We start from the raw sequence: 126,849 nt of genomic DNA, 5'->3' as shown, positions 1-126,849 counted from the left end.
CACATCCGCTAAGATGCACAAGTAAAATATATTTAGAAAAATTGATAGGTACTAGCCAGAATAAACTTGAAGAAAAATTTCTAATTTTGAAGAACGATGATACAAATCTATTACATCCTTAAAAGTGGGCGAATATCTCCACACTCTTCGGCAAAGAAGTAAGTTATACAATATTTAAAAAAAATGGTTGGGATTCCAGCCAAGTACACCCTGTAATGCCCCCAAAAAAGACTTATCTTGTTGAATTATTAAGGTTTTTCTCAAAAATCATTACTAGTTCATTACTGTAGGGATTATGGGTTGCAGGATTGAATATGTATTAAATTATGATATGAGTATTTCTTATAAGATTGATATAATTAAATAAGAGTTTGGAGCGCAACAAAAAGTGCGCACCTTCATGAACATTGCCTTGTTAGCTGACAGATTAAACAGCGAGGCCGGCGAGAGAGAGAATGAAGATTGTCAAATCAGTTTTGTGGTTTATTTGTGTACACAGAAAAAAATATTTCTGTAAATTTACATTATTTATCATGTACCAAAAGGTATCATGATAAATGATGTATATTTACATTAGGTTCATTGGAAATTTACATTAGATTCATTGGAAATTTACATTAGTTTTGAAAATTTACATTAGTTTTGGAATTTACATTAGTTTTGAAATTTACATTAGTTCAAATCAACTAATTCTGATTGGCCAATGGGAATGAGAAGCTCGACTTGGATTGCAGTAGGAAAAGGGTGTGGCCTATGTTCTATTTTAAAATAAGTGAAGCGGGCAGCAAAAGGAAATAATGATTTTAAAAAGTTGTTTCACAGGTAGGGGACGCTTTCTCGTCGACGGCCAAGTGGAATAACGCTGGACTGGAATCGAACGGACGACGGGTAGAATGTTCGATGTTACTGCTGCTACCCGCTGCCGACTGAGCCATCTTCGCATTTTATAAACGAGTGGCTAAAGCATCAACTTGTTCAGGGCGAGGCTCAGGCAGTGGGCCAGCGAAGTATGAGAGCGATAGAAAGAGAACCAAATATTACTATTTTTAGTTCGGGTAGTTTTGAAGTCAACGTTTGGCAGAAATACATTGGATATATGATTTACATTAAATAGGAATTTACAGGAAGCCGAACACGGGTAGAAATTCATCAGATTTGAGTTTCCATGCTCAACGTTTCCATTAGATTCATGATTTACATTAGATTTAGATTTACATTGGAGTAATTTCCATGACTTTTTACTCTTTACATCATATTTCAACATTACATTGAGTAAGTTTACATAAGAAACAGTAATTACGTGCTGTGTAAATTTACATATTTTTTTCTGTGTAGAATAAGACGTGTTGTTTGTTAATTGCAAAATATCTGTGTTTTTATTCTAAAAGAAAGTCCCCGATCACGACAATTACCTTTTTTTACGATAACTTTTCATTACGTTTGAGTGAATCGAAAAGTCGAAAAAGTTTATGTAAACATATATAAATATCAACAAAAACAAAAAATATATTTTTAAATTATTTTAATCCATCCGCATCCTATAGCTAAGGGATTGATTAAAACGCTGCCACTCTGTACTCTGCCTCTGAACGTGTGTTGCATTTGCGAGCACGCGCAACGTTCTTACCGGTAATTGCTCGTTTGCAACAGTTATTAAAATGTTTCCAAGCTAGGGGGTATTTACATTTCAAGTGACATTTTTGTTGTGACGCATTTAAATTTTGAATAATCAAATTAATTTAAAAAAAAATTTAATCAGTGCGTGAAAAAAACTAAAATGATGAAAAAAGAATATAAAAGTAGTTTGGTTGAAGTTTGCTTTTGAAAAAAAAAATAGTAAGGCAAGATTAAAAGGTAATATAAGATTAAAATGACCAAGCCACGTAGCCCAGTGGTAACGCTTCCGCTTCGTAAGCGGTAGATCGGGGTTCAAACCCCGGCTCGGACCAACACAACTGGTGATCTTTTCCCTTCTGAAATCGATGGCTTAGTAAAGGGAAGGTGGTAGTGTATCGTCACAAACTGAACTGTAAATACCGGCCCGATACTCTTCAAGGGTGTTCCCCTCAGGAACTGGGAAAGATTTACTTTAGTTTACTAAGATTAAAATGAACAAACATTTTGTGAATCATTTTATAATAATAGGTCAAGAAAAAACCGTTTGAACTAAATCACATGACCAATTTAGAACCGATTACCTCTATTTACCTGAAACTCGGTCAGCTGTTAAGCTTCTAGGACAGTGTACTTGTGTCAGCTCTTTCTGTTCAAATCTTGCCCTGAGATATATGCACAAGATCCAATGAGATATGGAATGCAATTTAAAAGTTTCTAACCCTGCGGGATCGATCAATGGCGGTGCCCACGCAGAAGCAGGTCGTTCGCTCAAAGTCGTCTTAAAATCAGATGCAAAAATTTGCCCAACCAAGCAAATACGGCACACAAAACAGCGTCGTGGTTTTCCAAAGAGATTCTTCAACTTTTTAATAATGTTTAATTTTTCCCGCCCGCAAAACACACAATTAATGCGCGCGCGAAACCGGTCCTCGGAATGATGCAATTCGGCGTGTATTTGAGCAGACTAAAGAGGTTGACGAATCGGCGCGCAAAGGTTGCAGCGGGTGCGGGATTTTTTCTTCTCAGATTAATTCAATCATCGTTTGGGGGGAGATTTCAAGCTAAATAACGTTCTTAGCGGTTGATTGGGTATGTTGATAACAACATTTGAAGAATTATAAATGTCAAAGATTTAAAATAAATCCACGTGCTTTATTGTAGTGGAAAAAGAAATGTTCAACCTCTTCATATAGCTCAAATTACCTTTTTAACTTTGTTGTTTCAGTTTCAACAGCTAACTTTTAATGTTATTTTTCAACCAAATTGTCCCAAATTGAACTTTCAAAATTCACATTTTAAACTACTTACTTTTGACTGATTCGAAATGCGGACACTTAGTAGCATACCGTCAGTGGGAGTGACTATGGGTCAAAAAACGATACACCTCTCGAAATTTCTTAATAACAAAAACAATTTAAATAACATCGAAAATCTGTCAACGTAGATTTCCTCTAAGATAGTTTACTAAAATTTTCCCAAAATATGGTGGATAGTTTGAAAATTGACCCAAGCATTGACATTGACATTGGGTCAAATGAAACTAAAATGATGCAACGACAACGATATGGTAAAAACAAGTTTCAAAACAGCGTTTTTTTTTTTTTGAGGAAATCGTATTGACAAGCTACAATGTTTGAAGTGGAGATTTTCAAACATTTGGGTAGTTTTCGAGCATAGTTTCGAGGTCATTTTTGGCCAAAAACGTACCCCAACTTTAGACATCTGCCAAAATAACAGGATTTGTTCTAAGAACGAGATTTTTTCAGCGAAGTCATCTTAAGATGTCCCCTATACAACCCCTTTAACAGAATTCAGTTTCATTGAGAATAACCTGAGAAATGCTAAAATCCGTAAGAAATCACTTTGACCCAATCTCACCCCCCAGACCCAATGCCACCCCCACTGACGGTATCATTTTTGTTATAGCTGGCAAAAAATCATGCAATAAGTTGGAAATATAAAATATCATCTGGATCTAGTACAAATAGTAAATTTTAAGGGAATGCATGCAAAATATGTCTTTTCTAACCATTTTTCATCAGAATTTTAAAATTAAAATGACTTGTTGTGCTTCGAATTCCAGACACTGATAAAAGCTGATTCTAAATCCGGACACTTTTGATTCGAATTCCGGACACTCGATTTTGTTTATGAATCGCACAAATTTGGACTGAAGTGAACGGCATTCTTATGGTCTCAAATAAGCTGTTAACATTACAGATTGTCAAGGTCTCCCTCGACAATCTGTAGTTAACATCAAATCAACCGATACAGTCATCCCACATATTCGGAACACCCACAAATTCGGAACACTTTGATGATAATTTGTCAATAGCATGCCAAAAGTAGCTTTTCTGTCGACCTTGCTATTTTTAGAACCTTCATTTGGACATTATCTTGCTATTTCACTAGTAAAAGTAGGACTTTTTGAACAAAAAACTTCATTCCAAGACTATTTTGTCCAGAGCAGCAAAACACTGCCTCCAAAAGGCCTGTTTCATAATTGTGGGATGTTATTGTGTTATATTATGTAACGGTTTTTTATGAGCATCCCCGCGTCACGAATTTCGTGGACGCTCCCCTTTAAACGTCATTCCTCTTTCCTGTCTCTCTCTCTATCTTTCTGATTCATTCTTGTCGCGAGTACGGACCTGAAAGGACGTGTCTGAATAAAGTCGAGTTGTTGTGAATCATAAATCGCGTCTCATTTATTCGTACTAAAACATGGTGTCAGAAGTTTTCGCGGACAACTAGTGGATTTCCGGCGTCATCGGTATAACGCGGAAAGTTCCTGTGAGGAGATTCAACGTCGGGCGCCCAAAGAATCATACGCGGAAGTGATCGGAAAAGTTGCGAACGTGTGCGATCCTGTCCGGCGGCCATATTTCTTTGTGCGCGTCGTCGAATTGTTGGAGATTTCCCGGAAGTGAATTGGAGAAGAAAATTCGAGAAAAATGGACACTGAGCAGTTCAAGATTTTTATGAAGCATCAGGAGAAGGCGCAGGCTGAGCTCATTGCATCGTTGCAAAAAATGGTCGTGAAGCAGTCAACAACGCCGGCCGCTGGAAGTTCGGCGGGCCCCGCTTTGCCGCTTCCCCCTCCGCTGGAGCTGGCCGGAGACATGGAGGCAAACTTTGAGTTTTTCAAGCAGAATTGGAAGAACTACGCATCCGCCGCTGGGATGGATGGTTGGCCGGACACGATGAAGAAGCAAAAAACGAGCATCCTTCTGTCAGTGATCGGAAGTGCAGCGCGCCAAAAGTACTTCAACTTTGAGCTTACGGTGGCAGAGACGGATGATCCGGAACTTGCTCTGGCAGCGATCAAGGAAAAGGTAGTGCGCAAACGGAACAAGTTTGTCGACTGGATCAATTTCTTTGGCCTTTCGCAAGATCCAGACGAAAAGATCGACGACTACCTGAGGAAGCTGAAGGTTCTGTCGAAGTCATGCCAGTTCGGAGCTCTGGAGAAAGAAATGCTGCGGTTCAAGATCGTCACATCGAACAAGTGGCCAAATCTCAGGACCAGGATGCTGGGTATGCAGGACCTGAAGGAAGATGCGGCCGTCGACATGTGCCGCGCAGAGGAACTCGTTGTAACCTACGGCCAGGTCGTAGGCCGGACGTGTGATGATGTCAAGAAGATCCGGAAGAAGAAGGAGTGCAAGTTCTGCGGTGATTGGCATGAATTTGAGAAAGGAGTCTGCCCCGCTTTTGGTAAGAGGTGTAACCACTGTGGCCGGAAGAACCATTTTGAAAGAGTGTGCAAGTCGGACCGGCGAAAGCAATCGAAGAGCAAGCGGAAAGTTCACAAGGTTCATCGAGATTCTCTGGAAGATAACAGTGAGGAGTCGGATAGCATCGAGTCGAGCAGCGGCAGCGAAGCAAGCGCAGTGATCGGCAAGATCGAAAATTCGCTTGAACTCGGAGGTAACGTGACAACGGAGCTGGATTTCTGCGTCGACGGTAAGTGGCAATCATCCCGCTGCAATTTGGACACTGGTGCAAACACAAGTCTCGTGGGTTACACTTGGGTAACAACGATGACCGGATGTGCCAGACCAAAGCTACTACCGTCAGACTGCCGCCTCAAAAACTTCAGTGGAGCAGAGATTCCTGTCCTCGGTGCGATCGTTGTTCCCTGTCGGCACGAGGGTCGCAAATACAAGCTTCTTCTCCAGGTAGTGAATGGATCGCACATTCCCTTGCTATCAGCGAGAGTGTGCAAGGTACTGAAGCTTGTACAGTTTTGCGACACCGTGTCTGAATCTTCGTCTCAGTCGGAAGAGCCAGTGTTGGAGATCAACCAAATACGTGATTTTCGTCGTGGTGGCCGAAGCGGAGAAACCGGAGAGGACCATCTGCAGCTGTTTCAAGATCAGCCGTGTGTTTGTAGCCGAGCAAGATGCTGGCACCCAGCGTAGCCGCGTAAGGAACCCAGGAGTTGAACGCCCCGTGTTCGATTGAGCTGTGTGTTGAGCGAAACAGCAAGCTGGAGTTATCGAGAGAGAAAATTCTTTTATTTATTTTATCAACCCTTTAAAAATTTACATTTTGTTAGGAAAGGGAGGATGTTATATTATGTAACGGTTTTTTATGAGCATCCCCACGTCACGAATTTCGTGGAGGCTCCCCTTTAAACGTCATTCCTCTTTCCTGTCTCTCTCTCCCACTCAGCGCGTTCCGTTTGAATTCCGTTTAGAATTCCGCTTGAGCGAAAAAAGTTCGATTCGAATTCTAAACAGTGTTCGTTTTAGATTCTAAACCGCATTCCGTTTCAAACGCAACAACCGGTTCCGTTTGAGTTTTCGCCGCAAATCGGTTCAAGCGGAATTCAAACAGAATCGAAACGGAATTGACGGGTTGGTTTTGACAGCTTCTTCTTCTTCTTGTTTTTGCTTTCTGCTTTCTTTTTTGTTTTGGTTGAACCGTAATTCAACAATAATTAAAAATCTAATGGTTTTTGTTTCAAGCGCTTCTATATATATAAAAAATTTCGACGGTTTTGTTCGAACGCGAATCAATTCAACACGAAACGTCGGAACGCGGTGCTCTTTGTTGCGTTGGGTTCGTATAAGTCCAAGGAAGGTTCTTACGCCAAAAAGTTACAATTTTGGCCACTCTGGAATCGATTCCGGAAAATCTGCAGATAGTATGGGAAAAGTTACGTAAAATCAAATTTTGATCACAGGAGGCTGAATAAGCAAAAAAGTTAAAAACGTCAACAGTCGAAAAAAGGCAGAACGAAGTTTGTCGGGTAAGGCTTGTTTTATATAATTTTTTAACAAAATTAAGATTCCCCACTCCACTCCACCGTGAATCCCCATTTTTTTAATTTTTAAAAATCCACAACTTTTACAAAACAAAATTTACAATTCATAAGGCCTAGAAGTGTAACCGATGCTGCAATCGATACCGCACCCGTGAGCAACCGAATCGCTGACGTCAGCTGGCCACGTCGTCGTGAATTATGCCGGATAGCACACGCTGAGGATCGTGGAATCTCTGAACGCCGCGTTACTCTTAACCTTCCTCGGCAGTTTTCTAAAAATCATGAAAAATATTCCTCAGAACTTGAGGGGGGATTGATAACCACAAATTACTCACCGAACTTCATCTGTAGAAAATGGGTCGCCCCTTTTCATCGAATCTGTTAGAAGAGCGGACTCTTTTGCAATAGATCAGCTATTCTCAACCTTCTTCTAGGCCGGTACCCCCTGCCATGTAAATCAAGTAGTCCCGGTACCCCCGTTGAGAATCGCTGCAATAGATGAATCCAGTTTGAAATGGCCGCTAGGTGGCCAATGGTGTTAGAAATGACAGCTTCCATGTATTTGAATATGGGACCTCAGAAAAACTCAATTTTAAGCAATAAAATGATTATTTATGATAAAAGTATTGATTGATTAGGTGCACAAAATGTGTCTAGAATATTATTAAAATGAAAACTGCTCAAAAAATTTGCAATGGAGATAAGTACACCATTCGATTCAGCAGGAATTTTGGGCACCAAAAATATATAGTTTTCATATGTTAAGTATTTTATTTTAAAGAAAATTAACAAAAAGTATGAAAATCGAGACATTTAGTATGGGAGCTATCAAATCTCTCACCATCAAAAAGCAGCGTTGAGCTTTCGCTGGATTTGTCTATTGCCGGTGCCATGTCGACGTCGTTTGTGGCCGCCGAGTTACCGCCGTCTGTTTGTTTGGTCCACACGCGGATGATCGTGGCCGTTCGTCTCCGATTTTTTTGTGATCGTCGACTTTCTCAGCGGGTGCAGACACAGGTTGATGTCGCAATAGTATTTTTGCAAGCGGACTCTTTGAAATTTCCGAAAAAACTGTTTAAAAACTATTCTGACTGCGTTCGCGAAAAATGTCAGGATTAAACACGTTTGACTTGGCTTTGTATAAGGTCGCCTCACTCACACACCCAAAGAAAAACCGTTTCGGCGAAATGTCACCGAAGTTCTGGCATACACCAGCAGATGTCGCCTTGGTGCAAAAATGGCTCAAACGGAATCGAAGCGGAGTCCATCCGGAGATTCCGTTTAGAATATTTCGAAGCAATTTTCGAAGCGGAATTCGAAGCGGAATGAACCCGTCAAGCGGAGAACGGTTTGATAGGGTTATTGAATGAACACTTTTCAATACTCATGTAACTACGTCTTACAAAAGTGTAAAAGCTGTTAAAAAATAAAGTGTCAGTATCCAAAGTTGATATACCCGAAAAAATGCGTACCAATATGCAAACAAAATTTAATTTTTTTATTGATGGTATCTTGTAGCTAAAAATGTGCTTGCAAATTTGCATTGAAAGTAGATGTAGTCTTCGATGGTTCTATTTTCGAACAGCTTAAAAAATAAATATTGCTGACAATTTTATAAGTTTTCGTAACAAGGCAAAAGACTAAATATGTATTATAAATGCAGTGTCTAAATATGATTCTCTGTGAAAAAAATATAATCAAAATCTCAGATCTTAGCTAATTACCGTAGCTGGTCCTATAAGTGATCGAAGAATCTTTAGCGAAAGGTTTCCTTTTGAAACTTAAAACAAACTCAAGATATCTCCCTCATGCAATTTAAGTTAAAAGAAACCAAAAACCCCAATTTCAGAATTATCGCGCAAAATTTCAGTTTCATTACCTCATTTGCAAGTGAAACGTCTAACATTAAAAAATAACCAATAACGAAAAAACGAACGATACATACTTTAAGATTCACCAAACAATTGGATGAATATTTTGGTCTAAAAGGTATACCTTATTTCATGGGTTCGGATTGTTATATTAGGGGAAATATGCCCATTTTAATCACACTAAGCCGTTCGACCCATTCTCATCACTTTTGCCATTTTCCGCTATTAAATCATCATTTTCAGATGTATCAACAGTGATGAGTTGCTTGCTCACTTTTATTTGAGCTATTTATTACTTTGGGACAGTCAAAAACACTTTCTTTAAGCTGTAATTCATGATCAAAGTGCTGATAGGCCGATAATAGAAATAGGCTGAGAAAGGGTATAGTTCCCCTACATAACATTTAATAAAATACACGTTTACTATACATCGGCAAAGCTGTAGGTATTTTTTTTAGTTTTTTTTTATGTTAATAGGGATCATCTCTTGTGCCAAAGAAAACATAGGCAAACATTTTAAATTTTTAGAGGAAAAAAAAACGAGCTTCAAGCAATTAATTTTAAGATTTAAATATTTAAAAAATAGGGACCAAAGGTGCCCATTCAAAAAAAAATAGTTTTTCTTTAAGCTGAGAAAATATACTATACTCTCAACTTCATATTTGAGATAAAACCACTCAAATATATAGACACATTAAAATAATTTTAGTTTTAAAGAGTCACTTAGTTTTCAAATACCGATATCAATTTGTGAAATAAATTTCAATACAATGCCGTTAAAGATCAACATAAATAAAACTCCTTAAAAAAGATGGACCGGTATTTTCAACTCGCTGGTTCTCGGGCATAATTCAACCAACCGGGACATTTTTTTGAGTGAATTTTAAGCATGTCTAGATGATCCTAAAATTTTGCAGAACTCGATTTGATCAATATAATCTGTAATTTATGCGATCAAAAACGTCGTTCCAATTTTTGCTCTATCTTTTTTTGTAAGCCCATACATCCAATTGAAATGTGGTCAAAGACAAACTGATGGGAAATTGGACGAGCTTTCCGGTAAAAATATTTTCGAGACTGAAAAATCAAGTCGGTCATATAGAAATAGCCAAAAACCATCAAAAAAACTTTTTTTTCAACATTTTTATTTTTAAAACCGCTGTAACTTCACAAGGATTGGACTTAGGACAATGGTCAATATTGACACTTTTATGTAAAATTGTCTGGAGAATTTTTGGTCGATTTGGTGTCTTCGGCGAAGTTGGATAAGGACTACACCGAAAAAAATAAATAGATAATAAATGGTAATTTATTTTGCTGATTTTTAATTTAACGTTTTGTGAATAAAACATGATTTGCAAAAAAAAACAATATTTTTATTTTTTTTTAAATTTTGTCAACTTTTCAAAAATTTCCAGAACGGGCAAAAAATCTTTGTTTGAGTTATGAATTTTTGAATCATTACTGATAAAAAAAATGAAATATTGACCTCAACTTAATTTCAATTTACTTTTTCGATGTAAAATCGAATTTGCAATCTAAAAGTACATAAGTGAAATTATCAAGTGCACCGTTTTCAAGTTATAGCTATTTTTAGGTAACTTTTTTAAAAATAGTTGCAGTCATTAATTTAAAAAAAAAATTAGTGCCCATGTTTGCCCACTTTTGAAAAAATATTTTTGAAGTGCTGAGAAAATTCTATATATTTTGCTTTTTTGATCTTTGTTGCTGAGATGTTGCCATGCAAAGATTTAAAAACAGAAAAATGGATGTTTACTAAGTCTCACCCAAACAACCCATAATTTTCTTATGTCGATATCTCAGCAACTAATGGTGCGATTTTCAATGTTAATAAATAATACTTTCGTGAAATTTGACGATCTTCCCGAAATCAATATTTTCAAAAAAATTAAATTAAGACTAACATTTCAAAAGGTCGTAATATTGAATGTTTGTCCCTGTCTCTGATTCTTGTATGGAGAAAAAAATTACAAAGCTCGATTTTTTTTGGACACACTGAATCATTGGAATCAATCATGCTTAATTGAAAAGAAAAGTTGGTTTAGTTTGGATTTTTATGAATGTTTGGAATAAAATAAATATTAACTAGGAGCTTTCATAACTAGATATTTTCCTTAAAATAAAATGAAAATATTTTTTTCCTGAAACAAAACTTTTTACTTTTTTATTTATTAATTTTGATTTTATGAAAATATTTAAAAGCGCATTTTAATTAAATCATGAATGCTGTTTAATAACAAAATAGCTTTAATTCCTAAAGCATATTTATTCTGGATGCAATTAATTGCACTGCAATTCCATAATTTTGAATACATATGTTTTACAAAGTTGCTTGTTTTGTTGAGGGTTTTTTTTTTACTTTCTGTACCATTTCAATAAATTGTTATACTGTTATTATTTACCATAAACTTTGTGATGTCATACTTTTTTCACACTTTTAAGTAAATTTCTGTTTTTTATATATATTATTGAATTGGTTTTAATGGTGATACAGCACCTACACAAATTAAAATGTTTTTTATTTGACCCAATGTTACCCCCTTCTAAAGGTTTGAGTTTGAGTAGCCATATTCTGGGAAAATGTTGGTAAATCATTCGGGAACATTCCCCAACATTAATATTCAATTCGATATAATTTGAAATGTGTTTATTGTGTTGAAATAACAACAGTAATATCGTTTTTTGACCAAAAGTCAACACCACTGACAGTATATCATTTGTGGATAAACATTTTTGAAATCTATACTTATTTTGTTTTTTTTTAAACATTTTTCACCTGCGAGGAAAAAGCCACGTGGCCATATAGGGGGAGGGGGGGGGGGGGGTTGGCGTGAAACCACGAAAAACCATGAGGGGGAGGGGGGGTCAAAAATTCTCGAAAAAAAAGGCCACGTGGTTTATGCACGACCCCTTACTCGCGAGAGTCGCGCAGCATGCGTATCGCCCGGTTGTCACATTGCTTAAGCAGTGTCTGCGTCTCTTCTGGAAAAAGTCTGTATTAATTATGTTGCTGAATACATCATTTTGTCTCGACAAAGATTTACACGAACTTTTAACTGAAATATACAACTCATAAGACATTGTTTACTAAGACTAGGGGGACAGCATGCAATTTCATCGTTCACCCAATGTTGGCATATCATCACTTTTCAATTTAATTACAGTCCCCCCTTTCTCCTTTATTTTGGAAAGTTGGTAAAAAAAGAATTGAAAATTGCTGCTTAAATAAATTTGTAACTACAACTTAAAAGACAAAATGAATGTGAGGAAGGCATCAACCACCCTAAGGAATTTTGCCGGAGCTGATTTTCGGACTAAGAAAAACAATAAACAGTTTCGAATTGTCATGATTTGCGACTCCTTTATTTATTATGCTTTTTTCTTAATTCCGACGACACTCCTTTACACGCATTGTTTTCTTCTGAATAGGATTAGTTTTTTTGTTATCATTTAGGGATTCATAATTGCTCAAAGATAAAAGAAATATGTTTAAGTTTTTTGAACTGACAAATTAATAAACTGCTTCTGCTTAAATTACGTTTTTATTTGACAATTTCCAAAATTTCTAACTTAAGATTGTTGCAAAAAGAAAATAAAACTAAAGGTGCGTACGATTTTTTCTGCTTAAATGCAAAATTGAAACTAATCAATTGACTAATTAGTTATTAAGTAACCTATTCCGACATGTGGCGCGTTTCACAAATATATTTGCTATATTATCTGTTAAAAAATGTAAAACTGAACTTTGTTACTGCTACATTGAGCTGATATTTTTGAGGAAGCAAAAAATCCGATTCCTCTGCACGATTTGCGGTACTGTAAAAGCTTCAACTGTGTGTGTGTTTGTATAAAAATCATAAGCACAAAAATTCAGTTTTTCTAAAAAGCGTCTCACTCGTTGATGAGCTCTCCGTAATAGGCTGTCAGTGCGATCAGCTTGCGATCCAGGAAGTTCTGCTCGATCTCGACGGCGTTGTTCGGTCCGGCCAGCATCGTCAGCTGCTGGGTGTTGGAATTGCGCGGCAAGTACAGCGCCACGTTCGGGCTGATTTGGCGCGCCTTCCGCATCAGTTCGGTCGCCGGCACCGGGATGAGGGACGCCTCCAGGTCGTACACTTCGTCCTTAAGGTAGCTGGGGCCGCCCCACGGTGGCGATAGGAACACGGCGTCCGCTTGGAGTCGGTCCGCCAGCGCGAGGAAATCTCCCACGATGAACTCGATGCGGTCGGCGACGCCGTACACGGCCGCGTTGTGTTTGGCCATTTCGATCTTCTTCGGGTCGATGTCGATGGCGATCACTTGGTTGCAGGTGAAGGCGAGCTGGATCGAGTTGCCACCGCAGCCGCAGAACCCGTCCACGACCAGGTCGGACCGGCAGCGTTCGGCCGTGTGGGCGGCGACTTTCTCTGGGGTGACGGAGAACCAACTCTCGCGATCTAGTTTGATGCCGGCGTCGAACAGGGAAAATAGGGAGAACCGTTTGTACCAGTACTTGAGGAGCGATTTGTCGTTGGCGATCTCCGGCGGCAGGCTGGCGACAAACTTTGGCTTGCGTTTCTTCTTTTTCTCCTTTTTGACGGGAGCTTGGATGTCGCACGCCTCGTCAACCGGTTCTTCCGAGGGCATATGCTCGCTCTCCTGCTGCTGTTCCTTGACCTCTTCGTCTTGGTTCTCATCCTGCGGCTGATTGTACTCAATAACCGCGCTTGACCGCACACTGGAAGAAACGCTCCGTGGCAGACCGGCTACTCCACCGGCCGGATCATCCTCATCCGACGAGGTGTGCATCAGCGCTTCCGGCGCCTCGCCCTCCCGGTCCTTCTCTCCACCTCCCGCCCCCGTCTGAACCTCGTTCCCGTCCTCGTCAAAGTACGTGTGCCTCGGCGGCTTGTGGTGCTTCATCTTGAGTACGCGATTGTGCAGTCTTATGTGCTTCTTGCGGTACACGACCTCGCCGGTGATGTTGATGATCGAGTCGGCCGATTCGTTCCGGTTGGCCGGATCGGAGAACGCATAGCCCATCAGCTCGAAGGCCGCCTTCAGGCGATCGTTTGGTGTTTCCTCGGTGTCACTTTCGTGGCTTCGTTTCAGGTTGACGGACCGGTCCGCCGGTGGATCTTCGTCGTCGTCGCCGCCGTTGCGACCAGTCTTGCGAGCTGCGGGGGATTTGCCAAAGGACGTTGGAAGGCCGAACGCTTCCAGCGCGCTGGACATGTCTTCGGCGCAGTGATCGCTTCCGGATTGTTGCTGGTGTTGTTGATTGGTGTTTGAGTTTGTGGAACTTTGCTGGGTGTCGGGCTCGCCGCCGTCCTGCGGGACGTCTTCCGTATCCTTTTTCATTGGGGAGGACAGTTCTAGCTTCAGTTGGGCTACCATTTCGGGCAGTTGCTCGACGGCGGAAGATCTGGAAGAAATAAAAAATGTTAATTTTGAGTCCATGGTAGCCACGATCACCGGGGGTGATCCGCCTCCGAATTTATCTGCTGTATTTATAGATCAACGTTACCAGCGATCCGAGGTGTACAAACTCCAACAGGTCTCGTTGCCATAGAAAATTACCGGTCTAATCAGTGTTTTGTACATCGTTAGCTTCCTGCAGCAATCAACGATCTCCTCTGAGACACGCCCTGGACATCACATCATCCAAAGTAGGGCTACTTTCAGCCGAGTCAGTTTGTCCGGGAATCCGTTTTCGTGCACAATCTGCCATAGCTGCACGCGGTCGACTGAATCTTAGGCCGCCTTGAAATCAATGAAGCTGTGATGTGTGGGCTGGAGTCCAACTTATTGCTCTTTTTGTAGATTCCTCCTTCCAGATCTAGGAAATCACACAGTGAAGCGCCCTCGCCAGTTTCTCTCCAGTATAGGTAACCGATCCTTTCCGAAAACTCTGTTGTTCTTCAGCTTCCTGATCTCCCTCTACACCGTCTCAAGATTAAACAGCTGTCTCCACGATTTCGGCTTGGTGCAAACAGTACTGATTTCTTGGTGGAGGCTTCTCCGAAAAGTGATACAGAATAATACTTACTTATTGTACAGCACCCCCGATCCGCTGCTACTGTTCCGCTTCCGCTTGTGCAGCTTCGTCCGCAGATCCGTTTGCTGCTCGTCGCTCCGCTCCGTCATGAACAGATTGTAGTGTGTGGCGTACAGCTCCTGAAAGTGTTTCTGCCACAGAATCTGCCAGTACTGCTCCCCGTCCATGGCCGCTTCCTCGTCGTCGGCGCTTGTCCCACCGTTGACAGAGGCAGCACCAGCACCCACCAGACACTCCGTGGCTAGCATGTCCGAGCTGTTGGAGCTTTCGCTTTCCGAGCTGACTTGCTCGCTCAGGCTGGACGCGCTCAGGTTGGACGACTCCGAGCTGATCTTGGAGCTGCTGCCGCCAAAGTCGTAACTGGAGATTGTCATGCGCGTTACGTTCGTCATCGAGTCCGTCGTGCCGATCGTCAGTGGAATGCTCGAGGTGACCGAGTCGCAGCGGGGACTCAGCAGGGCGTCGTTGTCCGCCGACCGGTGCGAGGTCCAGATGTCGTCAGCGGTGCCGTTGGCTGGGTTCAGCGGGTTCCAGCCATCGTTGCAGGAAGAAGGGTGCGGCGAGCAGGTCGAGACGATGATTTCCGTGGTCGCTTTGGGGTCCATTTCCGCCTCCATGGCGTCGAACGAGAAATGCTTGGACGCGTCGTACGTGGTGTCCGGCGTGGCTTCACTCTTGGAATGTGGCGAATTACAGTTGGTGTCCTGCTGCGGAACGTGGTCCAGGTACTCCGGGTTGATGTAATCGCTGTACTTTTCGATCCACGACGCCCAGATGATCGACTCGCCGTGCTTGTTCCAGTGCGACTCCCACGCATCTTGCAGATCCTCCCGACCGAAAACCTCCGGCAGGCTATTGTTCCGCTCGACGTGCACCAACGACGCAATCTTGGCGCCCTCGTCCGACATCAGCGCGTCCCGCATCCCCACAAACAGGTCCTCCTTCTCTCCTCCCTCCACCTTGGGCTCAAAGTTCTTCTCGGAAATGTCCGCCCCGCTATCGCTGGAATGCAACCCGTGCTGTGCCATCAAGGCACCGTGCAGAATGTGACCTTCCTGCTGGTCGTCGGTGCTACAGTAGTTCGTGTCCGAATGCGACGCGCTCGCACTAAAGTAACAGCTCGCATCGCTGGCCGTTCCGTCGCAGCGGTCCCACTTGACCACGCTCCGTCCAAAGCTAAGCTGCTTCCTCAGCGGCTCCTCGCTAAACACATCGTCCTCGATCTCATCAACAACCTCCGCCACCTCCTCCTCCTTCTCCCCCTGCACCGGCAGCTCTTCAACCTGAGTCACTCCGGAAGAACCTTGCAAAAAGAAACAAAAAACCCACATCAATCTCGCAGAGTTACGCAAAAACCGGAAGTCACTCACTGTTGAGCGGGTCGCCACGTTCCAGCGTGGACACGTAAACATCGTAATAGTTGCGGATGAAAACGCGGCTGCACAAACAGTAGGTGCACTCCTTCTGCTCCTTGGCGCTGGTTCCGGAAACAGTCGGAGTAGAATCGGTTGTCGTTGTCGCAGCTGCCGGATAGGATAGGTAAATCTCCGCCAGTGGTTCCCAGTGGGCTTCCGAAGAGCTCATTCTAGAGCATCGCTTCTCGCAGCACGCTCACAAGGGGGACAAGAGAGTGTGAAATCAAAACGGGGGAGGAGGAATAAAAAATCACTTCCTCGAAAATTCCACTTTTTCTCCGCGGAGATGTATCAGGCGCACCGTTCGCTGGCTGCAAGGTAAAACACACAGTTAGAACAATCTTCAACTTACTCTGAACCGAACAAAGATTATTTGATTGCGAAATCTCCAATCTCAAATCGATTTTAAGGGAAATTTACCAAACATGGGAGGAGAAAACATTTTCCACTGCAGAAAATCAACGATGGCTGTCGTTGCTGTCTGGTGACAGCTGAGCAAAAGTTGACAGAAAAAAAGAAAACCAAAAATGGGCATTGGATCATTACAGCGATTACACCAGATTACACCGAAAGCGCGGTGTACCAGGGGGGTAAATCAATCGAGAAAAAATAAAAAGTGAGATGTGAGCCGGCAACTTGGAGTCAAACTTGCCCGGTTGGAAATGGCAGCGGATTTCGGGCTTGTGTCTGATGGGGACCTGTGCACTCAAAATCAGAAGTATCCCTCAAAAGGGTACTTTCAATCCTCAAAAGGGATACTTTCTATCCTTTTTTAAAGTTCACCCGGCGTCACCCTTTTAAAAGGGTATTTCAAATTCAGTACATTTTCGATACCCTTTTAAAGGGTGACGACGGGTGAACTTGAAAAAAGGATACTTTTTACTTTGAGTGTGCCCTACATGGGCAGATTTTTCTAAAAAAAAAACTCCACATTCGTACCAGATTTTAGCCCTAATTTCGGGCGAGATTCTATGATAAATTCCGGAATCGATCGAATGGTTATAATCGAGAAATTAAAAGTGCAACAAGGAGTTAATTTTTTTTTGTCAAGCTGCTGTGAAGTTTTCCATGACAGCTGCGAAAGTTTCACTCCATGTTACCGGCTCACATCTCTCTTTTTAATTTCTCGATGAGATATAAATGTTAATCAACTAGTTGTTTCAATAAAAAAGTTTCAAGGGGATACGCGTGAAGTTCTGCCATATTCATTTCGCAACTCGAGTTTTCAAAAGCAGTGGAAAATTGTTATGTTTGTTGCAGACGACAAAATGGACGATAGCAAGCAAACTGTCGAGTTCACAAATCTAATTAAGTTGATCAAGAGTTTGTAATCGCAAAAATACGTATTCCCCGACTCGCATTTGTGATAGCAGTTTTAGGAAAAAACATCATAGGATGTTTTCTATTTGGATGTTAGGATTTTTAGGATTTCAGGATTTTACCTCCAGCGCCACCAGGTTAATCCTGCGTAGCGGTAGCCGTAGCGGGCTATCGAGAAATTAAAAGTGCAACATGGAGTTAAAGTTTCTGTCTAGCTTCTGTGAAGTTTTCCATGACAGCTGGGGAAGTTTCACTCCATGTTACCGGCTTGCATCTCTCTTTTTAATTTATCGATAGAACTGTGGCTCAGATTAAAAGGAGTTAATTTTCCTGTAGAACTAGTTCAGATTAAAAGGCGTTAATTTCCACATTACCGCCGTATGAAGGGCCAAAAGGGATTGATTCGAAGCGTACAAGCAAGTCGCTTACGGTTTCCATCAGGGACGAGAATCTCCTTGCGACAACTAAAATCCAAAAAAACGACAAATCTGACAAAGCTGTGTAAACAGAACTCGCACGCTGGAGGAGGCTTAAGAGGGCGCGGCTGACAGTTGGAAACCGACAGAAGTTAACAAAATAAAGCAATGAAACATTTCCTAGGAATTGTATACTGCCGTTCTACGCATAATTGTTCAAAAAAGTGCAACTGAGAAAAACGCGATTGAAATTTTTCGACCGATTTCTGTGTTTCTACGCATAATTGTCCCGTGGGTTAATATTCGTCCTATGTTTCCATAATCGCCCCAGTTAACAATTTATCACCCTTATTTGTGATTCTCTTACTATACAACAGGTAAACAAGACAAAATGCTTAGTAAAACTAATGATTCCGTGTAAGAAAATACTTGGTGGGACAGTTATGCGTAGAAGTTTAACGAATTTGGACAAACCGACTTGGTGTTTTTTTCAACGAGTTTCCGATATACTATATTTTATGTGTTTTTCTTAAAGTACACATCAGACTTAACTTAAAAATGTCATAATATAAAAATTGTCCAAAACTGACATGGGACAATTATACGTAGAACGGCAGTATAAGTCTAGTTTTTTTAATAGGTCTTATAAGCACATGAAAAACAATAGTTTATAGGACCTATCATTAGCATAGCATAGCATTACGGGTCTGCGCTAGAGACCCTAAAAAGGGAGACTGGTCTAAGTTTGCTAAATCGATCTGGCAACGTATGTTTTGAGCTTGGCAACACTGATAAGTTTTGCTGGCAGGGATGCCACATTTGAAGATTTTCGAGCACAGGCTCAATGCTCAAACGTATTGTTTTGCCATGTTATTCGATGATTTTTAATAAAATAAATTACTCACGAAAAACATAACAATGTTTTGCTTCTTCTGCCAAAAACAGATTTGTAAAATATTATTTTGCCATCAAGTTAAACTCATTTGCGTTTTTGTGATGTGCCCGAAAATCTTCAAAATCTGGCATGCCTGTTTGCTGGGCGTAAAGGCAAATGCTCGTTTGGATACGTCAAACTCGTGTCTTTTTGGGTACGTCAAATTCACTTCAACCAGTCTCCCTATTTAGGATCTCCGGTCTGCACCACGCTGTAGGAGGTGTCACAATGGTCAATTCAATAAGCATATGAAAGACAATAGTTTATAGGACCTTTTAAAAAACAAGATATTATTATGTATCTATTTTCAATATAAAAAGATTTAGAAAACACGAGCAACTCAAAAGGCAAATGCATACAAGACGGAATCAAGATCAAAACGAACAAAACAGGCACTGTACTGACGATGATTTTTTTTTTTTCGATTGTCATCACCAGGGCTGAGCTGTAGGTTAGTCGTCGACAAACAAGTTCTTTGGAAAAAATAAAAGTATTTAAGTCGCCCTCCTTAAGAGCGCCTCAGCAGGGCCCAAGAGAAACTTTGCATTTTGCAAATTTGCCAAGTTGCCGATTTATGCTGCGCCTTCATGAAATGAAAGAGATATAGCGCCCTCAGGAGGCCCCAGGACGCCCAAAACGCCATTTTTCTAAATTAAAAAAAAATATAAGGGTGTTGATCTCGTTTGACTCATATGACACCAAATCACTAATGTTTTTTTTTTAATTTCTCAAAAGATTTTGAACAAATTTGTTGCATTTTTGAACACACCGTGCTCAAACCACAACACGCAGAAAAATAAGGCATATTTGAATCAACAAAACGTTTTGTTGATTTAAAAATCATTATTTTTGTTGAATCAACGCTAAACGTCAAAGCAGCTTTTTCGAAACAACAAAAGACTTTTGTGGAATTGAGAAAATCAAGGTTTGTTTCAACGCAAAATCGGCGTTGATTATATTCAACAAAAATTTTGTTGATTCAAACCTCGTACAGGCTGATTCTACAAAACATTTTTCTGCGTGAACGTAAAGCAGAAAAGGAGATGTGAGAAGTTTCAAAAACAGCTGAAAGTGACGGCCTCGAAGCTCGGGTCACCACTTTGACATTTCGTCGGTCAACATAATCATCGTCATCATAGATCATCATCAACAAATCGAAAAACACGCAGTTGGGTGGATTTTGGGAGGAATTGGTGATTCAAAGCGTACGGAAACAATAACAAACTAGAAATTATAACTCTTTTAGTGGAATTTAGTTATTTATATGTTATTTAGTTGATATTAAAAGAATAGAATATTTAGCTCGTCTGTCCTCGACCTCTCGAACATTCCCCACAGTTGCTGAACCTAGAGAGGGGAAGCCCAGCAGAGCAGGTAATTATCCGAAAATGACTTGCATAAAATTCTTTTCCTTGTATTTCTGTGCATTCTACATTCATACCCTTCGTTCGCAGCATAAAATCGATAGGGTAAACCAAATCCGCCATTACGATGCCCCAGGAGATCAAACGGGAACGCAAAAGTAACCAGGTAAATCGCAACACCTTTGAGAGAGCATCACTCTTCACCTCCAGAAGTGTTTAGTTGTCTCTGTGCTGTGTGCCGTGTCCTTGACTGACTTCATTTGAATCGCTTGAGCTCGGCTCAGGGCCACGACGCACGCATAGTTGCTGAACCACAGCAAAAAGCGAGTAGAATTTAAGTGTTTCCCCCCTTCTCTGTATTCTTGTAGTCGATGATGCATCCGAAAAGAAGTCACTGGAATGAAGTAATTATCCTCCTGCACCAATCAACGCGTCCGAATCAACAACACGGTGGTAACTTATATTCGTTCCGTTCCGTTGCAGGCTCCCCTTTCGCCCTGCCCCATTCCGGACATCTCCGACGATGAGCTGGTGTCGATTTCGGTGCGGGACCTTAACCGCACGCTCAAACTGCGTGGCCTCACCCGGGACGAGATCGTGCGGATGAAGCAGCGCCGCCGGACGCTCAAGAACCGTGGCTACGCGGCGAGCTGCCGGATCAAGCGCATCGAGCAGAAGGACGAACTCGAGACGGAAAAGTCCCAGGAGTGGCGCGACATGGAGGCGATGCACGACGAAACGGTGCGCCTGCAGGACGAGGTGGAAAAACTGCGGCGAAACTACGAGGCACTGCGCAAGTTTGCCGTCAGTAAAAAGATTCCGCTGCCCCAGGAGATGGACATGATGTGAGGAGCGCGAAGGCTTGGTCCAGGAAAGCAGTACATTCTGAATAGCTCTTAATTTGCAGTGCAGATTACAATTGGTTCAAAGGAAACGAATTTGTTTCCGTCCTCATTCACAATGTGGTAAACGTTGTCGACTTCATCATCGCAGGAGCATTTTGCAATACACTTCTTTTGGTGCGTGTAGTTTTAGTTTTGTACATAAGTTTATCACAATATTCTTCATTAATAAACACAATTATTGAACATAGAAAAACGTCGTTATTTAAATAAATATTCTTTAAATAAATAAAATATTTCGAATAAAACTTTTTCTTTTTTTAACAATCTCAAATTTGATGGAGCTTTTAATATTTACTATCAAAACAACCGAGAATCCCAATTTTCATCCAAATCCCTTTTTTTCGTACCATCTTAATTTTTGCCTATTTATCGAAAAATATGATAAAACTCTATTTTTAAACTAGGATATCTCTTTAACCAAAAAAATGTAGAAAGTTGTTTCAGTACACTGCCCATGTTCGCATAAATGTCCCATATGCAAAACAACAAGCTGATAAGAACGCATTTGAAGTTTGTCCCACGTATAAAGCTACGTGTGAAGTTTTCGCGAAAACACTGGATTTCCTCCTGATTTCAAGCACAAAGTCATCCAGGCTTTTCTGAAAGATCACACGATTTTTTCAAACTGCATCAATAACTCAAAAGAGAAGAAAATACAGTACAGGTCTTTTTTGAAGCAAATTGGAAATAGAAACAAGTGTCGCAGTCCATTTTTTCAAATAAGCTATGCTGTTTTCGGTAGAATTGCAACAATGAAAAAACTTTTATTTAATTTGATAATACATCCGGTTACTTAAAAAATGTTGCCCCTTCTTTAACTTATTATTAAAAAAAAAAAAAACAAAAAATTCTCATGAAATTTACTTTATTTCACATTGAAATGTAACATACTATTGGGTACTTATTATTAATTAACCCGAGGATTTCCGTGAATGCACTCGGGCTGGAAGATGCTAATCTCCATTGTTGATGTCTTTGCTGGGTCGGCTCAGTGGATCGATAGCCGAATTATAGTTCTAAAAAAAATACATTTTGTTAGCTAATTATATCACTGTTATGTTTGTGAATTATTTTACCTTAAATGCACTTCTCCACTAAATAACGATTTCTGCTCCATGTTGATTCACAGTGGGATTGTTACTGAATTCTTTTGCAATAGTGAACATATTTATATGTCTAACCGCGTTTTCTACCTGCAGCTGTCGGTAGGCTTGTAAACAAAAAGTTTTGACGTTGTGTTTACACGGAAAACCGGCATTAGTCTTTAAAGACTTATTTTTAGCCTTTTTTGAAGTTCGGTCAGTATTGTCATAAAAAGGCCTAAAAATTAGTCTTTTTTTGGGCCTAAATTTTAGGCTTTTTTTAGAACAAGGTAGGGAACTAAGAAAAAGACTAAAATAAAGGCTTTTTGTTAGAACTTCAAATTTTGTTCGAAACTTGACATGTCAGAGTTTGTTTGGTTGTTGCGCGGTGTGGACCAAAGAGTTGTCAGGTAAGTTGGACAATCGTTGTGGCCGGAATTTGTGGGTTCAAAGGTTGAACCGGTGTCGTAGTGGTCAGACCACACGTGATGGAGCTGGAGGAGGAGGCTGGGTATGTAATTTTTGGCGAACGGGAACAATAAGAGAAGATGGAGCAATCGACTTCCGGTAAGTCGTTGAATGTTCCGTCTAAAGGAAGAGGTGATAGAGGACAATTACCCAACTCCCGGCGGCTGTGTCATTCAAGGGAAAGGCAAAGGGAAGGTTGCTTTTTGGTGGTGCGTCGTATTTTAGGGACGATGGAGGAGGTAAATGTGTAGCGCCGGGAGTTGTTGATAGTTGTTTCCGCGGGAGATTGCGGTCCAAGCGGTGGAAGAGGAGGCAGACGAAACACCGGGTGTTAAATGTTCCGCTCAATGAACAGGACGATTCAAGTGAAATTAAGACGACGGAATATCACGGAATCAATCCGCCGGGGATTGATATCGAAAGTGGAAGTGGAAAGGGGAATACAACGGAGAACGGAATTGGGTGAGGCTGAGGACAACGAACGGTTGTGGTGATGGTGTGTGTGTGTGTGTGTGTGTGTGTGTGTGTGTGTGTGTGTGTGTTCTAAAATTCTAAAATTCTAAAATTCTAAAATTCTAAAATTCTAAAATTCTAAAATTCTAAAATTCTAAAATTCTAAAATTCTAAAATTCTAAAATTCTAAAATTCTAAAATTCTAAAATTCTAAAATTCTAAAATTCTAAAATTTAAAAATTCTTAAATTCCAAAATTTTAAAATTCTAAAAATCTAAAAATCTAAAAATTCCTAAATTCTTAAATTCTTAAATTCTTAAATTCTTAAATTCTTAAATTCTTAAATTCTTAAATTCTTAAATTCTTAAATTCTTAAATTCTTAAATTCTTAAATTCTTAAATTCTTAAATTCTTAAATTCTTAAATTCTTAAATTATTAAATTCTTAAATTCTTAAATTCTTAAATTCTTAAATTCTTAAATTCTTAAATTCTTAAATTCTTAAATTCTTAAATTCTTAAATTCTTAAATTCTTAAATTCTTAAATTCTTAAATTCTTAAATTCTTAAATTCTTAAATTCTTAAATTCTTAAATTCTTAAATTCTTAAATTCTTAAATTCTTAAATTCTTAAATTCTTAAATTCTTAAATTCTTAAATTCCTAAATTCTTAAATTCTTAAAGTCAGATCTTCTAAAATTCGAACTTGCCATACTACGCCAATCCAGTTCTGCTGAGCTAAACTCTTAAATGAAATCACCCAATTTTTAAATAACTATTAAACTCTCAAACTCATCTTCAAAATATTGATTTTTTTATTTTCAGGTTAAAGCTGAACGCATTCGTGAATCTGTCGTATTCCGAAATTACCGAATTACCGAATAAAAACATTTTTAAAAATATTTAAATAATATATAACAATATTTTATTTTCTACCCTTTATTCCCGCCATTTTGATCCCCTAGGTTTTTCAGGCATAAAATAAGTCTTAATCAAGTTCCGCCATCTTGGATTAAGTCCGCTTTGATCCCCTCCCGATTCCAGCAAAAGCCTAAAAATTAGTCCTTTAAACCTATAAATAAGTCTTTTTAGGCCTAAAAATAAGGCTTAATCAAGTTCCGCCATCTTGGATTATGTCCGCTTTGACCCATCCCATTTCCTGCAAAAGCCTAAAAATTAGTCTTTTAAACCTATAAATAAGTCTTTTTAGGCCTAAAAATAAGGCTTAATCAAGTTCCGCCATCTTGGATTATGTCCGCTTTGACCCATCCCATTTCCTGCAAAAGCCTAAAAATTAGTCCTTTAAACCTATAAATAAGTCTTTTTAGGCCTAAAAATAAGGCTTAATCAAGTTCCGCCATCTTGGATTATGTCCGCTTTGACCCCTCCAATTTCCTGCAAAAGCCTAAAAATTAGTCCTTTAAACCTATAAATAAGTCTTTTTAGGCCTAAAAATAAGGCTTAATCAAGTTCCGCCATCTTGGATTATGTCCGCTTTGACCCCTCCGATTTCCTGCAAAAGCCTAAAAATTAGTCCTTTAAACCTATAAATAAGTCTTTTTAGGCCTAAAAATAAGGCTTAATCAAGTTCCGCCATCTTGGATTATGTCCGCTTTGACCCCTCCGATTTCCTGCAAAAGCCTAAAAATTAGTCCTTTAAACCTATAAATAAGTCTTTTTAGGCCTAAAAATAAGGCTTAATCAAGTTCCGCCATCTTGGATTATGTCCGCTTTGACCCCTCCGATTTCCTGCAAAAGCCTAAAAATTAGTCCTTTAAACCTATAAATAAGTCTTTTTAGGCCTAAAAATAAGGCTTAATCAAGTTCCGCCATCTTGGATTATGTCCGCTTTGACCCCTCCGATTTCCTGCAAAAGCCTAAAAATTAGTCCTTTAAACCTATAAATAAGTCTTTTTAGGCCTAAAAATAAGGCTTAATCAAGTTCCGCCATCTTGGATTATGTCCGCTCTGATCCCCTCGCATTCTCGAAAAAGACTAAAATTTAGGCTTTTTGACGATAACATTAAGCCTAAAATTTAGCCTTTTTCGTACTAAAACGAAACTAGTCTTTTTAAGACTAACCCATCATTAGGCTTAAAAAGACTTAACACGGTTAGGTTCGATAAAGCCTAATTTTAAGTCTTAAAAGACTAATGTCGGATTTGCGTGTACCTCGCTTTTGACATCACCGCACATCCTTGACATACGATAAGCTTTTGGCATTATGGCCTATCTACAATCACTTAACTTAGAACATTTCACTTAGCTTAGGAGTTTGAATCAATGGAAATGAATCTGATCTTCTACAATGAAAAGGAATAAAATTAGAAACTTGTCGTATGGTTTGGAAAATTTCAAAATCTACGGTAAGTTGACGTTTCCATATCAAAGGTAAACAAACAACTGCATAGCAACGTATATCAGCCCAGCAAGTTTTCTAAGTTGATTGTGGATGACGAACGTAAGTTGCAGACTTTCCTAAGTAACTACTTTACTTAGATGTTCTAAGCTAAGTGATTGTAGATAGGCCATTAGCCGCAAATATTGTAGTAGCGCTAGGGTGCAAAAGTTTTAGCCACGGTTTGAATATTTAAGTTGTTGGTTTCAAAATTTACATGTCCAGTACCTACCGTCATCTGGGGCGAATCCGGACTACAGTCCTTAATAGGGACAGCAGGTTTTAGAGCACTCATAAAAGCTTGAAATTTGGAAGTCGATTTTCATTAATCTGTGTCTGTTCTATCGGAAACCAATCAAAAATATCCTAAGGCTATCATTAAATCAAAAATATCAAAACTAGATTGGACACAAATTTCATCTAGATTTAATTAAGATTCAATAGTAATAAAAAGTACACACATATCACTTAAGAGCAATTCCAGCTCAAATCAGGAATTTTCTGGTACTTTTGTACCCGACCCTCTCCGATTTCAATGAAACTTTTTAAACATGTTATCCTAGGCCTATATAAGCCATTTTTGTGTATATGGAGCCAATTGTACTCGAAAATGACATTTGAGAAGGGCGTAAGCAATTTAAATATTTTTGAATTTTGTAATTAACAAATTATAGTAACTCAAAGCCGTTGTATCGTATCAAAAAGTGGTTAAAGAAAAACTTGTAGGAAATTGGACGGGCTTTCTGAAAAAAAAAACACTGAAAGAAAAATACACGCCACTTCCATGAGATTTTTCAATTTTTAAGTTTAAAAGTTAAATTTGAAGGTGATGTCACGATTTTTTTTCGTTCAAAATTTTTGAGGAAATAGCCTAAAATGTTACAAAAAGACTCACGAAAAATGCAGGATGGTATGTCTCTCCTAAAAAATACAAAAATCATTTACTAAAACTGTTTTTTGAAAAGTGGTCTAAACGTCAAAATTTTCAAAAACCCATAGTAAGAATCGATTCCTCAGAAAATTTTACATAAAAGTCTCTATATTGACCATTGTCCTATGTCCAATCCTTGTGAAGATACAGCGGTTTTAAAAATAAAAATGTTGAAAAAAAGGTTATTTAACGGTTTTTTGCAACTTTTAAATGACAGACTTGATTTTTCAGTCTCGTAAATTTCCCATAAGTTTGCCTTTGAGAGCTTTTTTATTGAACTCGTTTTAATATTCACGTAAGCTTTTTAAAAATCTATGTTTCTACCACGTTGAAAAAAATAAACTATTCTCAGTTATGAGCAATGTAATTAATAGGGTGGGTACGTTTTTCAAAAAGTTCTCGGATCAAGTTTTAGTATGGTTCCCCTTGTAGGGCATGCCCATAGGGACTTTCATGCCAAATATCAGCTCATTTGGTTGTAAACTGGCTGCGCGCATCAGGGTTAAAGTTTAAATGGGAATTACTATGGGAAAATTGGAAATTTTGTTCAAACGCTCCTACAGGTCTGGGAAAACAACGCGCCAACTTCTGGTATGGTCAGGCCTATGGGGAATGGTCTGGAGAACACTTTTCCCGAAGAGAGCAAATGGATTCGTTGTCCCTAGACCTGGCGCATCGGCAAACAATCCGATGTCTCCGAAATCAACGGTTTTCCCCCAAGAAGCAAATTTCCTTAGCATGCTATGAAAGCTAGATGAACACCGCGACGCCATATGTCAGACAGCTACCATGTGGGTGAGAAACGGCTGGAATATTCAATTGCAAACCTTCTTTTAACTAGAAAATGAACATTTCGAGCAATCCTGATATTATTTAGTCGAATTCAGAATCTTTGCATAGCAAATTTGTATTTTTTTGCAAATATTTCAACCACGTGGTACACAGAAAAAAATATGTGAATTTACTCGACACGGAAAAAATGAATCACATGTAAACTCATTTGATGTAAACTTGAGATTCGACGTAAACGGTTGAATCACACGTAAAATCATGTTTTTACGTATAATTTGTTGCAAATTTACATCAAATTTCATTTAAATTTAAATGTTTAATAACGTGCAAAAGTGTTACATTATAAATGATGTAACATTCAGAAATATTTTTTTGTGTGTAGCTGCCTGATTTATGGCGTCGTGGTGATCTTCTAGCTTTCATAGCATGCTAAGGAAAATTTGATGCTTTTTGGGGGAAAACCGTTGATTTCGGAGACATCGGATTGTTTGCCGATGCGCCAGGTCTAGGGACAACGAATCCATTTGCTCTCTTCGGGAAAAGTGTTCTCCAGACCATTCCCCATAGGCCTGACCATACCAGAAGTTGGCGCGTGATTTTCCCAGACCTATAGGAGCGTTTGAACAAAAAGTTCCAATTTCCCATAGTAATTCCCATGTAAACTTTAACCCTGATGCGCGCAGCCAGTTTACAACCAAATGAGCTGATATTTGGCATGAAAGTCCCTATGGGCATGCCCTACAAGGGGAACCATACTAAAACTTGATCCGAGAACTTTTTGAAAAACGTAACCACCCTAGTAATTAAAGTCATATCTGTAAGCCCATATCCAATTGAAATACTGCCAAAGACAAACTTATGGGAAATTGGACGAGCTTTCCGGTAAAAATATTTACGAGACTGAAAAATCAAGTCTGTCATTTAGAAATTGCAAAAAAACATAAAAAAAAACTTTTTTTTCAACATTTTTATTTTTAAAACCGCTGTATCTTCACAAGGATTGGACATAGGACAATGGTCAATACAGAGACTTTTATGTAAAATTGTCTGAGGAATCGATTCTTACTATCTGTTTTTGAAAATTTTGACGTTTAGACAACTTTTCAAAAAAACAGTGTTAGTAAATGATTTTGTGTATTTTTTAGCTTTTAAATTTCAAAATTGAAAAATCTCATCGAAGTGGCGTGTATTTTTCTTTCAGTGTGTTTTTTTTCTTTTTTTTTTCAGAAAGCCCGTCCAATTTCCTACAAGTTTGTCTTTGACCACTTTTTGATACGATGCAACGGCTTTGAATTACAGTAATTTGTTAATTACAAAATATTTAAATTACTTACGCTCTTCTCAAATATCATTATCGAGAACAATTGGGAACTAAAGCCCTATGTCAATTTTTATGTACAACGGTAAATAACACGATTAAAAACAATTTCTGATCACTTTTTTTCATTTTAATGCAAAATTTTTTTTTGACTAGACAACATTTTTTCGATGGATCAACTATGGTCCCCTTGGAACGAGCTGTCAAGTAGGAACTTTTCTGTCAAGAAGGACCGCGAGGTTAATTTTTCAAAATTGATTTAAAAATCCATTTTAAACTCTTTGTGGTCGTACAAAGTGTCATTGTACTCAGAAAAATAAGCTTTATCGCTGTAAACAATAATATCAGCAATCTAAGCTTCATTTTAGGACCCAATTGGCTCCATATACACAAAAATGGCTTATATATGCCTAGGATAACATGTTTAAAAAGTTTCATTGAAATCGGAGAGGGTCGGGTACAAAATTACCAGAAAAATTACAGATTTGAGCTTGAATTGCTCGTAAGAGGTTAAAACTCGAGGCAGGGTTGCCAGATCTTCAATGTTTTGGACTCTTTGGAAAGGTTTTTTTTTGCAAACGATGTATAACATGATGGTATTTGAGTCGATTTCCGGTCTAACATCCGGATAAATACAAAAACACCTTTTTATACATAACTTTTGAACTACTTATCGAAACTTTATAAAAATCAAAAGGTGCGTATGGGACCTCAAAACAGATCGAGTGCAACTGGTATGGCCAAAATCGGTTCAGCCAGCGCTGAGAAAACTTAGAGAGAATTTTCGGCTCATAAAAATTAAAAAGAAAACATTTTAAAGAAAAGTTGTTGGAAAAATCATTATACACTAGGGGTTGTTAAAATATTACGTCCAGAGATTTACAGGATTTCAGAAAGACCCCCTCTTCCCTGTCACGCACTTTTCCTTTTCTATACCTTGAATATGGGTTGTCACAAACTTCAGACATGAAAACATTTTTTTGCAATTCCGTCGTGAAACTACTTACTTTTCCTGTCATTCTTGAACTACGGAAGAGCCTACTTTTCTGTACCAAAAATAAAATGCACTCAAATGGGTGCTGAAAAGTTGAACTTTTTAGCACTTGTTTCGAAAAGTAACACATTTCAACATTGTTTTTTAATTTAAACGATTTATTGACAAAATACATGAAAATTTGACTTAAAATTTCACTCAGTGTGTGTTTTTTGGAATTGCAAAAAATGTTGTATGGAACTCGTTGCAAAACTTGATTTTTCCAGCACTCTTCGTATTTATCCAACTCGGTGAACCTCGTTGGATAAATGTACGACTCGTGCTGAAAAAATCCTCTTTTTGCAACTTGTTGCATAAACTACTATTAAAATTTAACCGAAGCCTAGTAAGTACTACGTTTTGTTCAGAAACTCATGCCGAACATGTTGCTCATGAAAATATGATGACTATAAAAAGTCAGTTTTGATGAGATTCAATCATTCGAACGTTTGGGTTCAAGTAGAAGTGTTGACATACATCTTCTCGTTTTTAGTATACTTTTTTCAAATAATTTATATAATTCCAATGTGAAATAGCTTTAAAAATCACACCATTCTTAAAAAATATCCTTTTCATCCATATTTAAAAAAAAAAGAGCGAAAGAACCGTTCAAAAGAGCGGCGCTTTTTAATGAGCGAACGAAAATGAGCGGCTCCTATAAAAGAGCGGTTTTGCCCACCTCTAATTGCATCCAAATGAGCTGATATTTGTCGTGAGAGTCCTTATGGGTATGCCTAAAGCTACCAACTGTTCGGATTTTTCCGTACCGTACGGATTTTTGGTCCTCATTTTAACAGGTCGGATTGTAATACAGATTTTTTCGGCAAAGTAAATTTTGTAAACATTAAAATACGACACGCTTTGATATTTTCAAATCCCAAATTTAAAATTTCTTTAAACAATTCCTTAACAGTTATTGCTATACTATGGGTTCATACCGGCGGATTTTTACGGATTTTTGCTCAGCAAGATTTGGTAGCCTTACAAAATCTGTACCCACCCTAACAACCATATTAACAAAGTTGAACGCTAGAAAATATTGAGTGCGTTGTTCCGAGCCTTATTTAGTGATTTACAGTACCCAAATTAACATACAATTTACACTAGTCATGAACTAGATCCTTACGCTACACCTCCCCCTCAAAAAATGCGGTCAAAGCGAACGAAGACTCGATCAATTGATCAATCTAATGGACTCAAAAACAAATTGGTATTTTTAGTTATCGAATCATGCTTGCACTACTTTAAAGCCTCGTGTCTGAAAAAAAGTTTATCACCAGATGTGCTCACACTTTCACGATCACGATGCACGACGCGACCGATCGCATCGAGAGCGGGCAGCACGAGAAAGGATCGCTCTTGTACCTCTTGACCTCGAAACGTGAGAAAGTACTGGCCATCACGAGCGACATTTGCTAAATCTAGGGAACTAGGATGATTCAGAACCTTGCGGTTAAGCTCAGCTGACTCGCGTTTCGAATGCTCACTAACCTTCAACGAGAAAAAAAGTAAAACCTTGGAGATTTTTAAATGTCCTACCCATGAATGAATGAATGCACCAAAGGAAGAAAATGCAATCATCCCAAACTAAGCGATTTGTCTCGAGGTTATCTTGAGTGAAACGAGGACGAAGACTTCGTCGCTTTCGTCAAGCCGAGAATCGAACGAAAAATCCCGATCGAAACCCGAGAGCGGTTAAGGATTTTGACGAGTGTAATTTAATTGATTTGTATTCGCTAATTTGTTATGTTTGTTATGTTATCTTCATTTTTAAGTTAAAAATACTTAACACAAAAAATTTTGAGAGATGCCTTTAAGAAAAAGTAATTTAAAAAAGGGTGAATTAATTGCAACATAATGATTTTTACAGCATTTTTTGCAAAAAAATAATCGAGTAGTCTATTGACGCCCCCACCCAAGCCCTACTCCCAAGCAGAAAATAAGCACAGTCCAGACTCGATTATCCGAGCCTCGATTATCCGCTGGTTTGTATTGGACTTTTTTTGTATTCATTTAATTTTCTTACTTTTTACATCAAATTCGAGTTCTGCGACCCCATTTTTGTCATATTTGATTTTTTTTAAATGAAAAAATGCATTTTTCAATATGTCATCACCGCCATTTTGGCCGCCATCTTGGATTTAAAAATTCTAAATCATTTTAGAGTAGTTTATGGGTCATACTCGATAATCATAAATAAAACAACGCAAAAAAAATGTGATTCGATTATCCGAAGTGAATTTTGAGACCTTCGGGTAATCGAGTCTGGACTGTATAACTAAAACAAATTTATATCATTGAAAAAGATGTACAATCTAATTATATTGACTTTTTTTTAGGGTGATCTAGCCGCACATCGTTGATGTTGAACCTCTGAACTGGGCCCTCGTTCCTGTCCCGTCCGTCAGTAGTCTTGTCGTACATTACAACTAGAATCAGATCTGCCAATGAATTAGTACACTTCGACCAAATAAACACTGACGCTGTATGGATCTGACTCTAGAATAAATGCACAGTTGTGTGTTGTTCATAAGTCCAACTTATTCAATTATTCATTTAAGTCCAAATATTCATTTGCTAACTACTTTAGATTGAAAATCTAAAGTTTAATCTAAAAGCCTCTAAACTTCAAACTAAACATTCCTTTAACTGTTGTAGTACTATTTCTATCAAAAACAATAAAAAATTATGAACTGATATACAAATAGGATAGAAATCGCGATATGAAAAAGAAATGACCATTTACGTCAAAAGATCCGTAGTTCCTCGATTCGCAACAATAGTCGATACAACCATAATCCGAAAACCGTTAGTCCAATCTATCTATATGGACTATTCAGAATTTATTCTACAGCGTTAATTTTTGTATTTTTGATAAAATAGATTTTTTTTAGCTATTTACAAATTTTAAATCTTGAGACTAAAGATTTAAAAAAGATTAAATATCATTTATTAATTTTGCATTACTTAGAATTTTTATTTACTGACGATTCGTTTTCCCAATTCAAGAGATTTATTATGATTATTAAATTTGAATATTATTAATATTATATTATTTGTCATAAATAATCCCTTTTTATGATAATACTTCAAAAACATTTGCAAAATTCTAGCCAACTCAAACAATAAATCGATCAATTTATGCTCAATCAATAGCTCCGAAAAGCCGAAACGTTATCACCTTCGGTTCTCCCTCGGAGAGCACGGCCTATCACTCTCCCGATTCATCGTCGTCGTTGTCGTCCGCGATGATAAGCGATTCTGACCGGCACGACGCCCCGCGATAGACCGGCCTCTCTCTCTCACACACCATATATAAATAAAGCCAAGTTAGCAGCGGTGTTTTAGTCTGACCAAATCCCTAGCACCAGTTAGAAGATATCAACAGGTAGGTGTGCAGCAGTTTTAGCAGTGCATCGTGAAATTGAATCAACTTGTGATTGTGATTCTGGTGACACCCACACCAAAGTGAGGACTTTTAAGTGATAGTAGTGGAAGAACTCAAATGGATTACATAATAAATGAAGGGGACTTCTAAGTAATTGAGTTCAAGTGAATAATTGATAAATATAATCATACCTACATGGAGAATGCTTGCAATTCGCCTGAAGTGTTCAACAAACATATGCGAGTTTATCAGAAAAATATGGATTATCATCATGAACAGTTACAGTTTGCAAATGAGTGCAAATGTAGTGAAAATTCAAATGGAACGGATTATAGTGACATAAGAATCATGTTTTTAAAATAGGTGTGTCACTGTTTTGAATTGTAGTCTGAATTGACATTGCTGAAACTGAATTGAAACGTGAAAATTTAATGAAATTCTATTGAATTCATGCAAATACGTGCTCTGCTGTTATCAATTCAATCAATCAATCATCACTTCTGACTTGCTAATTTTTATCAATATCTGCGTATTGATAAGAAGTGGTACACCTAAATACAGTTTTTGTAAAACTGTGAATAGAATTGAAGCAGTACAACTCAAGTAATGCAAGCACTTTAGTAAACCTAAAGAAGAAAAATAAACTGCTACAAACATTGGTAAAGCAATGCTTGCCTTATACCAGGGTGGCCACTAGATTTCGATTTTCAATTTCCCGGTTTTTTCCCGGTTTTCTCCCGATACCAGAAGAAATTTTCCGGAATGTTTTTAAACCAAATTTCAATGTTTTTCAGGCTAACGTTATTATTAACATACTTTTTTAACGCATAAATTTGTTTCAAAGTTTGAATTTCTAAAGAATTCCTTTCAAATATCTTGAGAACAAAGAAAGTAAGTTGTAAACGAAGCCGTTTTTATCTGTTTCCAATCCAAACCTCTAATTTCCTTAATGATTGGGATTTTTCATCATCATGCTCTATAGATTTTACAAACTCAAAATAAAAAAAAATAGTTTTTATTTTTTAGAATAACATGAATTATTATTAGAAAGCAGAAAATGGAATTTACAAGAAAAGATTTGCAAAAATACATTGATATCAACATTTATATACCTAAATGCTCATAAATTTTCTTTGAAAAAAGTTTTTGTGAATTCAAGAAGAAAGATTCTTCCTAGAATTATCAATTCTTGTTAATTAATTATTATTTTTTGGCTTATATTATGTGAGTACTTTTTTTTAAGTCTTTTCGCTTCATTAGTCCAAACAAAAATGTATGCACTTTGGCAGCAGTGCAGGAAAAGTGCTATACAAATGTAAAAAAATCAGTACCTTGAGACTTTTTTTTATCGATTTATTATCTTTGGTAAATTCATTGATGGGAAAAAAATAAAATTTGGAATTTTTCGAAAATAATTTTTACTGAAAAAAAAGTTCTATAAAACCTAAAACACAAAATGGTAAAAATCGTAAAAAAATGACCTTTCTGCGATTTTTTTTTTGATTTAATACCCTAGTAACATTTTAGGTTTTAAGTAGGCCATAAAAGCCTATTTAGGTCGTATGAGGGTTGTCAGAACCATGATAAAACCAGTAAGTTTAAAAACGTGGTTGAAATATTTGCAAAAAAATTACAAATTTGCTATGCAAAGATTCTGAATTCGACTAAATAATATCAGGATTACTCGAAATGATCACTTTCTAGTTAAAAGAAGGTTTGCAATTAAATATTCCAGCCGTTTCTCACCCACGTGGTAGCTGCCTGACGTATGGCGTCGCGGTGTTCATCGAGCTTTCATAGCATGCTAAGGAAAATTTGATGCTTTTTGAGGGAAAACCGTTGATTCCGGAGACATCGGATTGTTTGCCGATGCGCCAGGTCTAGGGACAACGAATCCATATGCTCTCTTCGGGAAAAGTGTTCTCCAGACCATTCCCCATAGGCCTGACCATACCAGAAGTTGGCGCGTGATTTTCCCAGACCTGTAGGAGCGTTTGAACAAAAAGTTCCAATTTCCCATAGTAATTCCCATGTAAACTTTAAACCTGATGCGCGCAGCCAGTTTACAACCAAATGAGCTGATATTTGGCATGAAAGTTCCTATGGGCATGCCCTACAAGGGGAACCATACTAAAACTTGATCCGAGAACTTTTTGGAAAACGTACCCGCCCTAATGTACATGTAAAAATATCATAGGATACAAAAGAAAAATCATCCATAACCAAGAAGCATTCTATAAACAATCTATTACACAAATTCAAACATAGTTTTCGCGAAGTCTTCATTTAGAATAACAGGAATAATATTCTATTTGAGAAAAGAACATATTGAGTACATTAAAGAGGCTTTTGTCAATTTTTATATAAACTAAAAATATTTTCCCGGTTTCTCAGTCGAATTCCCGAGTTTTTCCCGGTTTTCTCCCGGTTGATAAAAATCCCGGTTTTTTCCCGGTTTTCCCGGTTTTTTCCCGAGGTGGCCACCCTGCTTATACAGATTCTTAGTTCTGAAATCTTTGCAATGATTTGTTTGATTGAATTTTTATTCTTTACACATTGAAACACATTGTCATCTTCCTAAAATAGATAATTTATCACAAATTTTTTTTTAATCTTTGAAGAGATGCTGTTAGAAGCTGTAATCGTACGCCAAAGTGTTGATATGCCAATAACGTCATGATTCGAAACTCAGACTCTTAGGATATATTTTTTGTTATGGCTGGCAAAAATCATGTAAAAAGTTGGAAATATCATCAGGATGTAGTAAAACAGTAAATTTTAAGAGAATGCATACATGCAATGCATGTCCTTTCTAACAATTTTTCATCAGAATTTTGAAATTAGAATGACTTGTTGTGCTTCGAATCCCGCTGATTCGAATTCCGGACACTAGTTTTTGCTTCATCAAATAGGGGACCATCCACAAACCACGTGGACACTTTTTTTGGAAATCTCAACCCCCCTCGTGGACAATTGTCCATACAAAAAAATCTTTTTTGTATGGATCGTGGACAATCGCCATACCCCCCCCCCCCCACCAAGTGTCCACGTGGTTTATGGATGGTCCCTAGTAGAGTTTTGACAATTATTATGGCAACTTATATAAAAAAAATAAAACAAGATGAGCGTCCGGGAATTTGAAGCATAACGTAAGTGTATTAAGTGCCCGATGGAAAAACATGCCGTTTTCCTATTTTGAAAAAAACAAGTGCAAAGATAAAAAAAAATTCCTCAAAATCAAGTTATTGAATTATTTTTCAAAATGTATCCAAGTTAACCAACAATAATAACCTCAAAAAGGTAGTCAAATCAGTAACGAGGTATGCTTATATTACTCCCATACAAATTAGTCAGTGAATCCAAAAATTTAGCTTAATTTGCTGAAATTGTTGTACACAAAAAAAGTTAAGTAAAAAATTATCATTTTTTCCGTTTACCTATTTTTTTCTGAATAGTCCTTATCAATACCTACAACTTTGCCGAAAACTCCAAATCAATCAAAAAATCCTTGAAAAGTTACAGGTTTTCGAATATTTCACGGTGTATATTTTCGAGACCTCAAAGATAAAAAATTCGGTATGTCTGATATTTGGCACCGTGAAAGAAGGCTCTTTCCCGATATTTTGCAGGGTATACCGAAATATTTCGTCGGGGGGTCCAGAGCAACTTTGTTTGTTTGAAGATTATTTTTCGTTTTTATGGGATATTTGTTCAAAAAAAAAATCACAGAAAATGGTTCATCTTGAGATCACTCAAATTTCTTATGGATTTGCCTTGGGAACTCTAACCAACTATTTTTGACCAATATTTGACCTCCAATAAAAAAAATCGAACCAAATTTAACACATTTCTAGCTTTCTTTGAAATTACCCCAAAATCCAAGCTGGCAACCCCGATACGACCGAAAGTATATCTTTTCTTTGTACAATTTGTCATGAAATTACAGCAACACATTACCCGGATACAAAAGCATTAAACAATGCAAAACATAGATTATTTATTTAATAAGCTGTTTATTACCCAACAGGTTCCGATTTTTTTTTTCAGTCCTCTGCCACATTACACCATAATATTTTAAATCTTTTTAGAATCAATCACATTGTAGAAAACAGTTTTCTGAACAAGTTCCATAAAAAAGTATCAGTTTTGGTTCAATATAAGCAGAGATATGCTCAATTTCCTGAAATAAATAGTGCCTTTCTCCAAAATTTCTTAATTTAATTACCTTTCACATGATGGGCACTGCCTACTAAGAATTTTTTTTTTGATGATAATATTTTATTGAAACATAAAAAATATAACAAGTTTTGACGAAATTCATGAAAATTATTCTATAGCATTCATCACAAAACTCAGTAGGCAGTGCCCATCATGTGATAGGTAATTAAATTAAGAAATTTGGAGAAAGGCACTATTTATTTCAGGAAATTGGGCATATCTCTGCTTATATTGAACCAAAACTGATACTTTTTAATGGAACTTGTTCAGAAAACTGTTTTCTACTATGTGTTTGATTCTAAAATGTTTTAAAATGTAATAGTGTGATGTGGCAGCAAGTGTGGCAGAGGATTATAAAAATATTTTTTGGAATTTTCCGAATTTTGGTAATAAACAGCTTATTTATTAATTAATCCATGTTTTGCATTGTTTATTGCTCAAATTCGTATCCGGGCAATGTGTTGCTGTATTTTCATGACAAATTGTACAAAGAAAAGATTTATTTTCGGTCGTATCGGGGTTTCCAGCTTGGATTTTGGAGTCATTTCAAGGAATGCTAGAAATCTGGTAAATTTTGTTGATTTTTTTTTTTGTTGAGGTCAAATATGGGTCAAATATAGTTGGCTAGAGTCCCCAAGGCATATTCATAAGAAGTTTGAGTGATATCAACATGAATGCACCGATTTTCTGTGACTTTTTTGAACAAATATCCCATAAAATCGAGAAATAATCTTCAAAAAAAGTTGCTTTAGACCCCCCGACGAAATATTTTGGTAGACCTCACAAAATGTCGGAAAAGAGCCCTTCTTTCACGGTGCCAAATATCAGGAATACCGAATTTTTTAATCATAAGTTTGTTCTAAAAAACACACCGTGATTTATGTACCATTTTTGTATGAAAATTTATTTATTTATCTATTTTATTTTTGTATGAACAGCTGGCAAAATTGTACTTGAATTGGAGATTTGTATGGGTAAACCATTGACACATGGTTCTTTGGTGATAGGGAAAGCCCCCACAAAGTTTGAAAAAAAAAACGAAGTTGACTTTATAGCTGTCGGCCACCATTGCTAGTACCAACCACTAGTGTCTTCCTTTTATCTACAAGGACTTCGCCGCCCTGGGCTCCTAAGTGTATGAAAGAATGGCACGGAGCGACGGCGCCGAATACCCATATTTACACAAAGAATTTTAGAGCGCCCGCCGTGCGATTCGAACCAGCGGCCTCTGGATTGTGAGTCCAGTGCGCGGTCCGATTGATCCACACGGGCGGGACAAGTTTGAGCCAAATAAAAAAACACAAAAAATAAAAATGGCCGAAATCAGCCGATTTCGTAGAGAATTGCTCATATTGAAACTTGCCTTGACACCTGAAAAAAAAAGAAAAATGAAATCCTGTCGATGCCAGCCCGGTTTACTATTGGACTTGTTGAAATGCCCTAAACTAATTTTCACACGAAAAATTGAAAAAAAACTCAAGAAAGCGACTACAAAAATTAGGAAAATAAGATAAGATAATAGAAGGAGATTGTATAAAAGAAGGAGATTGTATAAAAAGCATCATACAAAACAAAAACCAAACAAGATAAATGTAAATGAAATGTTGATGCAAAGATATTAAAAATGAAAGAAGATAAACATAAACAAGAATAGTTTTACGCAAATAAAAAAAATGCATATATTTAGCAGTGGAGGAGAAATCTTTTGAAACATGAAGGAAATCTTTGAAAAACTCAACTTTATGAATAAACTATAAGGGAATTTCAGCGGTTAAAAAATAGAAAATTCAAGTCTTTTCGAACGCTGTTTTCCAAAATTGTTAAAAAAAATATTTGGCGATATTGCATGCATTAAAAATTGCATTTTTAATTGATCCTACATGGAGGATGTTTATTAAACATTTAGAATAATTGGAAGGGGAGCTGGGGGTAAGACGGCCAGGCGGGGTAAGACGGCCACCCCACTGTTTTAATAAGTATACTAATGAATATTACTAAAATGTTCAGCAATACTGTTCCTCATGCTAAATAATAACCTTTGCCAGAAATATTGTTTGAAATAGTATAAAAATAGCTCAAAATAAACAAATAAATTTTGAACTTGAAACTGGATGTAATTTTCATGAATTACAACTTAGGCATTTTTGTTAAATAACAATATGTTTTTCTGTCTTCAAATATTTTTTCATGTTAAATTGAAGTTTTCCCTAGATTATGTCCCTCGAAAAAGTTCAAAAAATGCGATGAACTGTTAACAAAAAATGTTAAAAAAAATTATTTATTTGGGGGCAAGACGGCCACCTCCTCCGGGGGTAAGACGGCTGTTGATATAGGTTATATTTTTGCCGGTTTTTGACTATTAGGACATATTGGTAGATAAAGGAAAAGCATTTTCAATAAAACTGTCCATTTTTAATCAAAATGCTGTTAACTACCGTTTTGACAACATTCTTTACTGTGATATAGCAAAACTCATTGAATAGTATGAAATCCTGTCAAACTTTTCATAAAAATCGCTAATTTAATATTGTTTACATTATTTTGATTTACTTATTCTAATCGAAATACACAAACTAATTATTTTGCATCAAATTGTGTTTGTTTTTTTAGTAAAAATTCACAGTTTTTCATAAAATGTGGTCACAATAATATGAAATTCACTGAGCCAAAATATGAATTTTTTTAAACAGCATTTTTCTTCACATTTGAAACCTGATTTTTTTCAACCAAAATAGTTATGATGTTCCGAGATGTCTGTTGAACCAACCATGTAGGTGTTTGGGTGGATTTAGCAAAGTTATTAAGTTAATTTATAGCATTGGCCGTCTTACCCCGCGTATTTCATATATAAACGATTTCAATTATTTTTTTAAAATTGCTGAAAAGTATTGAAAATTGTTTTTTAGACCAACTAATTTATGTCATTTCTATAATGGACTAGTAGTAGAACAATATGTACGTAATTTGAGATCAAAATAATCTGTTGTGTAAATTTTATTAGACTTCTCCCTTAGGGTGGCCGTCTTACCCCCATCTCCCCAACATGTTTTTTTAAAACCCTTCCCTCTTTTCTGGGATTTAATCACATTTCTACATATTTTAATGGATTAAATTAAATAAGTTCAATGCCAATGTAAACAATCATAAAATAAACATCTTAATTTTCAACCGTAAAATTCCTAAATATTCCAGCGCATCCAGCCCTCGAACCATGCCGGACTACAAGGTGTACTACTTCAACGTGAAGGCCCTCGGCGAGCCGCTGCGTTTCCTGCTGTCCTACGGCAACCTGCCCTTCGATGACATCAGAATCACCCGCGAGGAATGGCCAGCGCTGAAGCCGAGTGAGTACCGCTTGGCAGAACCGGGTTTCACGAAAGTTTGGTTGCTTTGTTTGTTTGCCCATAATTTTACTTAACTTTTTTGCATTTTATTATTTTAATATCATTGTCATTTTATCTGCATGTGTCTTTTGTTCTCAATTTTGCTGTATCATTCTCTTGACTCAAACTGAGATAACAATGTTCTTCAAATCGATTACTTCACTGTTTGAGGGATGATTAACTAGCCTATTCAATTGTTTGTCTTCAAATCACCTGATGCAATAGATCGTTGACTGGCTCAGTTTGTCAGAGCCAAGTCAATCTCGCGCGCTATCTAATTTTGTCACATTGCATTTGCATGATCGTTTGTAGTTACCGGATATAATACAACCCTTCTCATTATCCTCATCGTCAATCAAATAGTTCTAATTTAGTGCATGTTGTTTGCAGTGAAAATTTTGTTTGCTTTACAAATAGAATAATTTATTGAATCTTATCACAATATGCAGCAAGGAAAACTGTTAAAAATAAATGTATATATTATTTAAAAATCGTCAATTTTAATATATGCTGGATTTAATCAAATCTAAATTATATCCATCACTTCATCAACTCACCAAGCCACACACACACAAATCTAATCACTGAGAGCAAAGCAAAGCTTCATCATCGCTTCCTTCCTTTCCTCCTTTCCTTCTTCGGTTGGGCACAGCTTCCGGTGGCCACCGGGGGTCCCACGAAAACGGTCCCCGGCGGCCCAGACATTCCAAACCATAATCCAAACAAACAATTTGCTTTTCTCTTTTCTTCTCTTTTCGCCCTCCCCTCCTCTCGCAGCGATGCCGATGGGACAGATGCCGATACTGTCGGTGGACGGCAAAAAGGTGCACCAGTCGGTGGCCATGTCGCGCTACCTGGCCAAACAGGTCGGCCTGGCCGGGGCCGACGATTGGGAAAATCTCATGATCGACACCGTCGTCGACACCGTCAACGACTTCCGCCTGAGTAAGAGAGAGAGAGACACACAAGAAAAAGAGAGGGCGCGTCGGTGGATCGTCGACTTCTAATTTAGTTAAAATGTTTAACTCAATTCTGAACTATGAACAGTTTTAAAACTTCCAATATACTGCAATTAGTACGTTTGAAATATGCCTAATGAACAACCGAAAAAATACATTAAGATCTATGAAAAAGCTCGACGTTCCCCGCCCGCCTTCTTCTCTCCCCGTCCAAACCTTGTAAAAACCAATCCTTCCCCCCTCGCCTACCATTGTAGAGATCGCGGTCGTCTCGTACGAACCCGACGATGACGTCAAGGAGAAGAAACTGGTCACCCTCAACAACGAGGTCATTCCGTTCTATCTGGAAAAGCTGGACGATATCGCCCGCGACAACAACGGCCACCTGGCCAACGGCAAAGTACTTCTTCCCACCGGAACCCTGGGCGAACCTCCCCGTACAAACTAACCGTCTCCGTTTTGCAGCTAACCTGGGCCGATCTGTACTTTGTGGGCATCCTGGACTACCTCAACTACATGACCAAGTCCGACCTGGTCGCGAACCACCCGAACCTGCAGCGTCTGGTCGACAACGTGACCAGCATCGACTCGATCGCGGCCTGGATCGCCAAGCGACCGCAGACCGATATCTAAAGCAACGACAACCGACGACAACGACAAACAGAACAACATTCTACAAGAACAATACCTACGCCAGAAGAAAGGAGCGCAAATCGCTCACGCAGTTCAGTTCAAAGCATTACACAACGCGTTGAACTCTTTTTTTTTACTAACTCACATAAAACACATTAACTGCTTTTAGTTGTTTGAATGAAGAAGCATTACACAACTCTTTTTTGTTATAAGATACGACAGTAATAAATAACCAACAAATATGGTTCAATAAACTGTAACATCACATTTTATCTGGCAAACATCAGCAAAAAAAAGACAATGTTTTCCTTGCTGCAGAGTCGCCAAGATAACGTATCTGCTTGGTTTTTGTGTGTTGTTTTGCGTGTAAATCTTGCTGATAACGGCAAACCCAGAAACCTGTAGCTCTCCCAATCGAAGAAGAAGAGTGAAAGTAAGTCAAAGCCCAAACCATCTAAGCAAATGATGAAGCTGCTTATCACCTCTGAATACACACGTACAAAATCACCCAACCGTCATATTCTTCTGAACCTCGCTGATTTTTTGCGCGCAAATCCAGCTCGTATTAAAATTTAACAACCATTTCCTCTTTTTTTCTGCCTTCCCTTTCCGTTTCCGTGTCATGTGACAATTTCAGCGATGCCGATGGGCCAGATGCCGGTGCTGGAGGTCGACGGCAAGCGCGTGCACCAGTCGCTGGCCATGTGCCGCTACGTCGCCAAGCAGGTCGGCCTGGCCGGCGCCAATCCGCTGGAGGAGCTGCAGATCGATGCGATTGTTGATACCATCAACGACTTCCGTCTAAGTAAGTTCACGCCTCTTCTTTGCAAAAACCAAATAAAACAAAGCGTCTAACATCCAAACTCATCCAGAGATTGCCATCGTTGCCTACGAGCCGGACGACATCGTCAAGGAGAAGAAGATGATCACCCTGAACAACGAGGTGATTCCGTTCTACCTGACGAAGCTGAACGTGATCGCGAAGGAGAACAGTGGCCACCTGGTGCTGGGCAAGACGACCTGGGCCGACGTGTACTTTGCCGGTATTGTCGACTACCTCAACTACCTGACCAAGATCAATCTGCTCGAGAACTTCCCGAACCTGCAGGAGTGCGTCACCAAGGTGCTCGAGAACGACAACATCAAGGCGTACATCGCCAAGAGACCCATCACCGAGGTCTAAGCACAGTCTCTCGCCCTATCACTGCAAACTATAAACTCTCTGTCCACATCTCTGAAACAATACTTTCACAAAACTAGGGTAAGTTGCGCGTAGGATCGTAACCGGAACCAACCAACCAAATTGGTGGCATCTTTTAAAAATTGTATTTCTCATAATTGACAATGTGTACATCTCCACGTGTAAAGAAAATAACAAATGGTCAACAATCTAGCATGTAATTCAAACAAACAAACTGTAGCGTAGCGTTTAAAATGTGTATAGAAAATATTTTAAGTTGAGGTCGAGCGTGTGATCATCGGAAGATCAATGGTTCGAGCGAATAATAAACAAGTACAACAAGTCCAGCTCTCTTGTGTTATGTTTTGCCTTTTGAGAAATTTCCGGTTTATTGTGAAACTCAAGTCCAAACCAAAAGGATTCTGGCAGTTCATCACTTGGTTCAACCACCTTGCACGTTGCGCCCCCTTCGCCGCGTTCCAACCGGCTCCGAATTAAACACCAACCTCACCGGTCTAACTGTCTGGTTCGGTTGACGCGCATCCAGCGCGTCTGGCATTCTTTCTTTTTCGGCCGCCAAAGATCGTCTTAAGCACTCTTCGTTCGAAAACTTCAAGCGCTTGCAGGTCTTCCTCGAGCATCGTCCAAGTCTCGTGCCCGTAGAGAACGACCGGTCTTATTAGCGTTTCGTACATGGTACACTTTGCACGCCGGGAAAGGTGACGAGACCTTGGGGTCTTGTGGAGTCCATATTAGGCACGACTACCGCTGATGATGCGCCTCCGATTTTTTCCGCTGCAGTTGTTGTCCGACGTAACCAACGATCCGAGGTACACAAACTGCTCCACGACCTCGAACTCGTCCCCGTCGATCGTTACTATGCGAGCCCTAAGGGACTCAGTGCCTCCTGGCAGCAGATATTTCGTCTTCGCAACTTTCACCTTCAATCCAACCTTAAACGCTCGAACGTTCTGCCGACAATGCCCATGTCATGTCGTCGGCACAGTCGTTGAACTGGCTAAATCGGTTGATAGTCGCGGCCCGCATGTTGAAGCCCGCCCGCTTCATAACACCTTTAAGACCAATGTTTACCAAGAAGATCCACCACCACAACAAGTCCCCTTCCGTGCCGGCTATGTCAAGTCTGGATTAAGCTCAAGTCATCCAACACGGCATGTCCGGCAACCGGGAGGTTCTCCGTTTTTTAGTACTACAAGACTGATTTATTTCTCTCTCACACACGTTTGACAACTCTTTCACTTCTTACTACACGTTACCCATTTCCCACAGATTGCTTTGATCGGTTCTTAAGATCGTCACATACCACTCAAGGAGGTTCGGATAATCGATAAGTTTTCAGCTTTTAAAATCAAATAAAAATGTTTTCCAAAATCAACAATAATAAATGCAATAATTTCAACTTTGACTCACCCCGTTCAGTCCGCTACTGGTGCTTCCACGTTGGCTTCCGTTTTTCCACAAAGCTCCGAATGCCCTCCTGCCCGTCGGCAGTCGCCAAATTGGCAGCCATCACCTGCTCTCCCTCGCGATACGCCCTTCCAATGTCCATCGAAAGTTGCTCGTAGAAGAATCGCTTCCCCAGCGCAATCACCGATCGACTCTTCGACTTGATGGCCCCACAAATGCGTTCAATCTCCGCATCCAACTCCTCCCGGGGAACAACCCGGCTCACCAAACCGGCCTGCAGTGCTTCCTGGGCGTTGATCGGCAGTCCGGTGAACAACATGTAGGATGCCTTCAAGCGCGGAACCGCACGTGCCACCGCAATTCCCGGCGTCGAGCAGAATATCCCGAAACTCGCCCCCGGAGTCGAGAAGGAACTCTCTTCGCTGCAAACGACCATGTCGCAGGACGCCACCAGCTGACATCCTGCGGCCGCTGCCAAACCGTCCACTCTGGCGATTACCGGAACCGGAGCCTTCAGAATGACACCGATAAGTTCGGAACACTTGGCGAAAACCTGCCGGTGAAATTCCGACCCCTTCTCGGGGGTGAGCTCTTTCAGATTGTGACCAGCGGAGAAGACGTGTCCCTTCGCGGACAGGACAAAGCATCGAACCGCGGGATTATCCTGGTGGGCGAGTATGTTCTGCTGGATGCTGTCCATCATTTTCAGCGAAAGGGAATTGCGAGTTTTTTCGTTGTCCAGCAAGATGTGGCCCACGCCGTCTCGCTCTTGGAAGTTGCTCAAATTGCGAGTGATAACGGGTGATAACGAAGGAATGACCTGGAAGCAAGTCGATTTTAAGATTGCGATTCTAGTAATGAAATCATAAGCAGTTGCCTTCCATCTTGAACCCAACAGGTTGCGATATAACATCATAACTAGTTAATTAACAGTTAAAATCCTTTTTATTTCAATCCTAAACTAAACCAAACAGAAACGAAACAAACTGAACACGTAACGGAAATCATCGAAAATGTTTAGCAAAACAAAACTCATTCAAAAAGAGTTGTGAGCCGATATTCTTGTTCAAAATAATTGCACGCTTATTTTGTAATAAACGCCTAGCCAGTGTTACTCAAAAATAACTTTTAGACAGATATGGTTTTTGGAGTAAATGAGTTACGGGCACGGTTACGGGGGAGGAGGTTGTAAATTGGTACCTCAATGGTTGGCAGTTTGGCACGTGTCTCATAAGCTTGCTGGGATTCCTATCTAGATAGTACAAGAGAGCACACGGGCATCGATAGATTGTTGTGAAATCGAGATTAAATTTTGAAAACAACCTATCCGTCGAATCTATGACATTTCCCCGAAACCCACATTCCCGAAAAGACATATCCCCGAATGCCACATCTCCGAAAATACGTTTCATTTCGTTTCAATCAGCATAGCGCACCAGGTACGCGTGCTGTAGCAAGAAGACGCTTCCATCTTTCTCGATCTTGAGCTGCTACTCTCCAATTTCCCAGGTTACAGATCTTCCGGATATCACCATTCACTTGATCTCCCCACCGTGCGCGCGGTTTCCCTGCTCTTCTGCCTGTTCCGCCAGCTGGTTCAGCGCGGTCAAAAAGCAGTCTGACAGGCTGGCTCTCGTCCATTCGGGCGACATGGCCGGCCCACCTGAGCCTCCCGATCTTCGCCTGGGTGGCGATGGTCGGTTCTTCAAGAAACGCGTGCAGTTCGTGGTTCATGCGTCTTCGCCACACTCCGTCAGACACCTGCACTCCACCGTAGATCGTTCGTAGCACCTTCCGTTCGAAAACTCCAAGGGCTCGTTCGTCCTCCTGCCGCATCGTCCAAGTCTCGTGGCCATAGAGGACTACCGGTCTAATCAGTGTTTTGTACATCGTCAGCTTCGTGCGGCGTTGCACTCGATCTGATGTGAGAGTCTTCCGTAATCCGAAGTACGCACGATTCCCGGCAAAAATACGAGTCCGGATCTCTTTGCTGGTGTCGTTGTCGGCGGTTACCAGCGATCCCAAGTACACGAACTCGCTCACCTCCTCCAACTCATCATCATCCACAGCTAGAGGGGTGAGACATGGGGGGCCAACGTCCTTCGAACCCCTTCCTCTCATGTACTTCGTCTTCGTCGTATTCATGCCAAGTCCTACACGCCTTGCTTGTACCTTCAGTCGGGTGTAGACATCCTTCACCGTCTCCAGGTTTCTTGCCACAATGTCGATGTCATCGGCAAAAGCAAGCAGCTGGTAGGACCTGTTCATGATCGTGCCACTCGTGTCAATGCCCGCCCTTCGAATAATGCCCTCAAGGACGATGTTAAACAGCGCACAGGATAGGCCATCACCTTGCCGCAGCCCTCGGCGTGATCCAAAGGGTTCCGCTAAATCCCCCGAAACACGCACGTGACACATCACACCATCCAAGGTAGCCTTGATCAGTCGAGTCAGTTTAGGCGGAAACCCGTTCTCGTGCATAATAAAAAAATACTCTTTCCCGAAATGTCATTTACCCGAAAATCATTTCCCCGAACAATCCATTTCCATCCATTTTAATCCTGAGATTTTCAATCAAAACCGAAAAATGTTGTCTCGTGCTAACTTGACAAACCCGGAAAATTGATGTAAGGGCGCCAATTGGCCAATGGGATTCCAGGTCAGAAAGCGTTTGACACAAGTAAGATCTCGACTACTGTAAACATTTGTAAGGGACTATGCAAAAACCACGTAGACACTATTTTGGAACCCCCCTCCCCCCCCCCCCCTCTTGGACATTTTCCATACAAAAAAAACTTTTGTAAGAGACAATCGCCATAGCCCACCCCCCCCAAGTTTCCACGTGGTTTATGGATGGTCCCTAATTATAACTCTAGACCTCGGCAACCAAATTCAACCAAAGTTCAGGACAAAGCACAGAATGGTCAACCAAACAAACCAAACAGTCCAGAATCCTTATCACGTGGATACCGTTTTGGAAAATTTTCCTTTGCTGATAATTGCCCATACAAAAAAAATCTCTTTAATGGAACATGGATGATCTCAATACCCCGCTCTCTTTAAGAGTCCGCGTGGTTTATGAATGGCCTTACGGTTATTTTTTTTATATTTGAAAACACACGTAGGAGAATTTAATATTAAGGTCATACTTTTGTAAAAATATTCATAAAAAACAATTTAGTTTATATCTAGCTTGATATATAAGGCTTTCTAGTCAGAAATTTACCAACACATTCAAAGTATGTTTACATGACAGCTGGACGTTTGTTTGCATCAGGTTTCCTATCTCTTTCTAGCAAAAGTTTTTTGTCAGGCGACTTCTAGGTAGCTGTTTTTTTTTTGGACTGACTGCTCGATATGTCAGCCAATCGAGAAATTAAAAAGAGAGATGTGAGCCGGTAACATGGAGTTAAACTTTCGCAGCTTTCATGGAAACCTCGATGGAAACCTTCACAACAGCTTGACAGAAAGTTTGACTCCATGTTGCACTTTTAATTTCTCGATATACTTCGCAGGGCTGTGACAACTATAGCTAGATCATTGTTTGCATCAGGACAATGTGACGAGGAGTTCGTTATTTTTGAGTTAAATTATATTTTTTTCACTGGGCCTAGAAAGCCTTATTCGGGAAAATTGAATTTGCGGGTAACCATTCGGGTATATGTAAATTCGGGAAAACGACAGTTCGGTAAAATGGCCGTTCAGGTAAATGACATTCGGGGATATGGAATTTTCGGGAAAATGATTTTCGGGGAAGTGGCACTTTTGGGGAAATAATTTTTGGGGATGTGGAATTTTCGGGGAAATGATTTTCGGGGATATGGGATTCGGGAAAGTGGGATTCGGGGATAAGGGAAAAAAACCATTTATTTAAAAATACAAAGTTTCAAAATTTAAATTTGAAATTAATTAAATTAAGTTAAATTTTTAAAAAATACCCAAAAATTGTCAACACATATTAACCGTGTACGTAGCGTAATTTCCAACCTCCCCCCGCCACCTGCACCCGAAATGACATTTCGACGCCAACATTTCAAAAAGCATCATGTACAAACCATGCGTTTTGAGAAAAACGCATTTGAATGTTGAGCATCCATTTTCAATTCCCATTTTAATATAAAAGCAAAATAAGATGTTCTAATGATAACAAACGATGAAAAACGTTGCTTTTATTGATACTTGATCATCCAAATTCAATAAAACACTATTTCCGTAATTTTATATGAGAAAAACAAACATAACTTCTCTTGAAATCACCAACGTCTATATCACCCTGCTGTCATTGAGGGGGACGCTTTGTTATGATTCGTTTTTCTTCGCCGAATGTACATGGCGCTATGTTCATGTTGCTTTTTTTTCGTCACGAGGTTCATGTAGTCTTTTGTTTGACAGTTTGACAGGGCTATATAAACAGGCACTGCTGATGCCAGAGATTTTGTTTATGTTACTTTATTTCAAATCAAGTTTCAAATCATGATTAAACAGACTTTACTGAAGTAACTTTTGCTCATTTTTGGTGGAGAGGTAGCTTATTAGTAGTACTTTCAGAATATGCAATAACCCAGAAAGTGTCAAAATGTACATGATGCCTTTTGAAATGTTACCGTCGATTTTTCTGAATATAATGAACCTTTTTACAACCACAAAGAGTTTAAAATGGATTTTTAAATCAATTTTGAAAAATTAACCTCGCTGTCCTTCTTGACAGAAAAGCTCCTACTTGACAGCTCGTTCCAATGGGACCATAGTTGATCCATCGAAAAAATGTTGTTCTTGTTTGAATCCGATTGATGCAAACGTTCTTTAGGGCGGGGCGTGTCGATTCAAGCTGAGGTACCTCGCGCATGGCTAGCCTGCGTAGAAATGGGTCACCGAAGCTCGACAGAGCTGACACCGTCCAAATGCCTATGCGAGTTATTTGCATGTACAGAATACAAAATCTAAAATACATGGAAACAACCGAGGAAACAACTCAATTTGTAAGAAGCGACCGCGTGGTCCCGTTTGGTTGGTCGCTTTAAAAGTTTCTAGAATTCAGATGATTAAACTGATTTTTTTTTCACAACTTATTTTTATTAGGTCCTTTTAGGAGCTGTAACCAATTAAACTGATTTTATGGCCTCAAAAATTTTTAAAACTTAAAAATCAGGATATTGACAATACAACTTTTAATGATTGATCAACTAATTATGGACCCCCCCATTTGAAAGAGCTGTCAAGTAAAATACTGTCTGTCAAGAAGGTCACGAAAGATTAAATTTTTCAAAATTAATTTCAAAATACATTTTGATGAAATTATTTTTAGAAAATTACCCAAAAATTGAGAGCACAAAATAACCGTGTACGTAGCGTAATTTCCCGCTGCTCCCACGCCACCTGCACCCGAAATGACATTTGCGCAAAACGTCAACGGTCGATTCGCTTTTGCTTCTCTCGTTCGTTGGCGAATCTTGTGTGTGGTTGCATCCGCTCATCCAAATTCTTCGAAAAGTAAAATCAGTCATTCAAGAGAATCTCTAACTAGTGCTTGTGGTAAAGGTGGAACGGTCAGTCTCTGTTCAGTGGTTTCAGTGTGCGGCTAGAGCAAATCAGTGAGCAGCAGCAAAATGGCGTCAATACTGCGAAAATCCAGCCTGGTTCTGGCGGAACTCGCTGCCAAATCATCACCTCGGGTAGGTTTTCCACCATCGAGATCGGCTGGCTCGTGGTGCGCACGTGATCGCTGCAACGTCCCCAGCAAGGTCACTGCTGCACGGCTGGTGAAAGGCGTTGGTTTCTTCCATCGGATTCCGTCCAGAAATGGGGGGTCTTTATGTAACACACCGTGTCGTCGTCGTCGTCATCGACTCTCTCTCGGCAGCAGCTGAGGACACAAAAAGCTCTCTGGGAGGAAATTGTCTTTCTCCGACTGTGGCGGTCTCTAAAATTAAATTTTAGACCGATTCTCTGCGCGGCTCCTGCTTCTCACGGCGAGCCTCCACCCCCTGCGGATCTGTAAACAAAACAAATCAGCTGTTCCTCCAACTGGTTTGGCTGGCTGGTTGTAACAGGTCTTCGCAGCTATTCAAGGCCCTTCCCCAGCTGAACTAATGCGTCCAGAGATAAGCAAACGGCGTCGACCTGCCTGCCCTCCGCAAACAAGCTGAAACTCTTCAAACTAGTTCATCGATCCATGCCAAGAATCGGAACGAAACGAAAACTGACCCAGCCTCAGCAGTCAGGTGTGAACCGATTAGCACCGGAGCAAGAGAGTTTTGCAGCACGCAACTGGCGCGTGACGTTAGCGCAGACAACGACGACGACGACGTCACCCTCGTGTCATGTGGCAGAAAAACTTGAATTTTAAGCTTGTACGCGCGGGGATTACCGATGGAAGAGATAAAGCGATTGCGCGCGCGCGACCGCTGGCGGAACCCGTTTTATTGAATCGCGATGATTCATGCTTGCCGGAGTGATTAACATGTCGGGTTTTTTTTGCCGGATTTGTTCCAGGTTTTGGCGACCGCCGGACAGCGGCGGAATCTGAACGTGCAGGAGCACGTCTCGTACAGCTTCCTCAATGAGGCCGGCATTCCGACGCCAAAGTGAGTATTGTTTTGAAGACGAATGAGCGATTAAATTTGGGCCACGACAACAAACGTTGTAGTTGTTGGTCGAAATTTTGGGCAGACAAGGTTGACTGGTTCGGCGGAAAGGAAACGTGATTCGATGTTGTATATTCGCTCGTGTGACAAACGTGACTACGAAAAGATATCGTCCATTGTGACTAGAATAGACTGCCGCTATGATCCTGTGTGTTGACTTTTGGCTTGATCTTCTACCGTGCACTGTAATTATTCAATTAGTACTTTGTAGCACAAGTTGAAACATATCTCATTGATCAGTACAGTTTGTGCAATTTGGTACCCTTGTGTTTGCGGAAGCGCGGGCAGATGCCTATTGGTAACGGAGGATTCATGTAATGATTTGACGCCGTGAATTTTTTTGAAATATTCACTTGTAGTAGTTATCAGAAGATCTAGTTGGGATGGCACTCTGCTCTGGGATGGTAATTACAACTTTTAAATTTATTCTTTCTCTTATTAATTCTCTATATATACTAGCTCACTGATTTTGAAAAAGATAATATCGTTAGGGCCATAAACGAGTACCCCTCAGACGTAGAAAAATCCGTTGCCGGCTGCAAAAGTTCCTTAAACACCATGCACCCTTCTTTGGCAGCAGGGATGGAATAATCGCGAAAAAATCAATTTCGCTTGCGAACCTTTTTCACCCGCGAAAGAGAGAGGAGGCAAATCACGCAAAAGAAAATCGCTCCCGAAATTATCCAAGAAAATCAATCTGCTGATGATTTTTTGTGAATTTCCTTGTCAGCACTACTCAAAAATATTTATTTCACTTTGTTTACACACATTGCCCACCTACAAAATGTGACAGGTCATTTTTCGACGTGTGACGTTACACTTGCAAGTGTAGTAGTGAAAAAGATGTTCCGCCGAATAATCATGATGATGATTTTTTTAGATTATTTTTACCGATCTTTCGTGCGCGAGAGAGGAGAGCCATGCTCCATTCGGATTTTTTTCTGTTGATGAACATCCAAAGACTTTCTTTTGATGATGATTATTCCATCGCTGTTTGGCAGACTTAACTACTTAGCGATCCTTGAAATTTCTTAGCGAAATATAAAGTTCAAGTTCAATACGGAGCGTCGGATCGAGGTGCTCTTTGTTGCGTTGGGTTCGTATAAGCCCAAGGAAGGTTTATACGCTTACTAATTGACACTATGACCACTCTGGAACCGATTCCGGAGCATCGGAAAATTGTATGGAGAAAGTTACGTCAAATCATATTTTGATCACAGGAGGCTGAATAAGAAAAAAGGCGGTTTCAAAGTGTCGAAAGTGCGAAAAATTGCCGTTATTTCTGCTGATATCCAGTGGAGAAGGTGGTGGTCGCGGAAAAGGCGTCCTGACGGTGGTTTCCAGCGTGACTTCAGGAGCACATCTTCCTGGATTTTCCAAGCCTGTTGCAAAAAAATTAGCTGCTTTCCGGATTTCAACGTCAACGTTTCCTGGTAGCAACTCATCGGCGGATGGTGATCTTCATCCGGTGCGTTTCCTCGGACAACCATTGGGTCCGTCGGTGACGTGTTCAAACTCGGCGAAAATTCGTATCATCAACCATCTGGCTGTTCCAAGTTTGTCGACGGATCTCAAGTTAATCAAATCGGACCACTCCTGATACTGAAGATGAAGCTGGTATTGAAGATACATAATTTGGTGAGCCCGTTCTTGTTATAATACAAAAAAAAAACTTTCACTTATACGCTAACATTCACTCATTCCACTCAAGACTGACTACGCCAATTTCCACTAAATACGCGGTAGGGTGTTCCCTTGGTCGTTCGCTGTGAGTTGTGGATTGCCTGCTTCTCTAATGAAGGTTCGACTGGGGGGGCATGCTTATTAATTTCTCGTCGCTCCATACCCTCAGTGACGTGATGGGAACAAGGGCGTCTATGCAAAGTGTCCCTACACCCGCTACATATTTCCGGCGCTTGGGGAGGGAAGCGGGAAACCATTTTGTTCTATGCGCCGGTATTTGTAGCATTAAAATTCGTGCAAAAAAACTTATGCACGTGGGTGTACAGATTACGGAGTAAAAGATGATCGAATTGTTCACCTAGCGCTCACATGTGTTTCGGGACCAAGTTGCCTGCGGGTATGGGGATCATACATACATACATACATAGGAGGCTGAATAAGAAAAAAGGCAGAACGAAATTTGTCGGGTAAGGCTTGTTTAAGCATATTTTTTGGAATATCCGGCAGCGACATGGCTTCAAAATTATCAGTACCGAGAAGACAAGAAACGTGTCGAACTATTGAATATTAGGGATTGCCTCAAAAGGTAGAATCTCAGAAGGCAGAACTGAAGTTCTACGCATAATTGTCCCATGTCATTTTTGGACGATATTGACATTTTTAAGTTTAGTCTGATGTGTACTTTAAGAAAAACACATAAAATCTGGTACTTTGTTCGGAAACTCATTAAAAACAATACCAAGTCTGTTTGTCCCATCGTTAAACTTCTACGCATAATTGTCCCATCAAGTATTTTCTTACACGGAATCATTAGTTTTACGAAGCATAATGTCTTGTTTTCCTGTTGTATAGCAAGAGAATCACAAATAAGGGTGATAAACTGCTAACTGGGGCGATTAGGGATACATAGGGCGAATAGGAACCCACGGGACAATTATGCGTAGGAACACAAAAAACGGTCGACAAATTTCAATCACGTTTTTCTCAGTTGCACTTTTTTTAACATGGGACAATTATGCGAAGATCCTTCTTGACAGCTCGTTTCGAAGGGGAGTTGATCGATCGAAAAAATGTTGTCCTGTAAATTTTTTTTGCATTAAAATGAAAAAAAAAGTTATCAGCAACGGTTTTTAATCGTGTTATTTACCGTTGTACATAAAAATTTAACATAGGGCTTTAAAACCCAATTAAAGCAATTCAAAAGTGCTTCAAAGTTGTTGTTTATTGAGTTATGGTGTAGATAACCGGAATTTCATCATTCGTCACCAAGTACTTAAATGAATTCAAATACTTACAATTTATTTTTTTGGAGCGAACTTCACAATAAATAGAAACTTAAACAAAATAGTTAGCAGCAATGCTAGAAAGTTATGCCTTCTTCATTTCAAACCAATTTTTTGTTACATAACTTTGGTTTATAATAATAGCAAACCGCGCCCCAAAAAGGCGGTTGTAGTGTTATTTTTTGCTGTTTAATTGAGTTATTGTGCACTACAGTCATTCCACATTTTTGGAACACCCCTAAATTCGGAACACTTTTGTGGTATTTTTTCATGGAATGCAAAATGCATCTTTTCTTTGGATCCAACTATTTTTCTTTTCTTTCTTTTTTGCATTTAAAGATTTCTGTTTATCAAGAACATTAAACATCTCTCCATATTGTCTGTTCCATAACAGTGGGATGTTATTATGCCTCACACAATTCTGGAAACATTGGGGTATCTGAAAACTGTTCCAAATGTTAGGGATTAATGCAATCAAATCAAATTATTCGCTCTACAGCATTGCCTTGGTGTTCTAGATTGCGAGATTCCTACTCGAAACTAGGTGTCCGAAGGCTTGATTGATTGTTGAGGCAATTGCAAACCTCCTTTTACACCTTAGCAGCTTCCATCCACCCCGGGATTCGAATTGACGACCTTTGGGACAACATTTACTTCCCCGTCCGACGGAAGGAGTGATCAGACAAACCTCGTCTCGAAAAATGCCACCGGGACCTTCTGGGATCGAACCCAGGCCGACTGGGTGAGAGGCAACCAAACCCTACATCACGGGCCCCATTAATGCACCCACAGGAAAAATACATCTCAAAATCTGTCATAGTGGATTTGCTGCAAAAAATGTTACCTTTTGTAACAGATTTTGCAGCAAGCTCGTATATCAATTTTGCCCGCGTGTAAACACGTCAGCGATCTGCAGTCCTCACCAACACCCATATCTTCTGACCCGTCCTCAAGCAACTGGTCAGAAAGAAGAATATGTTTGCGCTCTGTCCTACTCATGTCATCAAGCCAAAGGGCAATTCACTTCTGATACTGCACCAATATGAAGCCAATATTGGAGTCGATACGGTATGCAACCTAGGAATACTGCGCGAGTATTATGCGCGTATGATATATACCCTGATATTTGGGTAGACATAACCTCATATGCGACGAATATGAGGTCCATATCGTCAATACGGTATGCAGACAATGAGAATATTATGTGCGTATGATACGCGTATGCAGTATACTCGAGGTGATTAACCCCTAGCATCAAGCGTTCCATAGGGACGTGGCGCTACATCGTGCTGCCATCTGTTTTTTTTAAGTGCAAGAGTGGAAAAGTGCTGAGTCATCGTCTAAAAATAAACGGCGTCCTATCTCGCCCAGCAAAATTAAGTCGATAAAGTAGTCGGTTTCGATGAGAAAAAGTGGAAAACGTGGTCTAAAAATAGCGACGCCATCCCCCTATGGCGCGGTGGTAGCGTATCGGATCATCAATCAAAAAGTTGATGGTTCAATTCTCGTTCCATTAAGATTTTTTTCTACAATACAATCAAACAGACGTGTGGCAAATGGGCAGTATTCATGATTGCTGAGAGTCGCAGGACTCTCGCCTTTTGCTATTAGTAAGTATCCAGCAAAGCAAAGGGTATAGCATGCATTTGATACTGTCAACTCCCATTCGGCTGTGTTCTCGTCGCTGTCATGTTGTAAACTGGAGCCGAGGGAGGTCCTGTTGTGAATTCTAGTTGGAGGTGGTCCGAAGATCATTGATGAAGGTAGAATTCGCCATCACCCAAGACACGAAGGCACGAAGGATAGACCATGTCTTGGGGGGTGAAAGGATGATAGGATTTAGTGATAATACCACAGTTTAATATTTGTCTTTCTCTCTTATTTCAGACAAAAAATCTGGTCCGAGTCCAAGGTGTTGCAGAAATCTTCCACTATACAGAATGGGGTCTACCTTCTATCATTTCCTGTATTTTGAAAAAGGTGATGTCTTGAATGTGGACATATAGTTTATCACATTTACTCCATACGGTGTGAACGTGACATGCTGTATGTTTGCTCTTGGTGCATTGGCTATTTTCAAAAACAAGCTCGATTTTTCCTGTTCTTTTAAGATAAAATTTAGTAAAATCTATCCATCTATTTATTTTGCTATTGCTATAACTTGTCTCTTACCCCATAAACTTTAACTACTCAATTATTCTAACTTGGAATCGCAATACATCATTGTAGAAATGTAACTGCTGAAAAAAATTGGTAAGAAATTTGGGCATAACTGTTATTAATATGATTGTACTTATCCCATTTTTTCTCTTTTTCTTTTTCATGTACCTTGCGAGCATACGATGACCGAAAAAGTCATTGTATCAGCCAACAGTGTGTATTTCACAGTGAAAAGATAATCATGTCCAAAATTAAAGTAGACAAAGCAACAAAACAGAACAAGTATTTTTATAAGTGCGTGAATAACAATCGTTGAAGCTCAATAAAATGTGAGAACAATATCGCGTCGTGGTTAAGTGATAACAAGGTGAAGAAAGTAGACGACGATTCCGCATGAAGGATATAGTGGAAATTCTGCGTTAATTGTACAATGGATGAAGGTTTGAGGTTGACACTATCAAAAGGAAATGGTAAGATGCAATAGTAATATTGCTAGGTTTGATAATGTCAAAAGGTAAGATCAAGGAATAAGGATTATATGAACCTATATTGTCATAACTATTGTATTCACTGAAAATTCTATCCACTTTCTACCCCCAATGTGTCCTGCACTGGGGGTGCCTGGGGTAACTTCGAGTTGACCTGGGCCGCCCGAGGAATTATGTCGTAGGTGGTTCGTGTACTTCTCACTCACCTCTCCTCGCGGCAAGGTTTTCCGTAGGTCTACACTCGAACATGCAACATGGGACAGCATGAATCTTCAGCTGAAGCCGGACGAATGTATTCCGAAATTACAGAATTACAGAATTACAGAATTACAATACAATCAAACAGACGTCGGTCGGTAATGTCGATAATTTTCGGTAAAGGGCACTCCCCTATGCCGCAAAAAATGCATGAGAACAATTTTAATGCAGATTCTGATATACTTTCATGAAAATTTGCAGCAGAATGGTGCGACCACCGTTTGGATGTGTATTTCGTTTTCAATGATTTTTCATTCTGTCTAACAACTGCGCGTATTTTTGCTTTTCACTATTCCGTGTCTTGTCTTGTATGTCAACTTCAAGACGAGCACCATCTTTACGTAAGTATTTCTATCCGGTATTTTTAAACCTGTCAAGCCCCCATGCAAGTTGGAATTGCCAGAGAGACACTTGACTCCCAATTGCGTCAGCGTGAGAATAGATTACAATTCAATGAATACCGAAATGACCTTTTCGAGACATTTTGTGATCTTTAAAAAAATGCGTAAATTTGAACAAGTCCAGCAATTTGCAACTTTACGGTCTAGTTTTTGATCACGACCCTCTCCAACCTGTTAGCATCTTTGAGATGCTAACCAGCTCAATAAAAAACAACAACCGAGGCGCGTTCATCCCGGTACTAATTGTACAAAGTGGTGAACCAAACAAACAAGCGTCGCGTGATCAAAGTCCACGCGCCACTCTGAACTGATAGCATGTTGCGCCGTTGCGGATGGGTGATGGTTTCCTTCTCGTTCGCAGTGACTGTCGCTTTGTACTGATAAAAGGAAGTCAGCATGATGAAAAAATCGTTGTTGTTTACGTACCCTTTTGGACTGACCGGTGGCGCGCGAGATTATTCCGGGAATTATCGACTACACTCTGGATGGAGGCGATGTCACCTTTTGGTCTACGAGGTTGATTGAATGCACTAATACAGCTGCCATAACTAGTGGGATGTTCGGTTAGACATTAAAAAGTAAATAGTATAATCAGCAGCGACCTCAATTGCACAATCCCCCGACTCAGATTGAATCTAGAGTTAACCATAACCGATCGTTCACCTGAAGGAACTAACTTCAACGTTTCCCGTTACAGGTTCGGTGTGGCCACTTCCGGTCAGGAAGCGGAAAAGATCGCCAAAGAACTGAACACGAAGAACTTGGTGCTGAAGGCGCAGGTTCTGGCTGGTGGACGCGGCAAGGGAACCTTCAAGAATGGCCTCAAGGGTGGCGTGCGAGTGGTGTTCTCGTAAGTTTTGATCTCCTTCTTGTAGCATGAACTTAGTGTTTTGACCTTCATAATCTTTGTAGACCCAAGGAGGCCCAAGCTATTGGTGGCAAAATGATCAACCAGCTGCTGGTCACCAAGCAGACCGGTGCCGCTGGACGGATCTGCAACTCGGTGATGGTGGCCGAGCGCAAGTTCCCCCGTCGTGAGTTCTACTTTGCCGTGATGATGGAGCGTGCGTTCAACGTGAGTGATTTCCAGGTCTAGAATTGAAGTTCATGATCATTAATCGATTCCCCGATTTCTGCAGGGTCCCGTCCTGATCGCGTCTTCGCAGGGTGGTGTCAACATTGAGGAAGTGGCCGCCGAAAACCCGGACGCCATTGTCTACGAACCCATCGACATCAAAGCCGGTCTGCAGAAGAACCAGGCCTTGGCCGTAAGTTGAACTTAACCAATACAACAGTTTGCCGATTTGACCAATCCTCATTTTAGATCGCCAAGAAGGTTGGTCTGGAAGACCACGCCGAAGAAACGGCCAAAATGCTGCTCAACATGTACGACCTGTTCGTCAAGAAGGATGCCCTGCTGATTGAGATTAACCCGTACGCCGAGGACGCCGGAGAAACCTGTAAGTGCAACTACCTTTTTGTCCAACTTGTTTCGGGTAATAAACCAAGTAGAGAGAGAGAGATCATTTTAGAATCAAACATTAACCAATTGGAACCCTACGATTGGTGACAACTGACTACAAAATTAATTCTTTTCTTCTCTTCTTCATGCACCATGTAAAATCATACCAAAAACAAAAAATCTACATCTACACAAAAAAACACACGTAACTATGCTCATCTGTGGGTTGTTTGACCAATCACCAAATCACAAACAACACCAACCATCGCAACACCACCACCCCCTCAACACTTGTGTGATGTGGCACGTTGATGATTTTTGCACCCTCCTCACAAATCACATTACAAAACATGCACGAATTGGTTTAAAATCGAAAAATCAAATCAAGCAGCGTCAGAGTGTAAGTATCTTTTGGCATTTTCAAAAAAAAAAAAAAATACGAGCTGCTTAAAGTTCTGCGTTGCTTAAAACTGCTTCTTTTCTCGGCATGTCTTTCACATTACACTTTTGCACACATTGGCTTTTGTTAAGTTGATCGTTTCATCGGTGGAGGAAGAACAATTTAGAGTTTAAGTGCATGCTACGAACCAAGTGTGGACTAAATTTGTAAGATAAAAGGGGAGAAAAACTACCAGAAGAATGGATGGATGGTGTTGTGTGTCCCATCTACAAGAAGGGCGATGAGCTGGACTGCGGCAACTATCGCGGCATCACACTTATCAACGCGGCCTATAAAATCCTCTCCCAGATCCTGTGCCGTCTGTTGACACCGTACGCACGGAGGTTCGTGAGTACAACGTGCCCACACATCACATCTTCATCGATTTCAAGGCAGCGTACGATACAGTCGACCGCGAACAGCTATGGCAGATCATGCACGAGAACGGATTTCCGGACAAACTGGCTCGGCTGATCAAGGCTACCTTGGATCGTGTGATGTGTCACGTGCGAGTGGCAGGGGAGCTAGCGGACCCCTTCCAATCGGGTTGGGGTTACGACAAGGTGACGGCTTATCCAATGCACTGTTTAACATCGAACTTGAGGGAGTTGTGCGAAGAGCGGGTATGGACACGAGAGGCACGATATGCAACAGGACAGTCCAACTACTTGCTTATGCGGACGACAACGATATTATAGCGATAGACCTAGGTACGGTGAAAATGGTTTACACCGCCTTGAAAACGCAGACAAGACGGATTAGATTGACCATGAATACGACAAAAACAAAGAAAGAAACATGAGGGAGGGGCTCAAAGGACGTTGGCCCCCCAAGACTCACCCCTCACAGCTATGGATGACGATGTGCTGGAGGAGGTGAGCGAGTTCCTGTACTTGGGATCGCTGGTAACGACCGACAACGACACCAGCTTAGAGATCCGGACTCGTATCCACTCTGCCTACTTCGAATTACCGGAACACCTTGAAATCTGAACGAGTTCATCGCGCCAAGAAGATGACCCTGTACAAGACACTGATTAGCTGCGGCAAGAGGACGAACGAGCCTTTGAAGTTTTATAATGGAAGGTGCTACGGTGGAGTACGTACAGCTCAGAACGAGTGACGAAGGCGCATGAACCACGAACTGCACTCGCTACTGGGAGAACCGACCATCAGGGATGGTATTTTCTCGTTTCCTCGCCGATGGCGAGGGCTTTCAGATATCGTCCCTCGCTCAAATCATCAAATTTTCGGCGTTCTCCCAAAACTGCATCAAGAGAGCGAAGCGAAAACGACGCCGATGAAATAGCGAGCAACGAACAAACCGATGCGTAAGACGGAAAAAAATCTCTCACACAGCCAGTCCCCTCGCTCAAAAAGCAAGAGAAAGAGCAATTGTGAAATTCTCTCGCCCGTTAGGGCATCTCCACCGCTGGGGTGCAAATCAAATTTGCACCCGGCTCATGAATACCTCAAATTTGCCACCTTGAAAAAACTCCGTCATCCCCACCGCTAGGATAGCAAATTTGCCACCGAAACAAGCCCACCGCGGGAACAAATATGGGTTTTTATCATTTTTTGCTCTCGTTTACCTTCAAAATCAATAATTATGTGTTGATTCATGCCTAGAAATGCTAAAAGTTTATAAAACATCTTAATCCTTTTGAAAATTTAAAAGAATTTCCATTTTTGAAAATGTTGAAAGTTCAACCATTTGCTACCCGCTTTGATTTGCACTAAATTTGCTCTCGGGTTTGCCACCGAGTCTCCCACCGCGCGTAGCAAAGCAGGTACCAAATTTGATCTCAAGTTCATCTGTAGAAGAAAAATATGTGTCGTTACCTGTCGGGTACTCATTTTCTGATACCCGACAAGTACCGGCAAGCCGGGAGCAAAGTTTTGAATACGTGTTTTGGAGATTTTTGGATGTCTGCTCTGGTTGGTGAGAGCAAACATGAACAAAAATTCAAAAAATCTGAAATTCAAAAATCCCAGAATTCAAAAAAAAATATTTTTTTTAATTTTTAATTTTTTTTTTAATTTTTAATTTTTTTTAAATCTTGAAATTTTTGAAATTTTTTAAATTTTTGAAATTTTTAAAATTTTTAAAATTTTTAAAATTTTTAAAATTTTTGAAATTTTTGAAATTTTTGAAATCTTTAAAATTTTTGAAATTTTTTAAATTTTTGAATTTTCTGAAATTTTTGAAATTTTTAAATTTTTTGAAATTTTTGAAATTTTTAAAATAAATTTAATTTTTTTAAATTTTTTAATTTTTTTATTTTTTTTTATATTTTTTATTTTTTTTTATTTTTTAATTTTTTTTAAATTTTTTTCCGTGCTGGATTTGAACTTTTATAGTTTGATTCGATTTTTCCGTGCATAATTAATTTGATGCGGTAGCAAACAGGCTGAAAAGCGGGTAGCAAAGTGAAATCTCGAAGAACTGAGAGCAAATTTGCTACCGCGACAGGTACCGCGGTGGGGTTGACGTCGGGTGCAAATTTGATTTGCTTCGATGTTTGCTACCCGCGCTGGAGATGCACTTAGCCCTGTAGAAATGAGTTCATTTTTGTGCGTGAGCTCCAGTGTATGTATACAGCAATTTCGTGTGCGTGTCTCTCCGGTTGGAACGATAGTTCCATCGGAGCCAGCGATAGGGTATTTCTCGTCGATGTGATGGGCTTTCGATATTCGCGATAGCAAACCGACCATCACTCGGCTGCGAAAGAGAAGAGAAATTTGAAGAGACGAGGAACGCACCGAAATATGCATCAATGATAGTGCGATGGTGATGGTTTACCTACCCTGTCGACCATCGTCACCCTGCAGCCCAAACCGAGCAACGTGGAACAACCTTCTTGGTACAGCGTATGATGTTCTAAGTTGATTGGTATGATTGGTATGGTAAAGGTCGAGTTACAGACATGACTAGAAACACAAAGTAGAGCAACGCGTTACTAAGTGCTAAGTATGCCATGATCCCTTAGGATTATGGTATAAGAGGCGGCTATCATGATCTTGTCAATTGTCAATCTTGTTTAGACCTGAACAGATATTCTTATTCCAAACCTAAAAATAGGCGACGATATAATTACAAGACTACGCAAAAATGATGTCTTCGGAGTTCAAAGCAAAATATTTGACGATTTTGAAGTCTATGCTGAGAACGACAAATATTGAGCCAAATATGTGGTGATCGAGTGCAAAATACATGTGCAACGTGTTTTTGGACGATCTACAATGCCAGTCGCATGCTTTAAGATGATCATTTTCCTGTTTTTTGAGAAAGTGATGGTCGCTCCAAAACCACGATGGCGTTCCAAGACCGAATGTGTACGTGTCTGCCCCAAAGACAATCACACGAAAGGAAAGAGCTGAACTAGCAAGCTTAGAACGTGGACGATCCGGCAAAAAACGACACCTTCCATCACATTTCCATTTATCCACTATGATCTTTATTAGGGGAGCGATGCTAGATATGCCATGATCACCCAGGATTAGGGTGTAAATGTTGATGTCTAAGAGAAATAAATCACACGCCAACAGGATCGCGATCGCAGCAAAGAAAGCAGCTGTTCCGGCAGAATGAGCTAAATTCTACGAAAAGGTTAATTGGTTCCGCTAAGATCACGCGTCACAAGCCAACATTGGTTGGGCCGTCGAAGGAACGCCCTCTTAACAGACATATACGAATGTAAGGTATTCGAAAGAGATCTGGACTTGTAGGCACGCTTGAAATGTGCTTACTTTAAGTAACATAAAACCCTGACTTTGATCGAGTGCAAGAGTGTGGCAAACGATCAACGATGGAGTACGGAGCTTATGACGAGTTGCGAAGCAGCTTGGACCACGAATTTGCATGCCAGCCTTTGCCATTCAGGCTAATTCCAGATTTATTCTGGAAAATGTAGTTTGAAACGAACTGATTGTAGTTATTTTAGTTTAAGTTCAAAACCTAACACTTTCACCACATTTCCCTCACACATTCCTTAGCATTCCGTAGCACATTGTGTTTGTCCTTCGCAAAAAAGTGTTTGTTCCGTTTTGGTGTTGGAATTCTGCCGAATGTTGCGCGCTTCGCTTGCAGTCTCCCTCGTTATCCCAAAAGAACCAAGACTAATCTATACCCTCAAACTCCTTAAAGACTTCGCCCTGGACGCCAAGATGCGCTTCGATGACAACGCCGAGTTCCGGCAGAAGGAGCTGTTCGCCAAGCGCGATCTCAGCCAGGAGGACAAGAAGGAGGTGGAGGCGTCCAAGTTCGACCTGAACTACATCGCGCTGGATGGGTCGATCGGGTGCATGGTGAACGGCGCCGGGCTGGCGATGGCCACCATGGACATCATCAAGCTGCACGGCGGCGATCCGGCCAACTTCCTGGACGTGGGTGGCGGCGCCACGGTCAACGCGGTCCGCGAGGCGTTCAAAATCATCACCTCCGACCCGAAAGTGCACGCCATTCTAGTCAACATTTTCGGCGGTATCATGCGGTGCGACGTGATCGCCGAGGGTATCATCCAGGCGACGCGCGAGCTAAACATCAAGATGCCCATCATCGTGCGTCTGCAGGTAAGACTCCTCTTGGGGACCGTAGATTAGGAAGAGATCTTGAACTCAACATTTGCTCGATCCACACAGGGAACCAACGTGAACGAGGCCAAGGAGCTGATCAAAAAGTCGAAGCTGCGCATCCTGCCCAAGGACGATCTGGACGAGGCCGCCATGCTGTCGGTTCACCTGGCACAGATTGTGCACCTGGCCCGCGAGGCCCATCTGGACGTGAGCTTCGAGCTGCCCGAGAGCTACATTCACTAAATTTGTTCATTTCTGGACACCGCAAACAAATAACAAATGTTCGGGTCGCTTCCGAAATTCATCATCCTTATTTCATTATTACGCTCCCCTTTCGAATTAGTAGCGCTTCGGTTCAAAAGTAGTAAGCGAAAAGAAATTTTTGTCAAAAACGCGCTGAAAAACTAGCAGAACAACCTTTGAAAACAGTTCAATTCTATCTCAAATTTAGTTACGCGTACATCCTAATTTATTTAAGACAGGCTAAGTGACGTTGATTTGTTGAGTTCTTTATAGCTATTCGAGATTACCCTTTTTAGTACGGACGCGTGGACATTAAACAAACTAGCAAACTTAAACGAGCCTCACAAGCCCGAAAGCAAATATTAACGAAACTAACTAAGCAAAATACACCACCACAATCTTACAGAACTTGGACATGAATGTTTAATCTATTGCACCCTGCACAGACAAGCTTAAGCAACTGCACCGTATAAAGAAGAAGCACAACATCAAAAAATGATAAAGACAACAAGAGCACCGTATCTTATCCGTTTTAGCTAATAACCCTTTCGCGAAACCAGTCACCGCCTATTGGTCGACAGCATACTCTGTAAGTCAAAACTCTACTAGCCAATGCACTACCCTGCGCTAGGTAAATTTTGTTTTTCTACTACAATTGTGAGTGTGAGTGCAATGATTTAGTTTTTCGGTTTCCAAATTAAACTGCTGTTTCTTCGAGTGAAAAAAAATGCGAAAAGAATTGCTAGCCTTAAAATGCCCCGCTGTTGGAGGACGGAAAAAATAAAGAACGAAAGAACAGGTTTACCCAAGGAACACAATGGTGCGATGAATTGGACTTGCTAATACTACACACAAACACACTATCGTAACGAGCGCGCGTATGTTTACACGTGTTTTTTAGAATATTTGTATATTTATTTAAAACTGAGCCAATGTCATGTTGTTATGGTAAGACGAATAAAGTAAACCAAACATTACACGGAAAAGAATTCATTTTTGCTTTCGAAATCCTCCCAAAGTTAGTTGGTTTTTATTGCGGAAAAAAGCCTTCCTCTATTGCGGACGTCAGAATCGAGTACCTACTTTAATTTCCTCATAGTGGCCATTGTATTTGATGAGTACGAAGTTGTTTCTACTTACCTTGCGTCTGCATATCATTCAGCTTTCATCATCTCCAGGAAAAATTGGTTAACGCCATTAGAGCTGGATATAACGTTCTTTTTGAAGACATTCGTTATCGTTAAGCATTTTTTCAAAACTGCTTAATACTGTTCAAGTTTTTTTTAAAGCGAAGTCTCCACCAGCAAAATTCCTGGTCTTGTTTTTGGTTCTATCGCTGATAGGGGAAATCTACCCTTTCCAATCAAACACCTATCTTCGTCATATGGAGAGTTTGATGCTCGATTAAAGCTCCAAAAATACTATTTGGGCTATAAACTTACCAGCAACAGCACCGCCTCGAGTAAGCACGCAAATGTATGCCACTTACTGGCCAAAAAGATCACATTTAATGCACTTTTGATCATAATTTGTATTTTGCGAGACCACTTCTCATCATTTTGTTGGCACACACAGTGACACACACGAGAATCCCTCAAACGCTTAATGAATATCGCCAAAATTACCTTTTCACTTTCGCTTACTTTTTCATGGCGCTTAAGATATGAAATTGCTTCCAACTACCGGCAACATGTTCTTTTGATCATTAGTAAGGCACTCACTTGAAGAATAATCCCGAAAAATGTAATAAATTAGCAAGCGCCATCAAAAAAACAAACGCGTCAAGTCGTTTGACGTTTCAATTTTCACTTTGCATTCCAACCGAAGGCTGAAGAAAACCGAGCGAGAGACGAAGGCAAAAAAGAACAAAGGCTGGCCGTCAACACCACCAGCAGCACAGCCAGCGATGCCAGGAAACTTTCCCTATAAATGCCACTTTTCGTGAGTGTTCGTTTGAACTGTCAGCGCAAATGGCAACACTCGACAGAGTGTTGGAAGAAAAAAGAACTAAGCCGATATTAGAAAAATGGGCGTGGCCCAATGCATTCGCCTCGATTAGAATACCCTTGGGAAGTTTTTTTTGTTAAATGCTTGGTAAAGAAATAGAATAACTTTTAGTGAAAGTGAAAATAAACAGAAATGTTCACAAAAACTTGCTCTACTCGTTGGTGTACTTGGTTTTAGTAAAATTCAAGGGAGACTCTAGATTATCCAGCATCATTCAAACACGACCGCTTATTAGGATTAAAATGGGTAGATTTCCCCTACGTGATGACGGTATGCTAAATCTGGAGTTTTCCCATGGATATAGAAGCTGAATTGATTCCACAATGCACTTCAGAGTCGACTGCTGTCGTTTCGAAACTCATAGCTGGAACTCACATGTTTCACTTCTCCATTGCCTTCTTTAACTGCCGCAGAATTGATACTGTTGGTTAGGCAGCACATTGTGGAACCCTTGGTGGAACCTCAGGTTTCTTCTCTCGGTTTATAATCAATTTAGATCTGAAATTTTTAGAATTATGAATCCATTGTCGAGCACAATTCTAATCCGACCATGCCTTGTACTTCGTACAGCTGATTCATTCTGCATACGTGCGGCGGTAGATGCTTCTAAGAAATCACGTGGTGAGTTGTGAATGTTTTTACAACAGGAATCATTCCTTTCTCGTGGGTTCTTATCGGTCCAAGCTTTGCCAATTAATGTTTTATCCAACGGTTATTTTAGTCATTGCCAGCCGACTTTTCTACCGAAGTCCGCTTGTGTTGATGCACTGTTAGCCGCTGTACGTTGATGGCTAGTATTGAGATCAGAAGGAAAGGGGTCAAGAAACAGCTTTACGAACAGCAGAACAAAGGAGTGGGAGCGTTTTCTTTGGGCTTTTCTTCACCCTCTCTGGCTTGCTTTCGCTGCCGCTGCTGCCCATTTGCAATTTTTCTTGACCGATTCCTTCCGAAGTGCATACACCGCTTGAACACAGGGTGGCCACCAGATTTCGATTTTCAATTTTCCGGGTTTTTCCCGGTTTTCTCCCGAGACCAGAAGGAATTTTCCGGAATGTTTTAAAACCAAATTACAATGTTTTTAAGGCTAACGTTAGTATCAGTTAGTATTACTTTGAACGCATACATTTAGTTCAAAATTTGAATTCCTCAAGGAAGCTTTCAAATCTTGAGTAAAAAGTAACTAAGTTGTAAACTGTGCCGTTTTTATCTTTTTTCTAATCCAAACCTCTAATTTCCATAATGATTGGGATTTTTCATCATCATGCAAAATCTACAATTTATTATTTTGTTGAAAAGATTTGCAAAAATACATTGTTATCATCATTTATGTAAATGCTCGTTAATTATCTTTGAAAACAAATGTTTTGTGAATTCAAACGATTCTTCCAAGAATTATCAGTTTCTGTGAATAATTTTTTTTGGCTAAAATTATGTGAGTACTTTCTTTTTAACCAAAAAAGTCTTTTTGCATCATTAGTCCAAACAAAAATTTATACACTTTGGCAGCAGTGCAGGAAAAGTGCCATACAAATGTAAAAAAATCGGTACCTTGAAACTTTTTTTTATCGATTTAGTATCTTCGGTAAGTTTGTTTGTATTGATGGGATAAATTTTCGAAAATAATTTTAATTAATAAACTTTCTAAAAACCCAAAACACAAAATTGTAAAAAAAATTGAAAGATACCTTGCTGCGATTTTTTTAAAAGCATATAAGGCTAGTACAAATTTTATTTAAAGTTTTTCAGTTTTCTTTATAAAGCTTCAAAATAAAATGTTGTACCCTGTTTTTCTTTAAAACTGTTTACTGAAAATGCCTTTAATTTGGAGATATTAAAAATCAAATGGTTGAGAAAATTCTTTACTGCTTTCTTTTTTGAACATTTTTGATCCATTCTTTTGTTGCTGAGATACAGGTCAAGAAAAATATTTTAAAAGAATGTATTTTGTGTGACAATTTGAAAGATAAATCTTGATCTTTAAATTTAGAGAGATATTTACTGTTATGTTGTTTTCGTACCATGAGATCCATAATTTCCACTTACAAAAAAATCCTAATTTTAATTTTATGCAAAACTAATATTTTAGCAAAGAAAGGTCGAATTGAAAATATCCAAATCATGAAACATAAGATTTTTTTTAAATGGTAGTTGGCACAATTTACAAATTTGAAACAAATATTCGTAGAAAAAAAAATACAAAAAACTCAAAAACGGTGCACTTTACTTCAAATTCTTAAAATTTCTAAACGGATTCAAATTATAGATTTATCGCAATTCGCAATTTTCAGTGTATGAACGGGCCTTGACCAATCTTATGCACTAGGTTCCCGAAGAACACGCACTGCCCTTACACCTACATCTCACCCTTGCTCTGAGTCAGTACGAGCAAAACGCTAGAACACGCTTTGAGTGTTCGTGCCACTTTACTTCAAATTCTTAAAATTTCTAAACGAATGCAAATTATGGATTTATCATTCAAATATTTTTTAAACACTTTCTGATTGGTCAAAAACAATTCGCCGGTAATTCACTGCACCTTAAGTAGGGGAGATGGGGGTAAGACGGCCACCCTAAGGGAGAAGTCTAATAAAATTTCCACAACAGATTATTTTGATCTCAAATTACGTACATATTGTTCTACTACTAGTCCATTATAGAAATGACATAAATTAGTTGGTCTAAAAACCAATTTTCAATACTTTTCAGCAATTTAAAAAAAATAATTGAAATCGTATATATATGAAATACGCGGGGTAAGACGGCCACCCATGTGGGGTAAGACGGCCAGTGCTATAAATTAACTTAATAACTTTGCTAAATCCACCCAAACACCTACATGGTTGTTTCAAAAGACTTCTCTGAACATCATAACTATTTTGGTTGAAAAAAATCAGGTTTCAAATGTGAAGAAAAATGCTGCTTAAAAAATTTCATATTTTGGCTCAGTGAATTTCATATTATTGCGACCACATTTTATGAAAAACTATGAATTTTTACTACAAAACAAACACAATTTGATACAAAAACAAATTAGTTTGTGTATTTCGATTAGAATAAGTAAATCAAAATTATGTAAACAATATTAAATTAGCGATTTTTATGAAAAGTTTGATAGGATTTCATACTGTTCAATGAGTTTTGCTATATGACAGTAAAGAATGTTGTCGAAACGGTAGTTAACAGCATTTTGATTAAAAATGGATAGTTTTATTGAAAATGCTTTTCCATTATCTACAAATATGTCTTAATAGTCAAAAACCGTCAAAAATATAACCTATATCAAATAAAATCTACAAATTACGGGTGGCCGTCTTACCCCCGGAGGAGGTGGCCGTCTTGCCCCCAAATAAATTATTTTTTTAAACATTTTTTGTAAACAGTTCATCGCATTTTTTGAACTTTTTCGAGGGACATAATCTAGGGAAAACTTCAATTTAACATGAAAAAATATTTGTAGACAGGAAAACATATTGTTATTTAACAAAAATGCCTAAGTTGTAATTGATGAAAATTACATCCAGTTTCAAGAACAAAAATTATTTGTTTATTTTGAGCTATTTTTATACTATTTCAAACAATATTTCTGGCAAAGGTGACTCCATATGCATTATTTAGCATGAGTAACAGTATTGCTAAACATTTTAGTAATATTCATTAGTATACTTATTAAAACAGTGGGGTGGCCGTCTTACCCCGCCTGGCCGTTATACCCCCAGCTCCCCTATGGTTGTTAATTTTTTGCTTCAAATAAATTTGTTATTTTTTTTTTCTCTCACATATTTTGTTTGGGACCAATGTCCGCCATTACGGGGTTTGTCTTCCGGACCCCCTGAGACCGCTCGTACATGTGCCCCAGGTTGAGAACCGCTGATAGAGCAAACATTTTGCTTTATTAAAAAAAAACAATTTCTCCAAGTAAAAATATCATAGGATACTACAGAAAAAAAACATCCATAGCCAAGAAGCAAGAGTCTATTACACAAATTCAAACATAGTTTTCGTGAATAATATTCTAATTGAGAAAAGAACATATTGAATACATTAAAGAGGCTTTTGTCAAATTTTTACTAAACTTAAAATATTTTCCCGGTTTGTCAGTCGAATTCCCGAGTTTTTCCCGGTTTTCTCCCGGTGGATAAAAATCCCGGTTTTTTCCCGGTTTTCCCGGTTTTTTTCCGAGGTGGCCACCCTGGCGTGAACAGGTACTTCCGCATCAGCTCACCAAGGGCAAACAATTGTTGCTAGCCGAATGTTTAATCCTGAAATCAATATTATCAGAAAGGGCCGTCATCTAAACCAAATGAAGAAGGATGCTTCACCACTTTGTTCACACAGTTTAAACCATTGACTGGTGCGCCTCTATTCATTATCTCGCTACACAATACACATTTTCGCCTGTGGTGTCCGGATCAAGAGCTTAACGCTATACCGACGTAATTCGTAATAGTTAGATTAATGCTTAAGACGAGAGAAAGAAAAACGTGTGAGTTATACTATCGATTACGTGCCAACTACCTGCGCGCTGAGTCAACGCCGGGCTTCGCGCCGTGTTACTATATAGGTCAAAGAATGAAGGTATATCGGGGAGTTAGAACAACTTACGCTCACTTCCGCCGGGACGACTCGCTGGCCGTCGGCGGCGGCGGCGGTCCGCGCTTGTGCAGATCCTCCAGGTAGCCCAGGATCATCTGCGAGCGCTCGGCATGCATGTGGCTCAGCACCAGGTAGCGCTTGTCGTTGCGCAGGATGTCCTCGATCTCGCGCAGGTGGTTCAGGTTCTCCCGGTACGTGTCCCAGCTCTTGTGGGTGATGAACTTGCACTCGTGCAGCAGCTCGCGGAACGACAGCTTCGCGTTCATCGCCTTGTCCTTGAGGTACTCGCGGAACTCGCGCTCGCACTGTGAGATCGGAAAAGCGGATTAGGTTGGAGGTTTGAACGGAACTCGCGTGACATCTCTTACCCGTTCGCTGCTGTTGTACTTTAGGTAACGGGGATCCTCCCGAATGACCTTTTTGATGTCCTTCCATTGGGTTGTCAACTCGAGTGAGGAGATTTCGTCCAGCATTTCGCGGAACTTGTCACGCTTTTTCTTCACCAGGTTGCTGATGTGGTCGTTGAACAGTCTGAAATAAGGCAGATATTGATCACTTCTGCAAGAACCCAACCCTTGAACCGAACTTACCCCTCACGATCCTCGCGATCAAGCAGCTCGACCAGCTCCCAGCGGTGATCCTTCTTCAGCTGCTTCTTGACCTCCTTCCAGGTGAGCTCGGCGTTCCGTACCAGATCCGCCAGCAGTGCGTTGAAGTGACGAATCGCCTCGTCCCGCTGGTGGTGCTGCCGCTCCTTGTCCCGATCCCTAAGGTGGGTCGCCAGCGTACGCTGGACTTCTTTCTCACGCTCTTTAATACTTGCCTCGGCGCGGAGTCTTCTCTCGCGCTCCTTCTGCTGCCGCTCGGCTTCGTCGTCCGACGTCGGCGCCCGCTCGCCGTCCTCCTGTTCATCGAAAGACCCCCCGTTAGATCACACTACCCTGAAGCACGTCAAACCAATCAAACATACCTCATCGAGACCCGGGTACTCGACCCGATCCGTGGACGATCCGCGCCGATCGCTCGATCGCTTGTCGCGCTTCTTGCGATCCTTGTCCTTGGCGCGCTTCTTCTCGTCCTTGAGGATCTTGATGTGCTCCTCGAACAGGTCTTCACGAACGGCCGGGTCCGAAATGGCCCGGTATCGGCTGTCCGACTCCAGCCGCTTGCGCACATCGTGGAAGCGGCTGTGACGCGTAATTTCGCTTCGCTCGCGCAGCATCCCCAGGAAGTCTTTGCGAATCTATACAAGCATGCATGTTCAGAGGTTGTTGGAATTTGATGAAAAGAAGCAGAAAGAGGAAGGCTAGAATTAGTAACTAGGAACGTACAAGTGACCCTTACAGCTAACCTTATCAGACAACAGTGAGATCAAAATGTTTGAACTTCTAGCAAACTTCAAACATTTCACCTGAAACTTACGAAAGACACCAAGATTAGGCTGCAACAAAGAGTGATTATTCGCTGAAACAGAACAATAGCAGATGAACAGCTGTACCAACAAAACCACACAAGCTTCCCAGCTTCGGCGCGGGTTTGTGGTACAGCTGTTCGCAGTTGACCACAAGAGTCTCCACACGCCAAAAAGGAAGGGGTCCATGATCTCGCTTTCAAAAAAGGGGGGGATTTTTTGTTGGTTGATTGTTACAATGTGACAATGTGTGTTCGAATAGTACCATTGCTTTCTCTCATCATCCAGAGGCCAGCCGGCTTTGGTTTGGTAGGTAGGGTAGCGGAGAGTCGTGCCCAACACTAGACAACCACCACGACACACGACACAGAAGAGGACGCACAGCCAACGCCCAGAAGTGGTGCTGCTCCGACAGGATCGGCGTCGACGACGCAGGACAAGATTCTGCAGCTGCTGAAGGTGGTGGTGGTGGTGGGAGACTGCAGCTGTGCGAACACCTGCTGGAGTTATATAACGTTGGATAACAAAGGTTGGCATACAGTATGTTTTGATCAGCGAATGAAAAGGGGAAGAGAAACTACAGTGGTTATTCGGCTTAATGCTAAGAATGCATGCTAGGATTCATACGGTGGCAGGCTGGAAAGATTTATAGTTTTCAACTGTGTTTTTCTTTAGAGCAAACAATAATGCGCAGCACAAGTCGAGCGTAAAGTTCGCTCATTGACAGAGGAACCGTACCGCTAACTTCCGCAGATGCGCTACTTGTTTTTTTTCTTCACACACGATAAGAATATCGGATATTATCCCGATCAAGATGATGCTCTTTCATACACATGCAGCAAACATTCCAGATCGTGAAGAGAAGTTCTGGAGTTTTTTTTTAAAGGTCCAATAAACCAAATTTTCAGTTCTTGCTTTTTGAGTGTTTTTTAATATCCCTGACTCAAAGCGGATTCAAAAACACCCAAAAAGCAAAAAACTGGAAATTTGGTTTTCTGGAGTTTTTAACCAAATTGGCGACTGATTATTGTATTATCCCTCGGGCCGAAACTGAGACCAATAAGGGCATGCACCATGTGAGGTAAAGTCTTCCCATCTTAAAGGCGATACATCTAATTCCGCCTAATCTGTTTTCAGAAAAAAAGAAAGAACAAAAAAAACAATTTGCAAATGCTGCTTTGCATTGTTGTTAGTTAGGAAGGAATCGGTCAAGGAAAATTTCATATGGGAAACAGCGGCAGAGTAAGCAAACAAGAGAGGGCCAAAAAAAGGGCCAAGAAAACGTTCCCTCTCCATTGTTCTGCTGTTCGTAAAGCTGTTTCTTGACCCCTTTTCTTTGGAGCTGCGTATTGGCCCTAAGGAATGTTTAAGTATTTTTTAACATTGGACAAAAAATCAAAAACAAGTTGATGTCTACTTCGAGCACTAACGACACGACAGATTAATCCTATAATTTTTTTTTTCAAAACTACCAATACGCCATAGGTTTCCTATGTACATAGGACCTTTTGAAAAAGTAAGCGAGAATTAAAAATAGGAAAAAAAATCAGTGAGAATTATTTATGAATCGCAAGAAATATATAGTATTGTTTTGAGTCAACATTTGCGGAACATTTGCAGAATTTTTTTACGAGCAATTCCAGCTCAAATCCGGAATTTTTCTGGTACTTTTGTACCCGACCCTCTCCGATTGCAATGAAACTTTGTAGACACGTTATCCTAGGCCTATATAAGCCTTTTTTTTGTATATGGAGCGAATTGTACTCGAACATGACATTTGAAAATGGCGTAAGTTATTTAAATATTTTCGTATTTTGTAATTTAAAAATTACTGTATCTCGAAGCCGTTGCATCGTATCAAAAAGTGGTCAAAGACAAACTTGTAGGAAATTGGACGGGCTTTCTGAAAAAGAATACACTAAAAGAAAAATACACGCCACTTTTATAAGATTTTTCAGTTTTTAAGTTTAAAAATTAAAGTTAATGATGATGTCTCGATTTTTTTTCGTTCATTTTTTTTGAGAAAATAGCCTAAGATGTTACAAAAAGACTCACGACAAATGCAGAATGGTATGTATCTCCTAATTTTACATAAAAGTTTCCATATTGACCATTTTCCTGAGTCCAATCGTTGTTAAGATAGGTACAGGCAAGGGTACAGCGGTTTTAAAAATAACAATGTTGTCCAATGTCATATACATTTGACCAGTATAGAATACCAGTAACGAAAATCTTGATAAAATTACTACAAATGAGATTTTATTTAACAACTTTTGAATCAGTTAATTTCATTGTAATTAATGTTTAACGGTGCATATCAACTTTTGCACCAAGATTTTTGGTACAGATATTTTAGTATTTTCGAAACTATGGAAACTATTTTTTTTTTTTTTTTTTTTTTTGGGAGGGTGGTCCAGCCGCACATCGTTGATGTTGAAAGCTCTAAACTGGGCCCTCGTCCTGTCACGTCTGTCGGTAGTCTTGTCGTACATTACAACTAGAATCAGATCTACCAATGAATTAGTACACTTCGACCAAAAAAACACTGACGCTGTATGGATCTGACTCTAGAATAAATGCACAGTTGTGTGTTATTTATAAGTCCAACTTATTCAATTATTCATTTAAGTCCAAATCTCGGGTTAGTTTTCAAAACGTCCTAAAAGCCAAACCCCTCAAGTGGAGAAAAACGATGAACAAGTTTTTGACCATTATTTTAATTCTTATTAATATGTAAGAGGGTTTCAAAGGCATATTTTTAGTCAAAATCATTGCTTTGACTATAAGCTATGGTAGCCATATCAAGTGTATAAATTTTTTTAGCTATTTATGTGTGTTTTAGCCTTGTTTTATCACACCAGGTTGATTCGACCTTTTACATGAGCAAATTGTTTCATACGTCCCTGTACTTGGGACTTTTTTTGAGTAAGAATGACAATACGACCATTGGCAAAATTTATTTATTTTGTGATTAAAACACATTTAAATCAAACATTCTAATTTTGAACATCGTTTCAACACCCCCCGCAAAGAGAGCAGTCGATGTTTTGTGTTTTTGGAGGAGTTTGAGAGAAAACATCGCAGAGGAGAAAAGTCCAACTGACAGATTTTATTCTCTCTCTCTCGCGTTGGCTCATACGCCAGCTGAGAGCACGAACAAAATGACGAATTACCACTGATTTGTTTATCTTTCCTTCAGTGGTCCATAGGACCTTGAAGAGCTCGGGGTTCCTGGAGTTTTCAGAGGGCGTTTATGCGTGATAAGATGGATGCGGTCATTATCGCTCGTTCCTGAACAGATTCTGCATCTTGATTTTGTGTTGATTCCGGCTGCCACACAAAATGATGATTTTGGGGGAAGCTATCCGTTTCTGCCGGAATAAACGACTGAAACTTCGTTTTGCTGGCTGGCAAATTGGAAAATATTCTTCGCGCATCCTTTAGGTCATATAATCAGCGCAATGTATTTAACGAGATAACAAATATTCATCTTTTTTCGTAAAAACTCATGGGCCCACAATAATTAAGCAATTATTATTGAACTTACGTCATTTTCCTATGAGCGTAAGTACATTTTTGAAATTATCAGTACTTACGACCTTGCATCACCAAGGACGTATGTGACTTCTCCATATGAAAACACATTCGACGTTTTATATGTGGGCGATATCTTTGTTTAAATTATTTTTTTTGGAAATTCTGCTCGAGTGGATCGTTAGTAGTGTGTTAGAAGAGTGCAACCGTGCCAAAAACTAAATTTTGAACAACTGGCGCTTACGACCTTTTGAAAACTAACCCGAGAAATATTCATTTGCTAACTACTTTGGATTGAAAATTTAAATTTAAATCTAAAATAATAGAAACTTAATGTTCAAAACTAAACGTTCCTTTAACTGTTGCAGTAGTACTTCTATCAAAAACAATAAAAATTTGTGAACTGATATACAAATAGGATAGAAATCGCGATTTTAAAAAGAAATGACCATTTACGTCAAAAGATCCGTAGTTCCTCGATTCGCAACAATGGTCAATACAACCATAATCCGAAAACCGTTAGTTCAACAGATCAACGAATTTTGTCCGATATCATTACATTATTGATTGATCGAGACTCTATGGACAATTTGACATAAAAGAATGCTTAGTATCCCTAGTAACATTTTTAAACTTACAGGTTTTATCATGGTTCTGGAAACCCTCATACGGCCTATATAGGCTTTTATGGCCTACTTAAAACCTAAAATGTTACTAGGGATAGAGTTATCTACGTGCACATGTATTGCGTGTACGTACACGATGGGTTTCTTGGTTAAAATTTGTACCCGCCAGCAAAAACAAATGATAAGCTAGTGTGCGTGAGATTGGGCTTAGATAGCTCTATTCTACATCAATCAAAGTTTATTGACAGCATTACTCTAACTCAGCGATTCTCAATGGGGGTACCGGGCCTACTTGATTTACATGGCAGGGGGTACCGGCCTAGAAGAAGGTTGAGAATCGCTGCTCTAACTTAACAATTGCAACTAACTTTAACATTAAATAGATTTGGAAAGGATACAGATTTATTTTTAATGCTAATGTTAAGCAACAAATCAATTGTACTATCATGAAGTCCCAACCTAAATCCCACATTGTGATAGTGAAAAAGTCACAGAAGCAGCGGTGTCTTGTGCAATTGTGATATTTTCACTATCGGAGAACTACCTAGTTCACGAAGACAGCTTATCGGTCAACGCTTAAGCCCTGGGGCTGCGGCAAAGCGAGTTCTCGTAGCATGAAGTGGTGTCCATAGTGCTTATAAAAAAGAATGTATACCCAAATTTTAACTAATGCACTAGGATCAAATCATGCCCCTTGACTTTACAAGGCCCAGGGATTTTCGAAACTCGACGCCAACATTTCAAAAAGCATCATGTACAAACCATGCGTTTTGAGAAAAACGTATTTGAATGTTGAGCATCCATTTTCAATTCCCATTTTAATATAAAAGCAAAATAAGATGTTCTAATAATAACAAACGATGAAAAACGTTGCTTTTATTGATACTTGATTATCCAAATTCAATAAAACATTATTTCCGTAATTTTATTTGAGAAAAACAAACATAACTCCTTTTGAAATCATCAACGTCGATATCACCCTGCTGTCATTGAGGGGGGCGCTTTGTTATGATTCGTTTTTCTTCGCCGAATGTACATGGCGCTTTGTTCATGATGCTTTTTTTTCGTCACGAGGTTCATGTAGTCTTTTGTTTGACAGGTTGACAGGGCTATATAAACAGGGACTGCTGATGGCAGAGATTTTGTTTATGTTACTTTATTTAAAATCATTATTAAACAGACTTTACTGAAGTAACTTTGGCTCATTTTTGGTGGAGAGGTAGCTTATTAGGAGTACTTTTAGAATATGCAATAACCCAGAAAGTGTCAAAATGTACATGATGCCTTTTGAAATGTTACCGTCGAACTATGGAAACTATCGATATAATTTTTTATTCATCCCCTAAAGTACTGTCAACTTAGCGATTTACAACAAAATTTGCCTAATTGTACAATCAGATTGTTGCAGGATTGGGTCCGTAAGTTTGACAACAAATTCCTTGGTTGCTGTGCACCCTTAAAACTACTTACTACTACTCGCAAGTGCCTTTTGGAGTCTCAGGCATGCATTTTCCAACCACGAATTCTTCGGCAAATTGATAGAATTCTTCAAAATCTACAAATTGAACTTGGAATGTGTGTCCTAGGTTGAATGCAACCCGAGAACTTTTTGCCTTCCTCACCTTACTGAGGAAAGGCTATAAAATCACTTGAAAAATGAACTTTTTAATTAAACCTCCAAGACCTACCTTCATTTGTACATATCGACTCAGAATCACCAGCTGAGCAAATGTCTGTGTGTTTGGCTGTATGTAGACATGTGTACCCTAGGGGTTGGACAAAGTAAAAATTTTAACTATTCGTCAATATATTGACGTTGTTATTGATCTATTGGTCAATATATTGACGAAAAACGTTTCGACCTGCATTTGGACACCTTGGTTTGACAGATGACAGATAAAAATAACAACCGCATTTTGACAACAGAATTTTTTTGCCGTTTTCGAGAAATCTGTGGCAACATTCTAAATTTATTGGAAATAAGACTTCCTTATTCCAAAATCGAGTCAAATCCGGCCAGCGGAAGAGAGAGCTCGTACCGCATCTGCTCTTTAGACCGAGTTAAACGGAGTTAAAACGGGAGAAAGTTTCAGAGCAGCAAGCAAAAGGAGCACCTCCGGTACAGCTTGCAAAGGAGGAGGCAGGATTTTAACGGGTTCCTCGGTTGGATCTCCGGTCCGGTGTCCTTAACCATGACCTCTCAAGCTCAACTTTCGACTCTTCCGCGTCTGTGCGAACTTGGCGTGCCGGAACACGCGCAGCTGACTTGCTTAGCGGATCGCGGCTTTGCCTTTTCGCACGGACTGCAGAACGGTCCGCACAGGGTCACGTAAGAGAACGTCCACAGCAGGAGGAAGGTCCATAGCAGGAGCAGGATGTTATGTCTCCCGGCCAGTGCACAGGATTGGCAAGGTTTCGCATTGAAGGTGGAAAGAAGCGACATGACTTGACCGGTCCATGTTTCCGTTCATGCCCAGTTCCGTGCAAAGTAAAAATCCGAATTATCCTCAAAATCACCGCAATCATTTTATTTAATTTTTACTTCCAAAAAGAACACTATTTCTGGATTTCATGCCGACTCTTATAGTACAATAACAATTTAAACCAAATGATTGCGTTTCCACGCTCCAAAACATGAACCGCTCGGAGACATCTTTCAAGTTGCCCACGTCCCAGATGGAATCGGCGAAGTTGGGCCACCATGTCGGTTCCGAATAGTGGTGGCCTCCAGCGGGTCCTGGTTTGGGCAGGCAATAACCAAAGAGATTTCGTCTTCTTGTAGCCCAACTCAAACCCTCGACGGCCACGGCGGCGGCCTTCGTCTACTTCTTGATAATCTCCAGCCCATGCAAGTCCCGCTCGAGGCCATTCTTCAGCTTGGCCAACGAATCCGACTGGTCGCGAGCGAGAAGTCTTTCCGGAAGATTGAGTGGTTGATGTTGCCACCGCGGTAGAACTTGATGGCACCGTCCAGTTGGATAATGTTCGTTACAGAGGTGCAGATTCGTGACGTAGACTTTGTGGTTCTTCTAGTGATGAACCTCCATGATCTCCCGGCTCCAGGGCATCAAAATCCTACGCAAGAGTTTGCATTTTACGGCAAATCAGCACCGCTGGAACATTCCAGGTTGTTCTCGAGCACCGCGGATGGTAAAAATTTCCGTAGATTCAGGTGGAAGAAAATAAATCACTCCCTGTGTCTGGTGCTTGTGTTGTGTTTACGTTTATTTTGACATTTGAACCTGACAACGTTCTTGGATCAAGGTTCCATAATACAAGGTAAGGTCGCGTTAATATATTGACGAAATATAAATATGTTAACCAACTATTGTTAGCCTATTGACTAGAGGTGGGCAAAAAAAGAGCGAGCCGCTCAAAGAACCGGTTCACTAAAAAGAGCGAACGAACCATGGCTCACAAAAAAAGAACCGCGGTTCTTTTTTAAACTCCGTCCTTTGAAATAACCGTTCCAAGATGGAATGATTTTTCAACTTGTTATAAATATAATTTATTAAATATCGAACAAATTGAAGCATAAAATTTGTTTTTAGAATTGAAAATGCAATTCCGAATTGAAAAAATAATTGCTGATAAAAATTAATCCAAATATAGCATTGTCACTTAAAAGTTTTCAAACTCATTTTCAGTTTCCTACTTTTCTTCCAAAAGTAAATGATTTTCTAAACAAAATGAGAAAAACTTTTCATTATACAACTGCTCGTACAATAAAGTATTACCCGAATAAAAAATTTGAGCATTTAAAATTGCTTAGCTTGTAACTTGTTACCTAAAAATTACTAAATAGCTGAGAGATTTTGAAGAAAAAATAAATTCTCTTGCCCGATTAAACCCGATTTATAGACTTCATCGATTAAATCAGAGTGTAGAAAAGAGTTCACAGAATATTTTCTCCAAATAAAATGTCTGCATTACTTCAATTTTAGCAAAAATAAACGCAATTTTAAAATTGATAGCAATTTCTCCAAAATCCTAGATTTAAGTTTGGATGCCATTCAATTATTTAAACGGTAGGTTCGAGTAGTAATCTTGACATAGAGACCGCCAAGACCTATGGTTTTTAAGGTTATCTTCTTAGTTTTAGATATTTTTTCAAATGATTTAACTTTGCCAGTATCTAATGTGAAAATATATTGAAAATTCTTAAAAATAACCTTTTTATCAAAATTTTGAAAAAGAGCGAAAGAGCCGTTCAAAAGAGCGGCTCTTTTCAATGAGCGAACGAAAATGAGCGGCTCCTAAAAAAGAGCGGTTTTGCCCACCTCTACTATTGACGGAGTTGTCCGACCCCTAGTGTGTACCAAATCAATGTCACCGGAATATTTCGTCACTGGCTGAGCCGATTTTGACCGTTTTTGCCTCATTCGATTCGTCTTGGGGTCCCATAAGTCCCTATTGAAATTTATAAAATTTAGTAAAGCACATCAAAAGTTATGCTTAAAAACTGCTGCATGTAAATTTCACAATTTGCAAAAAAGGGTGATTTTTTGAATGAAAACCTGCCATATTATATATTTTCAGAAAGGTTCTGAAATGAAAATTGTGTGTTAAGAATTTTCCAGATCTGACTTACCTATCTTAAATTACAAGCAGTTTAAAAAAATGGTCTGAATTGACATAACCTCAATCTATTTCCCAACAGATTTTTTTTATTTGTTTTTGTTTACTAAAATTCGATTGTACAGGGTAGTTTAGTTCAATATATGAAAAATGACAGTCGAACAGGGTGAGGAAGGCATCAACCACCTGAGCAACGTTTTTTTTAAATTTTGCCTTGATTTTTTCCAAAAGCAAATCATACACAGCAATTGCGAGCGAGATGTGGCGCTATAACCACGGCAAATAGTGTCCAGGGCATTCGTGGAAATACAATGTCCCATCCCAGAGGGTCCCGGAGTACCAAACCTTCTTAGCATGGTGCTCCCAACGAATACAACCAAAATCTCGGAGCGTATGGTGGTGTGTCCCCACGCTTCTTCCTCCCCTGTCGATTCAGAATTGTGTTGTTGTTCGAACACTCAGTGCTCAAACTCAACCCAATTACGAGTCATCTCTGCGATACGGCTTTACGCAGTAGGCCTGGCCGGTTTAACGCTTGTGATGTTCCAATGCATTCCGATGCAATGGCGCACTGCAAATGTTAATAAATGACAAGAAGAGTGCTAGGCGTCATCTAACCTAAGGCACTCTCCAGGATCCCTTCGAAAGATTGGCTGCGCTAGGGTCTGATTAGAGATTAGATTAGATTAAAAGCAAATCATACACAGCAATTGAGTCGGTTTTGACAGCTGAAAGTAGGTGGTTGTTTTTACTGCTATTTTCGTTGCGCGGCAAAGTGCTTACGGATGGAGGTGGAAGAATCCTGCGATGGGGAATTCGGAAGCGGAAGAAGACCAGCGACGGAGTTGTTGTCGGAAATGGTCAAGAGGAGAATCTTCTCAAAAACAACAAGTTCAGCCCGCTATTGGAGAACAACAACAACAACGGTAACCCAGCCGGGAAAGGAGGCGTCTTACCGGTTCCAATGGCCAAAAACCATCACCTCTGGTGGTAAAGAATTCGAGTTACGCCAAGCTGAAGAGTGTCATGTTGTCGTGCACAGTTTGGCCAAGTTACAAACTGACTCCGTTTGGGGTCAAAATGCTGTATCTTTCCGAGGACCGTTTTGAAACCGCGCGGGCTCACTTGATTGCGATCAAATTGCGATTTGTACCCACGAGAAACGAAACGAGCGGCAACTCCGCGTCGTCGTCAGAGGACTTCCACGTCAAGGGAACCTCAAGGGATCGCACAACCTGGATGCTTTGGAGATGCACGCCATCAAGCCTCCTCAGGGAAACCCCGTACATTGTTACGTTCCCCAAGGGGTACACGAACCTAAGGCGACCCAGTGCAGGAACTGCTTGCAGCTGGGTCGTGGGACCTGGAACATTCCTCCCCTCCTCGCCTTCCGTCTTGGAGGTAGTGCCAGCGCGTTCGCCAGTGTTTTCTTGGCTGCTTCCTGTGGGACGAGGTTTTGGATCTTTCGGCTCGACGACGGGAACCGCGCCCGGCAACGGAGGAACTGCGATCCAGAACTTCGAGAGTCCCGGTGGAGTTGGCACACCGCTTTTCTTATACAGAGAAATCTCTTTTTAAGCGATGGCGTCACGCTTTTTATTTCGTCGATATGTCTAAAACCATAAAATATTTTTGAAAGCTTCAAAAAGCGTTTTGTAGATCTGCACAAAACCTACAAATTGCTTTGAAAAGATTGCGAAATTGTTGCGTCGTTCCAGAGAAATCGACACATTAGAAAAACGTAACGCACCGCGTAAAAAGAGGTTTCACTGTACTTATTCGGCTTTTCAACGCTTGGTTTTTTGGGAGCCTCCACAGATGTCGTGTGGTTGTTGCAACTCCCCTTGAGGTGACAGTTTCTGGCCCTAGGACCCAAATGCAAGCAATTCTTGCATTGAGTCTCGTGAGATCTGCTGTTCCGGTAGGCCTCTCACCGGACGATGACTGGACCCACTCTCTTCACTGCACTCAGCTCTTTGGGGCCCTTGGGGAAGAGAACGACATGTCGTTTCGTAAGCGTTTTTATATGAAGTTTTTCGTTTCTCACAGATCCGTACTAACTGGTGTTTAGTGATACCTTTAAAATACCAGCACTTTTCAGAGACCCACGCCGATAGTAGAACGTGTCCAGATCCTAATAATAACTTTGCCATGGACGTGCTCGATAAACGCTGGAAACCTGGATCAGAAAGCATTAGCTATAACAAACGATAAACCAAAACTATAAATCTTTCAGCTCTGCCACCCACATCCAACAACGCCTCCCAACTCCAGGCCGGAGCTGGATTCCTTCCCTAACGTCCACACTATCCTAGTATTCTGTACAGTCCTCAAAACATCGCAACAATCGTAATCATCTGGGGCAGTGACCCCAAAAACACCCCGTTGGCACTAACCTGCTCCCGGCGGTTCTGCTTGTCCTCCTTTTCGCGCTTCCGCACCTCCACGATGAACTCGTTGAAGAGACTTTCCCGCTCGCGGATCTTCTCAATCACCTTGAAGCGGTCGTCCTTGCCGTACCTTTGGGCAAACTCACTGAACGACGATCTGTGGAAGGGGAAGTAGACGGGTTGAAACGTTTGCGATTCTCTTAAGGCGTTTTGAGGGGGTGAACTCACTTTCCGTGCAGGTTGACCGCCTCCAGCAGCGATCGGTACTCTTCGCGCTTCATCTTCATCTTGTTCTTCTTCTCCTTGCGCTCCTCTTCGGCGCGATCCTTGACGTACTTCTCAAACACCTGTTTGCGTTCCTTCGACGTGAGCAGCAGGTAGCGCGGATCGAACACGATCTTGTGCAGCTCCTTTTCCCAGGTGCTGAACGCGGACACTTCCTTCTCCTTCAGCATCTCCTTGAAGGACTTCATGCGCACGTCCAGCGGAACGAGGGCGCGTTCACGCGAGGCACGCGCTTCGGCTTCCATGGCGAGGGCCTCCTTTTCCGGATCGTTTCCGCCCTTCGAAGCCGATGCGGCCGTTTTGATGGCCGCTTCGACGTCGGTTTTGAACTTTTTGCTGGGCACTTCTTCGACCTCGTCGGTGCTGGATTCCGACTCGGACTGCTTCTCGACGACGTCCATCGCGATCGCGGTTGTTTTCGAGCTTTGCGCTGCGGCGGAAACGGCAGAGGAGGCGGCGGCGGTGGCGGCCACTTCGGTGGGTAGCTCCTTGGCGGGGACATTTCCGAGCAGCTGCTGGGGCGGAACGGAGATGGCTTTGTCCACGTCGGCGCGCTCGCGGAGATCATCTGGTCGTTCCCAGACGGAGGTCCGCGACGATGGGTTGTAGAAGAAGACGCGCCCGTCGCCGGTCCACACGACGCACCAGGGCGTTCCGCTGATCGGGGTGCTTGAAATTGGACGACTCTTGTCCAGCGGTTTGGCCGCTTTCGCTTTTTCCTCTTCCTCTTTTTTCTTCTTTTCCGCTTCGGCCTTTTTCTTCTTTTCGTCCTCCTGCTTTTCGCCGGCCTTGGCCATGAACTGGTTCAACTGGTCAAAGACCATGCCCGGAGCGCCTCCGATCTGCTGCAGACGAATGGGAGCGGCCGCTCCGGCCATTTGCGGTGGGAACTGCTGAATCTTGACGCCTCCACCCATCTGCGGTGCTCCTTGCAGTGGAGGAATGATTGGCATCTGGGGCGGAATCGGCGGAGCGATAAACGGTGGAATAACCTTTGGCTTCTGGCGAGCGTTGTAAACGGCTAGTTTGGCCACTGAAAGAAAGAATCGAAACGTAAGGGTTTTAACCATTCAAAAACAAACCTAAATCCAACTCACTCTCCATGTCCTTGATGGCCTGCGGCTTCTCCCAAACGCTCTCGCCCTTGGACGCGTTGTAGTAGTACGGCCTTCCATCCGGTGCCTTGTGTTCGGTCCACTCGGACGCCTTCGCCGCCACTGCCGGATCAATTTCCGTGATCTTAATCTCGGCAATCGCTTTCGCGGGATCCATCAGCGGAGACGGTGCCGGTGGCCACTGGCCAGCCCCGGAAGCAGCTGCTGCAGCCGCCGCCGCAGCAGCATTCCAAGGTGGGAAATTGGGAAAATTCGGCGGAGGCATTCCGAACGGTGGCATCGAACCCATCCCAAAACCGGGCGGCGGACCCGAAAAGCGCGGCACCGAAGAGGCCAACGCAGGGGGCGTTCCGGCAGCTTGCATTTGCGAGACGACCGACGCGAGCGAGGGAATTTCCGGCTTCTGCTGAACCGGAGCCACTGTCGCCGCAGCCGCCGCCGCCGCTGCCTGCTGCTTATTCATGGCCTCAACTTCCGCCTGAGTCATAACCTGAACGTTCAATCCCTCCGGCCGGGTCCACGTCGTCTCCCTACTAATCGCGTGGTAGTAATACGACTTGCCTTCCGCCGTTTTCGTTTCAACCCACAGTTCCTGTGCCGGAGCCGCCGCCGGAGTGGCCAACAGTGGGACAGGATTCCCCAACTGCATCCGGACCCCTCCCCCTGGCGGCATCTTCAACAGCGACGGAGGATTCGCCAGCAGTGGCACCTTCCCCCCGATATCGTTAGCCATGGAAACCGGCATGCCCACGTCGATGGCCATCAGCGCCGGAACTCCTTCCGTTTTCGACTGAAGGAGCAGCTGCTGAGGTTGCTGAGGTTGTACCATGGATACCGCCGGAGCCTCTTCGTTAATCGCCATTTCTACGTCCGATATCGCGTGTTCCGCCGCGACTGCAGGTTTCTGGGCTGCGTCCACTTCCGGCACATCGTTTTCACTAGTTTCCATCGGAGTTTTGGCCGGAAATGTGGGGAAATTTCACGGTTTTTTACCAAACTTTTGCCTCTCACTGACCAAACTTGAAAATGAACGCTGTCAAAACAAATGATTTTGCTCTGGGTGGACCCAGGTGGTGAATTTTTGCTTGACCAGTGATGCCAGAAATGCCAATAGAGTTATCTACGTGCGCATGTATTGCGTGTTCATACACGAAGGGTTTTTAGGTTAAAATTTGTACCCGCCAGCAAAAACAAATGGTAGGCTAGTGTGCGTGAGATCGGGCTTAGATAACTCTATAGAGTTATCTACGTGCGCATGTATTGCGTGTACGTACACGAAAAAGATTGAGGTTAAATTTTGTCCGGCCAGCAAAATCAAATGGTGCGCTAGTGTGTGTACGCGAAACGTCATAAAGCTCTATTTGTGGGGTTAGTTTTTGTCGAGGGGGAGGACACATTGAACATTTTTTAAAAGAGATGTGAGCCGTTAACATAGAACTTTCGCAGCTGTCATGGCAAACTTTACAGAAGCTTGTCAGAAAGTTTAACTCCATGTTGCATTTTTCAATTTCTCGATAGCTGGCCTCTCTAGCTACCTTTGTCAGCTGCGGGTTTTGTTAAATAGTTACCTGTTGTCTAGGAATTTGCAAAATAGTTTAAGCTGTCAAAATGCGTATGCGCCCTTTTCATAGATGACAACACCAACATCGCCCCGATACCGAATTTAGAGAACGAACAATGGAATGACCCTTGACAACCAGATTAACAAATTCAACCACATTTAGATTTTTGGCTGTTATATGACTTGGCAAGATCTGGAGTTTTTTTTTAAAAGGACCAATAAACCAAATTTCCAGTTTTTGCTTTTTGGGTGTTTTTGAAACCGCCTTGAGTCAAGGGTATCAAAAAACACCCAAAAAGCAAAAACTGGAAATTTGGTTTATTGGTCCTTTTCAAAAAAAAAAACTCCAGAGATCTAGTCTGAGTTTTTGAGTTCAGATAAGTTGAATGTTGTGCAGATGGACCTCGAGCCGAATAACTACCCCGTTTTGCGTCGATTTCTAGGAATTTCTCACAAATTTTGTCAAATATGCTTCATTTTTAGGGTTGTGGTTAATATGTAAACGTTTTATTTTATAATGTTTAGTACAGATAATTCCAGTGTAAGCAGCAAATAACATATACATAAGAGAGTTATCATTTGGCAAGGCACTTTCGCGCTGGTCCGCGATCCCTCTTCAGTGCACGGTCGCATCCTCCGGATTCACAAACGAAGTTCCACCCAGCAAGGACAGATCGTGCACCGGCGCATCCGTCTTGAGTGCCGCCAGCCGTTTCTCGATCTCTTTGTCAAAATCGTTCAGCTGGGCCATCGTTGCGGGACCAGCACTGACCGTGGGGCTTGTTTTGGGTTCTTGCTGGACGGACGGGAGGACCGGCGTGACGTCGTTCGCTGGTTGGACTGGTTGAACGGCAATGTGGTTCTCCGCTAGCTTCATGTCGATCAGGTCGGACAGCTCCTGTTCCAGCTCCAGGTCGTCGATGTCGGTTTGCGGCGTGCTGATCATCGTCTGCATTTCGTCCTGCTGCTCCATGATCTCCTTCATTTCGGCCAGCGTGTCATCGACCGTGTCCAGCGTGATACCGGAGTTGGCAAAGGCGTTCTTGAGCGCGTTCGAACCAATCTTGTACGCTTCGATCACGTTGCGATCGGTCTGCGTATCGTGAATCCTCGACAGCATCGTCTGCACATTGTCCAGGACGTTCATCTTTTTCTCCAGGTTCTTCTCGAGCAGGTGCTTCTTCTTGAGGTTTGACTTGGCCACCTGTTTCTTTCCTTGGGCAATGTTCTGCTTGACCAGCAGCAAAGCGCCGGAAACGTCCTGCTCCAGTTTGTCGATCATCTTGAGCAGATTTTGCTCGGTTTGCTCCAGATTGTAGATCGATCGCTCGATGTCGGTAATCGGTTGGGCTTTGGCTCCGGGTGCAGCGAACTTGAGAAGAACCCTCTTATGGTCGAGTCCTTCGTCGGGGAGTTTCTCCGTGTACACACGTTGCTGGCAGGTCATGTGATGCAGAACAAGTTCCAAGCCATCATCCGTGAAACCCGAATCTTTGACTAGATCCTTCAACCCTTCCATCGACAGGAGGACGTTGAATTTGCTTTCCTTTTGAATCAATTTCTCCAGTGCAACCGATTGACCCTGTAAATGAAAATTCAATCAAATTCCAATAATCAATGTCAGTGCCAACTCCCTACCATGACCACCTCCGTGCACACAAACTCCGCCCCCTCGTCCACCCCACCCCCAACGATCTTCTCCTTAACCTTCCCGAACCCCCAGCCCAGCGGCCGCTTAACCAGCAGGTCCACCGCCCAGCCACCCCAACTGTCCTGCACCGGCCGTTGGAAGTCGCCCCTCCCAACCAGCTGACCCTCGCGCAGCATGTCCGCGAACACGGTCTGCAGGCAGTACGGAATCGTGCCCTTGCGCTTGAAGACCCGCTTTAGCTCCACGATCGAAACCGCGCCGCAGCCCTTGTGCTCGCAGTAATTCCGGATCATCTCCTTCCAGAATTTCATCTTCGAGTCATAATTTTCCGGGTTGATCGAGCGCACGCGGAACTCCGACAGCAGCACGCCCATCCGGGAGTCGTTTTGCCAAGTGTCTGGGTAGAAGGACTCCTCCAGTACGAACAGCGGCTGGGCGTTGGGCCCAACGGATTTGCGGGACATTTTGAATCGATTCCTTCGATTCTAGCGGAGTAAAGTGGAGAACACAGCGCAGAACGAACGACAAAACTTTGCAACTTTTTGAAATCGGTTTGTTTTTATTTACTTGTGTTTGACGGATGATGACGCAAGTCGACATTGTATCGCTTTGTCGACTGCCCCAGATTGGAATAATTCCAATCCAATCATTGGATGTTGTCGCGCTGCAGCGTGTGTCGACATGTCGAATGGTAATAATCATGATTTTTGGAGTTCCGAAAAAGTGTGGTTAACTTCTCAAAAGTTGGACAGAATTTCCATGTTGAGCTCACGTTATCGATTCAAATTCGCTTTACAACATCCCTGTTTGAAAAATGTCGCACGTCGTACGAGTTGTCGCACGGTTTTGATTTTACCGTTTCGATATCGATTGGTCGAAAAGACGACAAACGTACGACAAACACTCGACATGCCCGACATTGTTTTTTCTATCGATTTTCCTTCAATTTGACGTCACGATTTTCGTCGACGCAAGAGTTTGACAGTTCTCTTCAGTTGGACTTGTTTGAACATGATTGCTGTTGAGCTTCGCAAGGATTTTGGCCGGTTGATAGGTGAGTTGTGTTATTTTTTCTGCTGGAAAGATTCAGCGGCCGAATCATAGTGTCATTTGTTCCAGGTTTCCTGATTTCGGTTATCGTGGTGGTGGAGGCGAAGGAGGATGGGAAATAGAGATAACCCGGCGGCCATGCCGGAAGACGGGATGGGAAGGAACCAATCTGCGGTCGAGGAAGCGGATGTTTTATTTTCCACGGGAGGTTGCGGTGCATTCCCAAAAGAGAAAAAGGATTAAATACCAAGTTCTGGTCAAGGGAACATAAATAAGGAAACGGAACTTCCAATTCCCAGAGAGTTGTTCACTGTTCTGGGTGAATGAAAAGGCGGAGGAGGACGGAATAATACGCTCCCGGTGGCGTTTCTGATTCGCCAGAAGTTATTATCAATGGTGAGTTTTGAAATAATAAAAAAACAGACATTCAGAATTAAAAAAAAAATATTTATAAATTCATAAGCTCAAAAATAAAAAAAAAAACTACAAAAAATATAATTCAAAAATAACAAAATTCAAAAATTAAAAAAAATATCTGAAAAAAATAAACATAAATCAAATTGAAGTTTTTCAAATTTATATTTTTTTTAATTTCTAGAATTTATAAAATTTTAAAAAATCTATGATTTAAAAAAATATAAAATCCAAAAAAAATCACATTTCTAACACGTTTTAAAATTTTAAGACTTCTGCTGTTTTTAATTTTTTTTTCAAAATTTCTGAATTATAAAATTTATTAATTACTAAATTATAAAATTATAAAATTATAAAATTATAAAATTATAAAATTATAAAATTATAAAATTATAAAATTATAAAATTATAAAATTATAAAATTATAAAATTATAAAATTATAAAATTATAAAATTATAAAATTATAAAATTATAAAATTATAAAACTATAAAATTATAAAATTATAAAATTATAAAATTATAAAATTATAAAATTATAAAATTATAAAATTATAAAATTATAAAATTATAAAATTATAAAATTATAAAATGATAAAATTATAAAATTATAAAATTATAAAATTATAAAATTATAAAATTATAAAATTATAAAATTATAAAATTATAAAATTATAAAATTATAAAATTATAAAATTATAAAATTATAAAATTATAAAATTATAAAATTATAAAATTATAAAATTATAAAATTATAAAATTATTAAATTATAAAATTATAAAATTATAAAATTATAAAATTATAAAATTATAAATTATTATGTTATTTAAAAATTTATAATTTTTGTAATTTAATAATTTTAAAATTTTTGTAATTTAATAATTTTAAAATTGTGGAATTTTATAATTTTATGATTTTATAATTATAAAATTTTAAATTTATAAAATCATAAAATTATAAAATTTTTAAATTATCAAATTCTTGAAATTTAAAATAATGTTTACTATGAAATTCCTTAATTATGAAATTCTTGAATTGTCAAATAATAAAATTGTTGTGTTGTATAATTATGAAATTATAATATTAATAAAAATTAGAAACTATGTTAATTATGAAATTTTTGATTAATTTAATTCTTGATTTTTCAAGTTGTTAATTTATTGAATTGATAAATTATGAAATTGTTAAATTATAAAATCGTCAAATTATTTTTTTAAATGGCTGCATATTTCTAAATTTATACAATTAAAATATTTGAAATCTTCAGCATTCTAAAATTCTATGATTTAAAAATACTTATTTCTAGAATCTTTTATTCGATTAATTTTAAATAAAATTGGGTATTTTCTAGGGTATTTTTTACCTTGTAATTTTAAAATCTTGTATTTTCCTGTAAGCAAAAACCTCTAAATATGAATGGTTAAACGGAATCACCCTATCTTATTTCAGACATTCGAAAATATTCCTATCTGATCCTGCCGAAAGTCTTGCAAAGTGCGTAAACCCACGTTATCCGTTACTTCAGTGGCCATCAGTCCATCGGACATAAAACAGACCAGGGCCGTTTCCAAGTCCAACTTTGATCAGCATCTGCGGCAGCAACGAGGAGCAACAGTCCATCTTGACCAAGATGCTGCCCCGCCTGCATCGGAAGAAGCGACTCGCAACGGCGCTCGAGAAGATGACTGACGAATTCCTGCCGAGCAACGAGGAGAACTGGAAGACCAACCGGAAGACGACACCAAGATGTACGTGAAGATCCGCGACACAACAAGTATAATGAATTAATTGATTTTTTACTCCGGGGAAAAGTGCAAATTACATTAAAAATAAAACAAATTAAAAATAAACAAATATCTATTTTTTAACTTCAACATAACCTAAAACCTGATAAAAGCACACGACAAACGCACGACAACCTAAATAACAAAACCGTGCGACGTCGGTTGAATGTCGTACGACAATGTCGAACAATTTCGATGATCGATCGCACGACAAATACGACATTTTGGTGCAAAAACGTATGACATTCGTGCGAATGTCGCACGACATTGTCGTGTGACGTCGTACAATTGCACGGACGACAAACGACGGACGTCCGACGGACTTTTCAGTCAGGGTTACCACTACCCAGCGGGTCCGGGATTATCGATTGTTTTGCTTTAATTTTGTTTTGCTGAATCCGAGCCAGTGTCAGTCCAACATCCAACCGACATATAGCTCTTATTAGCGAATGTCGACCGCTCGAGCTTGAAGTACTGGCAACACTGCGTCAATAATAACAAACAGTTAAAATGTCACGCTGACAGCGACGTCGCGTGTTTTGACACATAATCATAACTTTTTTTTCCATCCTGCTGCTGCTGGTGGATTCGATTGATTGCCTAAACTTTTACTAGAAATTTTCCCCTAAATCAAAGCTTTGAACAATCTTAAAATCAACTTTTTTTTAGTTTGTTTCCATTACTGCAAGTTTTGCTTCGGTTCGTCTAGTTCCGTTTCATGTATCAACAACTGCTCCATCGCGTCTCATGGACCGTGCTTGAGGGAAGAAATTCACTACGCGCATCAAGGTGACGACAATTTCTTTTAATAAATTAATCCCAATTGACTAAATTTATTCAATTTAAGGAGTTTGATCACCGTCCGTCTGTCGAACAGATTCGTTCATAGTAGTGCCGCTGGTAGAGCGAGTAACAAGTCCGGAAGTTCCGCCACGATGAACGCTGCCTCGCTGCCGAAGATTGCCACGACGGCTCCGGTCACGGTTGGGGCGGACAAGCTGACACGGTTCGATGACATCGTAAAATCCCAACAGGACAATCGCCTCTATCGGGGGTTGAGGTTGAGCAACGGGTTGAAGGTGCTGCTGATTTCGGATCCGACCACGGACAAGTCTGCGGCTGCGTTGGCGGTTGAGGTTGGCCACTTGAGCGATCCGGATGAGATTCCGGGGTTGGCGCACTTTTGCGAGCACATGCTGTTTCTTGGAACGAAAAAGTACATTAACGAAAACGATTATATGGCATTTTTGTCCGAGAACGGAGGTAGCTCGAATGCCGCCACTTATGCCGACACGACCAAGTATTACTTCGATGTGGTTCCGGAGAAGCTGCAGGAGGCGTTGGACCGGTTTTCGCAGTTTTTCATTGCGCCGTTGTTTACGGAGTCGGCCACGGAGAGGGAGATTAATGCGGTACATTCGGAGCATGAGAAGAATCTCTCGATGGACGTTTGGCGGATACGGCAGGTCAACAAGTCGTTGTGCGATCCGAAACATCCGTACAATAAGTTTGGAACGGGTAGCAAGAAGACGCTGCTGGAGGATCCAAAGCTGAGCAAGATTAACATCCGGGAAGAGCTGATGAAGTTCCACTCGAAGTGGTACTCGGCGAATATCATGAGTTTGGCGGTATTCGGGAAGGAATCTCTGGACGAGCTGGAGTCGATGGTGGTGTCGATGTTTTCGGATATTGAGAACAAGAACGTGACGTCCCCTTGCTGGAAGGACCTTCCCTTTAAGGAGGAGCATTTGGCCACGAAGACGACGGTGGTTCCGGTCAAGGACACGCGCTCGCTGACAATCACCTTCCAAACGGAGGATCTGGAACGGTACTACAAGGCCGGACCGGAGCACTACGTCAGTCATCTGATTGGCCACGAAGGAGCCGGAAGTATTCTGTCGGAGCTGAAGGCGAAAGGTTGGTGCAACAACCTGGTCGGCGGCTACAGCACAATCGGACGCGGGTTTGGATTCTTCGAAGTGATGGTAGACCTGACTCAGGACGGATTCGACCACGTCGACGACATCGTAAAGATCATTTTCCAGTACATTCACATGCTCAAGACGGAAGGTCCCCAAAAGTGGATCTTTGAAGAGTACTGCGACCTGTGTGAGATGCAGTTCCGCTTCAAAGACAAAGAGAATCCACTCTCCTTGGTTTCCAACGTGGTCCACTCCATGCAGAGCTATCCGCTGGAGGAGGTCCTCGCCGCACCGTATCTCATTTCCGAGTGGCGTCCGGAGCTGATCGAGGAGTTGTGGAACAAGTTCTTCCCACAGAACGCGCGCATCACCGTCGTAGGTCAAAAGTGTGAAAGCGTCACAAATCAGGAAGAGGAATGGTACGGCACCAAGTACTCGAGCGAGGCCATTCCGAAGAACGTGCTCGAAGAGTGGGCCAAACCGGATCTTAACGCTAATCTGCACCTGCCCGAGCGCAACCCCTTCATCCCGACGGACTTCGAGCTGGTTCCGGTGGATGCGGACATCCAGAGCACGCCCGTAATCATCCACAATACGCCGATGATCCGTGTTTGGTTCAAGCAGGACGTCGAGTTTTTGAAGCCCAAAACGTTGATGAATCTGGACTTTTGCTCGCCGATCGTGTACTCCGATCCGCTGAACTGCAACCTGACGCATCTGTTCGTGCAGCTGTTCAAGGATCACCTGAACGAGTATCTGTACGCGGCCGATTTGGCAGGGTTGCGACTGGTGGTTTCGAATACAACGTATGGAATAAGTGTAAGTAGTTTTTTTGGACAGTTTGATTTATTTCCAATTTATAGTTTTTAAAACTAAAAGCCTAAAATTTAAAAAATTGGAAAATGCAAGATTCCAAAATCCGGGGCCGTGGTGTAGGGGTAAGCGTGATTGCCTCTCACCCAGTCGGCCTGGGTTCGATTCCAGACGGTCCCGGTGGCATTTTTCGAGACGAGATTTGTCTGATCACGCCTTCCGTCGGACGGGGAAGTAAATGTTGGCCCCGGTCTAACCTAAAAAAAAGGTTAGGTCGTTAGCTCAGTCCAGGTGTAGGAGTCGTCTCCCTGGGTCCTGCCTCGGTGGATTCGCTGGTAGGCAGTTGGACTAACAATCCAAAGGTCGTCAGTTCGAATCCCGGGGTAGTTGGAAGCTAAGGTGTAAAAAGAGGTTTGCAATTGCCTCAACAATCAAGCCTTCGGACACCTTGTTTCGAGTAGGAATCTCGCAATCGAGAACGCCAAGGCAATGCTGTAGAGCGAATAATTTGATTTTTGATTTGAAGATTCCAAAAATTAAAAAATATATAAATTTTAAATTTCTATTTTTTTATATTTTTTTTTTTTTTTTTTTTTTTTTTTTTTTTTTTTTTTTTTTTTTTGATACAACTTATCTCAGTCCCGGGTATTAGGTGGTGATAGCCCTCGCGCTGCTTCCAACGACCCATTTCAGAATGACAGAGCTTGTTGCGGTCCAATTCCGAGGTCGCTGGGCATTGTTCGGCCCCGCCTGAACATAGAAGCAAGCATCTGAAGGAAACTCGATCTATATTTAGACTTCCAATCCCCTCAGGCAAATCAGGGATCAGCGCGTATTTAATATGAGAAGATAACATGTTTCAACATTACGAATCAATTCACTGCTGGAGTGTAAACCTTCTGACGGCCGACTGTTTACCACTGCTGGCCGACACCCAGACCACTAATCCTAAGGTGTGAGTTAGATGGCCCTCCACTAACCCCCGCCCATGGGATTACATGAAGTTTATTTATCTTGTTAGATATTTTTGTAATTTAACTGTGTTTTTGATTCATTATTTATGTATTTATTCTCTTGTTTTAAACCATGCGCGTCCATCAAAAAACCTTTATTTCTTTAACATTGCATTGAACAGGGACCATCTGGGTATTGAGATTATTTCCCCCCCGCCCCATCTCACACACATATGAGTCCATTCAAGGGTTTTACCGCGCCCAGAGTCGCGTTGCTTTTGTTAAATTTGTCATATGAGGCCCAGAGACGTTTGTTCTCGTGTACCCAAAGAGACGTGTACCGTTATACGGATGCCGACTGTCATAACGTGCCTCCTTCACAGCAACCCTCTAGGGATTTAACACACGTGCAATGATTCACTCATCATCATCTGGAACAAAAAGTTCATTGACATACACATAACACTTCACATACGCGGCCCAGAGACGTTTGTTCTCGTGTACCCAAAGAGACGTGTGCCGTTATACGGATGCCGACTGTCATAACGTGCCTCCTTCACAGCAACCCTCTAGGGATTTAACACACGTGAACTTCACAAATTAACATTATTCTTAACGAAACACAAACAATGCCGTTTAAACACATTAAAATTGTCCTCATTTTTTACTTCACTTGGCAAATTGTTGTATAATTTTATGCCCTTATAATATAAAGAGTTCTGCGAAGATGCAAGTAAGAACGAAGCAGTTCTTATTTCATCTGCAAACCGAGTTCTATGTGAATGTATGTCTCGTCCCCTTTTTATCCTTTCATTCAAATACTCTGGAGCTTGGCCTTTTGCAATTTTGTGCACCAACATTAATGTCAAAAACGTTACTCTTTGTCTCACTGATAGCCACTGCAGTGTTTCCAGCATAACTCGCCTAGGTGTCCTTCTGTTGCATTTGAGAATCAATCTCATCACTTTGTTTTGTAGTTTTTGCAGTCTATTCATTTGTTGTTCATTTGCCAGATACACAATTGAGGGACAAAAATCGAAATGGGGAGATATCAACGCTTTGTACAAAAATATTAAGCTCCACTGTGACAATTCCTTCGACAATCTACACAAAACACCAAACTTCTTCGCTATTTTCTTCACTATGTGGTCAATATGCTGCTTAAAACTCAGTTTATCATCTATCAACACGCCAAGGTATTTGATTTCCGTGACTCGTTCTACAACTTCTCCAGAAATGTTCACATCATTCCAATGATCATTCACTGCTTTGTTGGCTATTATCATGCACTTTGTTTTCGAGACGTTTAGTTTTAGTTTCTTATGTTTAAGCCAGTTGGACAGATTACACAGATCACAGTTGAGTTTTTGAATAGCAGCAAAAGCATTGTCGGAAGAAATAAATATCACAGTATCGTCAGCAAAAAGGTTTATATCACAGTATTTGAGCACTCTTTTCAGGTCATTGATGTACAGAATGAACAGGATTGGGCCAAGTACACTGCCTTGTGGGACACCAAACTTGGTTTCTAGCGGACTAGATATCACAGAGTTGAATTTCGTTTTTTGGCTTCTAGTTTCCAGGTACGACGAGAACCATTCAAGTGTTTTTTCCTTCAAACCGTACTTGGCGAGGACTTTTATGAGCTTTTCCCGAGATATTGTTTCAAACGCACGTTTTAGGTCGAGAAACACTGCGATAACTTTAGATTTCTTTTCTAATTCGTCTTTCCATTTAGCTAAAATGAGGTTCAACGCAGTTTCACACGAATGGTTCCTTCTATACCCCGATTGTTCTGGCACTAACAAATTGTTACTCGTGATATAGTTCAACAACTGTTCTTTCACAATCAGTTCCAAAGTTTTTTCATAAATAGGGAGCATGTTTATTGGTCTAAATTCAGTTGATTTGGTCGTTCCTGGAACCTTTTCTATTGGCACAATAACTGATTCCTTCCATGAACCCGGCATTACACCCGAGGCCAAGGACGAGTTTATCACTTCGAGCAGAAACTCTCCCACAACATCAAACGAATCTTTTAACACACGTGAACTGATTTCGTCCGAACCTGACTTGGTTTCCAAAGACAACACAACGGAGCGCAATTTTTCCAAAGTTATTGTTGAGAAACATTTCAACTCTGCTTCTGTGAATGAGCCATTCAACGCACTTGGTTCTGCAACATCCTCAATTGAACTACTTATTTCTTCAATGCTATCCACAAAGTACGAGTTGAACTTGTCCGCTATTTGACTTTCTTCTCGGATATCTGTACCATCAAAGTTCACACAGTTTGATGGTGCTTGTTCCGGTTTTATCAATCGTTTCAAAATTCTCCAAAGTTCTTTGGTGTTGTTTTTGTTCTGTTCTATCGAGCGCTGTATGAACACTTTCTTCTCTCGTCTGAGGGCACAGGAGTATTCATTGCGGATCACTTTATAAGAAGTCCATTCACACTTCCCTTCGAGGTAATGTTGGTATCGTTTATCACGCCTTCTTTTCATTTCCATTAACTCAACTGTGTACCACTTGTTCGATTTTCTCGTTTTCACAAACTTTACAACTACCAACATTCCGACGCACTGGCGAATCACCTGAACCAGACAGTTTGCTTGCTCGTGGATATTTTCAGCAGATCTTACAGCTGCCATTTTTCCTCTCAGCAAGCTCAATAAAGCACCCCGTGAATAATTCTTCCAACATTTTATCTTCACTACCGTTTCTTCACATGCATCGGTCTCGTTCGGAAAGGACAAACAAAGAGTCTCATGGTCAGATATTTTAAAATCATTGACAACACAAACATTGATATCACAGTTCGAGAAAACTAAATCTATCATCGTTTGACTAGAGCGAGCTATTCTGGTGTACTGATTCACATGTTGCTTAAGTCCCACAGCTTCAGTTACTAGCTTCAAGTTTTGTGAATCTGTTGCATTTGACCAATCCATGTTAAAATCTCCTGCTAAAATATTTTGCTTCGACAGATCCAAGAACTCTTCAAGCCACTCATCTTCTAAGATGTTTAGGAACACTGAATCACTTTCACTGGGTGAATGGTACACCACACCAAAGCGTCCGGGTTTCATTCCCTTGCGAACTTCAATAGCGAGAAGCCAGTTTTTCCCCTTTTGACTATTTATCAAGCTACTGTAACCAACACTCGAATGGACATAGATTAACACTCCCCCGGTGTGCCGCGAGGACGAGTAGCAGTTTAACTGCGTGTAACCTCTAATATTGAACTGATCACTTTCCATTTCTCGTATCACGTGTGTTTCGGTAATTAAGGCCAGCTTTGGTTTCACAGATTCGATCAACAACTTCACTTCTACAAAATTTGCTGACAAACCACCACAATTAAGGCAAATCACTGGATATCTCCCTGATGGAACTGGTTGCTATTGATCGTGTTCAATTTGCTGACGTTTTCTCGCGACTAGTCTTTTGTAAATGGCACATTCATGACTGAACGCAAAGTGGTCAATGCTTAAGTTCAGCTTCCGAGACTTGTTCATCCGTTCACAGTTTATGCACTTCGCCCGCTCAGATGTACACTCTGCTGTTCTATGTTGTCCAGTACACTTAGCACACACCTCATTTCCTTTGCACTCTGTACTTTTGTGTCCATAGTTACAACATTTGAAGCAACGAATTATTCCGAAACACTCTATCACTCTGCAACGTTCCCAGCCTAAGTTCACTCGTTCGGCTTCTAGCATGATCTCATGTGAAGTTGCATCCACTTCTAACACATAAGTGTACGAAATGTACCCAGCTGCATTTTCCCTCTGGTATTTAGTGATCAGTTTCAGCTCCATCTCTTCTAACAACTCGTTCTGGTCGACCAAACTCTCCTTTAATTCACTTTCACTTAATTCATCTTCTACGCCAACGATTTTCAATCGCGGTTTCTTGGGTTTGGGAACTGACACTTCGTACTTTTCACCGAATTTTTCCTGCACTGATTTAATCACTGACTCAACTTGATCAGCTTGCTTAACACCCAAAATCACCGATCCACCGTTTCCTTCTCGCACTAAACTGATATTGTTGGTTGTTCTATCGATCTGGCTACGCAATTCTTGTTTTGTTTCACGAGTGGTTTGATCAGCTTTCGGTTTCACAATGATTACACTATCGGTTTTCTTTTTTGGCGTTTCATTGATGGTTTTTTCTCCATTTTTCACAACCGTTGTGAACAGCGGTTTATTCTTTGCGGCTAACTGATCACTTTGCTCACTATCTGCATTCTTGCCATTTTTTGTTTGAGATCGCAGAATGCGACCACTTGCAGCATCCACTGTTTTTCCTTTTTTTTCTTCAGACCATTGATTGATTTGATTTTTAAAAGCTTCCATCCTTTTTTCCTCTGATTTGTTTTGATCTTCACACATTTTTGCAAACATGTTAGACATGTCACTTTTAATTTTTTCAGCTATGTTTTCTTCCATTTTTTGCAATTTTTCATCGATATCGTTTTTTATTTTTTCCATGTTTTTCATAATTTCATTGCATTTTTCAAGCACACAGTTGTAGCTCGTTTGGGTCTTGCGGCAACCGTGGCACAAATATTTTATTCCAATGTTTGTTGAAATGGCCTTGAAACCGTGTTTATCCACTTCTCCACAGCAATTCAAGTGCGTTATTTTGCCGCAAGATCCAAAACACATCACTTTTTCTTGTTCTTCCTTGATAGCTTTGCTACACACAGTACATGGCACAGCCAACGACATCTCGCGGTGTGCCTCGACCCGTAGGTCGCGTGTACACAAGTGAATAAACTATTTTGACTTAGCTTCGATTTTCAGGATTTTTCCTCAAGAATAACTTCACAAATTCTCCACTCATCGAAAATCCAACTTCACTAGCAGAAAGTATTCGCGATAATCTTTCGCTAGCATCAAATTTCTTTCACTTGGGAAACTTTTGACACGGATAAAAATCACATTAAAGTTTAAGAAAACTGAGCGCGTACGTTCTTTCAACTCGCTCGACACAGTTCGAATCCCACCTGGATTCATTTTCGTTTTTGTTCATATTCAAAGTTCAAATTCCTGATTCCAAATTTCAAAGGTACCGACCGGGATTTGATCCCTGAACCTTCAGCTTGTGAGGCAGAAGCCGTAACCATTAAGCCACGGAACCGGTTTTTCAAAATGCAGAGATTTTGCAAGCAAAATTAGCGCTTCCCACTCACGGACGAGAAGGTCAAGTAGGGGAAATATACCATTTCTCAGCCTATTTCTATTATCGGCCTATCAGCACTTTGATCATGAATTACAGCTTTCATAAAGTGTTTTTGACTGTTCCAAAGTAATAAATAGCTCAAATAAATGTGAGCAAGCAACTCCCCATTGTTGTTACATCTGAAAATGTTGATTTAATAGCGGAAAACGGCAAAAGTGATGAGAATTGGTCGAACGGCTTAGAGTGATTAAAATGGGTATATTTCCCCTACCTATTTTGAGGGGAAAATCACACAACCAGCAGCAGCAGGAGAGAGAGGGACCAGAACTGCAAAAGAAGCGCGCATCGCCTTCTCGTCGTCACCGTCAGCCAGTTGCCTCTCGATGGCCGGACCGTTTGGATCTTTCGTGGTAGGGGGTGAAGACTTCCTAGCTCTTCGGAGTTGCATCCCTCCCCGTCTCTCGTCCCACCCGTGATGAGTCGGTGAAATGCCTTTCAGGAACTAGTCTTCGGGGGTGACGGATTGCACAGCTTTCTGAGGCTGCTCCCCCCCCCCCCCCCCCAACCCCTCTCCACAGAGTAACCCAGAGTGACCAGTCAGAAGAAATGTCATTTAATTTTTTGGCCCCATAAGGTTTGCTGGTAGCAGGCGTGCGATGTACCCGCGATGTACCACCAAGTTGAACCAAAAATCAAGAGGCAGTGGGAACTCTGTCTTACTCTGTGCCCTCTCTCTCCCCCACATTATGCTTCCAAACGTTCATTCGGTTCGCGAAAAAATCGTTTTTCGTTCTTCTCTCCTCCATTCGATGTTTTATTGTTTAAATAAGGCTTTTTAGTCAAAGATTTAGCAACACATTCAAAGGAAGGTTACATGGCAATTGCGGTCCGATTGAGTTGACTGGAGTGTGTAAGTTCTGGCTTGTTGGGGGGTCCATCTCTATATGGAAAACTCTATGTCCACATCTCAAAACTTTACGTAGTCTACGCCATTCCGGTTATGTCTGTGACATAACTACTTTGACTTTTTTGACAGTTTGCCCGACGACGTTTGCCAGTTTGCCTGCTTTGTTTGTACAAACGTCAGCCTGCATACATCTTGCCTTGTTTGCGAGTTCGCCGCAAACAAGTTTGCGAGTTTGTTTGTTTGTTTGCGATAGTATAATGGCTCCTTAAGTGTGGTGACAGCAATCATTTGAACGCTGTCATGGGCATGATAGGAATTTCGGTAGAATTTCACCGAACGAGCTTGGCGCAAATGAAAGAGTTGGTGTGAGTTAAATGACTGTGCGATTGACTTTGCATTGCGTTTGCATCATTCGTTCGGATGTGTGTAAGCGAGAGCAGAGTATCAAAGTCAGATGGACGCAGTGAAAACTAAATACGAGCACAGTCAAATGTCAGAAAAAAATCGATTGATCACAAGAATTGGAGGCAGCTTTAACTTTCGAAGTCATTCACTGCCTTTTTTTCAAATGAGCCAAACAATAAATAAAGATTTGCGTAGAAAATAATATTTTTTTGTTCTCAGTTGATAACGCCTTCATTTTTTTTTTTTCATTTAAATGTAAATTAAAAAACTTCCTATTTTCAAAATTTGGACTGTTTTAATTTTTTTTAAATAGCGAACATCGTAATAACAAGAAAACGACCGTAATATTCAGATTACCTATTTAAATATTAGGATCAATCATCGTCGATTTGCATAATCAGTGTTTTGGGACTTCTTTGCAGGTTTCAATTGGCGGCTACAGCCACAAGCAGCACATTCTGCTCGAGAAGGTGCTGGACAATTTGTACAACTTTAAGATCGACGAGAAGCGGTTCGACATCCTGAAGGAGCAGTACGTGCGCAATCTGAAGAACTACAACGCCGAGCAGCCCTACCAGCACGCGGTTTACTATCTGGCGCTGCTGTTGACCGAGCAGGCCTGGTCCAAGCAGGAGCTGATTGACGCGGCCGATTGTAAGTAGGCTTTTTTGAAACCGAACACCAGAGTGCACTGTTGTGCTGCAGTTGTAGCAGATTTTGTTGCTTGGTTGACAAACTAGATGGCGACACTTAAAATGTATTCCTTTTGTTTCCAGTACTCTCCGTGGATCGCCTGCGATCGTTCATCGACGAGCTGCTTTCTCGAATGCACGTCGAGTGCTTCATCTACGGCAACGTGAACAAAGAAAACGCGCTGGAAATCTCCGGCAAGGTCGAAGACAAGCTGAAGAACACGGACGCCAGCGTGGTTCCGCTGTTGGCGCGCCAGCTGATGCTGAAGCGAGAGTACAAGCTGAACAATGGTGAGCAGAGTCTTCTTTCTAAGCGTTCTCACAACAATAACAAAATCAATCTTTCAGGTGAGAATTGTCTCTTCGAAACGAACAACGACTACCACAAGAGTTCGTGCGCCGAGCTGTACCTGCAGTGTGGCATGCAGGACGATCAGTCCAACGTTTTTGTCGACTTGGTTACGCAGATCTTGAGCGAACCGTGCTACAATCAGTTGCGCACCAAGGAGCAGCTCGGGTACATTGTGTTTTGCGGGTCGCGCAAGTCAAACGGCGTCCAGGGCATTCGGGTGATCGTACAGTCTGCGAAACATCCGGCGTACGTCGAGGAGAGGATCGAGCACTTTTTGAATGGAATGATTGTGAGCTACTTTTATTAATCACTTAAAACAACTTTAATATCAATACCCTTACTTATTTAAGGAACAACTGGAAAACATGAGCGAGGAGGAGTTCAAGCGCCACAAGGAAGCGCTGGCGGCGCAAAAGCTGGAAAAGCCCAAGCGGCTGTCGACGCAGTTTGGCAAATTTTTGACCGAGATTTCTCTGCAGCAGTACCACTTCAATCGGGCCCAGGTGGAGGTCGCGTTTTTGCAGACACTGACCAAGCAGCAGATCATCGAGTACTATAAGGTGAGTCTGTATTTTGGTTATACTACTGATGACGATAGAAAAAAAATATGGTCCAGGTTTCCGGTAATGTTCCGAAATATCTTGAGCAGTGTTGCAAATGAGTGATAGAACAAAAACTATCATCTGATGATTTCTGCGCCAAAATATCAGAGCCGTATTGTTAAACAGATTTCGGTAGTTCCGTGGTAGATTTTATTGTATTAATTCATTAGCATTGAACCGTCAAAAATCCACCAAAGCATCTACCACAATGATCAAACACTTAATTTAAACATTTTTGGAAAAAAATTAAAAGATCAAAATATTCAAAAATTAAAGCTCTAAATTCAAAATTCAAAGTTCCAGAAATTCAAATATATTTAAATATAACTTTCAAAGTTGATTAAGCAAAAAAAAAAACATATTTTTTAATATTCCAAAATGAAAAATCCTAAATTTAAAATCCTAAAATTTTAAAATTCTAAAATTCTAAAATTCTAAAATTCTAAAATTCTAAAATTCTAAAATTCTAAAATTCTAAAATTCTAAAATTCTAAAATTCTAAAATTCTAAAATTCTAAAATTCTAAAATTCTAAAATTCTGAAATTCTGAAATTCTAAAATTCTAAAATTCTAAAATTCAATAAATTCTAAAATTCTAAAATTCTAAAATTCTAAAATTCTAAAATTCTAAAATTCTAAAATTCTAAAATTCTAAAATTCTAAAATTCTAAAATTCTAAAATTCTAAAATTCTAAAATTCTAAAATTCTAAAATTCTAAAATTCTAAAATTCTAAAATTCTAAAATTCTAAAATTCTAAAATTCTAAAATTCTAAAATTCTAAAATTCTAAAATTCTAAAATTCTAAAATTCTAAAATTCTAAAATTCTAAAATTCTAAAATTCTAAAATTCTAAAATTCTAAAATTCTAAAATTCTAAAATTCTAAAATTCTAAAATTCTAAAATTCTAAAATTCTAAAATTCTAAAATTCTAAAATTCTAAAATTCTAAAATTCTAAAATTCTAAAATTCTAAAATTCTAAAATTCTAAAATTCTAAAATTCTAAAATTCTAAAATTCTAAAATTCTAAAATTCTAAAATTCTAAAATTCTAAAATTCTAAAATTCTAAAATTCTAAAATTCTAAAATTCTAAAATTCTAAAATTCTAAAATTCTAAAATTCTAAAATTCTAAAATTCTAAAATTCTAAAATTCTAAAATTCTAAAATTCTAAAATTCTAAAATTCTAAAATTCTAAAATTCTAAAATTCTAAAATTCTAAAATTCTAAAATTCTAAAATTCTAAAATTCTAAAATTCTAAATTCTAAAATTCTAAAATTCTAAAATTCTAAAATTCTAAAATTCTAAAATTCTATAATTCTATAATTCTAAAATTCTGAAATTCTAAAATTCTAAAATTCTAAAATTCTAAAATTCTAAAATTCTAAAATTCTAAAATTTTAAAATTCTAAAATTCTAAAATTCTAAAATTTTAAAATTCTAAAATTCAATAAATTCTAAAATTCTGAAATTCTGAAATTCTAAAATTCTAAAATTCTAAAATTCTAAAATTCTAAAATTCTGAAATTCCTAAATTCTGTGAGATTGAGAAGGAATTTTCTCAGCAAAGAAAGCTAAACGTGAGACATTAAAGATTTTTTGGAACAACACAACGCCTAGCAACACAAGTCGAAGTCGTGCGTAAAGTGCGCCAATTGATAGGGAAATTTTACAGCTAATTTCTGCAGATTTATTGTTAAGCTTGAAAGAACAGAATCTCATGGTAAACATTGTCTATCTCAGGACTACATCATCTTGGGAGCACCCTCCCGCCGTTCCCTCTCGATCCACGTGGTGTCAACGGCGGAGGGCGGAGCCGGCCACCGGGACGCCCCACCCGAGGCGACCGAGCGCTCCACCAACGAAACCGCCGACGCGAAGGACTTTGTCAAGGTGTGCGATCTGGCCAGCTTCAAATCGACGCGCGCCCTCTACCCGATGGTGCAGCCATACATCGACATCAAACCAAAGGGCAGTAAGTGTAAGTTGTAGATTTGTTTTTTGTTTGTTTCTTTTTGGAGTTGTTTTAGGTTAATCATATCCGTTTAGACTCTTCAGTTTTTGGTGCTAGCCCTTTTTGCACCATTTATAGATGAATTTTGTTATCTTTTTTGTAGATATTTTTGTTGTATAATTTGTTTGAAGTATAAAAAAAACCCAGGCAAGCAGCTGTCAGTAATAAACCCAACTATATAATCAGAGTTTAAAGTACTTAACGTGCGAGTTCACTCAGAGAGTTTCAGATTTATTGTTAAGCCATAAAATACAAAATTGCACCAAAATTTAAATATCATGGAAAGTAGCTTAGCCGAAGGATTGGGTTCACAGATAGATGACGACCTCGACGAGTATTTTGTCCTGTTTCAAGTAAGAGTTGGTCAGCAAGGCCCGGTACGGGATTGTGAACCCCGTATTTGTGTTCCAAAACTCGTGCGAATTGAGGTCACTGAATGGTACTCCCTGTGAAATGAAGAGAAAAAAAGTAATAAGAATAAACACTATCAGCTAACCGCAAAAAAGCTATCAGCGTTCCGAATGTTCCGAAACTGCCCTAACCAACCTGATTCAGCAGGATGATCTTGTGTCGCAGAAACTTTTTCGTTTCCACCGCTCCGTACAGCGTTCCTTCCTGCAGGATCACGTTGGGCTTTTTGCGCAGTTCGTCGTCCATCGACGATAGCTGCTCGACCTGCAGGTAGATGTTGTCCTTGCCGTCGTGGTTCAGCGTGGCTTTGAGCCGCAAATTGAGACCAGATATCACAAACACCGGACTGGTCAGCGTGGTCAGGTTCGATTGGAGCCGCTGGGTAAAGTGCTCGATCTTCCAGAAGTACTTGAACACCTTGGCGTCGCCGCTGGAAACGACAGTGTTGTTGAAACGGTACACCTCGTAGTCGCGCAGGCCACCGCTGGTGTATAAAAAATAAAAAAAAAGTATTTTAAAAAAAGATATGAAAAAATATATAGCAACGTAGCTCGGAAGGCACGTCGAGTGTGAAATGGATCTTTAGATTTTCATACTTTTCCCATAATGGAATACCACCATTCGAAAACAAGCAACAATTTACAAAGAAGGAAGGGGGGAGTCTTTTTGTGCCATCGTTGAAATTCTAAGCATAATTGTCCCACTTAGTAATTTCAACCTGTAGGTACATCACATGGCGAAATCCAGTCTGCAATTCGCTAAAATCACCGCTCCTAGCGAAATGAAGCGTTGGTTGGTCAAAGTCAAACTAAAAAGTGACGAACTGTCACTTTTTACACGGCGCTTACGAACACTATCAAAACAAACGTTTGGTAGTGTTTGTGAACTCCGTGTAAAGAGGTTGTCAAACTAAACCCGTTCGTTTGACAATAATTGGTGTCAAAACCATTGGGGTTTCAGTGTAGTAGATTGAGAATTTCTCCATCGACGATGGAGCAAATCTCGATATCTAGAGATTTTTTTTAAAAGGTCCTATTAACATATAAAACACTATAGCTTATAGGCTCTTTAAAAAAAACTCTTGATCTGGTCGAAGCTTGTTTTCAAAAGATCAAAGTTTAAAATAGATACATTTAAAGAAAATATAAATTCGAAACTCAACATAAAAAAAAAACAAGAATAACTTTTTTTAATTTTTATTTTTTACAAATTTTAAAATTCTGAAATTAAAAAAATTGGGCATTTTTACAAAGTGTTAACCTTTTCTTCAAAAAACGTTAACGGAGCTTTAAATAACCAGTATCTGAATCTTAAAACATTAATTGACAACCCAAGTAACCACCCAGCACGAAAAGAAATCATAAATTGGCTGCTAAACAGCATTGAAAAGCAAATTAGTCATAAAACAGCTAAACTCAATACAAATCAGCTCTAAAACGAATGCTCTAAATGAAGCTGAAATAGAGCTCATTTGATGCTGCCACTGGCAACACTGCAACACAATATTTCATCAAACTGGCAACACGATGTTTTTTCGTGTAAGAGCGAAAGAGAAAGCACAATGACATGAAACCAAATATGAGCAGTTCTCTACGGAATCGGTCTTTTTTCTTTAATTTTAATTTTTGTATTTTTTAATCCGGCTGAAACTTTTTTGGTGCCTTAGGTATGCCCAAAGAAGCCATTTTGCATCATTAGTTTGTCCATATAATTTTCCATACAAATTTGGCAGCTGTTCATACAAAAATGATATGAGAAAATTCAAAATTATGTATCTTTTGATGGAATTTTCTTATCGATTTGGTGTCTTCGGCAAAGTTGTTGGTATGGATATGGAATACACTCAAAAAAAAATGAAACACGGTTAAAAAAAAATTTGTGATTTTTAATTTCACTTTTTGTCACTAAAACTTGATTTGCAAAAAAACACTATTTTTATTTTTTTATTTTTTGATATGTTTTAGAGGACATAAATGCCAACTTTTCAGAAATTTCCAGAATGGGCAAAAAATCTTTGACCGATTTATGATTTTTTGAATCAATACAGATTTTTTTCAAAAAATTGAAATACTAGTCGCAAAATGGAATTTGCAATCAAAAAGTACTTTAGTGAATTTTTGATAAAGTGCACCGTTTTCAAGTTATAGCCATTTTTAGGCAACTTTTTTGAAAATAGTCGCAGTTTTTCATTTTTTAAGATTGGTGCCCATGTTTGCCCACCTTTGAAAAAAATATTTTTGAGAAGCTGAGAAAATTCTCTATATTTTGCTTTTTTCGGACTTTGTTGATACGACCCACAGTTGCTGAGATATTGCCATGCAAAGGTTTAAAAACAGGAGAATTGATGTTTTCTAAATCTCACCCAAACATCCCACCATTTTCTAAATTCGATATCTCAGCAACTATAGGTCCGATTTACAATGTTAAAATATGAAACATTCGTGAAATTTTCCGATCTTTTCGAAAAAAATATTTTCAAAAATTTAAAATCAAGACTAACATTTCAAACGGGCCAAACATTCAATATTACGCCCATTTGAAATTGTGTGGTGGTGAGTCTGACCCTTTATATTATTGCTTTGGCGCAGAGCTGGATTCTGCATTTGACAGCGCTCAACTGTCAGGTGAGGTGAGTAAACACGACGCACGGTCCTTTCTCCTCAAACAACAGTCGAACAGCCAAGACCGGTGTTGGGGATTCTCGTCGGTAAATATCGGGATTCCACAGAAATGTTAGTCTTGATTTTAAATTTTTGAAAGTATTTTTTTCGAAAAGATCGGAAAATTTCACGAATGTTTCATATTTTAACATTGTAAATCGGACCTTTTGTTGTTGAGATATCGTCATTAGAAAATGGTGGGTTGCTTGGGTGAGACTTAGAAAACACCCATTTTATCTGTTTTTTAACCTTTGCATGGCTATATCTCAGCAACTAAGGGTCGTATCAACAAAGTCCGATAAAGCAAAATATAGACAATTTTCTCGGCTTTTCAAAAATATTCTTTTCAGAGGTGGGCAAACATGGGCACCAATTTAAAAAAAATGAAAAACTGCGACTATATTCAAAAAAGTTGCCTAAAAATGGCTACAACTAAAAAACGGTGCACTTTATCAAAAAATCACTAAAGTACTTTTTGATTGCAAATTCCATTTTACATCGAAAAATGAAGTTGAAAAATTTTTGCGACCAATATTTCGATTTTTTGAAAAAATCTGTATTGATTCAAAAAATCATAAATCGGTCAAAGATTTTTTGCCCATTCTGGAAATTTCTGAAAAGTTGGCATTTTATGTCCTCTAAAACATATCAAAAAATAAAAAAAAATAAAAATAGTGTTTTTTTGCAAATCAAGTTTTAGTGACAAAAGTGAAATTAAAAATCACCAAAAATTTTTTAACCGTGTTTCATTTTTTTTGAGTGTAGTCCATATCCATACCTACAACTTTGCCGAAGACACCAAATCGATCAGAAAATTCCATCAAAAGATACATAATTTTGAATTTTCTCATATCATTTTTGTATGGACAGCTGCCAAATTTGTATGGAAAATTATATGGACAAACTAATGATGCAAAATGGCTTCTTTGGGCATACCGAAGGCACCAAAAAAGTTTCAGCCGGATTAAAAAATACAAAAAAAAAATCGAATGACCGAAATCTCAGAGAATTGCTCATATGTTTCCTACTCTTTCATCCGTTGAACCAAAATAAATCGAGCTAGGAGCAAAATTCAGACAGCTTGGAAGAAATATCTTTGAGTGAAGACATTGTTAGCTGGTTTCACCATGTTGGTAAGCTTAACTGCACTAATTTAAGATATATTTTAATTAAAGAAAACATTTTTTTCAGGATGAACACAACTTCCAGGTGAAAACTTCTACCATTCCGGAGGCCTGCGCTAGCCGACGATTCGATTCACGGAAATGGAGGAAAGCCAAGAGGAAAGCAGAGTTTGCATTTGTGAAAAAATACGATTGGATTACAACAAAATGGAACTTCAAAAGGAATCTCCCCCAACTCTCTTGCATGCATATTCTGGAGGCTGTGAAATAAATTATTCAAATCTGCCATAAAAGTGTTTTTTTCCTTGATATAATCCGAAACTTTCTAGTGGCTAAGTGGAATATATGTTTACATCTTAAATAAATCAATATTGAAGTCGAACATTTAACAACGAAACAGTTTTATAGCTCTGAAATCAATCTATGAAATCCATTCCTCATTTAGCCGTGAGGACACAGTCACAGGAATCATCAGGACCACATCAACATCCAGCATCAAATCGTCAACATCGCAAGTTCAAGCAAATAATTCAACTTCCCCATTCTGTCAGCTGAGTCGGCAAAGTAGTAAACAACCCGAAAATAGAATTGAGAGAAGCAGAAGAGAGAGAGGGAGAGAGACAACAACATTTTTGCCTCTCCAATTTTTTTTCAGGGTTGGAACAAAAAAAGGAAGGGGCCCAGCTGGAAATCAGAAATATAAAGTCCAAATTCGGTTGTAAATCTGCTGCAAAAGCGCTGTTCGTGCAGATATCAAAACTGTTTAGCTTTTGCTCGCAGCTGTTAAAGCGCTGTTAGTGCTGTACAGTGACATGATTTAGTGCTGCTTGGTTACTTGGGAACACACGAATTTATTGTTTTGTTTATTTTCATTCACAGTCAAATTGCAGAAGGGCATTTTAGCATTTAGAACAAAAAAAAATGAAGTTTAAAATTACGTGTTTTTTTTGTATTTTTCCCAGGAAGGTGCTGTGTACTATCCCTCGCCTAGACCAGACCAAAATCCATGATAAAGCTGTCAGACAAAATCTGTCAGACCAAGCCTGTCAGACCAAAGAGCAAAAAGTAAACAATCTTGGTATTCGACGTAGGTGCACACGAATCAAGAAAAGAAAATTTGAAAAAGAATTTTATTTTCCCAATTCAATGACTGGGTTTGGACTGCAAAATTAAATGTATGCCAGAAAATGATTAAACAGTGTGGCCGACAATTAAATAAGCATCTAAAAGCCTTATTCATCCACTTTAATTTTTGATCACGTTTTCGATTTAAACCTGAAAAATCTTGAAATTATTTATACGGATTTGTGGTTCCTCTCTTTCCACCATTCCCTTGGTAATAATAAGTGATTTTGGGGTAGTTTTTTATGTCTGGTTTGATTGAGAACGATTTCTTTTATGTTAACGATTTCAGGCTTAGTTCATTCATGTAAATGATAAAGCGATTTTTTTAGTGTTATTATTTTTACCTGATAAAACTTAAGCCATAGTGTTACAGCACGGCTAGTACACCAACAAAAAATGTACTTTAAAAACAGGGCAGTGCGTGTTCGTCGGGAACCTGGTGCATAAGATCGGTCAAGGCCCGTTCTTACACTGAAAATTGCGAATTGCGAGTTTTCGATTTACACCTTTCCTAAAAAATCTTGAAATTATTTATGCGGACTTCGTTCCATCATTCTCTTGATTTTTCCAAGGTTATTTGTGTGTAACAATGTTCTACAGTTGTCGAGCAGAGGACCATCCATAAACCATGTAGACACTTTTGTGTCCACGTGGTTTATGGATGGTCCCCAGACAATTTCACAAATTTCGATGTATAAACAAAAGGGGTTTGCTTGTAACCATCACGAGCTATCGCTTATTTACGCAAAAAAAAAGTTTAGAAAAAGTTGGTTGTGTAAAAAGTATTTTTTTCAAACCCCATCGTCAAAATTTGTGTAATTTTCTGCTCTACTACTTTGTAGAACATTGCACTTTAAAAATAACCCTGCAAAGTTACAAAAAGGTCCTATACGCTATTGTCTTTCATATTGTCTTCTATTAAAAAAAATAATAAAATAACGCTAGAAATGTTCCACATTAAACTTCTCATATAAATACCGGTGAATCATGAAATTTCATGAAAACATAAAAATTAATGGCAAATAAACTTACGTTAAAAATCTCGTCTGCACCATATGCTTGTCAATGGGTTTAAAATCCAGCACGGGACTGTTGTTGCTACTACTAGTTGGCTTCTCTTCCGCGTGGTCCGTTCCAACCCGAACGAGTGGCGCCACCGGCTTACGACCTCCGGCGGGCATCTCCTTCAGCATGTCCCTGTTCGGTTTGCGTGACCACACGTTGGAATCCTCTTCTCCGTCGCCATCCTTGCCATCGTCATCATCCGGGAAGAACACTCCACCGTTGTTGTCGGCGGGCTTTGCCGTTGTCGTACTGGTCGTACCGACTGCAGGTGGTGCCTCTTGGGATGTCAGCTTTGTTCCGGTTGAGGTTCCCATCTGGGTGGTGGTCCGCTTCACGGCGACATATTCCGAAGGACGCACCGGTGGTGGGTTGAAGTTTGGATCCCGGATCATCGCTCGGATGTTCTGGAGTTCTTGGAGAAGTTTGGCTTCTAGAACTCGGAACGAGGCGAGCATCTCCTCCGTGCCGCATACCCCAACGAGGGTTTTGCTGATGGTGGCCTGGGCACTGGCTTCTACCTCGCCGGAAGTGATTGTGCACTGGGCTGTTTGGGTTTCGTACGGGGAGTCAGGGGTGCCATCGTCGACGTTGGTTACGTTGGTAACTGTAGTTGGGAATAAAAAGTTTAAATATTTAACCGTTTTACGTTCTTCCTTGGCAAAGAAAAAAAAGATACAGATTTTCGTTTTCGTTGGGCCTTGCAGGCCTGCAAAATGTTTCCAACCCAGCGTACACATGAAGCAAACCAAAATGTTAGTTCACTGCTAGCATCTGACTGTAAGCCTACTGTGTCCGTTCAACCACTGCCGCCTGACTCGTGCCAGTCGGCTGCTGGAGAATGAGAGACGTGAAAAAATGAGCTACACTCACTCAATTCGTGTCGTATGACTGACTCGTAAAATCCTCTCTAAACACTATTTTGACTATTTTTAAACAATTGAATGGTTCTAGACTGTGCAAAACACTTAAAACAACCATAACTTATATTCAAAATTACATTTCCACGCATAAATACCAACTTTTTGTGTAAAAACGGGTTTGTTTATGTCACGGTTTTGCGGTTCAGTGAATGGATCTGAAAAAATCGTGTAGGGGAGAGTGGGGAGACTTGATCCCCGGGGGCACTTGATCCCAAGCCTGTATATCGTCAGCATGTGGGTTAAACAATTAGCTTTGTTCTAGAAAGTTGTGCGAAATTGACTAAAACTCATTGTAGAAAACAAAGAAAAAAATTAAAAAATGTTTTTTTTGAATTAAATATACTTTATTGAATCTTTCTTATAATAATTACATTTGATTTACATAATAAGTGGTCAGCTGTGGCTCTTCAGCTTTAGTTTGCTTTTCGTGATTTAAACACTGTTCATTTTTATAACTTTAAAAGTATATGATTTATCATTTTTGTAACACCAGGTACATTGAGTAAAAAAAAAATGTTAAATTAAAAAATGTTTAGATTGAGTTACACACATATTTCTAAAAAGTGCTGCAAAAAACTTCCAAGAGATCTTTTTTCTTTGTTTTGATAAGTATAGAAAACATACAAAAATTATTCAAAAAAATATTTTTTATACATGAATTGTTTGATAAACATATCAACTCCAAAACCCTTACGCATTTGACGTTAAATTTATCGTCATACTATTTTTACAATCAATTGTTTAAAAAGGTGCGTTTAGGGAGACTTAATCCCTGCATTTTTACAGTCACTGGAATCAGCCTCATAATTAAATAATTGGGCTGGGTTTTCGTACATAGTTTCCTTTAGTATAGTTGTACATAACTTACTGCAGTTTGAACCATTTTTCAAAAGTTTCCAGCTTTTGTAAACATGCTCAATTTTGGTCTTAAAAAGAAAATTTTAAGTTTTTAAATATTTTGCATGCTAAACTTGTTATAGAAAAAAAGTGCAGTGCTTCTTGGGACGCGCAGTCCTGTTTTTTCGTGATAATTTTCGTCTCTTTTGTGTTGCTATTTGTGTGCATGGGGTGATTGGTTTTATGTGAGTAGGTTTTATGTGAGTAGGTTTTATGTGATTAGGTTTTATTTTTTATGTTATTTTCTTTCTCTCCATTCCTCAGTTTGATTTGCGATGCCTTTCCGTCGGGTCGCAGGGTTTTTTCGCGTTCGTCGTCGGTGTGTTTTCGTTTTTTTTCCGCGTGCGTGTATGTGTGTAAAGGTGCGGCTGGCTCTGGTTGTCATCGATGACAATTGAGCCAGTCTGATTTGCGATGCCTTTCGGTCGGGTCGCAGGGTTTTTTCGCGTTCGTCGTCGGTGTGCAATAACAACAAAACCTTATCATACCATTTCAGCTCGATAAACATCGTAACTCGTCGTTCGCTTCGTTAATCAGTACCCCACTAAACATGAATCATGTAAAAATCGTAAAAACATCTCAATTAAAAGTCAGACTGTTAAATCCTTCATCATTTAATTACAAATAATTTTGGTTCTATCTTTCCACAGCCGGCTGTCTAAGATTAAACCATTTCAATTAAAAGTTAACAGCCGATAAACGGGAAATGTCTCATCCGCAGCATCCGATTGCTTGCCTTGAGAATAAATCATAATACCTTTCAACAAACACTATGATTTTGGGTCGCATCATCATCTTCTATGATGAATCCTGACCAAACACCCTATCCTACTAACAAATTTTCAGGTTCCTGGCGCTCGTGGGGTGTAAGCACAGAGTAAATCAGCTGCCCTAGTAGCAACCTGCGCTAACTAACATTCCCGTCCCTTAAAATCGAGATCTACAAACTGACATGGCGGGCGCCGTTGGTGGCCAATGACTGTTACCTATTCGCAAGTGATCTAGCTTTAGCAATCATGGTGTTTTATCTATTCAGCGCATTCATACATGCTGTTGATAAGGGAAACACCACTAGATCGTCGAAGCATATGATCAGTAGTGCTGAAAGGATATTACGGTTCTATTCAGCAACGGAGGGGCAACCATGGGTGATCTCTCATGCTCATGCTCATGCTCATGCTCATGCTCATTTTGCATGCTAAACTTGTTATATTTTGAACATAAACGCACAGGTTTAATGTGAAATTGCTGGAACTTATAGAAAATTAACAGTTTGGATGAATAAGAAACATTTTGCTTAAGATTTCTTAAAAATGTTGAAAGGGGGATCAAATTACCCCCAACATTTTGAAAATGCCGGTTTAAAATATTTTTTTAAAACGCTTGGCATGATTCGAAGAGTTTGTCTTATGAAATACCCTTATCAGCCAAACATAGTTGAATGTTTAAGCTTTCAATTCATGCAAAAAGTTCATAGCTTTGTGAGAAATTGACAGAGTTATGTGCGATTCAAAAAAAGGGGATCAAGTCTCCCCACTCTCCCCTATGCGTCGCCGATTTTCGCGTCAGGACGGTCAGGACCCCTGACATTTTCAGCTCTGCACACAAAAAAATATTACGGTAATGACAAAAGTAACTTACTCTTGAAATAAAAGGTAGTCGAAATTTACTACATTAAAAGTTTTTTTCTTGTTTTGAAAATGAAAACTTTTACTGCTACAGTTTTTGAAAATCTCATTGCTTACTGATTTAAAAGTTGTAACTTTTAATCCGACTGTATAATTTCTTCATTTTATCGTTCTCGTGTAACCGTCCACGCCTAAGTCCAAAATGTAAACAAACGTTTAGGTGCAGGTGATTTCGGTGGTTAGTGAGTGGTGGTCCACGACGACAATCAACACCGAGCGTGGCCACAGCCAGGACATGGACCACGACTTGGACGCGGAAACCTTCGAAGGAGGATGGTGTTTAGGGGAAAGTTGGTTTTCAAATGGATAAGGCCAGCTTCCTACAGGACCTGCAGTTGTTTCACGCTCGGAATGGGTAAGAAGGAAGCTTGGGTGTTTGGTGGCGTTTGTGATTGACTGTGTTTGTTTTTGCAGGAAGCCGTCGGGATGTGTATTTGCACCGGTTGTATTCGGTGGTGGTGGCCCGGGTAGGTAGACGAGATTGAAGTTGAAGCAGATTTGCATCCGCTTTTTGAACAAGTACGATAAAGTTAATTTTAACGGCGAGGAGAAGGATCCGACGGAAGAAGAAAATGACGAGAAGCCCTACGAAACGTCCATCCGTAACCTGCTCAGCTTGGGGTCTTCGGACGCGGAAGTTGACCATCCATAATCAGTAGCGTTAAATACAACAAAAAAACGAAAATATACTGTTTTAATATTAAAATATTGAAATAAAATACATCACATTTTTCGAAAATCATCACTGTAATGTTAAATGTTATTTATTCTTGCCATAAAAAGTTTTTTCTTATATGAAAAGTAAAAAACTTTTACCGATACAACGATTTTGTTCCAGAAATGCGTGGTAGTATCAAAAACTTTCCAACTTTTAATCCATCGAACGATCTTTTTAAATTTAGAGTATTTTTTCTTTGTGTGTGGGGCCTTGTTTGGAAAAACTTATGGAGGTACTATACTATGACAAAAAAACTCGCATTTTTTGACAGTTCGTCTGATTTGTTTGTTTGCCTGCATTTGTTTGCAAAAACGTCAGCACGATGCAAAATGGCTTTTTTACAAGCAAGTCAACAAATACAAAATCATTTTTTTTAATCCGAATTTTTAGAGAATGACTCGTTGTTCTTTTCAATGACCCTTTTTCTCTTGATTCCTAAACTTAACATTACCTAAGATGCTGTCAAAAGAAAATTGTTTGGTCATTTTATTGTTGCTTTTTAAAACTCATACCAAAATGGGACAATTATGCGTAGAACGGCAAAGAAGATCTCCAACTTATATTTTCTTTTAATTTTTAAAATGTTGAAGTTTGGTCTATTACATATATTTAAAAATATCTTCTTTAGGTATCAACACCGTGTTGGATAAAAAAACTAAGTAAGTAAATTCAATTTTTGAAAGAACACTTTTGTTAAAATGACCATGGATGTACGTTAAAAAGCTGGAATTCATTTTCTTCAATTGGCTAATATGTAAGCCAGACGACTCAGTGTTTAAAAGCTGCACAAAATTTTAAATGATGCTACTAATGTGACAAACAGGTAATTGAAAGAACGTCGCCACGCCAGAACCGCGCACGCCACTTTCATTTTCAAGATTTGTTTGATCTAAAAATACCAAATAACTCAACGCATCGCGACATTCTGTGTTTGCTTGGGTCTATAAATTCAGACTAAAGATCTTCCGTTCATTCATTTATGTTTTTCTTCATTATTTATCTTTGGATTACTTCCTAATAGGGTTCAAGCAGTCACTTCTGCCGCATTAAACCGTGCAATTACACACAAACACCCTCCCTCTTGGGAACCGGTTTCGCAAATTTCGCAGAATTTTATCCATTATGTTCTTACTTTGAGGTTCAGCACCGGAAGCGCAGGTGACTGCACACAAAAGGAACCACACAGCAAAGCCCAACGGCACCTTCTTTTTCTTCCTAAAGGTCACCACGTTCCCACTGACCATGATCTTGACCCTGAACGGGGTTTGTTTTAGTTTCACGATGCTTTATAATTTGCCAAAAATGGGGTACAATTTGAATTTCAAAATTTGAACACTTTCTTTGGGGAAGACGCGCACAACCGACGTCGAGCGCGAACTAAACTACCCTACGATGAAGACTAACGACGACGTCCGCACCGGTTGAAGTGAGAATTCAAACTAATTGAGTAGGACGGAGTAGAAACCATTTGGGAGACACTTCTTGGTGGATAAAGAGTGTTGAGCAATTCCAGCTCAAATCAGGAATTTTTGTGGTACTTTTGTACCCGACCCTCTCCGATTTCAATGAAACTTTTTAGACATGTTATCCTAGGCCTATATAAGCCATTTTTGTGTATATGGAGCCAATAGTACTCGAAAATAACATTTGAGAAGGGCGTAAGGTATTTAAATATTTTTGTAATTTGCAGTTTAAAAATTACTGTATCTCGAAGCCGTTGCGTCGTATCAAAAAGTGGTCAAAGACAAACTTGTAGGAAATTGGACAGGCTTTCTGAAAAAAATACACTGAAACAAAAATATACGCCAATTCTATGAGATTTTTCGATTTTTAAGTCTAAAACTTAAATTTAAAGGTGTTGTCACGATTTTTTTTCGTTCAAAATTTTTGAGGAAATAGCCTAGGATGTTACCAAAAGACTGACGAAAAATGCAGGATGGTATGTCTCTCCTAAAAAAATACAAAAATCATTTACTAAAACTGTTTTTTTGAAAAGTGGTCTAAACGTCAAAATTTTCAAAAACCCATAGTGGGAATCGATTCCCCAGACAATTTTACATAAAAGTCTCCATATTGACCATTGTCCTATGTCCAATCCTTGGGAAGATACAGCGGTTTTAAAAATAAAAATGATGAAAAAATGGGTTTTTTGATGGTTTTTGGCAATTTCTATATGACAGACTTGGTTTTTCAGTCTCGTAAATATTTTTACCGGAAAGCTCGTCCAATTTCCCATAAGTTTTCCTTGGACAGCATTTCAACTGGATGTAAGGGCTTACAGATATAAGCTTAATTACATTGTTAATAACTGAAAAGGGAATATTTTTTCCAGTGTGGTAGAAACCTGGATAGTAAATTAGCTTACGTAAATATCAAAACGAGTCAAATAAAAAAACTGCCAAAGGCAAACTTATGGGAAATTGGACGAGCTTTCCGGTAAAAATATTTACGAGACTGAAAAACCAAGTCTGTCATATAGAAATTGCCAAAAACCATCAAAAAACCCATTTTTTCATCATTTTTATTTTTAAAACCGCTGTATCTTCCCAAGGATTGGACATAGGACAATGGTCAATATGGAGACTTTTATGTAAAATTGTCTGGGGAATCGATTCCCACTATGGGTTTTTGAAAATTTTGACGTTTAGACCACTTTTCAAAAAAACAGTTTTAGTAAATGATTTTTGTATTTTTTTAGGAGGGACATACCATCCTGCATTTTTCGTCAGTCTTTTGGTAACATCTTAGGCTATTCCTTCAAAAATTTTGAACGAAAAAAAATCGTGACAACACCTTTAAATTTAAGTTTTAGACTTAAAAATCGAAAAATCTCATAGAAGTGGCGTGTATTTTTGTTTCAGTGTATTTTTTTCAGAAAGCCCGTCCAATTTCCTACAAGTTTGTCTTTGACCACTTTTTGATACGACGCAACGGCTTCGAGATACAGTAATTTTTAAATTGCAAAATACAAAAATATTTAAATACCTTACGCCCTTCTCAAATGTTATTTTCGAGTACTATTGGCTCCATATACACAAAAATGGCTTATATAGGCCTAGGATAACATGTCTAAAAAGTTTCATTGAAATCGGAGAGGGTCGGGTACAAAAGTACCAGAAAAATTCCTGATTTGAGCTGGAATTGCTCTGTTATAAAAATAATTATTTTGTTGCTTCGAATTCGAAAATTCGTTCTGCTTGTCTGTGCGTACACCCAAACTAGAGCTAAACAATGTTTAAAGCAAATTTGAAATTATTCGCGTGATACATATATCAGACATATATTTCAATTCTTGAAACACGTTTTTGAATGATTTGGCTCAAACCTTGGCTCAAACATTGTAAATAAAGGTTCAGTTATCATAAAGAAAATCTGATATAAGGAATCAATCATAAACTGAGTGGACATCTCTTTGAAAATTCTATTGAAAAATAAAAACTAGTTTTAAAGTTATGTTTTAGTATTTAATAAGTTGTTTAGGATTGGAAAATAGTAGATTGCAAACGATTTTTTGTTGAAGTTTTTTTCGTGTAGTTTCTATATTAATTACACGATGTATTTTTAGAAAACATAAGAATAAAAAAATTGGCAAGTCTAAAATAGTAGTTTATGCAACAAGTTGCAAAAAGAGGATTTTTTCTGCACTATTCGTACATTTATCCAACGAGGTTCACCGAGTTGGGTAAATACGACGAGTGATGAAAAAATCAAGTTTTGCAACGAGTTCTATACAACGTTTTTGCAATTCCGAAACCACCCTTTGAACAGAATTATAGGACAAATGTCCATGCATTGAGTCAATAAATCGTTTAAATTTAAATAATTGTTGAAAAATATAACTGTACCTAACAAGTGCTGAAAAGATCAACTAACTTTTCAGCATTTGTTTTTTATGAGTTACTATTCGATTTTGTTATTTTTGGTACAGAAAAGTATGCTGTTTCGTCGTTCAAGAATGACAGGAAAAGTTAGTAGTTTCACGACGGAATCGCAAAAAGAAATTTTGCGGGGTGAATCGAAATAAAAACAAAAAAAAATGGAGAAGATTTCTTTTTATTTAACGAATTTGGGCATATCTCTGCTTATATTGAACTTAAAATTATAATTTTATTAGGGAACTGGTTTTGTAAGCTGCTCCTGCAATGTGCGACTCGAAAATTTATTAAAATGAAATGCTGGATGGTATAGGATTGAAAAAAAATTGTGGGAACCTAATGGGCCAGACTCGATTATCTGAAACCTCGATTATCCGAAGTTCGATTTTCCGAAGGTTTGTTTGGGACTTCGTATAAACAAATCATGAACAAAAAAACGTGTTTATTAACTTTTAACATGAAATTATGAACTCTGCGACCCTATTTTAGTCAAATTTGGGAAGTTAATTGCCTTAAAAATAATCAAATGCATTTTTCCAATGCTTCATCACCGCCATTTTGGCCGCCATCTTGGATTTTAAAATTCTAGTTTAGTGGTCATACTTAAGTTCAACAATCAAAAATAAAGCAACGAAAAAAAATATTTTTTTTCCGTGGTTCGATTATCCGATTATCATTGCAATGTGGGAAAGGGAAGTAATTTGTGATTGTAGACGGTATTGTTTTGATTCGAAGTATGTTGAGTAAACTGCTGTGGATGTACCTGAAACATCGCACAACGGGGTTTCTCTTCTCTTCAATCTTAGCTACCACCTATCTTCTGTTTCACTGATTTTCTAACACGGCTTCTGTTTACTATCCTCCATTTGATTCCGATTTTACTTATTTGATTCTCTTATTTCTCAACGCTTTTCCACTCTATTTTACCAATTGATGCTGCTGTAAAAAAAACTGTCTGCTTTCCCTTAATTTGGCAGCGATGTCAATTTTGTTTATCATATGCCTTTTCTTTATTTATCTATTTGAATAATTTCTCATCTTCCCTGTAAATTGCCCTCAATACAATCTAAGCTTGTATGTAACCTCTTTTATTAACTATTGTTAATTTCTTTATCTACTTTATAAATTACTATAAGGAGCGGCCGTGGTTGACTGGTCACGGTGTTCGCTTTGTAAGCGAATGGTTCTGGGTTCGATTCCCATCTGCTCCCAACGAGAAAGTTAAGAACACATAAATTTGAAATGATGAATATGAACGAAAAATCAAAGTCGCTTGAGGCGGGGTTCGATTCTCCGTCCTTTGGATTGATAAGCAAAAATGCTAACCACTAGGCCATGTCGACTTGGTGAGCGTGGACTGGAATTCGGAATACTGTTACAGAGAGCGAGTTGTGGCGCTATAACCACGGCAAATAGTGTCCAGGGCATTCGTGGAAATACAATGTCCCATCCCAGAGGGTCCCGGAGTACCAAACCTTCTTAATAGCATGGTGATCCCAACGAATACAACCAAATCTCAGAGCGTATGGTGGTGTGTCCCCACGCTTCTTCCTCCCCTGTCGATTCAGAATTGTGTTGTTGTTCGAACACTCCGTGCTCAAACTCAACCCAATTACGAGTCATCTCTGCGATACGGCTTTACGCAGTAGGCCTGGCCGCTTTAACGCTTGTGATGTTTCAATGCATTCCGATGCAATGGTGCACTACAAATGTTAATAAATGACAAGAAGAGTGCTAGGCGTCATCTAACCAAAGGCACTCTCCAGGATCCCTTCGAAAGATTGGCTGCGCTAGGGTCTGATTAGATTAGATTAGATTATCTACTTCATAGATTACTATCTTTCTTCTACTATTGATTCTTTACATAGTACCTATATTTTCTTCACTGTCCATTGTTTTGAAACATCACCTTTTTCTTAAGCAAGTGAGGTTCGAGCCCTTACTCAATTTATGGAATGATTAAAGGATTAACACAAATATTACTATTGTACTTTTGAAAAACCTTTCTAAAATGCTTAGGACCAAAATATTGTAACAAAACACCGCGACAAAAGAATTAGCAACAGATAAACACGACTCAACAATAGGGAAGACTCCAGGAGAAAACAATACACAGTAAATAACAATTAGTTTTCAAATTCAAACTATAAATAATACATTTTTCGCTTGAATAAATGTTGATAGGTACACTTTAAATGGTTAGGCGCTTATACTAACATCAAACCCTACGTAATGTAGGGTAGAGTAGTCATCAATGAGACACGGGGAACAATGATAAAAAGGCTCTCACAAGTCGTAGTTTCAATCAATCAGGCTCATATTTTGGGGCAGATGGTCTACTAGATATACATCTGCCATAATAGTGGCTTTGGTTATGAACGCTCCCTTGAAAAGTTATTCATAAATGTTTGATTCTTAGGTGTAGAAGTAATTTATGGACAAAAAATACTTTTTCGCTCGTAGGCTGCCATTTACACCAAAACTAATATCTCTTCAAATTTCTTTCGACGTTCCATAGGGATAGAGTTGGGCTACAATGTCCTTTCATTAGATTTGACCAAAATTTAGAATATACCCAGAATCCAGGGCTGTCTCATTGTTCCCCACTCATATTAGCCCATGGGTAACAATGGGACACTTCGATTTTTCTTCATTAAACTTTTCAAAATCTATGGAAATCTTTCAAAACATGAATTGAAAGTCGTTTTTGGCATATTTATAGAGTTTTAACCCAATTTAACAAAAAATACAAAGTATTTGGTATAAATAAATGGATTTTACAAAATTTAAATACTTTTAAGTATAACTTTTGTTAATTAAACTTTCATGTTGGCAAAATTGCTCTAAAATGTTCAAGGCAAGTCTCCTGCTATGGAAAAATACAAAAACATGATGTTTTACTAGAAATGCATTGATTTTCATAGAGTGTCTCATTGTTCCCCAGCTGTCTCATTGTTCCTGCCAAGTGCGTCTACAATGAGACAGTTGAATAACTCTGGCTGTACATGTCGGATCGATCTCATATTTTGGTCAATGTTAAAACACATTAAAAGAAAAAAAAATGCAACAAAAAGCTCATTAAAACATGCTGATAAAAAAAAATTAGAAAAATCGTTGAAAGTTGAAAACCAAAAGAGTCTCATTGATGACTACCCTACCCTACCACCCCCGGCTGTGTTAAAATGCGTAACCGGAAAAGAAGGTGTGCATGCCTGGCACGAACACTCAAAGCGTGTTCTAGCGTGTTGCTCGTACTGACTCAGAGCAAGGGTGAGATGTAGGTGTAAGGGCAGTGCGTGTTCGTCGGGAACCTAGTGCACTTACACTGAAAATTGCGAATTACGAAATTTCGGGAGTTTTCAAACGTACTCTGCTCTCGTTCGAATAAATGTTCATAATATGCATTTTTATTACTTTCGAGTCATTGATTCTAAAGTTTCAGAAAAAAAACTAATACAAGTTTATGGGGTGGAATAAATTTGGCTTGCGTTTTTGGGAACACCACGTGGCCCATCGACAGAAGTTTGTTTTAGTTTGTACCGTGATCACTCATACGAGTGCTGAATGTGAGGAAGGAACCAACCACCAAGGCTTTAAATATTAACATCGGATTGGGCAAATCATTGTGTGTGTGTGTGTGTGTGTGTGCAACCATCCAAACGGGACCACGTGGCCACTTCTTACAAATTGAGTTGTTTCCATGTATTTTTGGATCTACATTCTATACATGCAAATAACTCGCATAGGCATTTGGAAGGTGTTAGCTCTGCCGAGCTTCGGTGACCCATTTCTACGCTGGCTAGCCGAGCGCGAGGTACTTCAGCTTTATCGACAAGCCCCGCCCTGAAGAACGTTTGTATCAATCGGATTCAAACGTTATTTAGAACTTCCGAACCCTTGTCAAATAGACAAGGACCCAGCGCGTATATAGTTGATAGTAACAGTATTCCTAATTCCAGTCATAGCTCACCAAGTGGTTAGCATTTTTGCTTACCAATTCAAAGGACGGGGGATCGAACCCCGACTCAAGCGACTTTGATTTTTCGTTCTAATTCAGTATTTCAAGTATTTGAGTCCGTTTTGCGATGCCTGTCCGTCGGGTCGCATGTTTTTTTCGCGTCGTTCGTCGTCGGTGAGTTTGTCGGGTGAGCGCGCGCGTGTGTGTGTGAAGGTGCGGCTGGCTCTGGTTGAAAAATGACAGTTGAGCAAGTCCGTTTTGCGATGCCTGTCCGTCGGGTCGCTTGTTTTTTTCGCGTCGTTCGTCGTCGGTGAGTTAGTCGGGTGAGCGCGCGTGTGTGTGTGAAGGTGCGGCTGGCTCTGGTTGAAAAATGACAGTTGAGCCAGTCCGTTTTGCGATGCCTGTCCGTCGGGTCGCATGTTTTTTTCGCGTCGTTCGTCGTCGGTGAGTTTGTCGGGTGAGCGCGCGCGTGTGTGTGTGAAGGTGCGGCTGGCTCTGGTTGAAAAATGACAGTTGAGCCAGTCCGTTTTGCGATGCCTGTCCGTCGGGTCGCATGTTTTTTTCGCGTCGTTCGTCGTCGGTGAGTTTGTCGGGTGAGCGCGCGCGTGTGTGTGTGAAGGTGCGGCTGGCTCTGGTTGAAAAATGACAGTTGAGCCAGTCCGTTTTGCGATGCCTGTCCGTCGGGTCGCATGTTTTTTTCGCGTCGTTCGTCGTCGGTGAGTTTGTCGGGTGAGCGCGCGCGTGTGTGTGTGAAGGTGCGGCTGGCTCTGGTTGAAAAATGACAGTTGAGCCAGTCCGTTTTGCGATGCCTGTCCCTCGGGTCGCATGTTTTTTTCGCGTCGTTCGTCGTCGGTGAGTTTGTCGGGAGAGCGCGCGCGTGTGTGTGTGAAGGTGCGGCTGGCTCTGGTTGAAAAATGACAGTTGAGCCAGTCCGTTTTGCGATGCCTGTCCGTCGGGTCGCATGTTTTTTTCGCGTCGTTCGTCGTCGGTGAGTTTGTCGGTTGTGTGCGCGCGTGTGTGTGTGAAGGTGCGGCTGGCTCTGGTTGAAAAAATGACAGTTGAGCCAGTCCGTTTTGCGATGCCTGTCTGTCGGGTCGCGTGTTTTTTTCGCGTCGTTCGTCGTCGGTGAGTTTGTCGGGTGAGTGCGCGCGTGTGTGTGTGAAGGTGCGGCTGGCTCTGGTTGAAAAATGACAGTTGAGCCAGTCCGTTTTGCGATGCCTGTCCCTCGGGTCGCATGTTTTTTTCGCGTCGTTCGTCGTCGGTGAGTTTGTCGGTTGTGTGCGCGCGTGTGTGTGTGAAGGTGCGGCTGGCTCTAGTTGAAAAATGACTGTTGAGCCAGTCCGTTTTGCGATGCCTGTCCGTCGGGTCGCATGTTTTTTTCGCGTCGTTCGTCGTCGGTGAGTTTGTCGGTTGTGTGCGCGCGTGTGTGTGTGAAGGTGCGGCTGGCTCTGGTTGAAAAAATGACAGTTGAGCCAGTCCGTTTTGCGATGCCTGTCTGTCGGGTCGCATGTTTTTTTCGCGTCGTTCGTCGTCGGTGAGTTTGTCGGGTGAGCGCGCGCGTGTGTGTGTGAAGGTGCGGCTGGCTCTGGTTGAAAAATGACAGTTGAGCCAGTCCGTTTTGCGATGCCTGTCCGTCGGGTCGCATGTTTTTTTCGCGTCGTTCGTCGTCGGTGAGTTTGTCGGTTGTGTGCGCGCGTGTGTGTGTGAAGGTGCGGCTGGCTCTGGTTGAAAAAATGACAGTTGAGCCAGTCCGTTTTGCGATGCCTGTCTGTCGGGTCGCATGTTTTTTTCGCGTCGTTCGTCGTCGGTGAGTTTGTCGGGTGAGCGCGCGCGTGTGTGTGTGAAGGTGCGGCTGGCTCTGGTTGAAAAATGACAGTTGAGCCAGTCCGTTTTGCGATGCCTGTCCCTCGGGTCGCATGTTTTTTTCGCGTCGTTCGTCGTCGGTGAGTTTGTCGGGAGAGCGCGCGCGTGTGTGTGTGAAGGTGCGGCTGGCTCTGGTTGAAAAATGACAGTTGAGCCAGTCCGTTTTGCGATGCCTGTCCGTCGGGTCGCATGTTTTTTTCGCGTCGTTCGTCGTCGGTGAGTTTGTCGGTTGTGTGCGCGCGTGTGTGTGTGAAGGTGCGGCTGGCTCTGGTTGAAAAAATGACAGTTGAGCCAGTCCGTTTTGCGATGCCTGTCCCTCGGGTCGCATGTTTTTTTCGCGTCGTTCGTCGTCGGTGAGTTTGTCGGGTGAGTGCGCGCGTGTGTGTGTGAAGGTGCGGCTGGCTCTGGTTGAAAAATGACAGTTGAGCCAGTCCGTTTTGCGATGCCTGTCCCTCGGGTCGCATGTTTTTTTCGCGTCGTTCGTCGTCGGTGAGTTTGTCGGTTGTGTGCGCGCGTGTGTGTGTGAAGGTGCGGCTGGCTCTAGTTGAAAAATGACTGTTGAGCCAGTCCGTTTTGCGATGCCTGTCCGTCGGGTCGCATGTTTTTTTCGCGTCGTTCGTCGTCGGTGAGTTTGTCGGTTGTGTGCGCGCGTGTGTGTGTGAAGGTGCGGCTGGCTCTGGTTGAAAAAATGACAGTTGAGCCAGTCCGTTTTGCGATGCCTGTCTGTCGGGTCGCGTGTTTTTTTCGCGTCGTTCGTCGTCGGTGAGTTTGTCGGGTGAGTGCGCGCGTGTGTGTGTGAAGGTGCGGCTGGCTCTGGTTGAAAAATGACAGTTGAGCCAGTCCGTTTTGCGATGCCTGTCTGTCGGGTCGCATGTTTTTTTCGCGTCGTTCGTCGTCGGTGAGTTTGTCGGTTGTGTGCGCGCGTGTGTGTGTGAAGGTGCGGCTGGCTCTAGTTGAAAAATGACTGTTGAGCCAGTCCGTTTTGCGATGCCTGTCCGTCGGGTCGCATGTTTTTTTCGCGTCGTTCGTCGTCGGTGAGTTTGTCGGTTGTGTGCGCGCGTGTGTGTGTGAAGGTGCGGCTGGCTCTGGTTGAAAAAATGACAGTTGAGCCAGTCCGTTTTGCGATGCCTGTCTGTCGGGTCGCATGTTTTTTTCGCGTCGTTCGTCGTCGGTGAGTTTGTCGGGTGAGCGCGCGCGTGTGTGTGTGAAGGTGCGGCTGGCTCTGG

The 126,849-nt window shown here is 40.1% G+C and overlaps 10 protein-coding genes and 1 long non-coding RNA gene across 12 annotated transcripts; 6 read left to right on the top strand and 5 right to left on the bottom strand.

The window, feature by feature from the left end:
- Nucleotides 1-4,548: 4,548 nt before the first annotated feature.
- On the top strand, nt 4,549-6,116 carry LOC120425420 (uncharacterized). Its single transcript, XM_039589950.2, has 2 exons — nt 4,549-5,284; nt 5,342-6,116. The coding sequence occupies exons 1-2, from the start codon at nt 4,572-4,574 to the stop codon at nt 6,039-6,041; spliced, it is 1,413 nt and encodes a 470-aa protein (XP_039445884.1). The 5' UTR covers nt 4,549-4,571; the 3' UTR covers nt 6,042-6,116.
- A 6,541-nt stretch (nt 6,117-12,657) lies between these two features.
- Nucleotides 12,658-16,803, bottom strand: LOC120424284 (trimethylguanosine synthase). Its single transcript, XM_039588359.2, has 4 exons — nt 16,654-16,803; nt 16,189-16,544; nt 14,810-16,121; nt 12,658-14,185 (listed from the first exon to the last, which is right to left on the bottom strand). Exons 2-4 carry the CDS (start codon nt 16,400-16,402, stop codon nt 12,673-12,675), a joined length of 3,039 nt encoding a protein of 1,012 aa, XP_039444293.1. The 5' UTR covers nt 16,403-16,544; nt 16,654-16,803; the 3' UTR covers nt 12,658-12,672.
- Nucleotides 16,804-20,030: 3,227 nt separating this feature from the next.
- Nucleotides 20,031-21,427, top strand: LOC120424363 (transcription factor MafK). Of its 2 annotated transcripts, XM_039588462.2 has the most exons (4): nt 20,031-20,277; nt 20,358-20,433; nt 20,636-20,671; nt 20,751-21,427. In XM_039588462.2, exons 2-4 carry the CDS (start codon nt 20,395-20,397, stop codon nt 21,114-21,116), a joined length of 441 nt encoding a protein of 146 aa, XP_039444396.1. In that variant the 5' UTR covers nt 20,031-20,277; nt 20,358-20,394; the 3' UTR covers nt 21,117-21,427. The 2 variants fall into 2 exon arrangements, with proteins under 2 accessions (XP_039444396.1, XP_039444403.1); XM_039588469.2 differs by lacking the exon at nt 20,636-20,671.
- Nucleotides 21,428-32,881: 11,454 nt separating this feature from the next.
- LOC120424451 (glutathione S-transferase) lies at nt 32,882-43,753 on the top strand. Its single transcript, XM_052706990.1, has 7 exons — nt 32,882-33,033; nt 40,444-40,595; nt 41,412-41,579; nt 41,851-41,993; nt 42,059-42,221; nt 42,864-43,031; nt 43,099-43,753. The coding sequence occupies exons 2-7, from the start codon at nt 40,463-40,465 to the stop codon at nt 43,407-43,409; spliced, it is 1,086 nt and encodes a 361-aa protein (XP_052562950.1). The 5' UTR covers nt 32,882-33,033; nt 40,444-40,462; the 3' UTR covers nt 43,410-43,753.
- A 1,014-nt stretch (nt 43,754-44,767) lies between these two features.
- On the bottom strand, nt 44,768-45,858 carry LOC120425146 (enoyl-CoA hydratase domain-containing protein 3, mitochondrial). Its single transcript, XM_039589575.2, has 2 exons — nt 45,712-45,858; nt 44,768-45,654 (listed from the first exon to the last, which is right to left on the bottom strand). Exons 1-2 carry the CDS (start codon nt 45,748-45,750, stop codon nt 44,851-44,853), a joined length of 843 nt encoding a protein of 280 aa, XP_039445509.1. The 5' UTR covers nt 45,751-45,858; the 3' UTR covers nt 44,768-44,850.
- A 4,440-nt stretch (nt 45,859-50,298) lies between these two features.
- On the top strand, nt 50,299-65,446 carry LOC120425130 (succinate--CoA ligase [ADP-forming] subunit beta, mitochondrial). Its single transcript, XM_039589565.2, has 8 exons — nt 50,299-50,506; nt 51,327-51,418; nt 58,449-58,601; nt 58,664-58,826; nt 58,891-59,019; nt 59,076-59,211; nt 63,799-64,223; nt 64,293-65,446. Exons 1-8 carry the CDS (start codon nt 50,441-50,443, stop codon nt 64,467-64,469), a joined length of 1,341 nt encoding a protein of 446 aa, XP_039445499.1. The 5' UTR covers nt 50,299-50,440; the 3' UTR covers nt 64,470-65,446.
- A 5,352-nt stretch (nt 65,447-70,798) lies between these two features.
- LOC120425122 (transcription elongation regulator 1-like) lies at nt 70,799-86,053 on the bottom strand. The gene is made up of 7 exons (XM_039589548.2): nt 84,991-86,053; nt 83,837-84,926; nt 83,615-83,765; nt 72,040-72,312; nt 71,660-71,973; nt 71,438-71,600; nt 70,799-71,374 (listed from the first exon to the last, which is right to left on the bottom strand). Exons 1-7 carry the CDS (start codon nt 85,955-85,957, stop codon nt 71,081-71,083), a joined length of 3,252 nt encoding a protein of 1,083 aa, XP_039445482.1. The 5' UTR covers nt 85,958-86,053; the 3' UTR covers nt 70,799-71,080.
- Nucleotides 86,054-87,054: 1,001 nt separating this feature from the next.
- On the bottom strand, nt 87,055-88,792 carry LOC120425241 (charged multivesicular body protein 7). Its single transcript, XM_039589678.2, has 2 exons — nt 88,208-88,792; nt 87,055-88,151 (listed from the first exon to the last, which is right to left on the bottom strand). The coding sequence occupies exons 1-2, from the start codon at nt 88,682-88,684 to the stop codon at nt 87,186-87,188; spliced, it is 1,443 nt and encodes a 480-aa protein (XP_039445612.1). The 5' UTR covers nt 88,685-88,792; the 3' UTR covers nt 87,055-87,185.
- Nucleotides 88,793-89,022: 230 nt separating this feature from the next.
- Nucleotides 89,023-91,237, top strand: LOC120425251 (uncharacterized). The gene is made up of 3 exons (XR_005606495.2): nt 89,023-89,274; nt 89,340-89,666; nt 91,133-91,237. It is a non-coding gene; the product is annotated as an uncharacterized LOC120425251 (long non-coding RNA).
- A 783-nt stretch (nt 91,238-92,020) lies between these two features.
- LOC120424413 (insulin-degrading enzyme) lies at nt 92,021-105,777 on the top strand. The gene is made up of 7 exons (XM_052707250.1): nt 92,021-92,256; nt 92,315-94,208; nt 102,080-102,311; nt 102,434-102,640; nt 102,698-102,990; nt 103,052-103,261; nt 105,049-105,777. The coding sequence occupies exons 1-7, from the start codon at nt 92,186-92,188 to the stop codon at nt 105,295-105,297; spliced, it is 3,156 nt and encodes a 1,051-aa protein (XP_052563210.1). The 5' UTR covers nt 92,021-92,185; the 3' UTR covers nt 105,298-105,777.
- On the bottom strand, nt 105,524-117,326 carry LOC120424438 (uncharacterized). The gene is made up of 4 exons (XM_039588568.2): nt 117,060-117,326; nt 111,672-112,308; nt 105,866-106,214; nt 105,524-105,765 (listed from the first exon to the last, which is right to left on the bottom strand). The coding sequence occupies exons 1-4, from the start codon at nt 117,169-117,171 to the stop codon at nt 105,628-105,630; spliced, it is 1,236 nt and encodes a 411-aa protein (XP_039444502.1). The 5' UTR covers nt 117,172-117,326; the 3' UTR covers nt 105,524-105,627.
- Between the last annotated feature and the right edge of the window lie 9,523 nt (nt 117,327-126,849).

This window comes from Culex pipiens, chromosome 2, assembly GCF_016801865.2.
Source record: "Culex pipiens pallens isolate TS chromosome 2, TS_CPP_V2, whole genome shotgun sequence".
NCBI lineage: Eukaryota > Metazoa > Arthropoda > Insecta > Diptera > Culicidae > Culex > Culex pipiens.
The sequence above is the reverse complement of the archived record's forward strand: the minus strand, read 5'-3'. Positions and strand labels throughout refer to the sequence as shown.

What these genes read in the sequence shown, in the direction of transcription:
- LOC120425420 (XM_039589950.2), top strand. Translation starts at nt 4,572, where the DNA reads ATGGACACTGAGCAGTTCAAGATTTTTATGAAGCATCAGGAGAAGGCG. An exon ending in CGGAAGAAGAAGGAGTGCAA is followed by an intron (nt 5,285 to 5,341) that starts GTTCTGCGGTGA and finishes TTTTGGTAAGAG; the next exon opens with GTGTAACCACTGTGGCCGGA.
- LOC120424284 (XM_039588359.2), bottom strand. Translation starts at nt 16,402, where the DNA reads ATGAGCTCTTCGGAAGCCCACTGGGAACCACTGGCGGAGATTTACCTA. An exon ending in ACGTGGCGACCCGCTCAACA is followed by an intron (nt 16,122 to 16,188) that starts GTGAGTGACTTC and finishes TCTTTTTGCAAG; the next exon opens with GTTCTTCCGGAGTGACTCAG. An exon ending in TCGGGGGTGCTGTACAATAA is followed by an intron (nt 14,186 to 14,809) that starts GTAAGTATTATT and finishes TATTTCTTCCAG; the next exon opens with ATCTTCCGCCGTCGAGCAAC.
- LOC120424363 (XM_039588462.2), top strand. Translation starts at nt 20,395, where the DNA reads ATGCCCCAGGAGATCAAACGGGAACGCAAAAGTAACCAG. An exon ending in GGGAACGCAAAAGTAACCAG is followed by an intron (nt 20,434 to 20,635) that starts GTAAATCGCAAC and finishes GTATTCTTGTAG; the next exon opens with TCGATGATGCATCCGAAAAG. An exon ending in AAAGAAGTCACTGGAATGAA is followed by an intron (nt 20,672 to 20,750) that starts GTAATTATCCTC and finishes GTTCCGTTGCAG; the next exon opens with GCTCCCCTTTCGCCCTGCCC.
- LOC120424451 (XM_052706990.1), top strand. Translation starts at nt 40,463, where the DNA reads ATGCCGGACTACAAGGTGTACTACTTCAACGTGAAGGCCCTCGGCGAG. An exon ending in ATGGCCAGCGCTGAAGCCGA is followed by an intron (nt 40,596 to 41,411) that starts GTGAGTACCGCT and finishes CTCCTCTCGCAG; the next exon opens with CGATGCCGATGGGACAGATG. An exon ending in GCCACCTGGCCAACGGCAAA is followed by an intron (nt 41,994 to 42,058) that starts GTACTTCTTCCC and finishes TCCGTTTTGCAG; the next exon opens with CTAACCTGGGCCGATCTGTA.
- LOC120425146 (XM_039589575.2), bottom strand. Translation starts at nt 45,750, where the DNA reads ATGATGTTATATCGCAACCTGTTGGGTTCAAGATGGAAG. An exon ending in TGTTGGGTTCAAGATGGAAG is followed by an intron (nt 45,655 to 45,711) that starts GCAACTGCTTAT and finishes ACTTGCTTCCAG; the next exon opens with GTCATTCCTTCGTTATCACC.
- LOC120425130 (XM_039589565.2), top strand. Translation starts at nt 50,441, where the DNA reads ATGGCGTCAATACTGCGAAAATCCAGCCTGGTTCTGGCGGAACTCGCT. An exon ending in GGCGTGCGAGTGGTGTTCTC is followed by an intron (nt 58,602 to 58,663) that starts GTAAGTTTTGAT and finishes TAATCTTTGTAG; the next exon opens with ACCCAAGGAGGCCCAAGCTA. An exon ending in CGAGGACGCCGGAGAAACCT is followed by an intron (nt 59,212 to 63,798) that starts GTAAGTGCAACT and finishes AACTCCTTAAAG; the next exon opens with ACTTCGCCCTGGACGCCAAG.
- LOC120425122 (XM_039589548.2), bottom strand. Translation starts at nt 85,957, where the DNA reads ATGGAAACTAGTGAAAACGATGTGCCGGAAGTGGACGCAGCCCAGAAA. An exon ending in AGTACCCGGGTCTCGATGAG is followed by an intron (nt 71,974 to 72,039) that starts GTATGTTTGATT and finishes TTCGATGAACAG; the next exon opens with GAGGACGGCGAGCGGGCGCC. An exon ending in GATCGCGAGGATCGTGAGGG is followed by an intron (nt 71,601 to 71,659) that starts GTAAGTTCGGTT and finishes GCCTTATTTCAG; the next exon opens with ACTGTTCAACGACCACATCA.
- LOC120425241 (XM_039589678.2), bottom strand. Translation starts at nt 88,684, where the DNA reads ATGTCCCGCAAATCCGTTGGGCCCAACGCCCAGCCGCTGTTCGTACTG. An exon ending in TGTGCACGGAGGTGGTCATG is followed by an intron (nt 88,152 to 88,207) that starts GTAGGGAGTTGG and finishes TTTCATTTACAG; the next exon opens with GGTCAATCGGTTGCACTGGA.
- LOC120424413 (XM_052707250.1), top strand. Translation starts at nt 92,186, where the DNA reads ATGTATCAACAACTGCTCCATCGCGTCTCATGGACCGTGCTTGAGGGA. An exon ending in ATACAACGTATGGAATAAGT is followed by an intron (nt 94,209 to 102,079) that starts GTAAGTAGTTTT and finishes ACTTCTTTGCAG; the next exon opens with GTTTCAATTGGCGGCTACAG. An exon ending in AGAGTACAAGCTGAACAATG is followed by an intron (nt 102,641 to 102,697) that starts GTGAGCAGAGTC and finishes TCAATCTTTCAG; the next exon opens with GTGAGAATTGTCTCTTCGAA.
- LOC120424438 (XM_039588568.2), bottom strand. Translation starts at nt 117,171, where the DNA reads ATGGTCAGTGGGAACGTGGTGACCTTTAGGAAGAAAAAGAAGGTGCCG. An exon ending in TTCCGGTGCTGAACCTCAAA is followed by an intron (nt 112,309 to 117,059) that starts GTAAGAACATAA and finishes TCCCAACTACAG; the next exon opens with TTACCAACGTAACCAACGTC. An exon ending in GTGCAGACGAGATTTTTAAC is followed by an intron (nt 106,215 to 111,671) that starts GTAAGTTTATTT and finishes TTTATACACCAG; the next exon opens with CGGTGGCCTGCGCGACTACG.